Source organism: Denticeps clupeoides, chromosome 8 (genome assembly GCF_900700375.1).
Source record: "Denticeps clupeoides chromosome 8, fDenClu1.1, whole genome shotgun sequence".
Taxonomy (NCBI): Eukaryota; Metazoa; Chordata; class Actinopteri; order Clupeiformes; family Denticipitidae; genus Denticeps; species Denticeps clupeoides.
In genome coordinates, this window is record NC_041714.1 from 19,386,128 (window position 1) to 19,525,944 (window position 139,817).

The 139,817-nt window shown below is 45.6% G+C and overlaps 12 protein-coding genes and 1 long non-coding RNA gene across 28 annotated transcripts in view; 5 read left to right on the forward strand and 8 right to left on the reverse strand.

The window, feature by feature from the left end:
- Positions 1-13,861: 13,861 nt before the first annotated feature.
- LOC114795775 (suppressor of cytokine signaling 3-like) lies at positions 13,862-16,721 on the reverse strand. 3 transcript variants are annotated; one of them, XM_028989406.1, is made up of 2 exons: positions 16,703-16,721; positions 13,862-15,249 (listed from the first exon to the last, which is right to left on the reverse strand). In XM_028989406.1, the coding sequence occupies exon 2, from the start codon at positions 15,110-15,112 to the stop codon at positions 14,480-14,482; it is 633 nt and encodes a 210-aa protein (XP_028845239.1). In that variant the 5' UTR covers positions 15,113-15,249; positions 16,703-16,721; the 3' UTR covers positions 13,862-14,479. The 3 variants fall into 3 exon arrangements, with proteins under 3 accessions (XP_028845239.1, XP_028845238.1, XP_028845237.1); XM_028989405.1 differs by lacking the exon at positions 16,703-16,721 and adding an exon at positions 16,249-16,689; XM_028989404.1 differs by lacking the exon at positions 16,703-16,721 and adding an exon at positions 15,555-16,689.
- Positions 14,512-31,938, forward strand: pgs1 (phosphatidylglycerophosphate synthase 1). 2 transcript variants are annotated; one of them, XM_028989403.1, is made up of 10 exons: positions 14,512-14,662; positions 19,712-19,898; positions 22,006-22,083; positions 22,162-22,261; positions 23,524-23,713; positions 24,560-24,738; positions 26,916-27,386; positions 28,086-28,234; positions 28,550-28,686; positions 31,301-31,938. In XM_028989403.1, the coding sequence occupies exons 1-9, from the start codon at positions 14,658-14,660 to the stop codon at positions 28,667-28,669; spliced, it is 1,479 nt and encodes a 492-aa protein (XP_028845236.1). In that variant the 5' UTR covers positions 14,512-14,657; the 3' UTR covers positions 28,670-28,686; positions 31,301-31,938. The 2 variants fall into 2 exon arrangements, with proteins under 2 accessions (XP_028845236.1, XP_028845235.1); XM_028989402.1 differs by lacking the exon at positions 14,512-14,662 and adding an exon at positions 16,200-16,483.
- A 3,276-nt stretch (positions 31,939-35,214) lies between these two features.
- Positions 35,215-46,878, reverse strand: eif3s10 (eukaryotic translation initiation factor 3, subunit 10 (theta)). The gene is made up of 22 exons (XM_028988609.1): positions 46,698-46,878; positions 46,009-46,199; positions 45,789-45,925; positions 45,113-45,276; positions 44,819-45,018; positions 44,516-44,724; positions 43,432-43,603; positions 41,723-41,827; positions 41,541-41,639; positions 41,246-41,362; positions 40,979-41,164; positions 40,507-40,854; positions 39,706-39,810; positions 39,514-39,627; positions 39,309-39,431; positions 39,075-39,228; positions 37,894-38,078; positions 37,740-37,822; positions 37,067-37,656; positions 36,862-36,982; positions 35,834-35,985; positions 35,215-35,720 (listed from the first exon to the last, which is right to left on the reverse strand). The coding sequence occupies exons 1-22, from the start codon at positions 46,744-46,746 to the stop codon at positions 35,545-35,547; spliced, it is 3,780 nt and encodes a 1,259-aa protein (XP_028844442.1). The 5' UTR covers positions 46,747-46,878; the 3' UTR covers positions 35,215-35,544.
- A 1,544-nt stretch (positions 46,879-48,422) lies between these two features.
- dennd10 (DENN domain containing 10) lies at positions 48,423-52,374 on the forward strand. The gene is made up of 9 exons (XM_028988610.1): positions 48,423-48,662; positions 49,069-49,265; positions 49,372-49,451; positions 50,427-50,575; positions 50,684-50,795; positions 50,874-50,974; positions 51,070-51,177; positions 51,414-51,508; positions 51,733-52,374. The coding sequence occupies exons 1-9, from the start codon at positions 48,617-48,619 to the stop codon at positions 51,898-51,900; spliced, it is 1,056 nt and encodes a 351-aa protein (XP_028844443.1). The 5' UTR covers positions 48,423-48,616; the 3' UTR covers positions 51,901-52,374.
- prdx3 (peroxiredoxin 3) lies at positions 52,368-54,283 on the forward strand. Of its 2 annotated transcripts, none has more exons than XM_028988611.1 (7): positions 52,368-52,550; positions 52,643-52,712; positions 52,845-52,986; positions 53,252-53,387; positions 53,469-53,572; positions 53,664-53,829; positions 54,098-54,283. In XM_028988611.1, exons 1-7 carry the CDS (start codon positions 52,515-52,517, stop codon positions 54,146-54,148), a joined length of 705 nt encoding a protein of 234 aa, XP_028844444.1. In that variant the 5' UTR covers positions 52,368-52,514; the 3' UTR covers positions 54,149-54,283. The 2 variants fall into 2 exon arrangements, with proteins under 2 accessions (XP_028844444.1, XP_028844445.1); XM_028988612.1 differs by having other exon boundaries at positions 52,377-52,550; positions 52,652-52,712.
- A 2,251-nt stretch (positions 54,284-56,534) lies between these two features.
- Positions 56,535-62,839, reverse strand: tm9sf3 (transmembrane 9 superfamily member 3). Its single transcript, XM_028989873.1, has 15 exons — positions 62,531-62,839; positions 61,397-61,592; positions 60,689-60,811; positions 60,266-60,426; positions 60,063-60,140; positions 59,603-59,734; positions 59,255-59,421; positions 59,073-59,167; positions 58,869-58,999; positions 58,641-58,780; positions 58,482-58,550; positions 58,213-58,359; positions 57,516-57,599; positions 57,345-57,421; positions 56,535-57,222 (listed from the first exon to the last, which is right to left on the reverse strand). The coding sequence occupies exons 1-15, from the start codon at positions 62,624-62,626 to the stop codon at positions 57,155-57,157; spliced, it is 1,764 nt and encodes a 587-aa protein (XP_028845706.1). The 5' UTR covers positions 62,627-62,839; the 3' UTR covers positions 56,535-57,154.
- On the forward strand, positions 61,712-64,338 carry LOC114796039 (uncharacterized). Its single transcript, XR_003750588.1, has 3 exons — positions 61,712-62,123; positions 63,965-64,085; positions 64,201-64,338. It is a non-coding gene; the product is annotated as an uncharacterized LOC114796039 (long non-coding RNA).
- Positions 63,060-66,396, reverse strand: LOC114796038 (monoacylglycerol lipase ABHD12). Its single transcript, XM_028989874.1, has 13 exons — positions 66,204-66,396; positions 65,998-66,119; positions 65,822-65,927; positions 65,506-65,625; positions 65,195-65,225; positions 65,060-65,105; positions 64,845-64,974; positions 64,731-64,768; positions 63,985-64,064; positions 63,713-63,795; positions 63,541-63,619; positions 63,312-63,436; positions 63,060-63,227 (listed from the first exon to the last, which is right to left on the reverse strand). Exons 1-13 carry the CDS (start codon positions 66,302-66,304, stop codon positions 63,203-63,205), a joined length of 1,086 nt encoding a protein of 361 aa, XP_028845707.1. The 5' UTR covers positions 66,305-66,396; the 3' UTR covers positions 63,060-63,202.
- A 4,092-nt stretch (positions 66,397-70,488) lies between these two features.
- LOC114795721 (early growth response protein 2b-like) lies at positions 70,489-71,217 on the forward strand. Its single transcript, XM_028989300.1, has one exon. It carries the CDS (start codon positions 70,549-70,551, stop codon positions 71,215-71,217), a length of 669 nt encoding a protein of 222 aa, XP_028845133.1. The 5' UTR covers positions 70,489-70,548.
- A 1,970-nt stretch (positions 71,218-73,187) lies between these two features.
- Positions 73,188-74,482, reverse strand: adob (2-aminoethanethiol (cysteamine) dioxygenase b). The gene has a single exon (XM_028989708.1). It carries the CDS (start codon positions 74,239-74,241, stop codon positions 73,486-73,488), a length of 756 nt encoding a protein of 251 aa, XP_028845541.1. The 5' UTR covers positions 74,242-74,482; the 3' UTR covers positions 73,188-73,485.
- An 11,670-nt stretch (positions 74,483-86,152) lies between these two features.
- On the reverse strand, positions 86,153-90,787 carry fam98a (family with sequence similarity 98 member A). The gene is made up of 8 exons (XM_028989548.1): positions 90,693-90,787; positions 89,562-89,710; positions 89,346-89,480; positions 88,355-88,539; positions 88,198-88,278; positions 88,014-88,130; positions 87,491-87,658; positions 86,153-87,360 (listed from the first exon to the last, which is right to left on the reverse strand). Exons 1-8 carry the CDS (start codon positions 90,728-90,730, stop codon positions 86,761-86,763), a joined length of 1,473 nt encoding a protein of 490 aa, XP_028845381.1. The 5' UTR covers positions 90,731-90,787; the 3' UTR covers positions 86,153-86,760.
- Positions 90,788-92,314: 1,527 nt separating this feature from the next.
- Positions 92,315-120,096, reverse strand: rasgrp3 (RAS guanyl releasing protein 3 (calcium and DAG-regulated)). Of its 5 annotated transcripts, none has more exons than XM_028989775.1 (17): positions 119,847-120,096; positions 106,389-106,552; positions 106,201-106,303; positions 105,341-105,403; positions 104,285-104,416; positions 103,904-104,051; positions 103,486-103,659; positions 101,751-101,867; positions 101,355-101,630; positions 100,443-100,523; positions 100,235-100,348; positions 99,827-99,942; positions 98,909-99,056; positions 98,326-98,362; positions 96,617-96,766; positions 96,053-96,432; positions 92,315-94,030 (listed from the first exon to the last, which is right to left on the reverse strand). In XM_028989775.1, exons 2-17 carry the CDS (start codon positions 106,456-106,458, stop codon positions 94,022-94,024), a joined length of 2,118 nt encoding a protein of 705 aa, XP_028845608.1. In that variant the 5' UTR covers positions 106,459-106,552; positions 119,847-120,096; the 3' UTR covers positions 92,315-94,021. The 5 variants fall into 5 exon arrangements, with proteins under 5 accessions (XP_028845608.1, XP_028845610.1, XP_028845609.1 ...); XM_028989777.1 differs by having other exon boundaries at positions 119,955-120,068; XM_028989776.1 differs by lacking the exon at positions 119,847-120,096 and adding an exon at positions 114,467-114,730.
- A 3,348-nt stretch (positions 120,097-123,444) lies between these two features.
- ltbp1 (latent transforming growth factor beta binding protein 1) overlaps positions 123,445-139,817 on the reverse strand; it is an 88,604-nt gene continuing 72,231 nt past the window's right edge. For 6 of the 8 annotated variants that reach the window (XM_028988637.1, XM_028988642.1, XM_028988638.1 and 3 more), the window contains 9 exons: positions 135,559-135,699; positions 133,831-133,992; positions 133,554-133,634; positions 132,320-132,448; positions 130,429-130,563; positions 129,749-129,913; positions 127,857-128,030; positions 126,741-126,890; positions 123,445-123,748 (listed from right to left, as the gene is read on the reverse strand). In XM_028988637.1, coding sequence (XP_028844470.1) covers positions 123,585-123,748; positions 126,741-126,890; positions 127,857-128,030; positions 129,749-129,913; positions 130,429-130,563; positions 132,320-132,448; positions 133,554-133,634; positions 133,831-133,992; positions 135,559-135,699 — 1,301 coding nt within the window. In that variant the 3' untranslated portion in view covers positions 123,445-123,584. Of the gene's footprint in view, positions 123,749-126,729; positions 126,891-127,856; positions 128,031-129,748; positions 129,914-130,428; positions 130,564-132,319; positions 132,449-133,553; positions 133,635-133,830; positions 133,993-135,558; positions 135,700-139,817 lie in introns of all 8 variants that reach the window. The other 2 variants (XM_028988641.1, XM_028988640.1) reach the window with 2 other exon arrangements.

Here is a 139,817-nt window from a genome sequence, read left to right on the forward strand (position 1 = left end):
TGGGCAGCCATGACAAGCGCCCGGGGAGCAGTGTGTGGGGACGCTGCTTTGCTCAGTGGCACCTCAGTGGCACTTCGGCGGATCGGGAATCGAACCTGCAACCTTCTGATTACGGGGCCGCTTCCTTAACCGCTAGGCCACCACTGCCATCATCACAAATGATGATGGAGGGTTTTATACGTAGAAGGTAACTGCTGGAAATAGCTGCAGAACTGGCAAACAGGGATTAAGATTGGCTAGTCAGGATTTTAAGTAACATACCCACCATCATTAACGTCACTGGAAATGTACAGGTCTCAGCATAATGTTGTTTTTCCAGCAGGACAAGTCACGCTTTCATCCTTGTCCTTTTCAGCAGTGCTGAGATCCTGGCTTCTCCATCAGTCCAGTCCACATCGGAAGTCAGCTTGGCCGCCATTGGTCCAGGCTTGTTCAGATGCTTGTTTTAAAACGTTTCTTGGCTTCAAGTCAGTGTTGGTGATTCAACTGATTACTAATCCAGAGCTTCCTGTGTTGGACTGAAACGCACACATGACGACAACGAATCCTGAGTTCTCAGGAGATTCAGAACCACCTGACTGTTTCTACAAAAGCGTCAGGACACGATTACTTGTAGCAGCTTTACTGAAAACCGACTTCCTGACACACTCAGCCACAAGTGGCCCCTTGATGGTCCAAAAAAAACGGCCCACCAAGCACAAAGACTCTTTTCAAAGACAAAGAAGTCACCACGATTCTTGAAACATCTCAGTTGAGTGGACCCTGACACACACACACACACACACACACCACTCAAACATGTGTGGAAACAGTTTTGTGTGTTGAAAGAGGAAACCGTTGACGAACTTGAAACGACACCACAGCAGTGGCGGTTTCTGATATGGGCGACATGGGCGGTTGCCCAGGACGGCATCATGGTGGGGGCGGCATCACGGGCATGCGCGCACCCGTACTGCCCCTGATTTCCTGGCAGCATTTTTGGCATTGCATAGGAGCCGAGCGGTTTTTCTGTTGCCCGTTTGTGGGGAGTAAGGGCGCCCTCCTTTTGCGATGTGCAACTGCTGCTTGCCACACAGGGAGGAGAGGGGATGGCAGCGGGGGGAGGTGCCACTGTGCAAAGCACCATCCTCACACACACCCCTGTCATGGCTGGCCACTGCTTACCAAGGGTGATGGTTAAATACAGAGGACACATTTCATTGTGTCACCATGTACTGTGCTGCAGTGTATGACAATTACAATCACTTCAATTTCACAATTCTTAATATGTTTTATGTTTCTGTGTGTACGGGGGGGTGGGGTGGGGGGTGGGGGATTTGCGCGGAAGGAGGGGGGGTGCCAGAGCGGGTGAAGTGAAGTGATTGTCATTATGATGCACAGCACATGGTGACAAATTGAAATGTGTCCTCTGCATTTAATCTATCACCTTGGTGAGAGTGGGCAGCCATGAAAGGCACCCGGGGAGCAGTGTGTGGGGACGGTGCTTTGCTCAGTGGCTCAGGCAAATTTCAGATTTTCTGATTTCGGTTCCCTTAACCACTAAGCCAAACAGTCAGGGAAGAGTTGAAAAAGTTTTTAAATGAAAGGATATTATTATGGGAAATAAGTATCTGACATAAAAACTGCTTTACACCTCAGACCCGACATAAACACTCGCTCACATGCTCAGACACCCTCAGGACAGGCATCTATGTGCTGCAATTTACCACCATCAATTTCAACACACATGTCCACTGAGGAAACGCAATCTCGATTCTGATACAGTCTAAGATGCCAGGATCGGATGTTCAGCGTCACACACTCTCCCTCCCACCCAGCGGTGCCTGGAATCAGCAGCTCACTGAACTGTGGTCATTTGGTGTCACCACGTGGGAATGCCTTCTGTTGCCCAATCCCAGCTCTCCTTGCACAACATAGTGAATGCACATTCACTATGATGGTTCACACACTAATAAACATCATCAGATGAGTGTGTGTGTGTGTGTGTGTGTGTGTGTGTGTGTGTGTGTGTGTGTGTGTGTGTGTTAGAAGATGGCGTGTGAGGGCACATCTGTTTCCATCCGTGATTCATGTTCCCATTGAACTCCAGGCTTTTCTGACTCTGCTGCTTCCTGTGAATCAACACAGTTGTTCTACTAGTGGAGCAGAAGGGAACCGGGAGCGAAACGTTGCGTTGAGCAGGAGAAAGATGAGGAATAGATACTCACCAACACAGAGAGCAGTGATTAAATAAAGGGCCCAACACACACACACCATTCGTCTTTGTAGTGTGCATATGTGTGAGAGACCAGTCTTCTCTGGTCCCATGTCCTGGGCTGAACTCTCCTGAACTTGGTCTGGGATCTGTGGGACACGTGACAGCCGACTGGGACAGGAAAAGGCTGCCGTTAGAGGTCATGAGAGGATGACATTTGAACCTGATATGTTAATTTGACATTTAAACATTTGTAATGTATACATTTTGTCAACAAGGTCTTTCATTTATATAATTTTTTTATGTTGCATGTTATATTATAGACATTGTGTCGTATAATTTTTGTCTCACCACTCTTCTCCCAACGCAGAAGTTACTAAAACAATCAAAAGCTTGTGCATGTGTGTCAGAGCATATAAATAAGATCAGCTATGTAATATGAATATCAGAAATGGACTACAAATCCCTGATGTACGTCACTCTGGTCGAGAGCATCTGCTAAATCCTCGAAATGTACAACATCAGTCGTTCAATGATACAAAATATACAATTACAAAAAATGGAATTGGACATTACTGTACATGATGTATTATTATGTAAAATATTCATCCACGTATGTAAAAATGGAGAAACCACACACATCTTTACTAATATGTGATCTTCGTGGGAGATCGGCATCGCGAGAGTAGGTCGGAGTTCCCTTCACAGACCTGGATGGTGACATCAGGCCTGTGTTTAAGTGTGTGTGTGTGTGTGTGAGAGAGAGAGAGAGAGAGAGAGAGAGAAAAGGAGAAACTCCAGCTGCGGGGGCGGCTCATGAGGGGAACTCATTAGTCACCAAGGCTCTTCTCACCTCACACGCTACCATAGTGACCGTGCAGAGTGTTTTGGAGCCTCTAGCTGAGGATTCCCTTCTTCCCAACTTTCCTGTTTTTTTCCTTCTTCTTCTTTCTTTTTCTTTCACATTTGTTCTTTTGGCCGACCACTTAAGATGCGGAGGAGGAGAAGTTTTCTACCGGCAGAGTGACACTATGCTCAGGACCCTGTAGCCGTTGCCATGGCAGCTGTGTGGGTGGAGTTGTTTGGAATGTGTTGAGAGCAGCAGATGAGCACAAGGGTGTGGCAGCCATGTGTAAAGAGTGCGAAAGCCAGTCTGGTGTCACGTGTGTGTGTGTGTGTGATTTTACATTTACATTTACAGCATTTATCAGACGCCCTTATCCAGAGCAACTTACAATCAATATTTACAGGGACAGTCTCCCTGGAGCCACTTAAGGTTAAGTGTCTTGCTTAGGGACACAATGGTAGTAAGTGGGATTTGAACCCGGGTCTTCTGGTTCACAGGCTAGTGTGTTACCCACTAGGCTACTACCACCTTGGTATGATTGTGAATATTTTCATTCACGCACACAAACATGATGTGTGGCTACTACACCATATTAATTTAAACTAAGTGAATGAGAGAAAGAGAGAGGGAGAGAGCGAGACAGAAAGTCAGTGAGCGAGTGAGAAGGACAGTGAAAGGGAGAGTAAGAGTAAGTGAGAAGACAAAATCCAAGCAAAATTATTCAAGTCCCAGACCACCTGTGAGAGAGTAAGAGAGTGAGTGAGAGAGACAGTGAATGGGAGAGAGAGAGAGAAACGAGTGAGAGAGTAAGTGAGCGAGCGAGGGAAATTTCAATCATTTATAAATCATGTACGACAGGCCACTTGCTATCGTGCTGGGAACATGTTTCTGGCCCCCTGCGGGTAGCCGTCAAAGCTAGCGGCCCAAGATCCGACTTATCAGATGGGTTGGTGCCGCCAACAGGGGTTAACAAAAACCCAGTAAAAAAAGGGCTGCCATGCTAAGCCCATGCAATGCAAAGAAACAGGTCTGGCTCATTGGGTCGCTTCAGTGGGGCCTGCAGGTTAATATTATTCTAGTCTGAAAACGGACTTTTTCCGAATTTTGCATCCAGATGGTCATATGTGCAAAGATAAGTTTGATGTTAACCAGACTGACATTTGACCTATGGCTGGCCTTGGTCTGACTTACGCAATGTTGAAAAGAAAAAAAAAGGCAGTTTGGAGAACGTTTTTAGTTACTTTTTTGACACTTAATGTGAGTCGTATTGAATATATATATATATATACACACACACACACACACACACACTCCATTGTGTGGTATGTGCTATTACTTTTTGCTCTGATTATGGTCCTTTGTTCTGCTTGCTCACGGTTCAACCAAAACCGCCAAAGTTTGCATGCTGGGTCAGACACACACCCTGAATGAGTAAAATGGGGACAATTCGAAGCCACACTTTCCAGCTCTTTTTATGTCTGCATCCTTTGTCAACCCGGTTCTATGACACGAATCACCACTTCATTAGGAACGCCTGCTCCTGCAGCCTCTTGCCAACTTCGGGAATTTTGGCTTCTAGTTAAAAATGATCCTTGACTAGAAGCTACTGTGTTCATGTGGTGGTTGCCAGGTGTGTTCTTGTGTGTTGCTATGTTGTTCATCTTCAGCTGCTGTTGTCTTTTATAGTCTGTAGTTGTGCTTTTATATTTCCACTCAAACAGCTGAAGTGAGGAAGTAACAGGAACTGTACTTGTGCTGTTAATTCGTTATATTTCAGAATTTCTGCACATCCCAGCGAGTGAGTGGTTTAAACGTGTTTTTTAGATAGACACAGTAGATACAGTCTCATTGTGCACGTTCAGTATGCCATCATTTGTACCCAGTGTCCCACACTTTTTCCTCTGATGTGGGGAGCTGTCAAAGCTAGTGCTCCAGGTCCTGAAACACACAAGTCAACATATCGTATGTGTTGGTGCTGCCAATGGGTGTCAGAAAAAGCCAGGAAAACCTGGAGAAGTGGGAAAAAGACCAGAAGACCAGGCGGAACGTTCACCACCACCGCGCCAAGCCCTTGTAATGCACAGAACTGACTTTGAGGCCTGGCTTCTCTGCCCGTTTTGACAAATTGGTCACCTCGGTGGGCCCTGTGGGTTGCAAAAAAATCAGGACAAATATCAGGGTATATTTGCGCTAAGACAGTGGAGCACACGGACTCGACATTATTGCCAGGTCAAAGTTTTTTTTTCCAGACGGTCACATGTACGAAGATGAATTTGATGTCAGGATGAACGCTCTGATATATGGGGATATATTCCAATTTATGGATCAGTCCGTCTTACGACACTGTCAGGATCTGACTCCATTGGTGGTACTCGGGTTCCGCAATTCCGAGTTGAAATGCGCAAAAACCACCCACAAACACACACTCACAACCCAACCCACAAACTTCCATCTAGACACACACATACACCCTAAACCGGCTGATGTGGCAAACAAATATCTGTGTTATTATTTTTTAAAAAACTAAGACTAATACAAAATGCAGCAGCATGACTGAGGTTTCTTAATAAAGCACTTTGAGATGCATTCAGATGTATGAAAGGTGCTATACAAATAAACATTAATATTATGTAAAATACATTTAATTGCTCTTAACCTTTGTATCTTCTTTTTGTTTGATATCTGTTGTGTCAAGCTGACCCAGAACATATTTGGGATTTTAAAAACCATGTAAAGTTATATTTCATATTGTCATATAAATATAGTATTCATAATATCTCACTATCAACGAATATTAATGACATATATGATTAATATTTGTAACAAATCAATACTTGATCATATTTAGCAGTGGAATTCATTATTTTCCATCAGGTTGTAATTACAGTTAAAATCATGCTTATCAACTCTTAATACATGAACTTGCATTAACAGTAGCAACACGTTATCATCCCTGTTCTATAGCACAATCACAACCCGGCCACTTTATTAGGAATGCCTGCTCTTGCAGCCAATGCCCAGAAAGGCCTATTAAAATTTCTTCAGGGATTTTGGTTTCTAGTATAAAGTTATTGCTGTGGGCAAGAATGATGTTCTGTAGCATTCTTTATTACCATGGAGCTGAAGGAGGCTGCCCAGCAGGTCATGCAGAGGGTGTGAAGGTTTCTCCATGATTTTAATCATGTTTGTTCAGCATTATTTTCTTAACAACCAGCTCCAAGGACTCCAGAGCCGTTCCCACCACAGATCCAGTCTTCTTTATCAGCTCTGATGCTGCCGCCCCAACAGATGGCTGCAAAGAAGACTGCACTTGCAACACATGCAATATCTTACTGCAAACATAAAAAAAAAAATTCCTTTCCTATATACAGCCTGTGTTACATTTCCAGTTCAGTTTAATAAAAAAGTTAAAGTTAAAGTGTAGTGATTGTCACATGTGATACACAGCAGCACAGCACACGGTGCACACCGTGAAATTTGTCCTCTGCATTTAACCCATCACCCTGACTGAACAGTGGGCAGCCATGACAGGCGCCCGGGGAGCAGTGTGTGGGGACGGTGCTTTGCTCAGTGGCACCTCAGTGGCACCTTGGCAGATCGGGATTCGAACCGGCAACCTTCTGATTACGGGGACAATTCCTTAACCGCTAGGCCACCACTGCCCCAAGGCAACCCCCCCTCCTCCTAAAATCTATAACCATCTCCTTTGACTTGGCCACTCCTCAAAGCAATCCACCAGCTGCCTGGACTCTGTCTCCTGTCCATCGCTCACATATCCTATAACTGCATATTCATCAGAAATGCAGAAAATCTGCAAATGACAGGACTCAGAGTTGTGCGGGAAGTCTGAGGTGTATCATGTGAAATGAAATGATGACAGTACAGTCCCCTGCCGCACTCCTGTGCCGCTGACCCCCTGCCCAGATAAACAAAATGTGGAGGCTTTACTCTGAATGCCACAGAACCGTATCTCTCATCGAACCTTCTAACCCCAGATTTTCCTTATCAATGCGCACAGAGATAAATGAGTCGGTTCCAGTAACCCGGTGGGATGCGGGGCTTGGGGTGCCAGTGAACGGGAGGGGGTGTCGATGGGTTGAATGTATGGAGCGTTTTCTAAAACAGTGCCAATAAAATGGCGCAAATGCTAGAACATGCTAGCACTTTGTTGGGAAATTAGATGGATTAAAAAGATAATTCATTTATTTATTCATGACCATGAAAAATGTCTTCTTACACGTGGACCATTTCATTTACAGGTGGAGGTGTGATGCAATTCAATTCGGCCTATCAATTCTTCTACGTTACTTCACAGTCATTCGTGGCGTCAGGCGTCAGCGCGTTTTTCAAATCAAATCAGCCCCAGCGTTCGGATGGCGATTCCCCAGCGATTTTGGCAGCGGTGAGCATTAAATAGCGGCAACCATTAATCAGTGTCAATGGAACGCAGCTACAGAATGTTCTGCACCGCATCAATAGAGAATCGTCCATGCACCGATTATGACATTCATTTCAAAATCATACGCACAATAAAACACATGTAGACAAGGAGGTTCTGAATAATGCAGTAAGACACTCGCCTATGAATAAAAAGATTATAAAGTCCCAGGTTCAAACCCTACTTACTACTATTGTGTCCCTGAGTAAGACGCATAACCCCGAGTGTTTCCAGCAGTCACTCTGGAAAGGATGTCTGATAAATGCTAGGATGTAATGTAAATGAACACATAACACCAAGAACAGTATACTGTTAAATAAAGTAATACAAAATGACGTGTAAAAAAATAGTTTTACTACACTAACATTTTTCTTATTTTATTATTTCACCTAAACACATTTGCATCGTGATTTACAGGGTTATGCTTTTCTTCAGCATCATTCACCTTCTCTCTGTTAAGCAACCACACCCAATTCAGATTTTGAAATTTGAACCCCTGACACAACCAGTCACAGCTGCTGGGGAAAAAGCGTCATGAGAAAAAATGTTGAGGTCACTGGGAGGGTTTTTAAAGATTCTGCAGACTCAGTCCTTCTAAAAGAGTGTAGAGTTAGTCTGTTCTGGAGTGGAAATTCTGTAAATCTCCTCAGGTAGGGCAGCTACAACAACTTCCAACACACCTGTTCGGCTACGATAAACACTGCACACTACTACTCATGACTTACTCACACTCGTTTGGTCAGTCAATATTTGGCCTGGCAAGGATCCTCCTTCCGCTGTTCAGAGTGTGAAACACTGTTTACTCTTTTAATCCCAATGCACACAAATCCTAAAACAACACAAAGGTCCTGGGAAAGTGGGGTCCGACACAGTTCTACACGGACTTTTGTGCTAAAAATCAAGCTATTGTCGGTAATTAATAATGCAAGTGAGACACAAAAGGTGTCCAAAAGGTCTGAAGCCCCCATTATTAATGGGTTACAAACTTATGTTGTAAACAGGGTCCTGAGGGTGCAGACAGAGGTTCACCTTACACACGCATATGCATACCAGGCCCACCTCTGTTCCAGTAAGCCAGCATGAGAAAGGAGTTAAACACACACATGCAGCTCGGTTTTCTTCGGCCTGTGGTTTTACCGTGACTCGCCTTTTTTCATCAGACGCACACACACATTTTTTGTCTGCTGTGTTTGTGTTTTTTTTTTGGTCCGTCTGAGCTGAGCTGTGCGGTGACACCCCGTTCCCCCAAATGCACGGCGTGCCACTCACCTTGCAGATTTTGTGGTGACGTGCAGGCATGTATGTGCGAATGTTTTGCAAATGCATGCAGTTTCTTGGTAATCCAACTGAATTGTGTGTGTGTGTGTGTGTGTGTGTGGTTCGCTGTTTCTCGTGGTTTACTTCAGTCTCAGGTGTTACCATCTGCTCAGAACTCCTCTCTTCACCTCGCCTCTCCCTGCTGCCTGCAGGCGGCTTTTTGTTGAGGACCTGGGTTCACTGGGTTCCTTTAGGAAATAGAGGCTCTTTGTAACCCATGCATGAAATGGAGACAGACTCAGTGGAGATTATATCTGACAAAGTACAAAGCCACATTCTAAAGTTCAGTTGTCATTCAAAGAAACACACATTTGGGATTGGACGCTCTTTCACCAGTTTCGTTTAGAGAGGAGCTGAAAAAAACCTCATATTCAGAGCTGGTGTCTACTTACGATCTGTGAAATTAGACAAATTGCAATTCGGGTACAGTGGGGCTCAAGAAACATTTCACCAGGCCTTTAGATGTACTTCCATTTTCCCTGCACATGAGAACTTGCTGTGTGAAGGTGCGTGAAGCTCCAGATCAGCTAATATTCAACCCAATGTGGGTCATGGGTGACAAACCTGGGTTTGTCAGCTGTCAGTTTCTGGTATCCATGGTGAGCATTCTGTTTCAGGTTACCAGACGTTATTGAGGAACGTCAGAATGTGAATACAGCGTTCTCAAACAACAGAGGCAGTGTGCTTACAGGAACAGTACGTGTATTGGAAGAGTGTAGTGTGTGTGCGAGCTTTCAGTCAGGTCCTCCCCTTCCTGCTCCCCCAACCCCACCAGGCAAGCAGTAAAGACTCAACTCAATTAAAGAGTCTCTTTCCTGGAAGCCGAGCCCTGATGACACAAAGGTATGTGGGGAATGGGAACCATGTGTGTGAGTGTTACTCCATCTGTGGATGTGAGTGTGTGTGTTAATGTATATGTGTGCAGGTGTGCTCAATGTTTGTATGTGTGTGTGTGTGTGTGTGTGTGAATGTACATGTGGGCAGGTTTGTTTGTGTGTCTGTGTGTGTGACAGATAGATGATCTGAAGGTATGAATAAACTGACCTCACACACACCATCCCAGATCCAGACCACAGACTGGGCCTGAAGCAACGTCATGCTGAGGGTCGTCTCTGATCACAGGGCATCATTCTGTGGCTCCGCCCCCCCCCTTGATCATGGGGCTCTCCATGACTCACAGGGATTTGCCTCAGAAAAATCCCCATTCAGCAGATTTGTTACCACCTGTAACAACGTACTGTACTCTTCATATTACTCTTCGTACTGTATTCTTCATATTGGCACACGTGCAATTCATAAAATATTTATCCTTTGTTGCACGTTACATGTACCCAGACATTCTACCACAACCACTCAGCCGCAGCCACCCGAGTCTAATCTGTTTCTCTCAGAGCTAATCTAGATCCTGGTTCCTGGCATTGAGCTACTGATGAGACGTACCAGCATGAAATCTACCAGAGGGTCACCACAGCCACCAACACCACTTCATGGAGCTTCAATAAAATGACTATCAAAAAATGTCACCCACTCCAATTCCCCAAGACTGATGCCCTCTCTGGTGCAATGATCTACACCAAACAGGACCTGCGATCAACAGCAGGACCGGCATCAAATGAAACAATGCATTCACCACAAAAGCCTGGTTATCTCGTTTGGGTTATGCAGTGCATAATTTCAAAGTGAAGTGAAGCGATTGTCACATGTGATACACAGCAGCACACAGTGAAATTTGTCCTCTGCATTTAACCCATCACCCTGAGTGAGCAGTGGGCAGCCATGACAGGCGCCCAGGGAGCAGTGTGTGGGGACGGGGCTTTGCTCAGTGGCACCTTGGCAGATCGGGATTCGAACCGGCAACCTTCTGATTACAGGGCCACTTCCTTAACCACAATGCCACCTGAACCTATTTAACCCACCAATAAGATCTTGGGATGTCTGGGCCAGGTCTGCGCTGCTGGGCGCTGCACCTCCCAACACCCATACTGGGCACCTGTATGTGCCAGAGCATTGCCACACAGAGGTTCTCCAAAGGGGCCCTCCAGGCCCCCTGTCTGCGACAGGACCTTGGCCTACGTTCATCAAGCTGTCCCCTGTCATGTCATCAAGTCACGTTGTCACTGGACTGCCCAATTCTGGGGTAAAACACACAGTCCTTACCATCATGGACCGGTTTTCCCAGGCAGTCCACCTCATAGCCCTGGCCAACCTCCCCTCGGCCACGCCTACTGCAGACCTCCTACTGAAGCACGTCGTCTGCCTGTACGGGTTCCCCTGCGCCGTCATCTCGGACGGAAGTCAACAATTCACGGCCCTCAACGTGCTATTATTCCAGCAGCACGAGTCGCGGAGTTAACATGAGCCTCCCGTGCTTGTGCAGGTGTCTTCCGGGTTCTCCGGTTTCCTCTCACCGTCCAATCCTACACTAGGTGGATTTGTGACTCTGTAGATGTAGGCTGTAGGCTGTAGGCGTGAGTGTGTCTGTGTGTGTGTGAATGTACATGTGGGCAGGTTTGTTTGTGTGTGTGTGTGTGTGTGACAGATAGATGATCTGAAGTTATGAATAAACTGACCTCACACACACCATCCCAGATCCAGATCACAGACTGGGTCTGAAGCACTGCCCAGCAGTGTCCCGGGATGTCCCAGGACTAACAGGACTAAGCAGTTCTGGAAAGTGAGTGAGTATCATTATCAGAAGAATCCCAACTACTGATGTTTCTGAAGTTCTGTCCTTCCTGTACATCAGGAGCTTTCGTCCATTCGGCCAGCTTCAGCTCTGGGAGATGTTTCTGGGGTGAATTTCCATGAACTGATCACTTCCTGTCTTTTTACAAAATCTAAAGCAACCTCCTGAGACCACGAGCTTTTGTTTGGGGTGTATTTTAAATTTCCCTAAACTGATTTGGAATAAAAGTCAAAGTGAAGTATTGTCTCGACGTTTAACCTATCCCTTGAGGGCACTTTGGCGGCTCGGGATTCGGGTCCGTTTCCTTACCACTGCCCCTATTAGTAGGATTGGTGGGAAATCATAAACGAAAAAACAATATATAGGTGTCTTTATGTTAGGACATCAGGACATAGTTTACAGATAAAAGGTATTAGGCTAAAGGGAAGATAAAATGTCCCCATGTGAGGACGCAGGGATTAGAGATGAACATTAATGTTTGCAGCACTATGTGATTCTGATTAAGGTTTGGACAGTAGTGAAAGTGAAGCGATTGTCATTGTGAGACACTGCAGCACAGCACACGGTTACACAACAAAATGTGTCCTCTGCTTTTAGTTGTACAATATGCAGCATGTTTGCCTTTCTCTACTGAACATCCAGTATTTGATAGCAAATCCTCTTTGTGTGTTAAGGATATGAGCAGCAGAGATTTAGGCAAACGTCCTGCTGTAGTCTGACTGAGGTTCATCTGAGTGTGTGTGTGTGTGTGTTTATTTACTGTACACAGGCATAAACCATAAAAATGCAGCGGGGGGGAGTGGGCCATTTTGTTGAACACTTCTGGGAAACTCTTTGTCTGGAGCTTTTGTGTACAGTAGGAGTGGCTTTGGTGTCCAAGTGAAAGGGGCACTGTGGTGTGTGTGTGTGGTCTGTGGGTGTGTGTACAAGTGAGGAGATTGTTGTGTTGTGTAAGTGTAGCTTTTGGGTTTGTGTATATGTGAGGATCATTTGTAGACTGTGTGTGTGTCTGTGTGTATGTATAGGTTTTGGGTCTGTGTATACGTGAGTATCATTTGTAGACTGTGTGTGTGTCTGTGTGTGTATGTATGTATAGGTTTTGTGTTTACGTGAGTATCATTTGTAGACTGTGTGTGTGTGTGTGTGTGTGTGTGTATGTATAGGTTTTGTGTTTACGTGAGTATCATTTGTAGACTGTGTGTGTGTCTGTGTGTGTATGTATGTATAGGTTTTGTGTTTACGTGAGTATCATTTGTAGACTGTGTGTGTGTGTGTGTGTAAGAATTCCCTCCCTTTTGTTTTGATGTGAGGAGGATCAAATGAAGGGATTTTTCTGAGAAGTGCGAGGGGGAGGAGAGTTCCCAAATGCTGAGAAGAGGGCACACCAGGAGATGAATTGTATGTCTGTGTGATATTTCTTATTTAAGCCATATGCAGTGTCCCAGTGTTTATACACACACACACAGTGCACAAACGCTGCTGTTGTTGGAACACATTTAGAAATGTGAATGGAATGTGGCTGAAATTACTTTTTTTTTTTTTTTTTAGAATTGTAAATGCAGACATTAATCTAATAAACCATGTCATGTGAAGGCACTTCTTTAAAAAAAATAATTTCTGTTCAAAATTAACTTCCTAGACAGACTGTTCAGCTGATTTTAGAAAAAAAAAAAATCCACATACAGCACAAAAGTAGGGCAGATGTGAATGGCGGCCGCCAGTGTGTGTTGTCCTATTGGACTTCAAACCCACGGGAGGAGATGAGAATGGACGGGTTGGACAATGTCTCTGATGTAAACATTGTTCTCAGAGACCTTTGGGGTGCTAAATAAAGTCAAAACCCTAAACTCCACCAGAAGAAAATCAGGGTGGTGGAAGCCTAGTGGGTAACACACTCGCCCAGGAACCAGAAGACCCCACTTACTGCCATTGTGTCCCTGAGCAAGACACTTGACCCTGAGTGTTTAAAAGTTTGTCACATGTGATACACAGCAGCACAGCTCACGGTGAAATGTGTCCTCTGCATTTAACCCGTCACCGTGAGTGAGCGGTGGGCAGCCATGACAGGCGAGCAGTGTGTGGCACCTTGGCGGATCGGGATTCGAACCGGCAACCTTCAGATTGCGGGGCCTCTTCCTTAACCGCTAACTACAGTGGTGTCTCCGGGGGGACTGTCCCTGTAACAACTTATTGTAAGTCGCTCTGGATAAACACCGAAAATGTGAGAATCTGTGTCGGAATAGTTCGCGTCGGAGTTCGTATATAAGGAACGGTGTGAAGGGGCAGATTTGCGGTGCCGCCGCAGGTGCTTTTACAGGAAACGTGAACCGGGCGGCGCAGCGGGCGGCTGCCAGGAGAGAGAGTCAGGCACGCTGCAGGTTAAAAATAGTGCTCTTTAATATAAATTACTGAAATATAAATATAAATATGTGCAAAGGTTCTTTTTCCGCATTTACATTCGTAATGCTTCACGTCCAGATCTTCAAGCTTGCACTGTCAGTCTCTGGGGCCGCACGATAACGTGATCGGAATCTTTATAAAAGACAGGAGTCTGGAAACGTCCCGCCGTATGCACGGTGGGAAGTGGAGCCGCCAGAAGGAGCCCTTCCGCTGACCCAGAATACATTCACGGGAGAAACTCTCCGGTCGTCCGCGTCGGGACCCACAACCCTCCGGGTTCTTCTCAGGAGCGGATTCGCGAGGCGGGGGGCCCGAGGTCGGCGGGCGGAGCCCTTCCCCGCGCCCACCGATGAGGTTTCTGCTTGGCATGTAGCAGTGGAAATGTGTACGTCATGCAGACACACACACACACACACACACTTTCTTTCCAGGAAGAGTCCAGAAGTCACGCAGGGTGAAACCGACCGCGAGGAGCCTCCTGGTCAATAGCGGCCTGGACTGCAGCCACGGCGTCGCTGGGAAATGCGGAGCCGCGTCCGCCGTCGTCCCAGGCTCCGCCTTCCGGCGCGGACCTGCGTCACGTGACCCGGGGGCCCGTTAGATGGGGGCGTCGTACTCCTGCAGGAACTCCTTCAGGCTCTGCGGCAGCTGCTCGCGCTTGCTGGACACGTCGATGTGGCCGTTCACCGTCTTCCGGCAGAGGTGCTGCAGGGAGGACATGGCGGAGGAGAGCGGCCGGAGCAGCTCCAGGGGGACCTTCTCCCCGCCCGAGTAGATGAAGTAGGCGCTCCCGCCTCCCGCCGCGGCTCCCGCGCCCCCGCCGGGCATGTAGTGGTGGATGAGTTTGAGCACGCAGTCGAAGCGCGGCGCGCTGTGGCCGCCGCACGCGTCCGTCTGCAGGTAGAAGCAGCAGGCGTCGCACTGGATCCGCAGGTTCTTGGTGCCCGTGGCCGTCTTGACGCTCAGCGTGAAGAAGTGGTGGTGGTCGGAGCTGTCGCGCACCAGGAAGGTGCCGGGGGGCTCGGGGCCGAGCAGGGCGCCGGCCTCCTTGCCCCCCAGCGCGCTCCAGTAGAAGCCGCTCTCCTGCAGCTTCCTCGCCGCCGCCAGCACCAGCTGGTACTGGGCGCGCGAGCTGAAGGTCTTGTAGCGGTGATGGGGCAGCCGGCGGCTGCACTCCACGGGGCTGCTGCTCATCGCGGGGGAGGAGTCAGTCCTGCGGTGGGTTACCATGGCGCCCTCAGCATCCAGGCCTCCAGGGGCTGGCGGGGCGGCGGGGGACCGGCCTCCGGGCGGAGGGGCGCGCTGGCACACCCGCGGGGGCCCGGGGCCCCCTGAGTCCGGGGCATCCAGAGGTCATCAGGTCACAGCTGCGGGGGGGGGGGGAAGACAGGAGGCTTTAAAACAAACTTCCCAGCAGCCGATTTAACAGGAACTAGAAGGCGGATCTGGTGTCCGTCCCGGAATAAACCCGCGTCACGCCGGCCCGGTCCCGCGCGTCGGGAGCCGCGCTCGTATTTTTAGACGGAACAAAAGTGGCGGAGCGAACTCGATCCCGCGTTCGATCCCCGACGAGCGGCTCTTAACGAGCGGCGTTCCGTCTCCGGTTCCACCGCAAAACGTTAATAACGCGAGTAATCGGGAGAGAGAGAGAGAGAACACACATTATTCTTACCTTTACTTTAAAAAAAATAACACACACGCACACAGGCGCCGAACTTCCCCGCACGAACCGTCCCAGGTCGCCCGGCGAGGAGAAGTTTCTGCTCCGGTGTGGAGGTCGGGTGGAAGTGCTGGCCCGGCCCGCCGGCCGAGTATCGCTGATATTTGTGAAGGCTCCACCTCCCGGCTTTTCCAGTAAAGACACACACACACACACACACACACACACACACACACACGCTGGCAGATCGCCCGTAAATAAGCTGCACGACCTTTTTTTTTTACGGGGCGATGATTCCTGGTATCCCTCCCCTCCCCTCCCGCCCCGCAAGGTGACAAAGTTCAGCGGGGAAAAGCGCGGATGGCGGCGAAGCCGGAGACGGAACGGGGGGCTTCGGGGAGCCGCTCGGTTCCCGATCCGGACTCGTTCGTGCGTTTTATTTCCACGGAGGAAACGCGACTTTCGGGGTCCCTGTCGCGTTCAGACGCCACCCCACGGCCGGGGAGAAAAAAAAAAAAGTCTATAATCCTCACGTTCAGGTTTAAAACGAAGCCCAATCGTGTCCCGTTTAAATTTTACGAACTTGTCCCGGCCTCGGCCAGAATACAAAATTCACCAAGCTGTTTAATAAAAAAAAACGGTGGGATTAATGTTGTTAACGTCCGACAAATGACGTTTTACTTGAAACATAACTCGCCGCTCGTACCGCGAAGTTATTATTACACGACGATCGGCGATCTGGAACTCGGCTCTCGGTTCCTGTAAAAACGTCCGACCCCCGCGTTTTAAATAAAGTTCCGCCGATTCAAAAAACCCCCGTCAACTATGGCGGCCCCCATGTCCTGGAGGAGACTGGTGTTCTCGGTGTGCTCGCCGGCCCTCGCCGGGGTGGTGGCGCGAATCTCCGACAGGATCTTTCGGAAGCACGACCGGAGGAGAGGGTGAGCAGACGGCGACGTTGTCCTCGTCGTGTCGACCCAGGCCGCGTGTCTCTGGTCGCGTCGGCGCTAACGCGCTAACAATCCGACGCGGCGCATCATTACGTTTGCGTTATTACGACACGTTTCGATGTATTTGGCGTTTGGCTTTTTCGTTCCGCCCTGGCATACGGGCTAAATTATAACCGCGTTCATTTACATCATTTATCCAGAGCGACTTACAATCAGTAGTTACTGGGACAGTCCCCCCCTGGAGCAATTTAGGGTTAAGTGTCTTGCTCAGGGACACGATGGAAGTAGGTGGGGTTTGAACCTGGGACTTCGTGGTTTTCCGCTTCATAGGCGGGTGTGTCACCCACTAGGCTACTACCATGTAGGCACCGGACTGACCACGATTATGGTCAAAATGGTGATTCCGATTATTTTTTTCATCAGTGTTGTAATCGCGATTATTAATCGCGATTAGTTATTATTTTAGGTCAAAAACATTTTATTTTTAGCGATAAAATCCAGCCTGTAGACCTTTTCTGGTTTAAGAGATGTCCGTAGGCAGGTCACTATGAAAATACTTTTTTAAAAATACAAATTTGCATAAATGACACAACGAAACGTGTCCTCTGCTTTTAACCATCACCCTTGGTGAGCAGTGGGCAGCCGTGACAGGCGCCCGGGCAGCAGTGTACGTCCCGCGCTGTCACAATTTGAGGTTGCCGCGCAGTCTATGCTTTTGTTTGTCCCCTGGTCCTTGGTTACATAAATGTAAATATCGGCAACGCTCATCTTAACTTAATCGTGATTAAAATCCGATTAATTGTGCAGCCCACGTAGGGATAGGACATTACAAAATGTAAACAAACTCTGAGACCCAGACCGATTCCACACATTTGATTACACTTTAACCCTGGTACACATGCCACTGTGCAGAGATCAGTGGAAGGTTTCCTGGATTAGGCAGGCCTTCAAGGCCTGTGGCAGTGGCTGCCTAGCGGGAAAGGAAGCGGCCCCGTAATCAGAAGGTTGCCGGTTCGAATCTCGGTCCACCAAGGTGCCACTGAGGTGTTTCGTTGTCTCACTGTGTGCTGTGTGCTGCAGTGTTTCACAATGACAATCGGCTCACTTTACTTTCACTTTCTAGTCCTCGATTTATCCCACCGCCTTGACGCGTGTCTCCCTCGAGAGAGACGGTGGGACCAGTTGAGCCGAGCTGGGTCATCTTCATGTCCGACTAGAAAAGTTCTACCTGTGCTGTGAATGTGTTTTTGTACAGTCTTGTATGCTCTGTATTGCACCATTGTCTGTGTCTTGAGTGTCTTCAGTTGGATGTTTTTTATGGGTGGACGCTTGTGGGTGGTGTTCCTCGTTTCTCGCACTGTTCGGTTGGATGTTTTTATGGGTCCCTCTCACGTAGTTGGACGGTCTGGTGGTGATTTCGCTGTCAAAAAGTGAAAGCATAGTAGCACACAGTTGCTGTCTTGTCGCACCTGCAGTGTCGGGGCTTTTTAGTGAACGTGAACATGAGCGCAGGCTGAACGCGACAGCTTTTCTGCCCGTTGTGGCAAACAAAAGCGTGAAGACGGGTGAACGAGACCCTATCTCTTGTATTTGCAAACATCATGTGAAGTAACGTAGATAATCGAGGCGCTGATAATCGTAACCGTCGATGTTTCCTGCTTTATTGGTAAGTGGCTGATGGATGTGTGACGTTGCCTCTCAGCCACCATTGTGCGTTTATGGTTGTAAGACCTGTTTCTAGACTTCTGCTTCAGGCCTGAATCACACTTTTGCAAGAGTTAGTCAGAAATGACTGAAGAGCAGATTCATGACAGAATTAGTCCCAACATGGGGGAGATAGACAGAAATCTTGCAGCGTTTTGCTTATTTAGTGCAGAAATAAACAAAGACCATAAAACCACTCCAGATGATCCAAAATATGGCAGCCCGCCTCATCTTCAATCAGCCAAAATACACCCATGTTACACCTCTTCTTACCTCCCTCCACTGGCTCCCGGTAGCTGCTCGCATTGAGTTCAAATCCTTCATGATGCCTACAGGGCTGTAAATGGAACTGCGCCCTCCTACATCAACACACTACTACCTAGATACACTCCTGCACGCTCTCTCAGATCAGCAAACGAAAGGAGACTAAAAATTCCTTCTTCACGGGGTCTCCGATTCCAATCATCTCTGTTCTCCGTTGTTGTCCCTGGCTGGTGGGACAACCTGCCCTCCTCCACACGACTAGCCGAGACTATCACCACTTTTAAGAAGCAGGTGAAAACCCTCTTGTTCAAAAAATATTACAGACAAATCTAACACTCACACGCGCACATGCGTACACATTGCACAAACAATACAAGAATGTATAAATACATTATAATTTTTATTCGTCTAGCACCTAACAATCTCTGAGCATGCTCCTCGCTGACAAGTTGAGCCTTATCAGGGCTCAATATTCTATAGAAATCGAACGAGAATTGCTGGTGTCTTCCTCTTGTAAGTCGCTTTGGATAAAAGCGTCTGCTAAATAAAGTAAAGTGTGGACTCTGTGTGTTGATGTGTGAGTTTACATAAAGCAGTGATTTGTGTCCTTGGTTTTGTTGGATTTGATGTTTGATGCAGTCAGTCTGATTGTTGAATCCAGCTGGGACACCTTCGTATGGGAACGTTTGCTGAATGTTAGTCATGTGTTTAAAATGGTCATTCCAAGTCGGACCTTGTCACAAATTTTAAGAAAAATTGGTAATGAAAAAGCTCTGTGGATGCCTAGCAGGTAAGGAAGCTGACCCATTATCGGAAGGTTGCCGGTTCGAATCCAGAGCCGGCAAGGTGCCACTGAGCAAGGCACATCCCCGGGCGCCTGTCATGGCTGCCCACTGTGTCACGGTGTGCTGTGCTTGCTGTGCTTCACAATGACTTTCACTTCACTATAGATTGAACAGGCATTCCCATATTATAATATAGAATTATTCATAATATGAAACATATTTTTAATGAGTACAGGAGTAATTAATTTGTAATTAAGATTATAAATATGCTACCCTGACAAGGTGAACCCTTTGCAGCTGACACCTAAAGCAGGATTGAAAGGGTTGTGCACATTTTGTAAGAATGGAAGGTGTGTTTTCTACACATGTTCTACACGTGTTTGGGAGCGTCTCCATCACAGAATCCAATCTGCTTGTGATTTGGAGGTTCTTCTTCACACTTGCTCCCTGGTTCTCTGGTTCTCAGCTCATCTCTGTTGCTCCTGGCACCTCTCCTGGCCGAGGTCGACGCGGTCCCAGCCCGGCCTTCTTCGTCTTCTGAGGGTCCGCACACACACTTTCGCTGGATGGCCGAGCACGTGCCTGTCTTCAGAGTTCCTGGGACGCAAGTCCACGTTCTGCACTCGCCCGACCAGTTCTACCAAGTCATGAAGGTCAGTCACGGTGTGTACGTTCCTTGTCTATGTCTCTTTTTGTATTGTCTTTGTTTGTTCTTGAAGAACCTCTTGCCAGGGAATGTGTCTGTTATGCACCAGGCCTTTGTCTGTCCTCTTCCTACCGGTGTTCCATGCCCATCCCGTGACTGTTGTTTGTCAACGTGCTGAGGTCACATGACTTCTTTTCAACGGTTTAAAAAAAAACTAAAGAACCAGGAAGTACAGATATCTGAATTAGTGGCAGCTGAATACAAAAATACATTTAATGATTTAAATCAACTTTATTATGGTATTTTTTTTTTATATTGTAGTCATATTGTTTTCTGCAGTTCACATTTTTTAAAACATTTTATGGTTAATTCATTGTATGATGTGAAAAATGGCTTGTAATGTTTCATTTGATATTAGCTGGATGTGTGGGGTCTGTGATCCATGTTACAAGATGCAGATTGTCTGAAACTCTGCCAAATGATTAACTGCATTTCTATGTGTAATGAGCTTTTTTTTTTTTAGGTTTCTATGTCACATCACCTTCCTGCCATATCTGTTCAGTGTTTTGAATGCCTGTTATTTAATATGTTCTATCTGTCCCAGTTCTGAATAAACCAGGTCAAGAGGAGGTGCGTTGTCTGCTGCACTTTCGTTTTTTCCAAAGAAGCTATAATTATCTACTGATTCCGAATTGGGTAATAATAAGCAGTAATGGTGTCACCTTACAGAACACGGGTTACATGGCAGTCACCTGAATGAAGTGGGTGTAGCACGTCACACAGGAATGAAGGAAAAATCTGTTATGTCGCTCTTCCTCGTCAAACTGTAACCAGCAAAGAAAGCACTAATGACCCGATTATCATCTAAGTAACCTTGGGTAATTCAGTGCAGACCAGGGGACGAGGGTTCCCCGTTCTGTTTTTTTTTTTTTCTTTTCTCCTCCCCTTGCGAAAAACATCCTGTCATCGCGCCTCGTAAAAAGTTCTGTACATATAAAGATGGAGCTCCTGGCATTTTCCTGTGCTCAGGCGTTTTTTACTCCGCTTTCCCATTTTTTAAATCTGTGTGTTTTATACCCTTACAAAAACTAGGGAGGTTAGAAAATGTCCACTGTTGTGCACTTCATTTGGTGTCTGTCCCTCTACAGTTAACTGCTTGTCCACCACAGGCCTTGTGTTCCACAGGGTTCTTACTGTAGTTAAAAAGCTGGAAAAGTCGTGGAAAAATGAATTTCCCAGGCCTTGAAAAGTATTGGAATACGAAATAATGATGTTGGTGCAGGGGTGGCCTAGCCGTTAAGGAAGTGGCCCAGTAATCAGACGGTTGCCGTTTCGAGTCCCGGTCCGCCGAGGTGACACTGAGCAAAGCACCGTCCCCACACACTGCTCCCCGGGCACCTGTCATGGCTGCCCACTGCTCACCAAGGGTGATGGTTAAATGCAGAGGACATTTTGTTGGGTCACCGTGTGCTGTGCACAATGACAGTCAATGACAGTCACTTCGCTTCACTAAACATATAAAGTTATGGAAAAAGTCATTGAAATCCTATAGACGTCTGTTTGTATAATGAAGCACGTAAGACCTGTCCTACGTTTTCACTACTATGTTTGAAAACTAGCGCAGGTCTTTACTAGCTGCTGATCTATTCCTTTTTTTTTTTTTTTTTTTTATTCACTTGGAGGAAGAAACACTGTTAAACAAGTTAAGCTTTTCAGGTTTTTTTTTTTTTTTTTTTTTTTTTTTCCTTTGCCCAGGTATTTCAGAGAACATATGTTTATGAAAATTTGTGACCTAGCAGCTAAGGAAGGTTAGGTAAGGACTCATGACCAGAAGGTTGCAAGTTCGAACCCTGAATCGTCAAAGGGCCACTGAGGTCCCTTTGTCATGCTGACCCCTGGGATCGATCATGGCTGATAATGGGTTAAAATCAGAGGACACATGCGCTGTGAATCATAATGGCAACAGAATCGCTTTCACGTCCCACAATTAATGTTTCTTTCCCTCGAACAAACACAGCTGTGTATCAATAATGAAAATTGATCCCAGTGACACTAAATGTTTATGTTAAGCATGTGCTGGATCATCTTCATCTTTCCTCATCCACCCTGAATAGGCACGGATAAGAACAGCTAAAAGACGTGTAGTGATGGCATCACTCTACCTGGGCACAGGCACCCTGGAGCAGGACCTGGTGAGCTCTCACCTCACATGGCTTCCTTTTTGTTGTCTTCCTTGATTGGAGGAGTGATGGGCTGTTTCTGTGTCTCAGGTGGACTGTATGGAGGAGGCTCTGGAACATTCCCAGGACCAGGAAGGGAGAAACAGACTCAAAGTGACTATACTGCTGGACTACACTCGGGGATCTAGAGGTCAGAGGTGTTCAGCTCATCGAACCATTGAAGGTTACTTTCAGCCAATCAGATGGTGCTGTAGGGCAGACAGGCCAGGAGGTTCAGGAACAGACACATCAGAGTCACATGTACATTTAACGTTCACTTCTTCTCCTAAACGTCTCATCTAATCCGTGTGTGTGTACAACAGCGAGTAGCTATGCTGCAGGCTGAAATCCTTGGAATTCTGTGTTATTAATGTTACAAACAAATTCAAATTTAATCGACTAGACCTGAACATATCTGGTACCAAGCAATCAGCAGCAGATCCTTTTGAGATGGAGTCACAATGGATCAGACTTGTTTTTCCAGCATATCCCGAAGTTGCCTTTTTTTTATTATCGTTGAGATTTGGAGGAGAAGCAGAACACCTGAAATGATTCTTGAGCCATTTCGTCCTGCCATGTAGCAGTTTACATTATTCTGCTAAAGGAGGATACTGTTTCCAGTGAAGTTCAGTCATGTGAATCCATCCTGGTGCCATGTCTTCCTCCGGATGCCCTGCCATCCACCAGACTAGGACGTCTTCTTCTTTCATTGCTCCAGTGTTCCAGTTCTGATGCTGCATGTGCCCACTGTTGGACATGGGTCATCATGGTCACCCTGGTCACCCTGCTCCATATCACCAAACAAAACTGTGTTCTCACACGTTTCTAACAAAACCTGTATGGACGTGGTCCAGCCTGTGCTCCAAATCATTTCATTATTGAAAACTCTTTTTTGTGTGTGTGTGTGTGTGTGTGTGTGTGTGTGTTTTGACAAAATGCTTACATTCATAGTGTACCTGACATATTTTGTGATTCAGATGATGAGAAAATTGAAACTTCTGTTTCCTGCTTCCTTGTGAGTGTTCTGCCAAATCTGTCATTTGAGAAGTCAAAGTGTGTGTGTGTGTGTGTGTGTGTGTGTGTGTGTGTGTGTGTGTGTGTTAGGAGGCGTGGTCTTCTAGTAATTCTGAGGAAATGGTCCACCACAATCAAACCTGCAGTGCTTGTGTTTGAACTGCAGCTGTTGTGACCTATGAGCCCATGTAGAGATCATTGACCATGTCACATACTCATTTTAACAGGATCTCTGAAGTGTTAGGATGTGTGTGTAGATAAGAAAAACTCGAGGACCATGCTCTTGTAACTGTGTGTGTGTGTAGATAAGAAAAACTCGAGGACCATGCTCTTGTAACTGTGTGTGTGTGTGTAGATAAGAAAAACTCGAGGACCATGCCCTTGTAACTGTGTGTGTAGATAAGAAGAACTCGAGGACCATGCTGTTGCCATTGTTAAGGTGTTTCCCGGACCAGGTACGTGTGTCCCTGTACCACACCCCCGACCTCCGTGGACTGCTGCGGCTCCTCATCCCCCAGCGCTTCAATGAAACCATCGGTGTGCAGCACATTAAAGTGTACCTGTTCGACAACAGCGTCATCATCAGCGGGTACACACACACATTTATACCTATGTGATTTATGCTCCGAGCTGTGATGAGCATAGCTGATCAGTGTGTTTATGTCTATTAGATGTAAATCTTACATCATTGTGATACACACCACAGCTCGGGGTGACACAATAAAACGTGTCCACCACTGCCCATTCCTTCCCACTTCACTTCCACACAGGGTGTCACCCATTCACACAGAACCCACTTGTGTGTGTGTGTGTGTGTGTGTGTGTGTGTGTGTGTGTGTGTGTGTGTGCATACAGTACAGGCCAAAAGTCTGGACACACCTTCTTATTCAATGTGTTTTCTTTCTTTTCATGACGATTGACGTTGGTAGATTCTCACTGAAGGCATCAGAACTATGAATGAACACATGAGGAGTTATGTACTCCTCAAAAAAGGTGAAATAAGTGAAAACATGTTTTATATTCTAGTTTCTTTGCTCTGATTACTGCTTTGAACACTCTTGGCATTCTCTCGATGAGCTTCAAGAGGTCGTCACCTGAAATGCTTCTCCAACAGTCTTGAAGGAGTTCCCAGAGGTGTTTAGCACTTGTTGGTCCAGCTCACCCCAAACCATCTGGACTGGGTTCAGGTCCGGTGACTGTGGAGGCCAGAACTCCACTTTTTGTTAAGTACATAACTCCACATGTGTTCATTCATAGTTCTGATGCCTTCAGTGAGAATCTACCAACGTAAATGGTCATGCAAATAAAGAAAACAAAGTGTGTCCAAACTTTTGGACTCCGCTGTACATGGCCACCCCCTGCAGGAATGTGTCTTCTCTCTGATGTGTGTGTGTGTGTGTGTGTGTGTGTGTGTGTGTGAGACACCCACCTGCAGAGCGAACCTCAGCGACTCGTACTTCACCAACCGGCAGGACCGCTATGTACTGCTGGACGACTGTGAGGAGGTAGCAGACTTCTTCTCTGACCTGGTGGGGGCCGTGGGAGACTCATCACTTCAGTTGCAGGCTGATAACAGCGTGCAGGTGATGGAGGGCATGGTGCATCCCTACAGAGGTAAGTTATTCCAAGACCAACTTTTCTACTTTCAGACCTCTCTATGTTCGTGTCAGTGACTGTGTGACTGCAGAACTGTGCACGTGACTGTAACTATGACTGTGTGGCTGACTGCAGGACTCTACGTGGGATTGTTTGTGACTGTGCGTGACTGTAACTGTGTGTCTGTGTGCATGCCTGCGTCTAACTGTGTGCGTGTGTCTGTGTTCATGACTGTGCATGTGACTGTGTGGCCGTGTTCGAGACCCTGTGTGTGACCGTGTTAGGGTGTAAACAAAAGGAAATGCAATTAAGCCATGACACAAAGCAATCAGGCCACTAAGAACCGTTGGGCAGACAGCTGCTGCGAACAGGTTGTCTGTCTCCATGTTTAACCATGTTTAAAATTCCCACTCTGACCGGAACATGAATTGGCATCAGGCGTGGGAGGAGTTACGTATTGACAGGCTCATCATACTAAAAGGAAAGCACAAACAAGAAACAGAGAATATCCCAAACCACGGGATCTAACATCGTGAATGTGTTCATGACAGTGTCTGTGACTGTGTGCGTGACTATGCTCCTTATTTTGTCCCTGGCTGTGTGCGTGACCATGTTCCTTACTTTGTCACTGGCTGTGTGCAACTACATATTGCTGTGTGTGTGACTGTGTCCGTGACTGTTCCTTACCTTGTCCCTGGCTGTGTACGACTGCATATGGCTGTGTGTATGACTGTGTTTGTGTCCCTGGCTGTGTTCATGACTGTGCGACTGCATATGGCTGTTTGCGTGACTGTGTGCGTCACTGTGCTCCTTACTTTGTCACTGGCTGTGTGCAACTACATATTGCTGTGTGTGTGACTGTGTCCGTGACTGTTCCTTACCTTGTCCCTGGCTGTGTGCGACTGCATGTGGCTGTTTGTGTGACTGACTGTAGCACTGTTTGTGTCTGTGTGCATGACTGTGTGTTGTTGTATGTGTCACCGTGCACATCACTGTGTTCGTGTCTGTGTCTGTGTGCATGTGACTGTGCGTGACCGTTTGCCCACTTACAAAGAAATGATCAGTCTATAATTTCAATGGTAGGTTTATTGGAACAGTGAGAGACAGAACCATAACAAAAAAAAATCCAGAAAAGTTATTAATTAGAATTTTCATTAATGGATAAAATGTCAATGTGTGTGTGTGTGTGTGTGTGTGTGTGTGTGTGTGTGTGTAACTGAAGGAGTGTATTGAACGCTGGCCGTGGGTGGAGACGTTATCAGTTCATTAACAGAAATAGAGCTGTGAGGTCATGCGGCTGATGGTGGTAAACAGTTTGAACAGTGGGATGATGGGAAATACCGTTTCTGAGCTGGAACAGAAGGCTAAAAGCTGGTGACTGAGGGACGGAGTGAGCGAGCGCTGAATGTAAGATATCCAGGAAGCTGAGCGTTAGTGTACACACACACACACACACACACACACACTGGGTTTGTGGGAAATAATGAATGATTTGAATCCAGCAGATGAATAAACAGTGAAAGATGATCCTCTTACAGTAAGAATGTGCGCCAAATCACTTGCTGAGTGGACAAGTACCCCCCTCTCTCTCTCTCTCTCTCTCTCTCTGCCCCTGAAGCTGTTTGTAACACGATCTCTCTGCTTGTCTGGAAATGCTGTTAAATGGCTGCTACTTTTTGAACTGGCCACGTCTGGGAAGGGAGGGAGGACGGAGGTCATTTGCCGGCCGTGTTTTGTGTCGGTTGTGTGTTGCCGCTGGGAAAGCCCCCGTCATCGCACAAATGCGCAGGAATCTAGATGTTTCTTCTGGCCCCTCTGTGGATTCCTGCCTTGTGTGGAAGCGATCTGGGATCAGTCTGTGCAGCAGCCGGTCAGGCTGTTCTGAGGTCAGCCTGTTGTTGTTTTGGGGCTGCAGCTTCATACATTATTTAGCTGATTGCTGGACGACTCCGTCTTACCCAGCCACATGATGTCAGGCTGAGGCGCCAGTGTCTGTCAGTGCGACTTCTTGACCCCCCCCCCCCACACACACACACACACACACACACACACACACACACACACAAACAAACACACTCTGTCTCAATCACAGTCACCCACACTGGCAAACACACGCACCATAATGGAGTCCTGACAAACTCTTCCTTTATTGTACATTAAATATATCACAGCCTCGCTTCATCTGACGTCTGCAGGTAACCGGGTGGATTTCACCACGTCGGCACGGGAACGCATCATGGGCGTGGTGAATGCGGCGCGCGCGCGGCAGCACCTGTCCGGGGAGGGTGATGGTCACGGCGAATCGGACACCTGGGTCTTCCCCCTGGTGCAGATGAAGCCGCTGGGCATCCACGTGGACGAGCAGGTGACAAAGCGGCTGTTGACTGAGGCGGGCGGAGACTCCACCATCTACCTGACCTCCGGCTACTTCAACCTGACCCGCACGTACATGCACGTGGTTCTGGGGGCGGCCGCGGACTACCGCATCCTCATGGCGTCCCCGGAGGTCAACGGCTTCTTTGGGGCTAAGGGCGTGGCCGGCGCCATACCGGCAGCCTACGTTCACCTGGCGAGGAAGTTCTACAGTAAAGTGTGTGGACTGGGCCAGCAGGAGCGCATCCACCTCCATGAATACCACCGGCCAGACTGGACCTTCCATGCCAAGGGTGAGTTTGCATTAGTTAAAGGATCCACACGTTCAGCGAGAACATCACCACACATCATCTGGACGGGGACTCGCATCTCACTTCCCTGCTAGTAACTTCCATCTGTCATTTCTGTTTCCTGTGCATGTTACAACTAACACATAGCTCTGTGTGTGTGTGTGTGTGTGTGTGTGTGTGTGTGAGTGTGTGAGAGGGAGCGAGATCAGCTCAATCAGCTGTGTTGGTCTTGGTTTTGCTGGTGTGTGAGAAGGGGTGTGGTCTGTTTCCTGTTGATCTGTAACAGTAACCTGGACTCATCACAACTGTGCGCTGCTGCCAGATTCTAACCTGATTTCAGCCACTGTCTCTAGATGTTCTGGGAAAGTGTGTGTGTGTGTGTGTGTGTGTGTGTGTGTGTGTGTGTGTGTGTGTGTGTGTGTGTGCGCGCGCGTGTGCCAGTAAGTGGAGCCTCTTACTCGTGCCTGATGTGTGTTTGAGTCATTTTCCAGGCGCTATCGCACACTCGTGTTTCCTCTACACTGGAACGTCTGGTGTTTTGTTCTTGATTCAGTGTTCTGTTGGGCAAGTGGTCATTTCAGCAATAAGGCAATCACACAGTGTTGAAAAGTCTAGACCACTGTCCTTCAGGTTATGAGGTTTATGTAGTAAAATCTCGTAATTATACAAGTTGTTTAATTCTAGAATTCCCTCTATCTGCAGGGCTTTGGTTTTACCTGAAAGGACAGAGCCGCCCGTGTCTGACTCTAATCGGCTCCCCGAACTTTGGCTACCGCTCCGTCCATCGAGACCTGGAGGCTCAGATCGCCATTGTGACCGAGAATGAGGATCTGCAGGCGCAGCTGCATCAGGTGCTGCTGATACCTTCATTCTCCACCTCCAGGAGACTCTCAGATCATTATTGATATCCTCACTTGTGTAGTATTTACAACGGGTCAATGATGGTCAGTAATAATTTTTTACATTCTGTGTAAACTAGTAAAATATTCCTATATGATCGTTGAAGAGATGCATTTCTGGTGAGATGGTACTCATTGAGAGGCTCACATTCTGAGAGCCACGAATGAGAGATTTTACATGGAAATAACTGTTTCTTCCAGTTAACGTGTTGAGAGCTGAAAGTCGCCTTCTGGATCTCAGTGAGTTCTTCTGTTCTTCTTGTGCAGGAGCAGGAGATGTTGTACAAGAGGTCCACCGAGGTCTCCACCTCCACCTTCGACCGACCTGAGCGCTATGTGAAGCTCTGGGTGAAGCTGGTCACTCCTCTGATCAAGAACTTCTTCTGAACTGTGGTGTGACGCAGGTAAAAAAGCACCGCCTCAGCACAGCTGTTCCGGACGGCCGCGGTCAGTGCAGAAATGTGCCGAATCACAGCAGTGGTCCCGGAACGAGAAGCAGCACGGAATTTAATATCCCGGCAGCTCGGTTCTAAAGCCACTATTCCACCATCGGAACATATTCTTCTTCTGGACTCGCTGGTTTGAGCCACATTTGAAGCTACGCAGAGTAAAGTGGAGTCATGATCCAGTGCAGTGGTTCCATTTTTGGACTGAATATGACCTCATCCAATCTTTCCACTTATCTACATTTTTAAAAAAAATAGTTTATTGTGATTTGTCATTATTTCTAGTTGACAAATAACCTTCTAGAGTTACATCCTGGATCCATGATGAAATGCATCCCTGCTTCTGTCACTGCTATTCCTGTAAGAACGCATGATGCATTGATCTGTGTGGGAGCATCTGATCCCAGCAATTTCCAGCAATTAAAAAAAAAATGGACAAAATAGCTCCAAAGTCAGATTGAGCTGCAAAATTTGTGTTGCTGTGCTGGTGGAATGAGAACAACGAACAGGACGCAGCTGAGAAGGAATGTGTGAGGACAGGACAGAAGCCTGTCCTCCTGCCTGTTTAAAAGTAGAAATGGCCAGAACTGCATTTGTATTTCTGTACTGATCAGAGGCTGCTGCCTCCTTGTGGCTCTTGATGAAACGGCTGTATTTTTTGTTTGTTTTTTTGAGGATTGCTAAGTGTCGACAGCGCATCCGGAAAGTGTTCACACACATCACTTTTTCCACATTTTGTCATGTTACAGTTTCAATCCAATATGCATTAAATGCATTTTTGTCCACAAAATTCTACACACAACACCCCATAATGAGAATGTGACAATGTGAGGTTTTGGCAAGATAAGAAGATCAACCTTTATTAGGGAAATTGCATTTGTCACAGCAGAAAGTGGATAGAAACAGAGGTAATAGCAGCAAAAAATAAATATGTATATGTACAGGGTGAGCCATTTATATGGATACACCTTAATACACCAGTCTTTGCCAGTTTGGCCCATTCCTTTTTGCAGCACCTCCCATCAGGCTGGATGGGAATCGTCGGTGCACGGCCACTTTAAGATCTCTCCAGAGATGTTCAATCGGATTCAAGTCTGGACTCTGGCTGGTCCATTCAAATCCACTTGATATCTTGGCCGTGTGCTTAGGGTTGTTGTGCTGCTCTAAGATGAACCCTCACCGCAGTCTGAGTGCAAGATTGCTATGGAGAAGGTTTTCATCTAGGATGGTTCTGTACACTGCTACAGTCATCTTTTCCTCTGTCCTGACTAATATTCCTGCAGCTGAAAAACATCCCATGCTGATGCTGCCACCACCATGCTTCACTGTAGGGATGGTATTGGCCTGGTGATGAGCGCTGCCCATCTGGCATTCACACCAAAGAGTTCAAACTTTGTCTCATCAGACCAGAGAATTTGGTTTCTCATGGTCTAAGAGTCCTTCAGGTGTTTTTTTTTGTTTTTTTTTTGCAAACTCCATGTGCCTTTTACTGAGGAGTGGTTTCTGTCTGGCCACTCTACATACTGATTGGTGGATTGCTGCAGAGATGGTTGTCGTTCTAAAAGGTTCTCCTCTGTCCTCAGAGGACCTCCTCTAACCTCTCCTGATTGCTCAGTCTAGGCCACTGGAGGCTACTGTGCTCATTGGGAGCATCAAAGCAGCAGAACGTTTTCTGTAACCTTCCCCTGATTTGACCCTTGAGGCAATACTGTCTCAGCGGCCTACAGGCAATTCTTCATGCTTGGTTTGTGCTGTGACATGAACTGTCAACTGTGGCACCTTATATAGACAGGCGTGTCCCTTTCCAACATGCCCAATCAGATGGACTTCAATTAAGCTGCAGAAACATCTCAAGGATGATCAAAGGAACATTAGGCACCTGAGCTCAATTTTGAGCTTCATGGCAAAGGCTGTTAATACTTATGTACATGAGATGTCTCACATTTTTTATTTTTAATACTTTCCAGATGCACTTTAATTTACATTTACGGCATTTATCAGACGCCCTTATCCAGAGCGACTTACAATCAGTAGTTACAGTAACAGTCCCCCCCTGGAGTAACTTAGGGTTAAGTGTCTTGCTCAGGGACACAATGGTAGTAACCCATTAGGCTACTCCCACCCCAGCATTAGAGGGAGAAATTATAGAGAGAAATATGGGTTTTTGATACTAAATCTTGTATATTGTGTCATGTCCTTGTCTACGGGCGTTGCGACAAAGGTGTGCAGAGCGGAGAGATCTGAGACACACTAAAGGGTCAAATGAATTGTACAAACAGTGAATAAATTTACAGTGATTTATATTTACAACGATAAATAGTGAAGTGATTGTCATTATGAAACACTGCAGCACAGCACACAGTGTCACAACGAAATGTGTCTTCTGCATTTAACCATCACCCTTGGTCAGCAGTGGGCAGCCATGAAAAAGGACAGCGCCATACACAAGCACACCACCAAAATAATTTTATATTATAATAATATAAAATTGGAAATATACACTAGAATTAAATTCAGTATTAATGCCACAACGTGACAGGAATCACTTATGTTTTTTCATTTTGATTTTCAGGTTGAAGGTCCATGTGCAAGCAGGTTCTCGCATGTATACCGCGTCCAGCAGGTTCTCCAGCTGTTCCTGGTGTTCTGCAGGGAGGGCGTCTCTGATGATCAGTTCAGTGGTGTGAGAGACCGCCCACTGCCTCAGATCAGATTCTCTGTTCTGTGTTTGTTTTTTTCATGATATGAAGTCTGTATATTATTTTTAATGTGCAGCAATATTAGATGCATGTCGAGGAACAGCAGAGGGCTTGAGTTGTTTATTGACAGGGGGGGGGGGTGATTTCATATTAGTTATTATGATCCAGAGTTTAATGAAACAGTTTCTTCACATTGCATGGAAAGACCTGGGGAGATTCCACGTACATCAGTACGATTGTGTGTTGTTTTATTTTCATGTGGATATTCAGTAAAGTTTTGGTCATGTTTTCTGTGTGTTTTTAACTTTTTTTTTTCATTTTGGATAAATCCTTCATATTCTTGTTCTAGATCTTCTTCTACACATTTCATTCCTTCATCTTGGTTTAGATCTATTTATTTGGTGTCCACCAAATGTTTGTCCTCTAATATCTCCTTTTTAAATAATGTTTACCATGGATTGGTATTGTTTTTATCGCTTTTTGTGCGATTAAATATACACACAGCACCCCATACTGCCAGTTGTGTTTGATTCTACTGATTGGACGTGATTAGGAAAGCCACACCCCTGCTGTCTATATAAGACCTTACAGCTCACAAAGCATGTCAGAGCAAATGAGAATCGGGAAGTCAAAGGAACTGCCAGAAGAGCTCAGAGACTAGAATAGAGAATAGAAGCAAGGCACCGATCTGGCCATGGTTACAAAAAAATTCTGCTGCACTTAAGGTTCATAAGAGCACAGTGGGCTCCACGAGTTGCTTCCTAGAGCTGGCCATCCAGCCAAACTGAGATATCCGGGTAGAAGAGCCCAAAGATCACTGTGGCTGAGCTCCAGAGATGCATAGGAGAGATGGGAAAAGGTTGTAGAAAGTCAACCATCACTGCAGCCATCTGCCAGTCGGGGCAGCCTGGCCCGACGGAAGCGGTGCAAGATACATGAGCTTGCTAAAAAACACCTGAAGGACAAGATGGTGAGAAATATGATTTTCTGGTCTGATGTAACCAAGATGGAACATTTTGGCCTTAACCAGTCACTGTTCATCACCTGTCCAATACAGTCCCAGCAGTGAAGCATAGTGGTGGCAGCATCATGCTGTGGGGGTGTTTTGCAGCTGCAGTGATAGGACAACTGGTTGCAATCAAGAAAAAGATGAATGCGGCCAACCTTCTCCAGAGTGCTTCACAGTGGCTTCACAACAACTCTGTGACTGTTCTTGAATGGTCCAGCCAGAGCCCTGAGTTAAACCCAATTGAGCATCTCTTTAGGGACCTAAAAATGTCTGTCCACCAACGTTTACCATCCAGTCTGCTAGAACTGGAGAGTATCCCCAAATCCAGGTGTGGAAAAAGACTCATGGCTGTAATAGATCTAAAGGAAGCTTCTACTAAATACTGAGCAAAGTGTCTAAATACTTAGAATATTCAGAATACCGAGAATATTCAGTTTTTCTTTGTTAATAAATCTGCAAAAATGTCAACTATTCTTGTGTTTTTCTGTCAATATGGGGTGCTGTGTGTAAATTAATGAGGAAAAAATAACTTACTTATTTTAATATGCAATACAAGGGGGGTTGAATACTTTCCATACCCACTGTATACCCTCTGCAGTAATCTCAGAAGTGTTACCTTTATAATGATATTATAAACTTAGGACTATTACACACTGCCGTTGCCGAGATATTCTCAGTTTGACATACCCGAAATAGATTTTCTGAAAAGGGTCCAGCATCTGATCCTGACTTGGACCTTCCCCATGTTTCTTCATGCACACTGGTCTCACACTGGACTGTCTACTCAAGTAATGTACAGGGTGGGCCATTTATATGTATACACCTTAATAAAATGGGAATGGTTGGTGATATTAACGTCCTGTTTGTGGGGCAATCTTTTCAAGATGGGTGGTGACCATAGTGGCCATTTTTAAGTCGGCCATCTTGGATCCAACTTTTGTTTTTTCAATAGGAAGAGGGTCATGTGACACATTAAATTTATTGGTAATTTCACAAGAAAAACAATTGTGTGGTATGGTTTTAACGTAACTTTATTATTTCATGAGTTATTTACAAGTTTCTGACCACTTATAAAATGCGTTCAATGTCACCAACCGTTCCCATTTTATTAAGGTGTATCCATATAATTGGCCCACCCTGTACATCAATGCTGTGTCATCCACTTTGGACATTTTCACCTAGGGGTGTAGTGCTTTAGACATTAATGTCTCTGACATCCTTATAGTGTGGCTTTATTTGTTGTTTTGTTTTTTTTTTATTGTAGTTTGAATCTGAAAGACTATTGTGATCTTTTAACATTAAAATGCTATTTATTTAATTTTTTGTCATCAAAAAATCATCATCAAGTGCCACTGTCCCACTATAGCAGGACCCCAGCAGCCACGGAGAAAAAAAAGAGCCCCTTAATTTGGATTTCCCGGTTCCCAACCTCGCCTCCAACGCGCTGCCTTCCGGCTCTTCAGAAATGTCCACGAACGCGCATCCCAGCACAAGTCTTTGAGGTTGCCGACCCATGGTTTAGTTATTTAGAAGGGACAGAATATTTACACAAGCTGGACATTGACTTTGACATTGACTATTAATCGTATTAAAGGGTCACATATTCAGTGTTGGCCAAAGGAAAGATGTAATAACGTACTCACGGACTTTTGTGAGATTCTGTATATAAAATTTTGTGCTTTTACTTTAAAATAAAATAAAAAAAACTGGATGCATGAGAAACTACAGAATGTTCTACACTGTTCCATTGTGAGTTGAAGAAAAGTTTTTGAATGACCCATCCTAACAAAGATCCTCTCAGCCAATCAGAATGTTGGGCTAGAAACGTCTTCGTCTTCCTCCGCTTATCCGGGTCCGGTTCGCGGGGGCAACATCCCAAGTAAGGAATCCCAGACAGCCCTCTCCACAACTTATTACTTGTCCAATAAGAGAAAAAGTCCTACAGTTGTAGAGGTGGAGAAGTCCAAAGTGTAGTCCAGTGTCATGGTGTACATTACGTGTCCATTATGATGTTACTGGTCCATTTGAAAATCCCTGAAGCTGCTCCCAGCTGTGACCTTCTGTACTTTGGGTACCAGTAGTAACCCCACACCCGTTGATAACTCAGGTACTGCAGGGTGAGACCATTTAGAGTTTTATAGGTCAAAAGTAGGGTTTTGTAGTCAATCCTAAATTTGATGGTTAGCCAGTAGTGACTGTAATACTGGGGTGATGGTCAAATTTTCTAGTTATAACTCTGGCTGCAGCATTCTGTACTAGCTGGAGTTTACTCATGCACCTACTAGAGCATCCAGACAGTAATGTAACCTTCATGCAATAAAAGCATGGACCACCTTTTTTTTTTTTTTTTTTTTTTAAGAAATATGACCAGAGCAGTTTGACAGCAAGACCTCACATGGACATTTCAGACTAAGAGGTGGCGGGGGGGAGAAGGGGGAAAAAAAAAAAAAAAATCTGTCCATCCATCCAGGAAGAAAACACAAACCACCACCCAGAGAGAGAGCTGTGGTGCTCAGGAAAGACTTCCCTCCAACAAAGACTTCCCTCCAACAGTGACCGACTCCAGAAACTAGAAAGATACGCAGATTAGATCGGTTCCCTCAGGTTTCAGCAGGTCCGCTGGGTAAGAACGAATCAGGCTGGTCACCTTCTGGCCGTGTGACAGCTGGACGGGGACAAGGACAGAACCAGGGCGGTTTATTTTTTTTAAATTCACTGTGGCCTGGATCAACACCTAATGGAAGATTCATGTCGGTCTCAATCAATTCAAAACCCGTCTGTAGAGCATCTGACTTTATTAAGAAATGTGACTACAATAAGCTTGAGGAAGAGGCATCTGCTGTATTCCGAAAGCCAGGAGAACAGAGAGCCTTTACAGCAGACGCCCCGGGAAAAAAAGAAATTAAAAGATCCATACATTTCCTTTAGGAATTAATCCAATTTAATACTCTAAGCATGCACAACAAAACGGGAATGATCTACTTTACGTGATAGTTAAACTGCTTTTCCCAAAAACACTATAAAGCAGGGAAGGGGGAACAATTAGCACTGGGAGCACGGTGCTTGTGAAGATTATTAATCGAGCAGCAGCAGTGAAGGTGGCGACTGTTAGCGGCGGACGGTGGTCCAGCCGTCGTCGTCGGTCTCGTTCTTGGTGCGCCGCAGGTTGTCCTTGTCGGAACGCCATGGGTTCTTCTCACCATCGTCGGGTTCCCGTTCACGCGGTCTGGCAGGCGGCTCGCGCTCCTCCCTCTTCTCCTCCGCGCCGCGCCGCCAGGATCCACCTAAAGAGCACCAAACGCAGGGTTCCGTCAGGTCTACGATACAAGGTCCTGGCCAGGACCACGTCCGTACACGCTGGAGCACAACAGTCAACTCTGGACGGAGCGTTTGTTACCATCGTCCTGATCTCTCTGCGAGGGGCGGAGGTCCCGATCATCCTTGCGCTCTCTCATGTCTCGGCGTTCACGGTCGGGCTCCTCGCGACGAGAATCCCTCCAGCTGCTGGTTTCCTCTGAAGCTCCACCTCGTCTCCAGACGCCGTCGTCCCTGTAAGACCCACAAACCCCTGGTTACATGCAGCGATAACAGCTCCTCTCACCACGCTTCTAAAGCAGGATTTCTGCAAGGTTAAGGAAGCCAAGTTTAAGACTTCAATACTTTAAGGCCATTTCATCAAATTTAAGACCCTTCATCGGGATCATCAACTACAGGGTGGGCCATTTATATGGATACACCTTAATAAAATGGGAATGGTTGGTGACATTGAACACATTTTATAAGTGGTCAGAAACTTGTAAATAACTCATGAGAAAATAAAGTTATGTTAAAACCAAGCACACTATTCTTTTTCTTGTGAAATTACCAATAAATTTGATGTGTCACATGACCCTCTTCCTATTGAAAAAACAAAAGTTGGATCCAAGATGGCCGACTTAAAAATGGCCACTATGGTCACCACCCATCTTGAAAAGTTTGCCCCCTCACATATACTAATGTGCCACCAACAGGACGTTAATATCACCAAACGTTCCCATTTTATTAAGGTGTATCCATATAAATGACCCACCCTGTACATAGAAATGATCTCAGCAGGTTTTATTGTGCCAAGGCTGAAATGCAGTGGAAATGTTTTTTTTTTGGGATTAAGTTCATTTTCACAGCAATTCATCTGATCACCCTTCATAACATTCTGGAGTACATGCGAATTACCATAATAAAAACGGAAGCCGCTAACTTTGTGAAAACCAGTGTGTGCGTCATTCTCAAAACTTTTGGCCACGACTGTGGGAACTGCTGGATATAAATGAGATGTTTATTTAGAGGTAATCGGTACATAAATATTTTAAATATGAAGGCCTTATTTAGCAAAAATCCAATGTAAGATTTTTTAAGCCTCCGCGGAAACCATGTGGGACATCTGACCTGGGTGGGCGGCGGTCTTCGGCGTTGTCGTCATCATCAAGATCATTACCATCATCACATCCAGACTCGCGGGGAGGACCCCAGCTATCCTCACGGGCCTTCTCCCGCTCCCGCCACCCCCCTGACAGAACAAACACCACAAGCAGCTCAGAAAGACGGAGATAGTCGATACTGATCATTAAACAACGTAACGATGGATCCACACCTGGGCGGCCCAGAGGTTTCCAAGGCTTGGGGTCTTCTCCATGACGGCCACCCCTGTCATCATCTCCGCCCCTCCTGGGTCCCCAGTCATCGTCTGCGCCACGGCGGGTTCCTCTGAGCTCCTCCATCCCTCTCCGGGGGCCGCGGTCATCGTCGAAGGCCCTCCGGGGGCCGCGGTCATCGTCGAAGCCTCTACGGGGGCCGCGGTCATCGTCGAAGCCTCTACGGGGGCCGCGGTCATCGTCGAAGCCTCTCCGGGGGCCGCGGTCATCGTCGAAGCCCCTCCGGGGGCCGCGGTCATCGTCGAAGCCTCTCCGGGGGCCGCGGTCATCGTCGAAGGCCCTCCGGGGGCCGCGGTCATCGTCGAAGGCCCTCCGGGGACCGCGGTCATCGTCGAAGGCCCTCCGGGGACCGCGGTCATCGTCGAAGGCCCTCCGGGGACCGCGGTCATCGTCGAAGGCCCTCCGGGGGCCTTGGTCCTCATCAGCACCACGCCGAGGACCACGGTCATCAGCAGTGCCCCGGCTCAGACCTTCACCGGCCCGCTTGTCATCGTCACGAGGCTCGCGGCCCTCCTGGCGCCACTCGTTTCTAATGGAGGTTTCCAGAGGTCACTCCTTCACAATCTGAGGCTGAGACGAGACTGTGACCACGACAAAACGGTGAAGACTCACCGCTCAGTCACCGGGCGGCGCCACTCCGATTCCGCAGCTTCTCCCCGCTTCCTCCAGCCGCCTTCTTCTCGTTCCCCCCAGTCCTGAAGACAGGAGAGGTCCGTTCAAACCTCAAAGTCCAGGAGGCGCGCGGCGGATTCCATTTCCTGCTCACCTTGGTGGTGGTCTTCTCTTCAGGGACCCTCCTCTCCTCCTCGCGGCGGCGCTCGCGTTCCTCGATCTCCTGTTGCCGGGCGCGCTGCTTCCTCTCCTGCTCCTCCAGCTTCCGCAGACGCTCCTGGTACTCCCGCTCCTCCTCCTCCCTCTGCTCCTGTTCCACACGCTCGCGCTCCTCGCGTTCTGAAGGACATAACATACATCAACTACAAATAAAACTACAGGGTGGGCCATTTATATGGATACACCTTAATAAAATGGGATATTTATAAGTGGTCAGAAACGTGTAAATAACTCATGAAATAATAAAGTTACGTTAAAAGAAAGCACACATTTCTTGTGAAATTACCAATAACTTTGTTGTGTCATATGACCTATTGAAAAAACAAAAGTTGGATCCAAGATGGCCGACTTAAAAATGGCCACTATGGTCACCAACCATCTTGAAATGTTTGCCCCCTCACATATACTAATGTGGCACAAACATGACGTTAATATCACCAACCATTCCCATTTTATTAAGGTGGATCCATATAAATTGCCCACCCTGTATAGACTACGTGAATATATAAAAATTATTTATACACTCAATATTTATTTTCCAGACTGTACCGTCTTTTTATAATGTACAGTTCATATAGATTTTTTAAAAATCTGGTTCCTGGCAATGAGCTGCTGACCAGGCGACCCAGCATGAATCCACAGAGACCACAACTGATAACGCTTCAGGGACCTTCAAATGGACCAGTAGCATTATAATGGACTTGCAGTGTTGACCACGACACTGGGCTAAACAACTACTCTGCGTGGTCCAGTACCTCCAAACGTGGACAGATGCTCAATTGGGACTCTCCTACCACTACACCCGCTGCAGGATCACAGAGAGGGGTCTCTCTTTCACTCATTCACAAGTTCTGCTTCCCCCCCCCCCCCCCCCCCCCCATTGTGTGCAGAAGGGTAAACTGTACTTCCTGTCAAAGTACACAGACACACTGTATGCAGTTCTGGGCTGTATAAGAAATAAAACGTTGTTGCGAGTTATTATCTCAGCTTATTTGAACTCAGATACGTTCTCAGAACAACTCGTGCCTTGATCCAGAAATAATAATTACGTATTTTCAAAAAAATGACCAGATACGCTTCTAGCCCAGCGCTGTTCGCAGCAGGTTCCAATCTGACCTTTCTTCAGCTGCTCCTCGTGGATCCTCTGCTCCTCCTCCTCCTTCTGGAGGTAGTAGGTGTTTTTTCGGTCCTCTTTGCGCTGACGCTTCCGGTCCTCCAGGCGCTTCTTCCGCTCTTCAACCATGCGCTCTTGGAACATTTTGAGTTTTTCCTGGAGAAATACCAATTTAAAACGTGACCAGACCCGCAGAAATGTTACATCCCATTAAACAGTCTACTTCCTCTTCTTGCCTCATAGATGAAACTGCGTGCAGCTTTGATTTTGGACACAAAGTTCTCCTTGTCCTCCATCATCCTGGACATCCTTTGCTTGTGCTCCAGGGCCTTCTCTCGCTCCACCTGCATGTTGCTTATCTGTAAGACCAAATGAACGAAGGTGAGCTTCTCCGCACTTCCCTGCAGGGAGTAACGGCGGAGGCGGGTCACGATTTCTCACCCTCTCCTCCTCCTGCTGCTCCCACAGCTCCATGTCTTTCACGCGCTGCTCCTCATAGGCCTTTTTGATCAGTGGGATCTCCTCCAGACGCTTGGCCCTCTCAAAATAGTCAATCTGTACAGAGACAAACAGGCATTGATTTTTGGCACAATTCCCCAACATCCTGAGTGACAATGGGAAGGAGCCCTTTACCTTCTTCTCTTGGTTCTTCAAGCGCTCTTGCAGCTCCTTCTTTTCCTTCTCCAGCTGCTCCACCTGCTTGGCCATGATGAAGTCAGGGTCCAGCTCCTCCAGGTCCTGCACAAAGTTTAGTCAGAAGAATCAGCCGCTATGACGCTAAAGATCCATTAGTATACTGGTTACACCACACTACTGTACTAATTCTATATACACACACATTAGAAAAATGTACTAATTCGTATCATATAATTTTAATATTTTGTGTTTACATACCACACCAATGGCTAAGCAGGGTTGAACGATATATCCGAAAGCAAAATCTCGATTTGAATTACTGTAATTTTATAAATCACATTGATATAAAAATCGCAATGACATACATGCATGGAACCGATCAGGCAAGTGGTACCGATTTGGCACTGACAAGCTCTAGAAAGTAATGGGTTTCAGAGCAAAGCATGGGACATCTTGCGTTCGGTCTGAAAGCGGCTGTAGCCGCATCACAGGGACATCACGTTGCACATCATGCCCACCAATCAAGATGTTCCCCATGTTAAAGCCACACCCACTCAAACGCGAGCATAATATATATAGTGTTAATTTCTGTCCATATTTCCACTTCAACTACTATATATTTCTAGTTAAATTACACCTAATATTTGCAGCAACTCACGTGACAGTGTTTAAAAGGTTTTATTTTAGTAAAAATTGATAGAATAGTATAGTGCTCTAATCCTGTATTGTTCTTCGTGTCCATGTGTGATTGTGCAGGTTGTAACGTGGGGAACATCCTCCAGCAGCAGAGATCTTTACCTCAATATCAATGTCTTTGAAGGCTTTGGCCCCAAGCTCGGTCTTCTTAATCTGCTCGAGACGTTCACGCACGGTCTTCTTCTTGATCTGCTCATGCTCCTGCATGATGCGCTCCTTCTCGCGTTCCTTGGCCTCCTGCCGTAGCCGCTCTTCTTCAGCCTTGCGCACCTTCTGCATTTCAGCCTCGCGCTGCTCATGCTCCTCCTTCTCCCGTTGGATGTTTAGGCTCTCCAGACGTTCCTTGCGCTCCTCGATGGTCTGCCGCCGGGCCAGTATGCGCTGGTGCTCTTTACGAGAGTTCTTCAGGTAGGCGGCCACAGCCTGCTGACTGTGCTCCTCACGCTCTTGCTGCAAGAACAATTTCAAGCACAAATGAACCTTTAGTGGTTTTACTGGTGGGGTTGTGAAGTCCCACAATGCTCTCCCCTGCATAAGCCTAGTTTCTTTGTAAAACGTGATACATGGCTCTCACCAGGATGGAGGCCGGTTTGATGACATGGATGGCCTTAGCCAAAGCTGAGGACATGGCGGTCAGCTGGTTCCTGATCTGCTCTGAGGGCATGTTCTGCAGGAAAGGCCCGACAGGAGCATCTTCCTTAGTGGAGTAGTTCAGATCGGAGCCAAAGCTCAGAGTGCGGGAGCTGTGGTCGATTCGAACCTGATGGGAGGAAGGCAGATTGTTCACATGACGACTGGTGAGCCGCACGCAGAGATTGGACATTCAGGAAGGAGCAGCTACCTGCAAATCACAGTGGCGGGCAGCATCCACGATGGAGCGCTCCAGCTGGAAGGCATCCACAAAGGGCACAAGAGACGCCAGGCGACTGAACTCAATACTCTGGTAGATCTGAGCCACCTGGGGAAAAAAAAAAATTGGTCCAAGTTTAATATGTACTGTATATCAAGATGGTGATAATGCAGTATTTCTGATTTAATTACTGTGAAAATTTTATCTATAATATCTGATCAAACGTCATATGTACTGTTCATCAATAGGAGTAATATGAGTAACGTGGGCTGGAATGACTTCTTACCTGCTGCAGCAGGCGGAGGATGGTGTTGTTCTGCAGGTGTGGAACATACTGCTGGAGGTCGGACTCCTTCTCCGCCTGGTCCCTCACCCAGTTTAACACCTGAGTACAACCAGTCACATCAGCAAATCACACACAGACACACAGAGCTGCATTGGAACAGAACGTCAGAGGTGAAGAGTCACCTTGGTCACTCTGCCACAGAGCTTGAGAGGATGGAAGTCCACCTCCAGCCAGTTATAAAGCTCCTTCACTTCGGGTACCACGTACTGCAGCAGGTTGAACCTCACCTGGAAACGGGTTCAGTTCAACAAAATTAGGGATGCACCGATACCACATTTTTTTTATGAAGTACTCGTACTTGTCAAAAGTCCCTCCGAAAGCGGGGACCGATACCATGGTCTGAGAAATGTCTGTTTGAGCAGCGTGTAAGGGGAAAATCACAGGCGCCGAATGCTGTGTGCAACTAGGGCTGAAACAACGAATCAATTGAATCGATAAAAATCGATTACTAAAAGAGTTAACGCGGATACATATTATTATAAAAAAAATAATAATAATAATTTATTTGAGCACGGAGCGGAGTGAACACACTGTCTCTCTCGTGCACAGATGCTAGCAGAGTTTGGCGCCTCAGACAGTGCGGAGCAAATCTAAATAAATAAATAAATAAATGAGCGGAGGTAGAGGAAAGATACATGGTGGAGGCAGAGAAATCTGCGCGAAAATATGCAAAAGCGACATGGCACGGCACGGGAGCACCACGGCAATGATCCAGCACCTGAAACGCAAACATGTTGGAGTGTTGTCATGTAGATACCCTGCAAAAAAAGCTTTTCTTACATAGTAATTTTGTCTCGTTTCCAGTCCAAATATCTAAAACAATCTTAAATCAAGATTACTAGACAAGAAAAATGGCATGAGAAAATTAAGTGATGCTGTCATGATCCAGACCGGCAGGTGTGACTCCGGATCCAGAGTTCGGACCGGAGTTTCATGTTCGTCTTGTGTAATGTTCCCTGATCGTGTTCACCTGGTGTCTATTTATATAATTGTATAAAACTATCCTGTTCGTGTCTGTTCGCCATCGGGTCATTGTGCGTGTTGATGTTCCCCTGTCTCGTGCAGTTTGTATTAAACCCCTGTCGTGTGAAATCGTGCGAATGAGTCCTCCATCGCCATGTCCAGCCCACCCGTGACAGATTAAGATTCGTTTTCTAAGATTAGCAGATAATTTTGCTTGTTTTAAGCAATCACTTAATTTTGAGATGTTTTTTCAGAAAACAAGTGTCTAGTGAATGTATCTTGACTTAAGATTTTTTAGATATTTGGCCTGAAAACAGGAAAAGTTTAGAAAAGCATTTTTTGCAGTGTATATTCTGGGCTTTGTCCCATATATTTCCGTGACCTGTAAATTTAAATCATGTTTTTATTAAGTACTCTGTATCGGCGAGTACTGAAATGCAAGTACTCGTACACCAAAAAAGTGGTATCGGTGCATCCCTAAACAAAATAATTCAATGTTATTTTAGTCATGACTCATTAATGTTCATGTACGATCACATACAGGAACAGTTCTGCCCGTTTTCTTAATTCGAGCCTCATTGTCAAGGACTGAAATTCACTCACATTTTTTCAGGTTCTCTGGAATGTGTGCGTGTATATATACTATGTATATATATATACTATGCAAAAAACACAACATTTTGCATACTCCCGTGAGAACAAAGAGTGCAGCTATTTTATCACCTGCTAAACAGATCTTAATGGTCAGAATTGTGAAAGCACAAAAAACCTACCTCAGAATTCAATTCAAACTCCACGCACAAATAAACATATATGGAAAGTGTTGTAGACGTATGTCTGAGGAAAAAACAGTCAACCCTGTGTTTACCATGTCATTCATGAGGCTATGGCGGGTGGGCGGAGACTGCAGGCTCAGCAGGGTGGCGAGGCGCCGGTGCTTCTCCACAATGATGCCGTCCATGTCGAGCAGGCGTGCGATATCAGTCCTCTCGGGGGTGATGGGAATAGACAGCGTGGCCAGGAGGACGCGAGTGGACATCCTGGAAAAAATAAAAAACTGAGACTTGAGCTGGGCAACATGGAAAAATAAATTCACACAATATACTTTCCCATAATGAGCAATATAAATTTTTAGATTGATTTTTATCAGATATTGCAAGACTGAAACCGAAGACACCAGAGATCATTTTTGGGAGACTCTTCACTCTCCCTCTGCCATGACGCGAGACTGAACCAATAGCAGTTATCATAACGTCAGGTCCTCAACAAGTTAACCAGAAGTCCGCCCACGCTGAAATCTGATCGGCTAATTTTGTTATGTAAACCAGTTAGGATACTTTGTCTCAGATTTGTGCCAAAATTCTTGAACAGAGGGCAGGCACAGCTGCAAAGTCAGCAGCGAGAGTCAAAGAGTCCAAAAAAAAAAAAAAAAAAGATGAGTTTTACTTTTCTTCTAGCTTAATATTAGAATGTTTTGTTCAATATAATATTGGCACAAAAATATTATATTTGTCTAGATGAGGCTACATGAAGAGGCAACACATGCTGTGATCTATGCTCTCAATATAGAAGAGTATTTTAAATTAATTTTAAAACATACACAAAAAGTGGCATAATATCTACCACTGATATTCGAAGCTGATCACAGAATTTGGTCGTGAACAGATGGTATAATGAGACCATGAGAGAAGATCAAAGACTGATGTCTAACTGGCTTCCAGGAGAACACAGCTCATTTACATTTACAGCATTTATCAGACGCCCTTATCCAGAGTGACTTTCAATCAGTAGTTACAGGGACAGTCCCCCCCTGGAGCAACTCAGGGTTAAGTGTCTTGCTCAGGGACATGATGGTAGTAAGTGGGATTTGAACCTGGGTCTTCTGGTTCATAGGCGAGTGTGTTATCCACTAGGCTACTGCACATGCAGCACAGAGTGGTGTCAGTCCTGACCTCTGCATCTCCTCCTGGGTGAGGTTCTTGCGCATCTCCCTGGAAAGGTGGTAGAGGCGGTGAAGGGTGCAGGCGTGGAACAGAGCATTGCCAGACTTCCAGAACACAGTGGACACCTTGTTGTAATAATTGGCCATTAACTGCGGCTTTGGGGGCTTCTTAGACAGGGCAAAAAGACCATGGATGTCCTCCACCGCCTTGAATGCTTCCTGAAACACAAGCAAACAGGTCACACAACGGAGAGAACATCTACCGACCTCCTCATTCACGGTGATTAAAAAAAATGGAACAGCAGTGACGGACCTGCCACAGCTCCATGCTGATCGCACTGTCCAACTGGACCAGGCGGGTCTCCAGGTGCATGGACTGGCTCTCAGGGTTGTTCAGATTGATGGCAGTACTCTGGTTGTGGTGCCGCTGGATCTGGCCCAGATGCATGCGCAGATTGTCACACAGCTTGCGGAACTCCGCCTTGCGTGTGTACTGCAGGCAGAACTTGAAAGCTGAAGAACAGCGAGAGGAGGAGATGAAAACCACGAATCACGCTAGTCCCACAAACACACCTTCTGCATAAAAAGGAGGCAGCATTGACCACACCTTGCTGGGCGATGTCATGGTACAAGCGCTCCACTTTGGAGTTGTTCCTCAGCAGGTCCAGGCACTGACGGTACGACTCCCACAGAAACTTGACCCAGGGAGTGAGCAGCAGCCGGTCCGTCCGGTCCTGAGTGTCCTCGCCGCTCACCGCGCTCAGCAGGACGCTGCAACCGCACAGCGGGATGACGCTCAGATGCACTTCACATTAAACACAGCTGCCTACAGCACCGTTGTCCTTCAATTTGAGCTTGACACTGAGAAATGTAACTTTAATCTAAAAGGTCCCCTGACATTAAATTTTTTTTATATCGATCTTGGTGGTTCCCTTTGCACATTTGAAAGACATGACGGTCGGTGGAGATTATGTCTTAGGGGAGGGGCGGAAAAAGCATGAGAAGCGGGAGGTAACCCTTCCCCTCATGACGTCATAAGGGGACAAATTTCAGGTCTTTACACCTTTTGCCGTTTCTAGCCACTGCAGGACCATAGACATGCTCGGGGAACTCAAATTAATGTTAAATTCTCTCATTATTTTCATGTCTGCGGACCAGAGCAGAGCAAGCAAGTTACGATGCTCAAATCTCCTGTTTGCGGTGTGACTGAGGGAATGTCATGTTTATAATGACCGCCAGCAGGTCATGGTTAGGAGCATCACAGTAAATGTAGGTGCAGGAACCTCTCTGGGGTCTGAATGTTGTCCAGATCCTCAATGTCCAGGACCATCTGCTGGGACTCTTCCTTGGCCGTCTCAGTCTTGTCCTCAGCCAGTTTCAAGTAGGCCCGGACCACATCCTCAAGTGACTTGATGTTCACCTGGATAGAAAACAAGGGGTTGAGCAACAGGCACCACAGAACTGGAGCACGTAGAGAGCGGCGGCGTGTTGGGTGCGGCCCACCTGCTGGCAGATGTTCTTGTACTGGTACAGGCCTTCCTTGGCAAGATGGCTCTTGCGCAGGTCCACACACAGCTCCAGGTACTTGAGCATGATGGGCTCGTGGATCTTCTGCCATGTTCTGTGCTTTTTGCTCTTGATGACATCATAAAGCACATCCAAGGCCGGTTGTTTCTTTCCAACCTCTAAAAATTCTGCACACAGAAAAAAAAAAAAACTCTCAAATTAAAACAAAGACAATAAACTCCATGGATACACAACATTCTCCAAACTTTAAAGGACGCACTGCCAGATTATAGTATTTGTAAAGTAATTACTTTTTAATCAGCACGAAAAAAAATTATCTGCAGGTTCACCATACGGGCCCTAAGAAATATGTATCACTTTGAATTCATCTTTTTTTTTTGGGGCCAATCCTTCACATTATCTTTCCATCATCCGCATGACTGAAACCGGGCTGCTAACGAGTCGCCGGACGATGACAACAACGTTCTGAAGGAACAACTCTTCTACTGCGGCTTTCCAGCGTCCATCAGACGGGACCGGGGGAGGCCGGGCGGTCGGGGAGAGTTGTAGCGGGCCCGGGAGGACGCGGGCCCGAAGAAAAGCTGCTCCTCTCAACATGGCCTCTCCGCCACGCCGCGACGCTAACGGCTAACGGCTAGCGGCGACGTTCGGCGCACGACGCTCACCGTTGGCGCGCTTCAGCGCGTTCTCCGGTCTCTGGAAGTACGCCGGCATCGTGCGGGTTTCTCTCGCGGTGAGGGATTCGAGTTGTCGTCGGCGAGTTCTAGAAAGTCCGCCCGTCCATCCGCGCCGGACACCTCTCACCCACCAGGCAGCTCCTGAGAGAGGAACAGCACACGTGGGCAACGGGGCGGTGACGTCACGCGTACCCGGATGGGGGGTCACGTGACGCAGGAATTTTTTTTTTTTTTTAAATCCAAGTCGTTGCATCTTTTGCCCACTAAGCGCCCAAACCAATAACCATAACCAATCTATTCCTGTACAAGGCCCATCTTTTCATGGCATTATTTTCTCATTTTTAATTATTTTATTTGTATAAAGACTGCAGACATATTTATTAGTGCTTTGTGGGATACAGAGGGACTTCCTCCTCCTGGTTTCTGTATGTTGAAATGCAGATTTTACCTGTACGTGTTGCTCTTTTATACGAAGAAAAATCAAGATTTTCGAACAAGTCGGGCAACTCTTTTCTGTTGTGTTGGACCCGTAACTGGAAGGTTGCTGGTTTGGATCCCGAACCGCCACGGTGCCACCGGTGTGCCGCTGGGCATGGCTGCCTGCATTAAATGCAGAGAGCACATTTCAGATCTCCTTCCTGTAACCTGACCGTCCCGCTGTCCCATCTTGTGGTACAACATACCGTAGTGGATATTGTAACTACAATTTTTACTGCTTGTGATAAAGTAATGAAGTGAAGTGATTGTCACATGTGATACACAGCAGCACAGCACACGGTGCACACAGTGAAATTTGTCCTCTGCATTTAACCCATCACCCTTGGAGAGCAGTGGGCAGCCATGACAGGCGCCCGGGGAGCAGTGTGTGGGGACGGTGCTTTGCTCGGTGGCACCTTGCCAGATCAGGATTCGAACCGGCAACCCTCTGATTACGGGGCTGCTTCCTTAACCCCTAGGCCACCACTGCCCCGCTTGTATATATTCACAAGTACACTTGAAAATGAGTGTGGACGTCATGCTCTTTTCTAAGACACTCTCATTGACGGCATGGTCCTTAAAAATAATCCAGCAGGGCGATTAAAGACACTGTCAACCGAGCGTCTGTCAACTCCTGACCATGTCCTCCAACAGATTATCAGGACACGAGTGTACAGAGCCACTTTGCAATATTGTGCAAGTGAGTGTACTTCCAGTACAACTCCAGTTTGTGCTGTCCTGACACACAGGAGCGGATTTGAAAGGTTCTCCTTCCACCGTACAGCCCCTCTCTGGATGTCCATGACCGACCGAACAGACGTTCACAATCGATACTTCAGTTTGACCAAGTGCCCTGGATGTCCTGAAGTATTTCACCTGGCGTCGTGGTAAATATTCTTTTACTTGCTGTGTGTATGATCTGAAGACTATTTGAATACCATTTCTGGAATTGGGTTTTAAGGATTTAAGGAAAAAAATTGGGTGAAAGTAAAAAAAAAAAAAAAGGTGTTTTACCAATAGGGAAAAAACAGTTAATCCCAGGGGGGGCAGTTTGGTAAAATGACCATTGTGTCCCCAAGCAAGACAGTCAACACTGGGTGTCTCCAGGAGGGGACTGTCCTCTGTAACTGCTGATGAATGAATGAAATGCAGATGCGCGCATTTTTATTCTGATGGGTAAATAAGAAGGCGGGTGTATTCGCCGCCGCCGCGGTAGGGGGCAGCCGAGATCTCCCGCGGCCACTGGGTGAGACCTGAGCAGGAAGCTGCACCGCTGGATCGGCCGCTGACGCGGAGATCCGTCTTAATATCTGCGTTTCGGAGTTGGAGTCGCGGTCCCCGCCGTGGGCCGCGGGCGATTTCAGGGGTGTCGGAGCCCCATGTGAAGACCTGCAGTGTGGGTGCCTGTTGTCGCCGAGGAGGGATGGAACATGGCCGCATCTGAAGCTCAGCTGATGTTGAGCGTCGGCCTGATCGGTGAGATGGTCAAATGCAAATACAAATGATGGCCATTCGACTGAAGCTGATAATTAGAAATGTTGCTTGTATAGACAAACAGTATTTGCAACATTATCTACATTCGAGACTAAGTATACTGTATGTGTGTGAAAGTGAAGCGATTGTCATTGTGAAACACTGCAGCACGGCACATGGTGACACAACGAAACGTGTCCTCTGCTTTTAACCGTCACCCTTGGTGAGCGCTGGGCAGCCGTGACAGGCGCCCGGGGAGCAGTGTGTGGGGACGGTGCTCAGTGGCGGCCTTGGCAGTTCGGTCATTGATTTGAACCCACAACCCGCTAATCCGCTGCCCCGGCGTCGTTATTACAATCCCGATGTGTTGTTATGACAGTGTATGCTGAGAGTTGTCCCCTCCCTCCAGAGAAAGATGTGAATGGAGACACGCTGTGGGTGTGGTGCTACCCGTTGGTGAGGGTGGAGCTGCGGGAGGTGCTGCTGAGGAAGTGCTGCCTGACGCAGGATGGCGCAGGGCTGCACCCATTTGTTTTCGGCCAGTTCGGCCGGGCGTGGTACTACATCACCACGGTGGAGGTGCAGGAGACCTCCGCCCTCAGGAAGGTACCTCATGTTCTCACCACATTTACAACATCAGTTTCACCCTCTCCATCATGCTATCGATGATCAGCTGTTCCATGGTGACGAAGACTTTGACGTCTCCACCCAGGTCACACATTTCGCTACGGTCCTCACAGCCAAGGACTTCAACCCAGAAAAGTATGCGGCGTTCAGCAGGGTTCTGTGCAGGTACCCAACACACTCACTCCACACTCACTCCACACTCACTCCACCAAACATGGCGACTTCACCCAACACGCTCGCTCCACGGTGACTCCGCCCAACACACTCACTCCAACAAACATGGCGACTCCACCCAACACGCTCGCTCCACGATGACTACGGCCAACACGCTCGCTCCACGATGACTACGCCCAACACGCTCGCTCCACGATGACTACGCCCAACACGCTCGCTCCACACTCACTCCACCAAACATGGCGACTTCACCCAACACGCTCGCTCCACGATGACTCCACCCAACACACTCGCTCCACACTGACTCCGCCCAACACGCTCGCTCCACGATGACTCCGCCCAACACGCTCGCTCCACGATGACTCCGCCCAACACGCTCGCTCCACACTGACTAAGCCCAACACGCTCGATCCACGATGACTCCGCCCAACACTCTCGCTCCACGATGACTCCGCCCAACACGCTCGCTCCACGATGACTCCGCCCAACACGCTCGCTCCACGATGACTCCGCCCAACACGCTCGCTCCACGATGACTCCGCCCAACACGCTCGCTCCACGATGACTCCACCCAACACGCTCACTCCACATTGACTCCACCCAACACGCTCACTCCACATTGACTCCACCCAACACGCTCGCTCCACGATGACTCCGCCTAACACGCTCGCTCCACGATGACTCCACCCAACACGCTCACTCCACATTGACTCCACCCAACACGCTCGCTCCACGATGACTCCGCCTAACACGCTCGCTCCACGATGACTCCACCCAACACGCTCACTCCACATTGACTCCACCCAACACGCTCGCTCCACGATGACTCCGCCCAACACGATGACTCCACCCAACACGCTCACTCCACACTGACTCCACCCAACACGCTCGCTCCACGATGACTCCACCCAACACGCTCGCTCCACAGTCCTAACACACTCATGCCACCCTTGTTTTGGTTGTCAGGATGTACATGAAGCACGGGAGTCCAGTGAAGATGATGGAGAGCTACATCGCTGTCCTCACTAAAGGGATTTGTCAGAGTGATGAAAACGGCTCTTTCCTCATCATGGATTATGATGTCAGGAAAGCATATCTGACTGGATCCATCAAAGGTCAGAGCTGAAGGGACTCAGGAGGAAGGTTCTGGGTTTCTGAAACAAAAAAAAATAATAAAAATTGATGAGAGAAGATAATCTTCTAATCTCTGATTTTCCACTCAGATGTTGTGTCCCAGTTCAGCATGGAGACTATCATTCTGTACACAGCACTGATGCTGAAGAAGAGGATTGTTGTTTTCCACCCTCGAGTTGAGGCTCTGCTCGAGTTCACCAGGTAAAACTGAAGTTTTATTTTTTTTAACCTGGTTGCTGTAGTGATGGTGACTGAATTTCACGTGTTCTGACCTCCTAGAGCCCTACCTGCACTGACATGGCACAGGAAAGACTGGTCCATCCTGCACCCCTACGTGCACCTGAATGAACAGGAACTGGAGAACCTCAAGCTCTGCACAGGTACTTCACTGTGAATGTCCTGTAAATATCCTGTTGGGACATGTTAGGTCCAAGTCACTGTAGGTCACGTCTTGTTGAATGTGTCCTCCCTGCAGGATATGTTGCAGGCTTTGTAGATCCAGACATCATCAACAGAACAGACCTGTTCGATGTGTTTGTTAATCTGCCAGACAGTGAAATCAACATCTCACAAAGTGCCAAAGGTGAGTGGGGAAACAATGCGTGGAACCTTCAAGCACTCAAAAACATTGCATACTCTGAAATATAATGGAATTAAAATTATAATCCAAATGATTTTGGATTATAATTTGAACATGATGAGTCTGAACATGACTCCTTCACTGTCCACCTCCATGTTTATGTAGGGATTGTTTCTGGAAGCTGCGGTAATGTGTTAAATGTTCATAAATTAATGGCAGCATATTGTGTCCTCCTGCAGAGACTATGGCAATGGGGAAGTTGCATAAAGACATGGGACATTTCATTGTTCAGTCTGCCGAGGACAGTGACAGGACCGACAGCCAAGTCATCAAGGTGTACTTCTAATACACAGGTCCTAATGAACCCGGCTCATTCTGGCTCAACGTGCAAAGATCTTGCAAATTGAACCATTTTTCTTTTATGAGTCTGGCTCGTAATGTGTTGAGATTTTGTCGTGTTTTGTAAAAAACTGTGGCCGATACCTTGAGTTGAGCCCGAATGACTAATTTCTGTTTCATGTTCTGTGACTTGTTGTAAACGCAACATGGCTGCTTCAGGACATCTCTGAAAAGACGCGCAAGATCCTGAGCAGCCTCGCCTCGTTGGCTGAGCAGTGCGACGACTCCAAGCTGACCCTGGAGACCCTGAAGCAGCGGCACTTTCCTCCTGCCACAGAGAACTTCCTGTATCACTTGGCAGCAGCTGAGCAGCTCCTGAAGATCTGAGCTGGTTTCTTGGTCCCAGATCTTCACTCCTTATTTCCAGCTGAACGGCCGTTTGACGTTAGCGTCAGTGTTCTTGTGCGCAAGACTGCACAATTCTATGTCTTTAATGGGCACATGCATCATAACATCCATTGTCATTCACTGGTTTTCTCACAGCAAATAATTTAATATTCCTCTACATTCTTCAATCATAGCATACTAATAATATGATTCCAGAATAGCCTTGCCTTACGTTTCAGTTTTCAGTGCCCTAATGATAATATTGTTGCCATTACTGAAGATTTATGGATGCTGTGATTGTTGGTGAACAATCTATACACTTTTATATTTTCCCGTAATCTAGATCGATTATTTAATATAAATCTTTACATTGTAGTCCTTACTGTTGAGGGCTGCTAGCACTGAAATATTTTTTTCTGTTTCATATTGAACAACTAACAGATGATTAATTGCAATAAAAATTAATAAATTCTCTGTGTTTGGTCTTTAAATGACTGAACGTTCAATTTGATTTTAAAGTATTTTATTCCGTTCGTGAACTTTGCCCAGTGGGTGACGAGACGCAGATTAGACTGGGCTGCGCATGCGCGGTCATTTCTCCCGAAACTTTCAAGATGGCGGCCTCCATTGGACGACTCTTCTGCCGCTCTGTAAGTTCTCACGTCTTCTGTAACACTTCCATCGTCGACATCTTTCCCTGTGTGTACCGCCATTCATGTTGTTGTCCTGTTAATTGTCGCTGCCGTGGAAGTCCGTGTCCCGTGTGACCCGCGCCGCCTGGCCATCCGTCCCCAGAGCCGGGGTCGCCACCAGTGAGTGTCTGTCCGAAATTCAGTTTTGCTGGTTTAAAAGAAAACCCAGAACAATGTAGAAATCTGACCACACATCGTTAGTGACACCGAGTGTTTCACATCGGACTGTGAGTAAATGCTGCGCTTTGATAGGCTGTGCCAGGTGGGCCCCGGCGGTTACCCAGCATGCACCACATTTTAAAGGCACCGCAGTCTACAAAGGCGACTTTAAGGAGATCAGCCTGGACGACTACAAAGGCAAATACCTGGTGCTGTTCTTCTACCCGCTGGACTTGTGAGTAGATGGTCCCACACCCACACATGGGTGGTAGTAGCCTAGTGGGTAACACACACGCCTACGAACCAGAAGACCCAGGTTCAAACCACACTTACTACCATTGTGTCCCTGAGCAAGACACTTGACCCTGAGTGTCACCAGTGGGGCACTGTCCTTGTAAATACTGATTGTAAGGCGCTCTGGATAAGGACGTCTGATAAATGCTGTAAATGTAGAAGACGAGGCCACGGCTGGAGCTGACAGATCACGTTCTCGTCTGCAGCACGTTTGTTTGTCCGACCGAGATCATCTCCTTCAGCGACAAGGCCAAGGAGTTCCACGATGTGAACTGTGAGCTAGTGGGCGTGTCTGTGGACTCCCACTTCACCCACCTGGCCTGGACCAACACCCCGAGGAAGGTGAGACCTGCGTTCACTGCGTTCTGTTGCTTAAAATCCACATCCAGAGATATAAATGCATTTCATGTCTTTCTTCCTCAGACTGGAGGGTTGGGAAGCATCAACATTCCTCTGCTGTCTGATCTGAATAAGCAGGTGTCCAGGGACTATGGGGTTCTACTGGAAGGCGCAGGCATTGCCCTGAGGTGAACGTTATTACTTTATGGGGGTCGCCATGGCGATGTGCATCGTCACCATGGTCCGATTTACACCTGTTTGTTCACTGCCTGTTCTCAGAGGTCTGTTCATCATTGACCCTAATGGCGTGGTGAGACACATGAGTGTGAACGACCTGCCTGTCGGCCGCTGTGTGGAGGAGACCTTGAGACTGGTGAAGGCCTTCCAGTTTGTGGAGACCCATGGTGAGGTCTGTCCTGCCAGCTGGACCCCACAATCGCCCACGGTAAGAAATTAGATTGCAGAAAGCACAACATCGGTCCCAAGTTCAAACCGCATTTACTACCACCGTGCCTCTGAGCAAGACACTTAACCCTGAGTGTCTCCAGGGGGGGACTGTCCCTGTCACTACTGACTGAAAGGCGCTCTGGATAAGAGCGTCTGGTAAATGCCGTAAATTAAACGCTTGGTAGTCCACCGCGCACCAGACCTAGAATCGGTTTGAGATTTTTTGGGGAAGATGTTTGCTAACCTAAATACATTCTGCTTTACAGATAAAACCCACTCCTCATGGATCCAAGGAATACTTTGAGAAGGTTAACTGAAACCGAATGTGCAGCTGAGTGTTGAATTCTGGTTCTGTCTTGAGTGTGACCATGAAGAACCTTTGCCATGTACAAATATCTACAGGCTATTACTCCTGCCTCCACTGTAGACAATAAAGATGTTACTTGCTGCTATCTATTTTGTCACCTTAATCATTGAAAGTGTTCAGCTAAAAGCATAGGATGGTTGTAGCATAGGATGGTTGTAGTTACCACCTTACCACCATTGTGTCCCTGAGCGAGACGCTTGACCCTGAGTGTCTCTAGGGGAACTGTCCCTGTAACTACTGATTTTAAGACACTCTGACGTCTGGTCTGGTACACGCTGTAGATGTAAATGTAGTAATTCTGTCAGAACTGAGGGAATAGAAAAAGAATAATTATGGGCAGATTTTTCAGGCACCATGTAAGGAACATATACATAATTATAATTTACATTGCATTTACATTTACGGCATTTATCAGACACCCTTATCCAGAGCGACTTACCATCTCTAGCTACAGGGACAGTCCCCCCTGGAGCATTTTAGGGTTAAGTGTCTTTCTCAGGGACACAATGGTAGTAAGTGGGATTGGAACCTGGGTCTTCTGGTTCATAGGCGAGTGTGTCACCCACTACCTACCACCCACTAGTAATACAAATGTTAAAACATGTCCCTTATTCCATCATAACTTTATATATATATATATATAAGTTAAATTATACGAGTTTATACAGGGTTGCCAGCTGTATGATCTGACCTTTCACCAACAGAATTTTTTTAACAACCTAACAGGGTGGGACCAGCATGATCATATGTCAAGATCAACACAAAGGGCCATAGTGACGGTTGAAGCTTATCTCAGTTTGCACGGCCAAATATCGTTAAGAAAATGTTGCAACACTGTTTGTTGAAAGGTGATAAAGTTGGAAATTCACAGCCGGGTCATGCAGGACATGAAGAACATGATCATTAGATACAATTTGTATTTATCTCTAATGGCCAGAAAATAAATGATATTTTATAAACATTGTAGTAGCCTAGTGGGTAAAACACTCTGACCCAGAAGTCCCAGGTTCAAACCCCACTTACTACCACTGTGTCCCTGAATAAGACTCTTAATCCTGAGTGTCTCCAGGGGGACTGTCCCTGTCACTACTGATTGTATGTTTGGTGAACAATCATAATCAACCTCTGTGATCTGAATTTTTCATGATCACAATAAAAAGGTTTTATGTGTATTTACATTAATTGTAAATGAAGTAAAACGGCTGCCTGACATGCCAAGTTAGTTGAATCTCCCACATATTGATAATGGCTCCCTGAATAAAATATCCTGGAAACAAGCAAAACAAAAAAAAAAAGTTTATTAAAAAACCCTGGAAACCTTTTAAAGAACATTTTGATCAATGATTTTCACACAAATTTGATTCCTGATTGGCTTATTTTGCTAATTCAACCAATCAGATTTCAGTGTGGGCGGGCTTTTATTTAACTTCTCAAGGATTCTGAAAGCCGGAGGAGCAACCCTGGATCTCTGTCTTGGGACCCAGAGTCATGAAGGATGGACACTTCTGGTGAATGTCACTTCAAATCAACCAGGGAGCCACAAAGCAGGGAGCTGCCACCACACCACGACTTTATTCTACTGATTTCAAAGTGCCATCAGTTACAGACACGTACTGCAAATCTCCAGACGTCCCCACCTTCATGTACAAACCATGCCTAAATAACCTCTGTACATAAACATTGTTTATTTGATTTTTCTTCTTTTTTACAGCAAGTTAATAGCAGGTTTTAAAATGTCCTTTCCGACATCAACGTGGAACATGACATGAAGATCTGGAAATCAACTCAAATTTGGAGGGAGGACTGAAGATTAGAAAAAGGCATAAGTCACATCTCAGACATTAGATACGATCTGTATTTACACAAAGAAATGAAAGATCAAAATGCATTTGTGAACTTCTACACAGCACTGTCTGGAGCAACGGGAACACTCTACTGCCAGGTAGGAACATTTCCTCAGTATCTGCTCCGCCTCGTCCAACATTCACTACATCGTTTGGGTGAAAGGTGCTGAGGAAGCTCAGCGATGGAGCGCCATTTAAAGCTTGAAATCATAAAAAAAAAAAAAAAAAAAAAAAAAAAACCGCTTATTTCTGCACCTGACAGGAGGAGTACAGGGCTTCTGTTTTTTTTTTTATTCTGACTCCGCCCCCTGGTGGTCAGTTAAACAAGTTATAAAATAACATTTAAAATGAAAAGAATCAACGGATGTAGACGTGAAATTTCCATGCAGGTTCAGAAAAAAAAAAAATAATGTAACAGCGCCCCCCCAGCCCTGCCCTACACAGCCAAAAAAAAAAAAGAAAAACATTTATAGTGAAGGTCATTACAAAAAAAAAAAAAAAAAAAAAATCTGTACAACCAAAATATACTTTGGGATCTACATCTAAAGTTTCATTATTGAGGTTATGTACACGTTCACCCCGTCCATATATTATCTTTGAGCAGACTTCATTCAACCCAGATGGGGAAAAAAAGCGCAGAAGACAAAAACATCAAACATCCAATTAAAACAAGCGGCCACTTAACGTCAAACTTGAAGCAGGTGACCTGTGGGGACGTGTGGCTGTACATGACCCTGCAGACGAGCTGAACTTAAAACACGTGTGTCTGCAAATCTGCAAAATGCATCTATAAAGAAAGGCTTTAGACTTGACTGGCCTCTTCACTGAAGAGAGCTGGACTCTTCCATCCACACACACACACCTGCTCACCGCCGTCCAGAGGAAATGCTGGGATTGGGGAAAATTAAAAGGAAAAGTGACGCACTCCTTCCCCTTGCGCACTCTTGCTTTTTTTTTACCTCGAATTCAAAAAAATGGAAAAAAGTAGATCTGTACAAGATAAGATTGTTCCATCTCTTCTTGTAAAAGAACGAGGAGTTTGTGTCGCCATGCGGCGGCTGCAGGGAGAAGCTCGGATGGTTCCTGTCGTCCCTGGGTGGCTGCGTGTGGCTTTAATCGATTTTCACATTTGTGTAGATCTTCCTCACAAAGGCACTTGTTCCCATGTAGCCAATGGCTCCTAATTGATCAATGCAAACAACGGTTTAAATCGATCGATCAATCAAACAATCTCGACTGCAGGAAGTTGAGATCAGTAATAACCGCGTCTCTCGCGGATGGAAACGGCCTCCGGAAACTCACCACACATGATCCCCAACGCAGTGCTGAACACGGCCATGTAGCCAAAGTAGAAGGACGTCTGGAACAAGCCGTACATCCTGCAAACACACACACACACTCCATTTCACAGCAGTTCTAAAGGAGTTATGCACAGAACGTCCACACATCATGTTATGAGCGGTCCCGGCGTACTTGGTTTTGAAGAAGTAGTAGTAGAAGGAGTACATGTAGACGTAAACAGCAGTTGACGCTGCAGACAGGAAGCTCGTCCACTGCCTGGGATAAAAAACAAAAAAAAAAAAAAAAGAGATGATGGAGCGGTTATGAGAAAGTATTCATATGCTGTGCACGATGCGCCTGAAATTCTGAGCAGATCTGACTGACGATCGGGTGAAGGGGAGAGTGAAACACGGTATATTAATATCACTGCTGTATCGTGACGAAGACGAATTAAATAACTCAACTTGAAACCCTCCGCTGCGCAAGTAGCATAGGTTCAAGTAAAAAAAAAAAAAATCTGAGTGAAATGGTTCCCCCAAAAAGTAGGCGTGGTTGACACCATTACTGACTACCGCCCTCACGATCAGACCACATTCAGTTAACAATCTGAGAACTCACACGATATTTCTTCACTGCCAACGCAACACTGTGCAGCGGAGCGGCCGAGTTACTTTATTCGTCTTCATCAGCGATATTGATTCAAGATATCGAAACACACCGGGGCAGACCGACAATTAAATCGCTCTGAATCAACTTATACTAAAGCTGCTCTAGTCAACCGCTCCTCCATCTTGGTTTGAGCGCCGCTTCGATGCTTCGTTTCTATTGGCTGTACATTAAGGTCAGCGATACGACGGGGCAATTTTTAATCCGCGAGGAGGACACGTACCATCTGTAGTCTTCAGCGTTGAGGAGGAAGTAGGTGCAGACGATGGTCACACACACGGTCACAATGCAGAGGATCACCAGGACCAGCATCATGAAGCCGTACACGTAGTAGATCTTGTAGGCCCAAAACGACGTGAAGATGAAGTACCTGAGAGAGAGAAAAAAAAAAAACGAAACATTTTCACGATGTCAGGGGCGTGTCACGTGACTCAGACTTTAATAAGGACAAAACGTATTATTACACAACAGGGAAGCGCCGTTCTCACTCACATCTCGATAAAAATGGATCCGAAGGGCAGAATCCCACCCAGACACACGATCACTGCCGGCTCCATGAACCTGGCCAAACGAAACCGCGAAAACCATTTCAAAGCCACCAACGCCTTGAAGGGCGTGGCTCAGACTGTGCGTGTTTGATTCAGGTGTTACCATTTCTTTTCAGGGATGGGGCGCGGCACAGCGTTCACCCTACAGGGGAAGTTGGGTTGACCGCTCAGGTTTCTGCCCAGGATGGTGCCCACCAGGTTCAGGGGCAAAATCACAAAGAAGCAGATGCAGCAAACGGCCACCTGAGGCAGAAGCAGAGTGGAGGAGTGAGACGCGCCGAGGCGCCGGCAAGCGCTGAAGACATCTGGAGCCGGGCGCGGCGGGACCCACCATGGTGCCGAAGGGGATGGCGCGGGAGGCGTGGTAGTAGATGGCAATGAAGTTGATGAAGAAGGCGGTGCCACACACCATGGCGGGGATGAGGAAGGCCCCGATGAACATCTGCTTTATCCACCTCCTGCCTGTAGATGTTACAGAATGGGATGAAGAAGGTCTGCCAGCGGGCACCAGAACGCGGTGAATCTGGACACGTACCACCCTGCTTGGCATACAGACTCCCGCCAAAGTAGCCGTTGACTGGGGACGTGGCGGCGTAAACAAAGATGGCCGTGCTCAGCATCGACCCTCTCCTGCAGGTGACAACACACAGCCCCTTCCGTCAGGACATGGTTCCAGGGCTGAACTTTGACCTTTAAATAACCGGAACGGGAACTCACTCGGTGTAGAGGTCCTCGATCATGGCCACGATGATGACAATGAGCGACACGGAGAAGATCTGGCAGCCCGAGCCGATGAGGGAGGAGAAGATCATGGGGTGGCTGGACGGCCTGAAGACGTCACCGTGCACCTGTTTCCAGCCATACTCGTCACCAAGGTCACGGTCCTGTCAGGGAGACATGGGAGCGTCATTTAATATGCAGAATATTAATACTGAAATATTCCAGAAGTGTGTGGGTCTGTGTGTGCTTTTGATCGGTGATATTTAGCATCTGATCTCTAGACCCCGGCAGAGGGGGAGCTCCCATAATGCCTGGCGAGGCAGGTTCACCTTCAGCCCTGCTCACCATGTCATCCATCTCCTCCTCTTTACTGTAGCGGGCATAGTCCTTCCTCAGGGTCCTCATCAGGATCATGGACACCAGGCCCACCAGAAAGATGACCATCATGAAGGAGTTGAAGATGGAGAACCAGTGGATCTGTTGAAGAAAAAGTTGGTTATCAATTTCATTTAATTTTGGCTCATGTCTGAAACAACCTAGGCTGACAACAGGTCATTAACATGATTGGGTTTTTATATATATACACACACACACACACACACACACACAAAAAAAAAAGAAGAGAATATAATAAGAACTTCTCAATCCTGGACCAATATTGGAAATCAGTGCATGGAGTCAGGAACACCTTCACTGCACCAAACCGCCTTTAAAATGCACGCAGGCGAAGTAGAAATCCATCCTACTGCATCTATAACCCAGGACACACACACACACACACACACACACACACACACACACTTACCCTGTGCTGAAAGAAGGAGGGGTCAAGGTATTTGTCAAATCGATCTTCAAATTTGACATCAGATTTCTTCCATTTAACCTGTGGTGAACAGAGAAGCATTCAAATGGCGGTCTGTGGCCACACACACACACACACACACACACACACACACACACACACACACACAGCTTTAAAGGCTGAGTGTAGAAAGCAGCAAGACACACCGAGTAGGACATGGCGATTCTGGTGTTTGGTACCAGCTTGACTTTGCCCTCGCTGGTGAGGTTGACGTCCACGATCCTGTTTGTATTGAAGCCGATCTCCAGCTTCTTGTAGGTCCAGAGGTAATAGTCTTCTCCGTTCTCGTCAGCTTCTCCCACAATGCCTGCCAACGGAGCACAGCACGGCCCGTCAGTAGAGAACCTGTTCCACCTGGTAAACCTCACACCTTCTGACAATCAAGTCATGTGGCGCTCACTTCCCATCCAATCATCTTCAATAATGATCAGAGAAGGTCCTTCATGATTGAGAAGTGTTGACCGGTTTTACTGGCTGTAAAAACCTTTCTCTCTTTTCAATCGTTTTGATACACAGTATCTGCAGTGAGTATGGAAACCACCATCAACCTGGTTTTGGAATCTACTTACCCCAGATGGGCAGGTCGTCGATGTACATTTGGTACCAGTAGTGGTTCTTGATGGCGTAGACGAACGCATCCCGCTTGGGTTTGTCCAGCTCAATTTCACAGTAGGTTGTCTGCATGACTTCATCTGTAGGTGGGACAAGCAGCAGGTTACCCTGACCACACCCGTCCGGACCAGGACACAAAGGTACTGGACGAGTTAACTGAGGCCCCCGTCCACTCTAAAACGAGAACATTTCTATCCGATCTGGAATTTCAGGGAACCCAGAACGGTTATTTTCTCAAGCGGGTTCCAGAGTGAATTTCTCTTTTTCCGCGTATCCGTGTGGACGGCACAGCGGGATTTTTGTTAAAACGCTGAAGTATTAGCCCAACCTCCAACCTGACCTTTAACCCCAAACGCGTCATACATACAACAATGGCGGATCTCACGTTCGTGGTTGTGCTGCAGCAGCTACAAGAGAACCTCTCTACGCTGCACATTTCTAACGAAAAGACGCGGCTGGAGAACTCACCACGGAGGAGAACTAGACGCCAAACAAGGAGAGCGGGGAGTTACAGTGCCACCTGCAGGTGCGGAGGGGGGTTAAAAACAGCGCTCGGACAGCGTTCGAAATCTGGATTTGGAAATGAAATGCTTCTACGAGACAAGCTAACGTCTGAAAACACACACACACACACACACACAGAGCACAGCTCCAGCGGTGTTCACCTTTGAACTTGATGTCCAGGCCACTAAACTCCAGTTCCACGCCCTGCAGAGCCTCCCCGAGGGTCTCGTGGTAGTGGCTGATGGTCTTCTTGCTGCCCTCGCAGAACGGCAACGAGAAGTACTTGTAGGTCTCCTGGCGGTTGTGATAGGGTCCCACCGTGTTCATCCACAACACCACCTCCTCTTTATCCGCATACTGCAGGGGAAGAATGTTCAACGTTACTCCTCCCCGCCGGTCCCCCTGCAACGTACGACGAGTGGCGAGCACACGCCCACATTTGACGAACGGAAGCCGTAGAACCAGTCCTGCTGGCCCGTCACCCGTCACACGAGCCTTTAACCCAACAGTGGCACCGTGCTGACTTTTTAACATGAGGCACACCACGGAGGAGAAGCAGCTGACCACGGCGGCATGAGCGTATGCAGGCCACCCGACCAGAGACCAGTTCCGATAAAACCTACAGCAACCTCGGACTGGACGGATGTGGACTGGTTCCCGGTCTGGCACCAGAGGTCATATTATGATGCGACATGTCGGTTCCCGAGGGTCACCAGGTCACCTGAAGCTGTTAAATAATCTTACCAAACTACTATTAGAGACTGGAACTGGTATTAGGAAGGATGAACACCGAAACAGCGTTTTATCACCAACAGGATGAAGTTCCGGGTGTGATCGGGATTTGACCGGACGTTCCTGATCTTCGAGTTCTCTCTTCTCGGATGAAAGGTGAGGGTTTGGGAGCATGAGAATAACATGTTCTCGGCGACTGTACTCTTTCAGGCCGGGAAACTGGTGCAATCAGATCCCGCAGGTCCTGAAGAGCCTGATCCATCCACGCGACTCTCACTTTGGACCAATAAATGGCCTTCCTACAAATGACCGATCCCGAGAGCCGCAGACCGACCCGCCGGCGCGTCTAATGTCGCCCTTTCATCCCGACTAGCCACCGCGCTAACTAGCCTAGCATGCTAACGCTGGCTCTGCTGCAGCGCGCTCCCGGAGACGAGTTCGGGTGAGGGCTGCCGGCCCCTGCTCATCCGACTCCACGACCACCGTCGGTCTCTGCCGCCGACAAACGTCCACCAGACTCCGGCAGCCGCACTCCCAGCAGCCGAGGCCCGCCGCGCTCTCACCGTGTGGTCGTGTTCGTCCGCCTCCGCCGGCTCCAGTAAAGCCAGCGCTGCGGACAGCGCGACCAGCGCTGCGATCCTCCACCGGGGAGACCCCATCGTGAGAAGGGAGCGTTTTTCCGACAGAACTGGGATACTGGCTGTTGTGGGTGGAGGTCTATCCCACCTTCCTCCTTCCTGGTTGTGGCGATGACAGTGGAAGACCAGGATGCTTTCATACGCGCTGCGTCGCAAGGCGCCCGCCGGAGCTCGCCGCACGCGGTCTTGATTGGTTCGCCTGTGTCACATGGGCAGTTCTGGCCAATCGACGGCAAGTGCGGTGAGCCGTCGGTGTATTTCGGAACGCTGCGCTCCAGCGTACGGCCACCTTTCAGCCACGTCATCCGACTGCGAAGTGAAGCAGCGGAAGTGAAGTTTTTCACAATTATGGAGGAAAAAAAAAGATATGAAATTGTCACCGTCCGTGGGCAGCTGATGCACACTTCCAAAAATGAAACAAAACTCTCTATTTTAGCATTTTATTACATCACATTATCATTCTCATTAGCAGACAAATCAAGACAATTGTTTACCAACAGTTTTATTTAGTTGCACCACAGGCAACAGCAAATAAATGGAATTGACATTTTGGAAAACTGTATTTTGGTCCAATCAGTCTTGGCGCCATCATTTCGGTCATTTCAGTGACTGCACAAACTCTCTGAAAAGTGACAAAATCAGAATGGCACCAAAAAAAAAAAATTCTGCAATGTACAGAAAAGTGAAGAAGAGCACGTTTTCTTACCTGACGATGCCCGGCAGGCGCTCGTCTTTGTACAAGCCGTTGTGTTTATATCCGAGCGGCGCCTCGAAAAGAACCAGTTTAACGTTCTTCTCAGAGGTCGCGGCCTGTTTCGCGATGCGATACAGCTGCAGGCAAATGACCAGATGTGAATTTCCCACTAATGAACGATCGTCTCATCTGATCTTACATAATTAGGCTTCTTTCACGGATGCATTCTTCGGTCACGTACCTCTTTACCCATGTGAGATGGCACCACGGGGTCGTCCTCGGAATGGAGAATCAGAAGCGGGATCTGCATTTTCTTCACACTTTTAGACAAAGACAGTTGCACAGCAGCAGTATAGCAGCAGGTGATCCCAGAGCTCCCGAAAATGTGTTCACTCCCACAACAGTGCACTTACTTTTCATCACTGGGGAAGATGATTTTGTTTTCATTTACTAAGTCCAAAAAAAAGTATTCGAACCAGGGGAATCGCCAGTAAAACTGGAAATGGACAAAAGTGAACTTTAATCACCCGCTACAGACTGATGAGTCCGATCAGCCAGGCCGTTTCAGTATAGAGACGAACCTGCTCAATCACAGACTGAATTAGCAGCAAGCTCCTCCTCGGTCACAATTAGTAAAGGCTGAAGACACATTTATTGTCTGAAAGGTGGTGAATGGCAGACGTACCCAGCTGAAGGGATGGTGGGCCGTTTCTTGTCGCGCGTTAGTGAACGCGCCCTCCAGGATCACGCCATCCACAGTGGTCCCTAGGACATAGATTCATACTGGTGAGTCCACCCAATACGGGAATTATACAGTCATTAGGAAATGTACGGTACCCAAATATATATGTAGTTTTTACTCTTATATATCAACGTGCTGCTATGAAATCTTCCTTCAAAGCTGCGGTGGGCTGTGCAACATGAGAACGTCCCAGTAAATCTACTCTGGAACGGAGAACGTAGCACGAAACGGGAGCCTACTGAGATGCAGAGGTTTATCAGTGACTGGCAGACAGTCACAGAAAACGCTGAAACCGGCAAGTTCACTTCTTTGATTTAATGACTTTGTTCTCTGCATATGTGCTGCAATTACATGACTTATCTACAGCTATAATCTGTAAGAAGATTTAATATTGATGAGAAAATTGAATAAAAGATCAGAATTTTTAATAAGATGTTCTATTGTCTGAATGTTACTGGAATTTTTCTAACTCACTTAAATGTAAAATGAATAAATAAAAAGTTCCTCTGGAGCTCTTAGACTACCTGGACCAGGACGATGTGCCGAGCGAACGTAGTTCATGCACCAGGCCACACCCTTCACGCTGCAGAGTTAATCTTTCATCTTTATTAAGTTCACGCAGGCATTTATTACAACTTTATTAAAGCAACTCCGTAAAGGACTTTTATGGAACAAGAAGTACGGCTCACCTTGTTCTTGTAATATCACGGCAGTGTTGGTGGAGACTCTGAAAGCAGAAATGTTGCCTGTAACATAGCTGAAGTGAAATTAAGCACAATTTGATTTCATCGTTCGATTCTCACCCAGAGCCGAGTGAATGTCCCCAGATGACCACCACGCTGTCCCTACTGCGCTCTTTTACCCACTTGTACAGACAGAGGGCGTCGGTGGTCAGGCCCGGCTCTGTTGGCTCCCCGGAGGAGTCACCAAAACCTGAACACACAGGACGTCATGTACAGACATACATACGTACGGCGCTCTGGTGGGTGGGAATGTGGGTGGGAATGTTCTTGCCCACCTCTGTAGTCCATCGCCAACACATGGAAGTCAAGGCTGCTCAACACCTGGAGGAAGCAGAGACACGCGGGGCATCAGGAGACACAACGTCCAGCTGCACGACACCTTCATGTGTATAAACCCGACATAAACTCACGTTCACTATTCCAACTCTGTGTGCCATGGCTCTGGGCAGTGAGAGAGAAGACCCGAATGATTATTCATGGTAATTTTCTATTAATTACAGTAACACCATCACAGTACAGGCAGGCATGCAGCCATGGGCCCTTCTGAGCATATGAATTTTAACCACCACCCTTGGTGAGCAGTGGGCAGCCATGAAAGAAATGAATGAAGGAACCGGGTAAAACCTGAGGTTCAAATCCTGAACCACCGTTTCATGGATGCCCACGGAATGGAGGAATACCGAGTGTCCTCCGCGTTCTCGTCGGATATTCTGGACGATACCTCGATCCAGTGTTTCCATGCAGGTAGATAATGACAGGGGCGCCGTTTCCTAAAGCTGCCTCGTACCACCTCGGGTCCTTGCCCTGTGCCTCCTGCCACTGGCGTTCAGGGACCGTGTGCCTAAACACAAGAGCACAGCTCCACCAGGTGCAAGTCAGAGGTCAAAAGGTCAGGTGCCTGTCCCGTCTATTTCAGATCAGTATATATTTAATCGTTCTGTATTCTGTGTAAAACAAATATAATAGAACAGAACAGGTCACCGTCTGATCATTAAAAGATTAGTGAAAAGGTTCAGAAAGCTATCAGGGACACCGACCACACCCCCAGAGTGACCCCCTGCTCTGAGGTCAGGTACAGGTTGACAGTGTGGTTCAGGGACAGATCTTCTGGCCGACTGAGGTCGGTGAGGAACGGGATCCGGACTGGAAGAGAAGAAGGCGGGTCAGACACGGCTCAGAAAAGGTCACGTTCTGCTGAAGAGTCATGTCTGACCGACGTGGGAGAAGAAGGCGTGGTGCATGATGGCCGGGAAAAGGCGCAGCAGGAGCGGGGCGCACAGGTACGCTGCGCACACGCCCAACACGAGCCAGGTGAGCCACGTCCTCCACGCACACCTGCCGGGAGGAGAGCAGACAGAGAGGTGGAGACGTCGCGCCGACCCACGCACACGCCGGGCCACGCCGAGACCCCCCACTCACCTGCCCGGACCCGGAGCCGGAGCCGGAGCCTTCCTGCTCCTACTACCGCCAGGGAGCGGCTTTTCCGGCTTGCGTTCCGCGGGTTCGGCCCTTTTGCGCATTTTCGCCCGAGATCCCGGATCCAGCGACTCTGCGCTCGACGCTGCTGGAGAAAAAGTTCATATGTGGAGCCCGACGCTGGTCACGTGGCTCGGGCCCGGCTCCCCGCCTCCAGGCGGACGTTCAACTTTGCTCGGGATCCGCGATTAGGAAAGATCCTCGATGAAAAACCGATCATTACGCAGCAACAAACAACGTTTTGATATCGGGGGCCTTCTGGACGGTTTATGCTCCACCTTGATGAAGGAGGGAAAAACGAACAGTTCGTGCAGCGTGAAACGTGGTGGATTTAATGGTGGACCCCTTCAATATTTCAAGGAAGAAAATAACAGTTTACCCGCGAACTGGACAAAATATACGACAGTGCAATTAACACGCGACCGCTGTTGGTATGCAAATGAGCCGGTGTCACGTGTCCCAGCTCGGTGTACGCTGTGCGGTTTTCACGGCCGATTTTGGTCGTGCATCGCGCAGTGGGGACGATGTACGATCACCAGGTCACGGTCGTGCGGATATTGGACCGGTTTGAAATGTGTCGCCCTCACTGCGCATGTGCGAGTTTTAACGCTTATTTATAGTGGTTAAATGAATTTGTGAGCACCGAGTACTCACCACAACACCTTTACTGAATTTTGTCATACTGATTAAACAACAAAAAAAACGTGGAATCTCCACTTTCACAAGGTCATGTATGTATGTAAAAATGCCAAATGTTACTGCGTTAGTCTTATTTAGGTCTGTTGTTCTTTGTGTTTCGGACCTCAATCTGTTTCTTTCAAGGACTACCTCGACTCCAAAGGATCTTTCTACAAACGGTGATAGATCATATCTAATGAATGTCTACCTGGAGAAGAAAAAAATGTACCTAGCTAGGTCCATTGTGCTCTCTCTTGAACACAAACCAAGAATCATAAAGTGTGTGTGTGTGTGTGTCTGTACGCTATTGTGCAAGGAGACCAGTGTAAGAACAGACCAGGCAATTTCATCATAATGATCTTTTAAGATAGACATATTTTAAGAAATATGAAGACTGTGTCCAAAATCAGCATCATGTTCTCAGAAGAAACGCAATTTGGTTGCCTTGATTTCATCTGAAGAGGGTTGACCAGATGAGAAAATCTGATCATCTCCTCATCTGACGTCTGCTGTTTCTTATCAGCATTTACCAGAAAACATCTAACACACGTCCTGCTGCATCTCTGCTCTTAACATTGTTTCATTTTGCTCCCTATTCCATCTACATTATGAAAGTGGAGGCATGTGGGTCCTCCAGAAAGAACTTTAGAGCTCAGATGTTTGTGTATTCAGCTTTCAGAATCGGCTTGTAGCCGCTCCCATCAATCCTGGCAGTGACGTCTTTGTCTTACGCTGATGACACCATCAGCCCCTCGCAGTACAGCCATCCATCTTCCTCCCACGCGAGCCCACGTCCAAACACACGGCCCAGAGCCGTCCAATCGTTTTTTAATTTAGAAATGTAATGAGCCCTTCTCTCCATTTCTGTGCACTAGGAGAGGAGTGTAGGTCTTTTTTATATTTGTTTTTATGGTGCACATCCACAATCTAAACTTGCTAAAAATTAATTATTTTAAGAGTGCAACATTTATTACAGCAACACCTCAATCATTGCTCTTCAAATTGGACTGTACATGGTTTTAAAAATGAATAAAAATGCAATATTTTATATTAAAGTCCTTTTTGGTTTCATACATGAAACCTGGTGTGATGATCACAGGTAATACCTGGTAATGGACATCTTACAGATCTTTATTTCTTTGGACCAGAAATGGATATAAAACTGTGAATTAAAGAAGATTTAAGAGCTCAGTGCTGCAACAGTCAGATTGGCAGTGAAGGTCTGATGGTGGTGGAAACCTGCACTGATCTTTATGTGGACATTCAGCTGAATTGTGTGAAATAAAATGCAGCATGTTGTTCCCTGCTGGTACGGAACCTCCATCTTCCTGAAATGATGAGGCTGGAACCCTGTCAGGGAGAATAATGTCCAAATGACCCAAACACCTACAGATTTCCTAAAAAATCAAAGCCCCGTTTCTGTTCCTATCAGCTGGGACCCCGAACCCGCCTCATTAACATAACAATTCCAACTGCAAGAGGGCCGAAGGAGGAGAAGGCAGCGGTGGCGGTGGCAGTCCGAGCATTGCGGCCGTCAGGGACACACACAGGACACCGGTGACGGGACGATGGAACGCGGCTTGAGTTACACCTGAGCCATGTAAGTTACAGTACTGCCTAGAACACATGATCGTATGTGTATGTGTGTGTGTGTGTGTGTGTGTGTGTGCACGTGTGTTCTATAGGAAGTACTTTACAGTCAGTTCATAAAAAGTTATGGTTTACTTTTAAATAATATGTAATTTACATAACATAAAATGCTGATGATTTATGTATAATATGTGATCAGATATGAAAATGAAAGCAGTATGTTGAGACTGAATTCTCCTCCCCATCTTAACCCTGAAAATGACCCTCAATAAAACATCACTGGTGTGTCTGTGTGTGTGTGTGTGTGTATATATATATATATATGTGTGTGTGTGTGTGTGTGTGTGTAAATATATATGGTAAATATATAAGATAAGCGAATATCTGAAGCAATATAGATTTAGTTAAAATACACTAAAAGAAAGAAGCATAAGGAAGTCTTTGTTTGCTGAAGCTGTCTATTCAGTTAACATTAATGATAAAGATGATGTGTTGATTCATAACTACTGATTAGATGCATTAATTCAGATTTGATTAAATTGATGGCATTTATTCATTCAGCCTGGTGTGTTGTACATTTGAACTTCACTAATATCTCTACAGACACATTATTTGTGGAACATTTTTTAGCAAACCCATCTGACGCAAGCCCAAATGGAACCATTCAGAATCATTTGAGACATTAAGACCAAATAAATGTGGCAAATGCATCGTTCCTTAATGCCACGGTGACACAAGTGCCGTTTGTTTGTTGTCTTCTAAATAATATGTGACCGGGTCTGTATGGGTAGATATTCGGGTGCGAGGCCCAGATGGTTAATGAATGAAGTGAGATTTGCACTGAGAAGCTGTTAACGCCGTACTGCTGTTTACCAAAAGAAAATAATCTGTCCTTTGAAAATGGTTTTGGTGACGTTTGATTAATCGTCGTGTGCAGGGGTCATCGGGACCGAAAAACGCTCAGTAACAAAACGACACATGAATCCTCCCGACACGGCGAGGCGTGGGCGTCCGGGGCACCGAGAGGGCATGAGAGGGAGAGAGGGGGGTGGCGAGGGCCTGCAGGGGTGGGTTTCCCCAAGGAGCCGCCGCCAAGCTGCGCCCGTCTGCACCCAGAGAAAAGCGAGGCGAGAGCGAGAGAATAATGAGAAGAGCGAGACTCGGCCAATACAATGACAAAACATTTTTGGGCCTGTGGGCGTGAAACAAAGGGTTCGGGTATTTAGCCTCCAAACAGCTCTACACATCTGTCCTGAAGAAAACCACACACACACACACACACACACACACAATCACACTTTATTTAGTAAAAAAAAAAAAAAAACAATCCGGGTTTAACTACTGCTTCATTCTCTATGAGAATCAATTGTTCTCTAAACCCAACCCAGAAAGGTAAAAAAACTCCACATGATAAACATGTTACACACAACATTAGAACATAAAATCTGTGTACGAGGCCCAGGATGAGGAAGTGGGCCTGTAATTGGATGGTTGCGGGTTCAAATCACGAACAGCCAAGGTGTCACCAAGGTGCCCATACAGAAAGGACTTGTTCTTCATGAATCCACCAGACCAGTAGACGTGAGAATATGACATGAATATGGTATTAACAACAAGTCCTTGTAAAGAAAATGTGATCGGTGATTGATCAAGGGTACCTCAGTGGTACCTTGCCGGTTCTAGATTTGAACCCGCAACCATTCAAATACAGGTCCACTTCCTTACCCGTTAGGCCACCTCCGCCCCAGAGGTGCGATGCGCGCACCGTTTCAGTAGAAGTGGGCGTGGTCTTTTTGGGCTCCATGTAAGGAGCAGAATTCCGTTCCCATTTTTGATCAGGAACTTCGACAGCTGATTGGTCATCAGACCTGACCTTTTGACTTTGTCTTCCAGAGTTCCTGTTGAGTGTGAATTTCCCCGCGTAGAGGAAGTATCTCTCATACGCGGGTGGAGTCCAGACAGCGCTACTGAGGTCTCCTCTCCCTCTTTCTCCTTCTCGGCCTGTACGCATCGCCTCCCCATGGCCCAAAATCCACCGGACATGGAGCATCTGTACAGCCCGCCTCCCCATTTTGCCTGTGCGGCAGAATTTCACCAGGACCCCGCGGGCTTCTTCTCCACGTCCACCTGCCCGATGGTCCCGTGCCCTCAGCCTGCGATGGACAGCGCGCTCTTCCCCATCCTGCCGGACTACGGCGGCTTCTACCAGGCCGCCGGCTGCCCGCCACCCCTCACCCCTCTGAACACCATCAAGCATTTCAGACTGGGGGCGGCCCCAGCAGAGGGGCCACGGCCACCGCCATCGTACAACCTCCCGCTGCGCCCTGTGCTGAGACCCAGAAAGTACCCAAACCGCCCCAGCAAGACCCCCGTCCACCTGCGGCCCTTCTCCTGCCCGGCAGACGGCTGCGACCGGAGGTTCTCGCGGTCGGACGAACTGACGCGCCACCTTCGCATCCACACCGGACAGAAGCCCTTCCAGTGCCGCATCTGCATGCGCAGCTTCAGCCGCAGCGACCACCTTACCACACACATCAGGACACACACCGGCGAGAAGCCCTTCTCATGCGACCACTGTGGCCGGAGGTTTGCCAGGAGCGATGAGAGGAGCCGACACACCAAGATCCATCTCAGGCAGAGAGACAGGAGGTCCTCGGCTTCAGCGGGACCTTCTGCAGCCACCATGTAGCCTTCTGCAGCCACCATGTAGCCTTATTTACACCTCGACTCTGATTGGCCAGTTTATTTGCATCACGACTCTGATTGGTCAGTTTATTTACATCACAATTCTGATTGGCCAGTTTACTTACATCACGATTATTATTGGCCAGTTTATTTACACATGAGTCTGATTGGCCAGTTTATTTACATCAAGACTCTGATTCATCAGTTTATTTACATCACAACTATTATTGGGCAGTTTACTTACATCACGACTATTATTGGCCAGTTTATTAACATCAAGACTCTGATTGGCCACTTTATTTACATCCTGACTGTGATTGGCCAGTTTATTTACACTAGTCTGATTGGCCAGTTTATTTACACATGTCTAATTGGCCAGTTTATTTAAATCACGACTCATCAAGACTCTGATTGGTCAGTTTATTTACATCACAATTCCGATTGGCCAGTTTTCTTACATCACGACTATAATTGGCCAGTTGATTAACATCAAGACTTTGATTAGCTTACTTAACTTACTTACATCACGATTCTGATTGACTAGTTAATTTATACCACAACACTAATTGTCCAGTTTCCATGCCCGTGGACATCATGTTGTCACAAGGAGATTAATTTTCTTCTGGAAAAACACTGACACGACTTCCTGTCTCAGCCAAACATTGTGGTGCATGAACGGTGATGATAATGTAATTTCCACGAATGCCCACACATTTCTATAGGCCTCTCTCCTCATCGTTATAATTTAAAGCTACACACACCTGGGGAAATCTCATTGTGGGACTAGATCAAAGTGGCTGTAATCCTGCACCAAAGCTGAATTTCGGAAAGAGACTTCAGATACAGTATTAGTAGATGATTGAAGAAGAAGACCAATATAAAAGCAAAAAATATAATGTCAGCTGACCTTTATGTGTGTTTTGTAAAATATGAGCAATTTTAGAAAAAAAGTAAATCAGTTTAAATGTTCTTGAGTCTGATTGACCAGTTTATATACACCACGACTCTGATTAGCCAGTTTAGGCAAACCACAACGCTAAGTGGCCAGTGTAATTAAACCTGATTGGCCAGTTTGTTTACACATTATTCTAATTGACAAGTTAATTTATACAAATTGACTAGTTACTTTATGATTGCTACTGATTGACTAGTTAATTTATACCATAACTCTAATTGGCCAGTTTATTTACACATTATTCTAATTGACAAGTTAATTTATACAAATTGACTAGTTACTTTATGATTGCTACTGATTGACTAGTTAATTTATACCATAACTCTAATTGGCCAGTTTATTTACACATGACTCTCATTAGCTAGTTTAGTAACCACACAGCTCTGATTGGCCAGTTTATTTATACTTTATTCTGATTGGCCAGTTTATTTACATATGAATCTGATTAGCTAGGTTAGTTATCAAACAGCTCTGATTGGCCAGTTTATTTATACTTGATTCTGCTTGGCCAGTTTTATTACACCACAACTCTGATTGGCCAGTTTGTTTACACCATGCTCTCACACAACCTACAGAACAATTCCACGGGTCAGGATGCTGTTCTCCTTGACGTCCATCTAAAGATGTGTGCCCCTATGTTTACTCTGTTACACAATTGAGGAGGAGAATGAAGTAGAGACAGTCGTAGAGTGTAGAGTGGCAGCTCAGATGGCCGGATCTGGAATTTGTCCCAATGTTGCCACAAGGGGATTTATTTTCGTCTGATTTAATTTGCTCCCTGCGGCAAACATTGTGGTTGGTTAATGGTGATGACTATGTGATTTCTGCAAATGCCCCCTAACTTCTATAGGCCGCTCTCCTTCTCATTCTAATTTAAAGCTACAGACTCGGAAATGGTGCGTCCTGGGGAAATGTAGTTGTGGGACTGGATCAAAGTGGCTCCAGATACAGTACAAAGAGACCATTAAGACTGATATAAAAAAGCAGCAGAAGCTGACAATTAAACCCCAGCAGACAGCTTGTCACACCATGAATTTTAATAACCCAACCACCTTCCTTTTTCTGTTCATTGTAATGAGTGTCAGTCTCATCAAAGCACCAATAATTACAACGATTTAATCACTTTATTGTGGATGTTCTAGTCGCTTCTCACTGTGTTTTACCAGCATGCAGGTGGACGGGACCATCACACACCTTTAACGCTGCCAGTCAGTGTTCTAGTGAGAAAGGCCCCAGCCACACCTCATCCTGCTCTGAGGAACAGGAGAGGAACGTGAGAGGAGTGCAGCGGAGCGTCGCAGGACATTTTACCGGGGCTCAGACGGACACTTGAGGTCCGGGGTAGGGTTCGCTCCCACACCAGAACTCACTCGGCTGGGGGATCTCCATCAGCCAGACCTCCTGATGCTGCTGCTGCTGCAGCTCGGGCCCCGCCTGCAGCAGTCTGTAGTAGTGACAGTCCCTCCCATCGTCCGGGTCGTACGGCGGGGCCAGAATGTCCAGAAACGCTGTGGGTCCGTCCACCGCGTCGATCTGGTGCAGGTTGTCCCGGTGAGGTGACAGCATGCACGGGCCGCTCTCCACGGTGAACTCTCCCGCGGAGCGCAGCACGCACCTCCTCAGCGCCCCCCTCTGGTAGGGCAGCGGCGCCGGCGGAGGGGGCGGGCCGAGCGCGGCCTCGCTGGCGCCATCTGGCGGCTTGTCCGCCCGGTCGAAGCAGCTGATCCTCACCGTGCCGTAGATGACCCTCAGCATGCCGTGCATCCCCGGGTGGTCGTGCAGGGGGATGGAGGTTCCGCCCTTCAGCAGGAACACGCCCATACTGAAGGCCTCCGTCTCGCAGATGTGCATGTACGTGACGGGGGGGCTGTGCGCTGCCGGGGCGCCGCCTGCAGCCCGGGGGGCGATGTTCAAGTCCGCCGCCGTCACCTCCGCCAGCAGGCCCCGGAGTTTGCCGTGGTTCTCCAGGAAGCTTTTACTCCCTTCTCCAACCGCGGCGGGGCTCCTGAACGTGGCGAGAGCCTGTCTGGCGATGATCTGTATGAGGGAGGTCATGTGGTCCCGGGGCATCATCTCCCAAAACCTCCCAAACGCAGCAGCACTTAACTCCGACAGCGGCGGCGTCTTCCTGCGGCCTTTCTACCGCAGCAACATGCACAGAAACTCCTTCTTGACGGGAAAACGCGCACGCTTCTGGCGCGTCCCACCATCCATACGCGGACGTCTGGTCGACACGTCCGCACGGGCTGCGCAGGCGCACCGCAGCGGGGAACTGTGGGAAATGTAGTTCGTGACGCTTCACGCCACACCGGCCAAAAACATGGCGGCCAACTCGGCACATCTCACCGTCTTCACACGCTCTCACGCCATGCGTCCGATTTCTCATTTAAAGGCGCCGTTCTGACACGCAGCAAAACTACAATAAAAGACAAAGAGATTAAAAGACACATATACAACAAATCAAATAGACGGTGCAAATGACTCAGAGAGAGAAAGCCCACTTGAACAGATGGGTTTTGAGTTTTTAAAGATTTAAAGGGCGAGAGTGAATTTATATTTGTTCTGAGAGAATCAAATGGACGATCTGATCATATGAGAGGCAGTTGCAAACTGGAGAAGGTCAGACAGATACGGAAGGCCAAGGCCCTGAATGGCCTTAAATGTTAATAGAATAATTTTGAATTCAACCTGAGACTTAACCAGGAGCCAGTGGAGTTACTGGAAAAAATATGTGTGTGTGCGTCTATTTCACCTGTATCTGCGTGAGTGTTTCATAATGAGTTTTTACTACTGAGGTTTCAGTAGTATAAATGCATGCTTGTCAGTTTAATATGTGAATGTGTTTCACATGTGTTTGTTTAACAAAAGTCTGAAATATTTCCTAAATGGCCCCTCATAAGAATGTGTATCTGTGGATCACCAAGTGTGTTGCTTATTAATGTAGCCTGTGCTAGACGAGCAGCACCATGCTTGATTTCTTTAGCAAAAAAAGCAGGCTTGCAAAGAACTAAAATTGTAATAAAGAACTGAATTCGAACCTGATCAGCCATTCAGATTCAAGTTATTTTTTTAACCAATCAGAATGCAGGACACCAGGCAATAAAATTATTTAAAGAGAGTGTGAGTTGTTCTTTTATCTTTTGAATATTAGACATAATGAGAATGTTAGTGAATAGAAAAAAACAGGATTTTACCCTAAAGAAGGTCCAGAGAGATAACAGCTTGTCTTCTGGCAGTCTCAGACCCATAGTGCCCAAAAGGGCATCCTCTACCAGGATAAACTTATCTGGCCTTGTGAACTATCAAGGGAAGTCAAGAGAGAAGGCCTACCCAGATATGTGCTCCAAATGGGAGGCTGACTTAAAATAGAGGCAGGCCATGCTGAAGCAAACAGAGAGGGAAAACCAACAGGCAGACTGTGGTTTAAACAAAAGGGAAGCAGACCTAAAAAGGAGGGAGGCCGTGCTGAAACGAAAAGAAAAGGAGTACCAACAGGCCAAACATGGCTTAAACAAGATGGAAGCCAACTTAAAAAAGAGGGAGGCGATGCTGAAGAAAAGAGAGATGGAGAACCAACAGGCAGAATGTGGCCTTAACAAGAGAGAAGGCGACTTAAAAAAGAGGGAGGCCGTGCTGAAGCAACGAGAAAAGGAAAACCAACAGGCCAAATGTGGCTTCAAAAAGAGGGAAGCCAACTTCAAAAAGAGGGAGGCGGTGCTGAAGAAAAGAGAGAAGGAGAACCAGCAGGCAGAATGTGGCCTTAACAGGAGGGATGCAGAATTAAACAAGAGGGAGGTGGTGCTGAAGAAAAGAGAGAAGGAGAACCAACAGGCAGAATGTGGCCTTAACAAGAGGGAAGCAGACCTAAAAAAGACGAAGGCCGTGCTGAAACAAAAAGAAAATGATAACCAACAGGCCAAACGTGGCTTTAACAAGAAGGAAGCCAACTTAAAAAAGAGAGAGGTCGTGCTGAAGAAAAGAGAGAAGGAGAACCAGCAGGCAGAATGTGGCCTTAACAAGAGGGACGCAGAATTAAACAATAGGGAGGCCGCGCTGAAGCAACCAGAGAAGGAAAACCAACAGGCCAAATGTTGCTTTAACAAGAAAGAAGCCAACTTAAAAAAGAGAGAGGTCGTGCTGGATCAAATAGGGTATTATATTGGCATGATAATTTTTACTTTATTGGTATGTATATTAGTTGTCTTCTTTATAATCTGGATTTGTGCTATCCTACTTTCTTTTACACACAATATTTGAGATACCTCTCCGGCTCAAGTACTGAACCTAATTTTGTTTTACTTGTTACAATGACAATAAAGATATTCTGATTGTTCTGAATTACTAGAAAGGCTCTTATTGACAATTACATCAAGTTTTATTCAAAGAGTCAATATTTGCAGTGTTGGCCCTTCAAGTCAAGTCAACTTATTTCTAGAGAATTTTAACAGCAGTTCAACTGCACCAAAGTGCTGTACCAGCATAAAAGGACCTACAAATAAACATAAAAAGAACAGTAAGTAAAAAACATGGAAGGTAGGAATAAGAGAATAAAATAAAAATAAATAACAGCTTTAAACCTTTAAATATTAGGGAGGGCTGAAAACAACAATATAAAACTAGAAACCAAAATTCCAGAGGAAATTTTGATGGGCCTGACCGGACGTTTGTCACAAGAGCGGGCATGGTCTCCTGATCTGGTGTCAGCTGTAAAATCAGGCGATGTTATCAAAGTAGCCGATGGAACAGGCGGTCATGTGAAATTTGGTGACACTTAGAACATGTTGAAAAATTAGGATGCTAATGCTAGCATGCTAATGCCAAAAATGCTAACAGGGTGTGGCCAAGATGCGTCACATAAAATTTGGTGACATTTTGACCATGTTGAAAAATTTGCATGCTAATGCCAAAAATGCTAACAGGGTGTGGCCAAGATGCATCACAAAAAATTTGGTGACGTTTTGACCATGTTGAAAAATTAGCATGTTAGCATGATTATGCTAGCATGCTAACATCGAAAAAGCCAACACTCTTATTCCCCGTTACTTTTCCAGACTTTTTAGCAGAACGCACTGCACTCGTAAATACGTGTTGACGTCATCATCCCCCTCTCGGCTCTTAAAGAGACAACGACCATAAAGCAGCAAACATTCCAAATAACCATGGTTTCTCTTATATGACAACATCACCCGAACACACACTAGAGAGAAGCGCACACATAACGGGAATGATAGAGCGAGAACGTGTATGTGTGGATAGGAAATTTTGATGGGCCTGTCACAGGAGTGGACATGGTCTCCTGATCTGGTGTCAGCTGTAAAATCAGGCGATGTTATCAAAGTAGCCGATGGAGCAGGCGGTCATGTGAAATTTGGTGACACTTAGAACATGTTGAAAAATGAGGATGCTAATGCTAGCATGCTAATGCAAAAAATGCTAACAGGGTGTGGCCAAGATGCGTCACATAAAATTTGGTGACGTTTTGACCATGTTGAAAAATTTGCATGCTAATGCCAAAAATGCTAACAGGGTGTGGCCAAGATGCATCACAAAAAATTTGGTGACGTTTTGACCATGTTGAAAAATTAGCATGTTAGCATGATTATGCTAGCATGCTAACATCGAAAAAGCCAACACTCTTATTCCCCGTTACTTTTCCAGACTTTTTAGCAGAACGCACTGCACTCGTAAATACGCATTGACGTCATCATCCCCCTCTCGGCTCTTAAAGAGACAACGACCATAAAGCAGCAAACATTCCAAATAACCATGGTTTCTCTTATATGACAACATCACCCAAACACACTAGAGAGAAGCGCACACACAACGGGAATGATAGAGCGAGAACGTGTATGTGTGGATCACCAAGTGTTTTGCTTATTAATGTAGCCCGTGATAGACAAGCGGCACCATGCTTGGTTTCTTTAGCAAAAAAAGCAGGCTTGCAAAGAACTATATTTCTAATAAAGAACTGAATTCTAACCTGATCAGCCCATCAGATTAGAGTTCTTTTTTTCACCCAATCAGAATGCAGGACATCTGGCAAAAAAGAATTTAAAGAGAGTTTGAGTTGTTCTTTTATCTTTTGAATATTAGACAGTATGAGTAAGTTAGTAAACAGAAAAAAACAGGACTTTACCCCCAAGAAGGTCCAGAAAGGGAACAGCTTGTCTTCTGGCAGTCTCCAGCCCATAGTGCCCAAAAGTGCATCCTCTACCAGGATAAACTTATCGGGCATTGTGAACATGAAGAACTGTCAATGGGAGCCAAGAGAGAAGGCCTACCAAGATAGGCGCTCCAAATGGGAGGCTGACTTAAAAAAGAGGCAGGCCATGCTGAAGCATACAGAGAGGGAAAACCAACAGGCAGACTGTGGTTTTATCAAGACGGCAGCAGACCTAAAAAAGAGGGAGGCCGCGCTGAAACAAAAAGAAAAGGAGTACCAACATGCCAAACGTGGCTTTAGCAAGATGGAAGCAGACTTAAAAAAGAGGGAGGTCATGCTGAAGCAAAAAGAGACGGAGAACCAACAGGCAGAATGTAGCCTTAAAAAGGGAGAAGGCGACTTAAAAAAGAGGGAGGCCTTGCTGAAGCAACGAGAAAAGGAAAACCAACAGGCCAAACGTGGCTTCAACAAGATGGAAGCCAACTTTAAAAAGAGGGAGGTGGTGCTGAAGAAAAGAGAGAAGGAGAACCAGCAGGCAGAATGTAGCCTTAACAAGAGGGACAGGGAATTAAACAAGAGGGAGGCCGTGTTGAAACAAAAAGAAAATGAAAACCAACAGGCCAAACGTGGCTTTAACAAGAAGGAAGCCAACTTAAAAAAGAGGGAGGCGGTACTGAAGAAAAGAGAGAAGGAGAACCAGCAGGCAGAATGTGGCCTTAACAAGAGGGATGCAGAATTAAACAAGAGGGAAGCCGCGCTAAAGCAACGAGAAAAGGAAAACCAACAGGCCAAATGTTGCTTTAACAAGAAAGAAGCCGACTTAAAAAAGAGGGAGGTGGTGCTGAAGAAAAGAGAGAAGGAGAACCAGCAGGCAGAATGTGCCTTTAACAAGAAGGAAGCCAATTTCAAAAAGAGGGAGGTCGTGGTAAATCAAATACAGAAGGAGGCTCCCCAACAATTAGAACATAAGTTCAACAAGTGCAATAAGATTTCCATCTCACCCATTAGTTTTAATGCTATGCCATATTTTGTATTATATTGGCATGATACTTTATTGGTTTATATGCCAGTTGTCTTCTTTTTAATCTGGCTTTGTGCTATCCTACTTTCTTTTTTGCACACAATATTTGAGATACCTTCCCGGCTCAAGTACTGCATCTAATTTTGTTTTACTTGTTACAATGGCAATAAAGATATTCTGATTCTTCTGAATTACTACAAAGGCTCTTATTGACAATCAATAACAATCAATTACTTCAAGTTTTATTCAAAGAGTCAATATTTGCAGTGTTGGCCCTTCAAGTCAAGTCAACTAATTTCTAGAGCATTTTAACAGCAGTTCAACTGCACCAAAGTGCTGTACAAGCATAAAAGGACCTGCAAATATACATAAAAAGAACAAAGTAAAAAAACATGGAAGGTAGAGGCTACCAAATAGGAATAAGAGAATAAAATAAAAATAAATAACAGCTTTAAACCTTTAAATATTAGGGAGGGCTGAAAACAACAATATAAAACAAGAAACCAAAATTCCAGAGGAAATTTTGATGGGCCTGTCCAGACGTTTGTCACAGGAGCGGGCATGGTCTCCGGATCTGGTGTCAGCTGTAAAACCAGGCGATGTTATCAAAGTAGCCGATGGAACAGGCGGTCATGTGAAATTTGGTGACACTTAGAACATGTTGAAAAATTAGGATGCTAATGCTAGCATGCTAATGCCAAAAATGCTAACAGGGTGTGGCCAAGATGTGTCACAAAATTTTGGTGACGTTTTGACCATGTTGAAAAATTTGCATGCTAATGCCAAAAATGCTAACAGGGTGTGGCCAAGATGCATCACATAAAATTTTTGTGACGTTTTGACCCTGTTGAAAAATTAGCATGTTAGCATGATTATGCTAGCATGCTAACATCGAAAAAGCCAACACTCTTATTCCCCGTTACTTTTCCAGACTTTTTAGCAGAACGCACTGCACTCGTAAATACGCGTTGACGTCATCATCCCCCTCTCGGCTCTTAAAGAGACAACGACCATAAAGCAGCAAACATTCCAAATAACCATGGTTTCTCTTATATGACAACATCACCCGAACACACACTAGAGAGAAGCGCGCACACAACGGGAATGATAGAGCGAGAACGTGTATGTGTGGATAGGAAATTTTGATGGGCCTGTCACAGGAGTGGACATGGTCTCCTGATCTGGTGTCAGCTGTAAAATCAGGCGATGTTATCAAAGTAGCCGATGGAGCAGGCGGTCATGTGAAATTTGGTGACGTTTAGAACATGTTGAAAAATTTGCACGCTAATGCTAGCATGATAATGCCTAAAATGCTAACAGGGTGTGGCCAAGATTTTTTTGAAATCCATGGAAGATCAAATAACATTCTTTTATCAAACAAACACTACACCTGATATCTCCAGCCTGATAATATGGGATACATTAAAATAATTTTTTTCTTATACCGTTAACCTGAAGAAAAAGACACATACAGAGAGACCTCCTCTTGACACGTTTAATTGAACGTCAGCTTTTGAGGAGTAAGAGCTCATTTTATATTCATAGTGATAAATCTGGTAAGATGCTAGCCAACCAGCTGAGAGGTGTCCAGGCAAAACGTCATATCACAAAAATTTGATTAGATAATGGTGACATCACCTCTGACTATTCTAAAATCAATGATACTGTAGCGAACGGCTCCATGATGGGAAAGGAAAAGATGTGGACACTGCGGAGTAGCTCAGAGAAGCCTTTTATTTACTAGCACATTTACATTTAAGGCATTTGGCAGATGCCCTTATCCAGAGCGACTTACAACGTGCTTTCAAGTTACCATCGATGAAGTGATCAATAGAACCCTCAACTATGAATACAATCTTTTTATTCACTCTTGTTGTAGATTCTGTACTTAGGTTAGACAATAAGAACGTTACAAGTAAATCTAAATATTCTCTAAAGAGGAAGGTCTTGAGCTGCCGTTTGAAGTGCTCAGCGACTGAGCTGTTCTGACCTCAAGGGGAAGATCATTCCACCACCGAGGGGCCAAGACGGAGAAGAGACTAGATGAGCGTTGTAAAAAAGACACATAAAGACCATGTGGTGTGGGAGAAGAGAATAGAGTGTGTAGAAAAAACTCTTTCTCCCTCCACACAAAGCACTGTATTCAACCACTCCAATTTGATGTTACCTGGCAGAAAGAGGCATGGCACAACAGAGGTTAAAAATGAACAGTTTCTAATTTATTAACACCGGTAAATAATTATTGTAGTTACATGTGAATATTGAATGTAAAAAGGTACCAAGGTTACAGAGAAAGTAAACATGAGAAGAAAGAGTAAAGAGGGAGAAGAGAAAGAGAAGGGAAGATAAAAGTCCCAGAAGCCTTCCGGCTTCTGAGGGAAAACCCCCCTGAGCAAGATAGCTCCGAGCCCTTTTCCACATGTGCGCAGGCTTTTATACCCCTGGCCTACAGGAAGTTGTCACTGGCCTACAGGAAGTTGTCACTGGCCAATCAGAACCTGTTGTTTCTGATGTCACGCCCCCGGTGCCTCCCATTTGGTGAAGACAAAGAGGGTGGGCGGTCCTGACGGCTGATACTTCGCACGTTGATGTCGGACAAAAGACATGTAAAAACCGGGGTGTCGAATCTTCACCCAGAACCGTCGACACAGGAATGTTACACTTCCCCCTGCAGACATCTGTTATGCAAGACAAAGCAGGCTCCCGCGATATCCATTCTTACAGACGGCCGGTTGATCCCCTGGGGCACTCGAGTATTCAGGGTCCATGGGGATCACAATTGGGTCATGATTGTGTATCTGCTTGCTTCCTGGTCAGTCGGGAATTCAAATGTAGCCGATAGTTGTGGTTCTGTGTCCTTTGTGATCCTCAGGCGTCTGAGGTCACCCTTGTAGGGAAACCTGTCTTCTTGGCATAGATCAAACACAGCAGCATACATAGAATATTCAACTTGATCCAGGGCTTTTCACACTTGGTTGGGTTCTTTGTCTGGAGTGTGATGAGGTTTGCATACAGATTGTGCATGTAGAAAAACAGTGTTCATCGTACATCAAAACCAAACCAGAAAAACAAATGACAACAATGATCAGATAATGTAATGCAAAAAACATGTAAATATAGTGGGAGGCTTAAAATGATATCAGGGAATTCATAACTCCGCAGATTTGCACTGACTAACTGAGTCTAATCAACAACAGTGGCCGGAAAAATAAATACAAATAAATAAATAAAAAAGTCCCGCTTGTTGCCATGTGATTGGAGAATTACACCTTTATTAGGGAATTCATAACTCTGCGAATTTGCATCGGCTTAACGAAGTTCAATCAACAACAGTGGCCGGAAAAATAAACACAAATAAAATAAATAAAAAAGTCCCGCTTGTTGCCATGTGATTGGAGAATTACACCTTTATTAGGGAATTCATAACTCTGCGAATTTGCATCGGCTTAACGAAGTTCAATCAACAACAGTGGCCGGAAAAATAAACACAAATAAAATCCCGCTTGTTGCCATGTGATTAGAGAATTACACCTTTATCACTAAAAGCTATTATTTGAGATTATGGCATTGTTGAGGTGTTCAGAGAGAGAAACAGTTTCACATAAATTTAAATTCTGATCCTAAACATGTTGATCATACTGAACATGAATTTAAAATAAAAACAATTAAGTTTAACAGTGCAATTTCCAATCCCTGATCAGTTATTATCAAATTGTTCACCGTGGGACATGGTTTATGATGTTCAATGTAATACCAGTAATCTAAAATGTCACAAATCCTGGTTATTACTGGTTACAGTTTGATTTGTGGGTTCATCTATTGTGCCAGCCATATCTACATGCCACATTGTAAGTGATACAGTAATTAGTCTATGTTCATTTTATACCTTGTCGGAGTGGATCTGGATTTAGAAATGCCTCGGTTTCTACGGTCCCGGGCTTTTAGGATATGTAGATCCTTTTTATTTAAATTAAATCACATAGATTCTATTCCTCCCTATGCAGTAAAATTCAGATAAAAGAGACTTACGGTCACAGATCCACATCCGAGCAAAGGTATCACGTCGGGATCACCATTTGTAAAAAAGACACATAAAGACCATGTGGTGTGGGAGAAGAGAATAGAGTGTGTAGAAAAAACTCTTTCTCCCTCCACACAAAGCACTGTATTCAACCACTCCAATTTGATGTTACCTGGCAGAAAGAGGCATGGCACAACAGAGGTTAAAAATGAACAGTTTCTAATTTATTAACACCGGTAAATAATTATTGTAGTTACATGTGAATATTGAATGTAAAAAGGTACCAAGGTTACAGAGAAAGTAAACATGAGAAGAAAGAGTAAAGAGGGAGAAGAGAAAGAGAAGGGAAGATAAAAGTCCCAGAAGCCTTCCGGCTTCTGAGGGAAAACCCCCCTGAGCAAGATAGCTCCGAGCCCTTTTCCACATGTGCGCAGGCTTTTATACCCCTGGCCTACAGGAAGTTGTCACTGGCCTACAGGAAGTTGTCACTGGCCTACAGGAAGTTGTCACTGGCCAATCAGAACCTGTTGTTTCTGATGTCACGCCCCCGGTGCCTCCCATTTGGTGAAGACAAAGAGGGTGGGCGGTCCTGACGGCTGATACTTCGCACGTTGACGTCGGACAAAAGACATGTAAAAACCGGGGTGTCGAATCTTCACCCACAACCGTCGACACAGGAATGTTACACTTCCCCCTGCAGACATCTGTTATGCAAGACAAAGCAGGCTCCCGCGATATCCATTCTTACAGAGTCTTCCTTTTACCTTCAGAGATGGAGGGACCAGGCGAGCAGTACTGGAGGCTCGGAGTATACGAGGTGCAGTGCGAGGTGTAATAAGGGCTGTGAGGTGCTACTACATGTTTGGCTTTGTAGGCCAGCATCAGTATTTTGAACCTGATGCGTGCAGCTACTGGGAGCCAGTGGAGGGAACGTAGCAGAGGGGAGGTGTGGGAGAACTTGGGAAGGTTGAAGATCAGTCGTGCTGCTGCATTTTGTATGAGTTGTAGTGGTCGGATGGTACATAGAGGTAGACCAGCTAGAAAGGAGTTACAGTAATCCAGTCGTGAGATTACTAAGGATTGAACCAGTATCTGGGTGGCCTGTGTTGACAGATAAGGGCGGATTCGTCCGATATTGTAGAGAAGGAATCTACATGAGCGGGAAAGATTGCTGATGTGAGTCGAGAAGGAAAGTTGGTTGTTACTCCAAGGTTGCGGGCTGTTGTAGAAGGAGAGAGCTGTGAGTTGTCCAGGTAAATAACAAGATCCTGATGTGATGAAGAATCACCTGGAATGAATATTAGTTCAGTTTTGGTGGGATTGAGTTTGAGGTGATGGGCTTCCATCCAAGATGAGATGTTGGTTAGACATGCAGAGAGTATGGAGGCAGCATGTAGATCAGAGGAAGGAAAAGAGGAGATAAGTTGTGCGTCGTCGGCATAGCAGTGGTAGGATAATCCATGTGAGGAAATGCCCTCACCAAGTGGTCTCGTGTAGAGGGAGATAAGGAGAGGACCTAGCACTGAGCCTTGAGGGACACCAGTGGAGAGTCTGCATGAGGCATTTAGAACCAGGTACCAGCACAAGAAGTCAATTGCAGGGCAACAGGAGCGGTATTCACTCAACTGCCTGCTCCAGTTACTCACAAGTACCAGGCAAAAGCCCACTAAATCCCCCAACACTCACCCTAACGGTGGGTACAACCTTCACTCACTAAGCCCAGAGGCGGCCCTTATGCTAATTAGGCCAGCCCTATTGGCTGCCACCGATACAATATAGTTGTCAGTACCGTATCTGTACCTTCCTGTGGGATGTGGTTGGGAAGACAGATGCTCTGACCTGTAACATGAATAACGTTATTTGTCGAACACAAAAATGTGGTAATATTCTATATGATAAAATAAAATGTTTCTTAAGAAATGTTATGCCTTGATTCAGACGTCCCGCATCCTCGCTTGTACCGTCAGAGAAGCGTGGTTGATAAATAATATGCAAATACTGCTGTAATAGAAACAAGGACTCCACTAAAAACCTATGGGAAGGAGTGTCAGAGAGAACCCCCCCCCCCTTCCAGGGTAGAGTGAGCCTGAAATATGTGTCAGTGCAAATAGTCCAACAGGTGTAGAGGTAGGAAAGTCCAAAGTGCAGTATGGAGCTTCTGTCCATGTTTGGAGGTACTTGACCATGCAGTGTAGGTTTCAGTCCAGCGTTGCGGTCTACGCTGCGTGTCCATTAAAATGCTACTGGTCCATTTGAAGATCGGTGGTGACCGTCTGGTACATTTCATGCTGGCAGCAGCTCATTGCCAGGAACCAGGATGTAGAGTAGCTCAGAGAGTCAGATGGTACTGAGTGGTTATGGTAGATGCCGAGTACAACAATGGCCCCGGGGGACAACCTAGGTGACATAATATATGTTTGATTTAAATGTTATGGAATGCTGGACTAGTGAATAATGACTATGTCATTATTCACATTAAATTAAAAGGAAAACCATATTGTGGCTTTAACACAGTTCTGTTTTACATCACCATTTACAACACATTTGCAGTTTAAGTGAATTAGTTTGTCATTGTGATACACAGCACACAACAAAATGCATTTAACCTCCAATGGCATGAAATGTGCCTGGGGAGCAGCGTGTGGGTACAGTATTTTGCTCAGTGGCACCGTGGCAGTTCGGGATTTGAACCGGCCACCTTCAGATTATAGGTCCACTTCCTTACTCACTAGTCCACCACTGCCCTGTTGGTTTTCTTAAAAAAGGGGAGGGGGAGCAATGTGATTACATTAATACTTTATTGCTAATTCATACACTCAGACATTTCCACGTTCAAAGAATGTACACAACAATCGGCTGTATGGGGTCTCATTTAATTTAAATAAAATTATTTTGCAACAAAATAATTTTGCAAAAAAACCAAAAACAATATTTCACACATTTAACAGCCAAACTGGTTTGAAATTGTAACGCTTAAACATTTTAAATGTGAATTTTTCATTTTCAAGGAAAAAAAAAAAAATCAATATTTCTTGAACAAACATTGTATGTTGTCCGCCGGAAATCTTCAAACACTCCAACACAGGGACTTTCAGAATAAGGCTTCATCTGTACCAAGTTTATAAGGAAGGCGGGGCCTGACCCCGCTGCTCACGGCAGATTGCCACTCCTTTCCATGGCACGAGGGTGGTATGCAGCATTTACACAGCCTACATTATGCACTTTTAAATGAACATTTGACCAAGAACGACCACAAGGCGTGATGGGCAATGAACCACACATGCAGAGGAGGGACCTCAGGACTGCAGAATTCTTCTTTCAGTGCTCATAGGCAGAGAGGTTAAGGCGTGGTCCTCGACTGCTCCAGTCCACACCCAGGCCTCCCTCTCAGCTGGCATAATGCCTGCTCTGGCCAAACCCCGACTGGTTGTACTGGTGGCCTCCTTGCTGGAAGAACTGCTCGAATTGTCCTCCTTGGTTAAAATTCTGGCCTCCCCTCCCTCCCCAGCCTCCACCGCCACCTCTTCCCCGACCTCCACGCCCACCACGAGCCCCTCTCTCATGCTGATGGTTTTCATACTGGTGCCCTCCTCCGCCACCCTGGTATCCCCCTCCGGGGTAGCTGGGACCACCTTGGTGACCACCTTGGTAGCCTCCTCTCCCTCCTCCACCCCCCTGGTATCCACCTCCATCTTGGTAGTTACCCTGGTAACCACCACCTCCATCAGACCAGCCTCCCTGGACTTTGCCTCCTCTTCCTCCACCTCCCCTTCCTCCTCTTTCATAAGCTCCACCACCTCCTCTGCCACCATGAGAGTAGTGGTCATACCCGCTCCTGCCACCACCTCCTCTGCCACCATAGTGACGCCCATCACCCCCCCCTCCAGATGGGCCGTCCTGCCTCTTCTGCCAGGTCGGCATCTCGGGGGGCGGAGCTTCGATTTCATTCGGCCGTCCGCCTCGGTCGGGAACACGTCCCATAAGAACCTGGAGGTGAAAAAGCAGGACGCCATACAGTCAGTATTTACAGGGACAGTCCCCCTGGGGACACGGTTGTAGTAAGTGGGGGTTTGAACATGGGTCTCCTGGTTCGTAGGCGAGTGTGTTACCCTCCCACCTTATTAATGGCACAGGCGGTCTTCTCCCTTATCTTGCCACTGCTGGTGCGCATGATCTTGGACAGGTCCTCCCGAGCCGCGAACAGGTGAGCCACAGACACCACCGACTTGGTAGCCAGGGTGGCGCGCAGGGGAGGGTAGACCTTCGCCAGCTTCTCGGAGTGAGTCTGCAACGCAGAACGCGGGAGCCTATAAGCGGGGTTCTCGCACGTTTTTACAAAAGAACTTCACAAGAAGTCGAAAAAAAAAAATACATTTACTGGAACCCTGAAGAGCTCAACTTAAACACGGTGTTTCTTCCTCCGGTTCCAAACCAGAGTAAAGCGGGCCCAATCAGGTTCGGGCGTAGATCAGCAGCAGTAATTTACACAGCCTTTAAAAGCAGACCTGCGCTAGCTTTAAACGATGAACTCTGTTATACATTCACGTGTCAATCCAATAACTTTATACGTTCATTTCGCATTCAAAAACTATTACTCGTGGAGTTTGAAAAGGCCGAGAGTGCCTAGAAGCCCCCCTCACCTTCGCTTTGTCCGACCAACCGAAGGACTGTACAGTAACGTCCAGACGTTTTAACAGCATCTTTCGCCGAACTTCGTACTCATTCACCAGCGCCTGGTTGACGACCTCGACTCTCTCCTGTGGACGTGGGAAGTAAGTTGTGCGTTTTGCAAGTGTCACATGCCGTCCGTCAAGGTGACGTTACCCAGTGAAGTGGTCCCAGTGGCTTCTTCAAGAGCGGTCCTCCCACGTGGTTCGGAGGGACTTTGGACAGCGCTTCCTTTAGCTACATGCAAGAAAACGTTCCCTCAGTCACAATAAATAACCAAAAAAACGGGGGGCAGCAGAGCGGACGCCCGCACCTTTTTCTCGATTCCGCTGAAGAACTGAAACATGGTGATGTTGGCAGGGGGCTTGGACATGCCCAGAGCCATGCAGATCCCCTTCAGCTCAAGAAAGACTTTACTGCCGCCACTTTCCTGCATCTTCTTCTGCGGCTGGTTAACCAGGAGCATTCTGGACGCTTCCAACTCCGAAATCAGAAAAGCTGAGAAAAGAAAAGCTCATTGCATCTTAAACATGGCTTTTTTCATGCACTTTTTTTACTAGATTTTTCAATTGCTCCAAGGCATTTTTTCATGGCTATACGATCTCTGACATTTCTGTGCAAATGTGAAAAAAGTCAAATTTACCAGAAAAAATTAAACTAAACTTGTGAAAGCCTTGAAACGACAGCGTTTCTCCCCTGCGCCCCGAGTAAAACGTAGCCAGTCATGAACAGGCGTAGATAGTCAGCCGTAATTTACGAGACACGCGGCTGCGGAGGTGCTGGAATATGTAAGCGACGCACACAGCACCACGAGATGTAAAGCCAGCAAAGACACTACAGACCTGCGCCGGTTTTAAACGTTGTAGTTGTAAACCCAGAACAAAACATTTCTTGCGCAGTACTACTATATACGATGTCAGATTTCCAGAATTTATACGTTTATTTTGTATTCCAGATCTCGCAGGATTTTAATGACTGTAGGAACCCTGAACCGTGGCTATACGGGCTCTCAACATACACAACACTTCATAGAACTCTAACACACTTTTTAATGCTCTTTCACTTTCAATCACTTCTGGACTCAATCCCCCCCAGAATCCTTTCACAAATTTTTTACTTTTTACTATCACTTCACTCACTTGGACACCTTCACCCTACCTGTTTTTTCACCCTACCATATTTTAGGTTAAAAACATAAATTTTAAAAACATAAAATTAAACATACATTTTGAATCTGAAGGGGCTCTAGAAATATTGTTTAGGCCTGGGATGATATGTGGTATGTATACTTAATCTGTTCTTACTTAACAGCAATAAACAGTTGGCTCGACTGAGGAGTCGCTGCGTGGCATCCCCAGTGGTGAGGGCGGCGTACGGGCACGAAAGCTCCGCCAGCAGGCCGCTCACCTCCAGCTGAAAGCTCACTGCTTCACTGGGGCCTGCAAGACACAAAGACACCGTGCAACGAGAAGGCGGAGAAGACTGGCCCTCGTTTCCTCCTCCGTGCAACGTCAACTCACAGTTAGTGGCGTGCACATCCTCTTCCAGCTTGGTGTAGAGCTTCAGCTCGGAGACGAGCCAGGCACAGAGTTTAGTGAACTCCGGCGACTCCGCCCCTCCGTTCGCCGCGGCTTGAAGGGCACCATCTTCCAGGAGGGGAGCCTGATACCTACAACACCAAGCGCACGTCACAACCTTTACAGTACAGGCGGGGAAATTAAAACAAATGTCGATACAGTGTAATATTGGTATGGGGCGGGGTGGTGGCCGCCTAGTGGGTAAGGAAGTGGCCCAGGTATCAGGAGGTTGCTGGTTTGATCCACCAAGGTGCCACTGAGTGAAGCACCGTCCCCACACACTGCTCCCTGGGCGCCTGTCAAGGTGCCCACTGCTCACAGAGGGTGGTGGTTAACCCCATTTTTCCGTGTCACCGTGTGCTGTGCTTTACATGGTGGTTTTGTACTGATCAAGTATCAATATTTTTATATGCAAAAAAAAACAAAAAACTAACTTTTCAGTACAATAATATATCTTTTTTTTTTATCCACGGGGTGGTGCTCGTTCTCTCTGGTTAAAGGTCGGGTGAGAGTCAGCGTGTGTGATAAACCTGGTAAAACAAGATCAGGAACGACCAAGTTCAGACAAACTCTTGCTTTTATGGACATAACTAAGTTGGGCACCACAATATATCGCACCACAACATTTAGCACATCGCAGAACGTTCAAATCCAGAGCAGAGCAGGTTTATTCCACTCACGACCCAAGACCACGGATCTACGTGGATCTGATCCGTGATAGCAGGGTGGTACACACTCGCCTATGAACCACAAGACCCAGGTTCAAACCCCACTTGTCCCTGAGCAAGACACTTAACCCTGAGTGTCTCCAGGGGCGGGACTGTCCCTGTAACTACTGATTGTAAATGCTGTAAAAGGCTGCGTCCACACGGCGTGCCGTTCTCAACGGGCCTTTTTTAGCTGAACCGGATGAAATTTAAAGTGAAAGATCCCGGAGTGTCGATAAAAAAACGCCAACTCGTCCAGAAACATGTTTAAAAAAACCGGCAGAATCCGTTATAAGAGGGTCCGGGTTTCGCCGGACACGGAACCAGGACGGACGTCCCGTACGGCGGCAGCAGCAGCATAACGCACCCGAGATCTTCCAGGGAGTCGAGGATGTCCGCCTCCATCTTATCCCGGCACCGAGGGCCGAGGCGGCCAGATAACTCGGCCGGGTTGGCGTTCCGGGTCCTTCCGGGTTCTTTTAGGCGCCCGGTGGCGTGCCGCGGGCAGCCCGTCGCAGTCGGTCCGCCGTTAGTCACTATTGCTCGCGTTCCATTGCTCATTTGTTTTTGCGAAAGGCAAAAGGTTTAGGCCGAGTTAATTAACAGCGACTTAAAATGGATGTACGATCGATTTTTCTGTTTCATTTCAGTAAGGCGCAGTGAAGGACACCACGTCCATTCATACAACCGAGGTTCTATTCTGGAACTTCCGTTGGAGCTGTTCAGAATTATTAAAATAATTTAGCTATTCACGCTGCTTTAATAAAACTCCTAAATCGCATTAATACTTTCTCTCAGCCTAAGGTTAATGCAATCCTATCATCAGATTATGGACAAATTTAGCTTTTGTGTCTGTCACTTGCCATACAGTTTAAAACCCAAAATATATCAACAACTCTAGACAACCATATTATTCTGCTATAAACATTCTCCACTACACTTTACATCAACACAGGTTTTAATTTTCATAAATGCCTAATTGTTTTTCAAATTTTATTTTATTAATCTCATGGCCAAATTTGACTTTGTGAATGTAACAGTGTGTCACAACAATACAGATTTGATTTTTATTGAATTGCTCTCAGGCCACCTTATCATTTACACTGTCCAGCTATAAAATATTTAATATTTTATTAATTTCACATGTGAAGTTGGATCTTGTTGGAATCTTTTAAAATATTTTATATTTTATTAATTTCACATGTGAAGTTGGAACTTGTTGGAATCTTTGCGCTCACTAGTGGTCGAACGTGGAATTGCAGTTTTGGTGACTACTAAGTGAGAGTGACAGTGAAGTGATTGTCATTGTGTTACACTGCAGCACAGCACACGGTGACACAACGAAATGTGTCCTCTGTATTTAACCATCACCCTTAGTGAGCAGTGGGCAGCCATGACAGGCCACCATAGCCTACACAGGGATCTCCCAGAATAAATAATTTCATTGTATTAATCAAAAGTCACAAGACTGGAAGTGATACAATGCATTTGTCACAACAATAACAACTGATGCAGTAAATGTTGAAAGCGAGGTGACGTTTATTTTAAATTAAAGTAGTCTGAAGGCAGCATGTCAAATATTTCCCCATGTGCTAATGTGGCCCAGCTTTACTAATTATTTAAATACTTTTAAATGTCTGTACATTTTCTCTACAAAAATAATATTTGTATATAATATATATAAGTTCAAGGATCCATTGCAATATCAAGCCAAGTATTCATGTACATTTTATATTTTATAAGTGAACTTATAAGTGAACATCTGTCCCCAGATGTCCCTGATTCCTTTGTCGTCATTTCACGGAGCCAATCTTCTGGAAACCCCTGAGGCATTTCAATATTCTGTACATGTATGGAATATCTGACACGTGAGGCTCTGCTTATGTGCAAAAGTACACATTTTATGTATAAATATTTCATGTTTCCACTCACCAGTATGTTCCAGATTTATAAATGGGCCCTTCCACAAACCAGAGAAACCAGTGTATGTTGGATACCTTGGAGCTTTCCCCACTTTCCCCATCATTTATTGATTTCTGACTATACCTTGAATATAGCTTTTTTCAACAAAATGCTAATGAAGGCTCTTTAAATTCATGATATTTGACCTGCAATAATGTTAAACAAGCTAAACAAATACATTTAGACACTCAAGTATACCAGTAATAATTATGATGATTATGACACTTTCATAAAAGCAACCAATATTATTACATTGTGCAGGAATGTAACAGAATCCCACAAAATGGAAGTGAAAGAAGCAATCTTGCTTCAAATGCTGTTTTAGTACAATGCCATTCGTGTCATTATTTACTCAACATCACCATTAAGTGACAAGTGACAATCACTTCACTTAAACATTAATGCTACATTTGAATTCACTTTCTTTTCTTGCAGACTCTACCCTGGGTCAACCAGGCACACAGCAGAGTGTTTAGAGTTCAGGAGAGACATGGTTACACCTGCACTTTAACATATCTACATCCATACCAACAAAAGCTCTACATCTCAGGCAACTGTTTTGAACTGTCCTGCTGCACATGTTCTACTTCATACAGAACTGAAAAAATGAAATGTGCTGATTCCCATTCCCCTGTATCCTGGCAGCACTATAGGACAGAAGGTCAGAACTCACTTCTGCCCAAATCTCCACGTCACTTCCACCCGGCTTCAAGTCGGCCTTCCCTGCAGATGGTCAGCCCGGATCTCTTCATCGTCTCCTCACGTACTCTGCCACGTACCCATGGTGACGGTGGAACTGTCTCACTCCCATGATTAAAACCTGGTCAGAATAACTAATGGGGGGCAGCTGGCTGCACACCTGGTGCGCAGGTGAACGAGTGGACTACATCACCGCTGCTGCTGTTTATTTTAACCAGGGGGCAAACCAGGGTTCGAGATCACCGACTGACGCAGATGTCTAAAAAAGGAGACGTCAGTACTAATCTAGGCCGTCACTTCTTCCTTACATTAATTCATAAATAAGAATCCCTTTCTAATACAGATTGTAGCTTTAGCACCGCCAAAGCAGATCTGAGAACAAAAAAAAACTTAAATAAAGTACCTTTCCTGGGATTCAGAGTTTGATGATAAACTGGCACGAGTATTATCCTCCAGTTCTGAATGTGGCTAAACTGGATTCTATAGTAAAAAAAAAACGCACCCTGTACCTGCAAATGATTCTGCCAAATATGCCGTTGCCCTTATAGTCTGCACATTGCACCCATAATTCCCTCATTTCTCTTCATGAAGGATCCTTCTGCACCTCCGCCAGCCAACTGATCCACTTCCCCCAACCAACCTTCACATAACGGTTCACACAGTTGCCCTTTATCACTTGAATATGTGTGTCTATAAATACTGTATCACTTTATAACTACATAACTCGTAAATGGTTCCTCCCCATAGTCTCCAGTCTTTATTGTACCCGGAGCAACATGCTCCTGTTCTCTCCTCAGACCTCCACTCTCAACTGTCAGTGAAGTCTCCGTGAAGTCTCTGCTCGGCTCCTCATAGCCCGGCGTAGCCTGGTCCCCGCTGGGTCGGGCTGGCAGCAGATGGGCAGCGGAACCTCTACTCCTGCTCATCGAACGGGGGCCTGAGGCATCCTAACACGTCCCCAAGCGAAGACAGCCTCCTGGAACGCAAACCTGAGGGCCTGCTGGGGCTCCTGGTGTGGCCCTCAGTGTGGGTAAGTCAGCTGTCCTGATGGAACACAACGTCAGTAAAGAGAAGGACATTTTCAGTGAAAAAGGAACACGCTACAGCCTCACACGACATCTTATCAATATAACAAGTGCAACTCCTATTTGAAATTGCATATATTTTATTCAACCATGAGTTAATGTTTTACATGAGCGCAGGTTCTACCAGAGATGGGGACTCGAGTCTAAGACTTGACTTTAGACTTGGATGTTGTGACTTGCCCCGGGGGAAGGGGGGGTTTATTACATAAAACAACTGTTACATTTATTCTGTTATTTCATCCATTTCAGTTTTTCCAGCGCGTTGCCCAACGTAATTTGAAAACTGCAGGCTGATTGACTGTCCCGCCCTGAAATACGTGCAATGTCACGCACACGTGCAGCCACAGATTTCAAATTAAAGCTGATGCCGACGGCAAGCTCAGTCAACACCATTTAAGATTTGTGGATTTTATTGCTCTCTATAAAACTTTATAGTGTATCCTGATGGATATAGTCAAATATAATAATAATAATAATAATAATAATAATGGTAAAAGAAAACAAAAATACTTAAAAAAGTTATTATGAGGAATTCAATAAAAATATTCACTAACAAGACCTCTCCTGGGCTCCGTACAAAATAACATGTAGTCGACTGCAAAAATGCGATACGGTCTAAAAAATATCGCAGCTATGCAGTTAACATAAAACAGCGGCAGTTTTTTCTCCCAACATGTAATAATTTTTTATAAATGACAATATTATGAGCGTTATCATCCAAGCTCATGAAGTGCGTGTTCGGATCAAATTTAATACTGTGTATAGTAACAGATGATATAGTATATAGTACATTTAATCTAAACACGAATGCAGTATTATCTGTAGAACGTTCAGTTATTTCAGACTTGACTTGGACTTGTCTTCTACATGAAATAGTAAAATTACTCACTTTAATGTTTTCAGTTTTTTGTGAATAAATTGTGCATTTTCTCTTTGTTGTCTCAGATGAATTTTACATCTGTGTCAAAGGTCACAGAAAGTAAACAAAACAGTTCATTCATTTAGAATATTTAGAATTGAATCAATACGATTCATGTTCTAATTTTAACAGCCCTAATTTTTAGTTGCATTTTATACAGAAACTTTACTTTTTTTGAAGTGGGCTTGTAGAAAGTAATCTTTTGGGGACAAAGCAAGAACAACTCCTGTATTTATTTTTATTTTACACTGCAGACGTGCAAATATTGCTGACGATATGCATCTTTTAATAGAAAGCAACAGTCCATTAATGTCCAGCCCGTTCTGTTTTGGAACCCCTTTCACAACGACGGTTCTTAATTTAGCTCTTAAGCTGCTAAATAGGAATAAAAACCTGCTCCACATTAAACACCATCAGTCTGAGTGCCTCGGTGCCCTCAGTGCTCCCTCTGTGGAGATAATCTCCCCTTGAATGAGATGGACAGCGCCCTGCCACAGCCGGTCACACAATATCCTTGTTTCTAAGGCAATGGGAACGAATAAATGTTTTTGCAACGAGATGCTCAGCCCAGCAGCGAGGTCTGAACTCTCATCTCACTGACGCATTTCGAAAACATAATGTGAAGTAATGTAGAAAAACTGATGGGACGCATCGTGATGTGTCGATAATCGAGGCATGATGATAATAATCTAATCGAATCGCGAGGCCAGTGAAGGTTCACACCTCTACTACCCACCATACAATACAGAGAACCGTTCAGTTACGTTGGTTCTGAGGATTTAGAAATAAGAATAGTAATAATAGTATCAGATAGAAGTATATAGTATAATGTATTGCTGTTGAAATAGCGAATAGACTCACTATAGTCATAGTCATTCAGAAATAGTCATAGTAATCACACAATACTGTGAGCCATTCTAAAGAATGAAGATGCTGGCGCTCATATTTGAATCAGACATGTGTGTTGATTTCTTGTTCATAACCTGTCCAAATGTAATAAACCGCACCTAACTCCATTAGTCTGAATGGTGAACATTGGTGACAAATGGATAGATGGATTACCTTGGAGGCATCTGTCCTCTTCAGGTGTGTGTCTACTCCGTTGTACATAGCCTCTCCCGGCTCCTCGGTCTGCTCTTGTGAGTCCCGCCGGCTTCGCGGCAGGGGTTGAGTCTCATTCTCCCAGCGGGCGAAGCCCTTGCTCTTGGAAGACTTCCGGTGGGGCCGGTACCTCATCTTGGGGAAGGTGTGGGAGCCTCCATCTCCAGGGCCCCAGCTGTGTTTGGGCCACAGCGGCTCTGTCTGGGTGGCCTGGCTGGTGGTGGCCCTCTGCAGACGCACCGAGATCCGCTGGGCTGAGCCTGTCACCAGTGTGATGGACTGAGCCTCCAGGTCCGGGCCCCCCGGGGACACGCTGGGGAACTCAAACACTTTCTCCTCATCTGTGCAGTGGAAGACATTCATTCAGATGCACAGACGATGAAAATGAAAAGAACCATTACAACCCGGTAATTAAAAATTGGTTTTGATATGCAACAAACAGTGTAGTGTGACATTGTGAGGTGGGTTCTTCATGTCTCACCATTGCACAGTTATGAGCCCTCGTGCTATATGAATCTCTGATACCTTTGCAGGTCGGTAGAGCCGGGCTGCTGGGCAGAGAGCTGTGTGACAGAGATCCGGGCGACATGTTGCCGTGGGAAATGGAACGCGGAAGTTTCCGGCAGGCCAGCACCAGCAGCTCTCTGCACTGCTTGTGACAGTTCACGCCACAGTCTGAAACACAACCCGCGGTGCATTACAAAACTGCAGCAGCACCGAACCCTAAAACCCAGTTTTATTGATTTTGCACTTTTAGTAAATGAGATTCATTTCTGAAATATGTGTAATGTACAGTACAGGCCAGAGGTATGGGACAACTATTATAAAAAAAAACATAAATAAAAAATTACAAATAAAATATTTGTTTAATATTCCTTAAGTAATAATTTCATCAGTGTGTCTTTGGAAATCATATTTGGCTATTTCAAAATTCAAGAGAGGTTTATCACTTCTCTTGAAGTGTCTTGAAATGCTGACAATGCTCACACCGACACCCTGTGCAGACAATTATAAAAATATAAAAAGATTGCACATAAATATGAAAATTATGCTAGAATGAAACTAAACTTAAATACCTTCACATTAAACAGGGACAACATCAGACAAGACGCTTTAAAGTGGCTGTGCATTGTGCAATGGGGTACGGAAATGACTGTCACAAGTATCATCAGGATATTTAAATCGCGAAAGAGACGAGACAGGGCAAACGTGCAGAATGGGCAGATGTAGTTTGAGAATAGACTTATTTGGGTGGCCTATAGTCTACAGGGTGGGCCAATTATATGGATACACCTTAATAAAATGGGAATGGTTGGTGACATTGAACACATTTTATAAGTAATCAGAAACTTTTAAATAACTCATGAAAGAATAAAGTTACATTAAAACCAAGCACACCATTGTTTTTCTTACCAATAAATTTGATCTGTCACATGACCCTCTTCCTATTGAAAAAACAAAAGTTGGATCCAAGATGGCCGACTTCAAAATGGCCACTATGAAGTGAAGTGATTGTCACATGTGATACACAGGAGCACAGCACACGGTGCACACAGTGAAATTTGTCCTCTGCATTTAACACATCACCCTGAGTGAGCAGTGGGCAGCCATGACAAGTGCCCAGGGAGCAGTGTGTGGGGACAGTGGCACAACAACAACAACAACAACAACAACATTTATTTCTTATATAGCCCAAAATCACATACAGTATGTCTCAATGGGCTTTGACAGGCCCTACAGTTGACACCCCCCACACTTGACCCTTCTGCACAAAAGGAAAAACTCCACACAAAAAAACTCTAGGAGAGAGAGGGAAGGAGTGATACAGAGAGGGACCCCCTTCCAAGGTAGAGTGAGCCTGCAAATGGTGTCAAAGGCACCTCAGTGGCACCTTGGCCGATCGGGATTTGAACTGGCAACCTTCTGATTATGGCGCTTCCTTCACGGCTAGGCCACCACTGCCACAATGGTCACCACCATCTTGAAAAGTTTGCCCCCTCACATATACTAATGTGCCACAAACAGGACATTAATATCACCAACCATTCCCATTTTATTAAGGTGTATCCATATAAATGGCCCACCCTGTATATTTAAAATTCAGTGCCAAGTGGCAACCCTGACACTGAAAATGAAGCATTATCTGTAGTTAGGCTGTATACAAAAAAGCAAGGAAGAACCCCTTCTTGACAGAAAAATGCAGTTTTACTACATTTCAGGGGAGAGGACAGTACCTTTGCACTTGTATCCTTGTTTGAGTATCCCCCACAGCTTGATAAGAAATGAAAAGACAAAACATGAGACATGAAAAAAATGAAAAATAAAAAAACATATTTTGAGAAATTGCACCTGGGACTGGATGGATAAGATCTATTTTGTTCTAATTCGGTGGGACAGGAAAGCTACTGTGTACCAAACAGGATATATCCCCACAGACACAGTTCTCCCACAGTTTTCTGAGTGTGTGTGTGTGTGTGTGCCGCATAGCTTCGATATAACGTTCCATCCTGTCCGCACCGCTCGCCGTTGTTTTCGTACTCTGCGGCCTGCCAGTATGGCCTCCAGCCCCGTCAGCGCAGTGGTGCCATATGGCCCGTCTTGCCCCGTGTGGCGAGTGCACAGCGCTTCGCCATGTCGGTGACCTCGGGCGAGTTTCGCTCTCTTTAACGTCTACGGCTGCTGCTTGTATTCTGCGCTTCGGGCCCATGCTGCATTGCTAATCACTCATTACGATCGCGAAGGCTGTGGTCCTTATAACCTCCCATTAAATGGCGGTATGTTTACACTGTGTGAAGGACCGAACAGGATAATACTCACAAAGCCAGCACAGTGTTCGCAGAACGTGGGCTTCAGGTAGGTCATTTCCTGGAAGCTGTGGATGAAGCCAGGCCCCATTTTACACTGCAGAAGCGGGTTGGCCCGCAGAAAATAAGCCATCATCTCATCCTTGCTGATCAAACCGTCCCTGCACAGAAGATGGAAGGGATGTAACGAAAAGAGAGGAGCTTCCCAGACATGTTGAAGATAAATATCAGAAATATAATTTCTCTCAGATGAACAGATGAACTGGCCAGGATCTCAGGGGCGTTCAGCACATTGTACAGTTCGCCCTTCACTGGCTGCCATAACCTTCAGCGTCCCCTCGGGCCGTAGTGACACAACCTGTGACTCAGTCGTGACACCCTCTGGGAGGCCAAGATCTCCAGACTGATATCCGTTTATATAATGAATTACATTCCCTTCTGTGCCTCGCATATTCAAATATTTTCATATTATGCTTCATGGGGTAATATTGTTACCTCATGTGGAAAATCACATGGCAGCATCATAGCTGTGGCCAAAAAAAAAATGCATTTACAATTAGCGCTACCGTCTCTATAGAAGTGTTGCTGTGGAGCATGTGATCATTTGCCATATGCTCTGTTTTCATCTTATTATACAACAATGCATCTCCAATCATTTTAAACTCCAACTCTCCACAGTCAGAGAGGTGTATAAGTGGAGGAAATCCATGACCATTGCCATCCGAATTAATTATGTGAGGAAGGTTCAATCAGCAGTGTGTAACGGCACATGATGTATAAGGGACAAAATAAATGTGTGGAAAATACATTTAGATTTGCCTCTTATCCTTATATATTTTGACCTCCACCGATGAACTCGATGACCTAACACCCAATTTCAAGAGCTAGCTTCCTAGTGGCTTAACGGCAATGTAGACACCCATGAACTCACTGGTCTTTATCCAAAACACAGAAGGAATCCAGGAAAGGGAAGTTGGCAGTGATGCTTTCAAAGTCCTCCTGGGAGATGTATCCATCGTGGTCAAGGTCGTAATTTCTAAATACAGACTGGTGTGGAAAAATAGGATGAGTTAAGAGCTTTTATCACACGGCATTCAGTGGCTTCCAGTAAATCTCTGAGTCACCATGCAACTAAATGCTGGGGCTACATGCATGGCTATAGAGCCTCTCACATGACATGGCTAGAGCCAGACTGAAGGTTGCCCTGCCACTTCTAGGTTTTTCTTTCCACCTGGTGGAATAATTTCTGCCGAATTCAGAACTCTCTCTGAGCCCTTTATCCAGTCGTGACCCTGCACGTCATACAATACAGAGGAAATCAACACTTCAGTCGTCTTACATCCACAACTTTCCTGATGTGCTTGTTCACCACAGACGGGTCGGGTTTGGTGGTCACTCCTGATGCCCAGTCCAGAGGAGCCAGGGGTTTAGTGGGGGTTGTGGGAGAGGTAGGCTATCAAGAAGACGGTATGGACACTTCAGTTTAATCCACAAAACAAGTTATGTCTGGTTTTTTTTTTTTTTTTTTTCAAAGCTAAGAAACTCACCAAGGACTTGGGGTTCCGTGGTTCTCTAAGTAAGGAGAGCTCATAGATCTCATCTTCGGTGTAATAGATATCTAAAGAGAGCTGGAAGAAATGAGAGGCAACATTTCGATCTTGTTTGTTCATGTTGGTGTACGAATTTATGAAGCTTTATTGCAGTGGTATCATATTTAATACACGCATTTCTGAGACCTATTGCATTATCATGAGATAAGAACTTTGCATGAAACTCTTTTGTATTTTATCCGATGCTTGTCTTCTACCTTTTGCACTACAACAATTCTCACGTATGTTCCATAGTCCACTATACAGTGTTTTGTGTTCAGTTACACAATTTACAGATAGAAATGTGATATTCACAACACATAATTAGACTCAGAATTCGTAAATACCTATACCTTGGCTAATTTATAGATGGCTCAAAGGAAGTTCACTTGCTTGATGGTAATTTGAGTGACATAAAGACAGATGATGAAGTGGAAGACAAGAATTGGACTCCCAATGCAGAGCGTGCTAATGTTAGTTATTGCATCAAATAAGATAAAAAAAACAGACTTGCAAATTGTTATTATTATTATTATTTTTAAAGAATTATTAAAAAAATATTATTTTTAGGTTCAGGCATTAAAAGGCTAACAATAATAACAATTGTAAAATAAATTCTAAAATAACAATAAAGATCATTTCCTATGATTAAGGCTGCAGTTGTTCTAATATAACTTTTTTTGGTTAAGTGCAATTTGGGGAAAAAATGGTCAATATCAATAAAGACATTGATATTCTAATTAGCTCAGCCTACCTAGTATATCTATCTATTCCCTATAAGCGCTTTCAATCAATTGAAATGATCGGTGCATTAATGATTGCAGCCATGGTGTCTGTGTGCAACAGTATACACTGGAAATAGCAGCATACCGTGAGAAGGTAGATCAGGTCCATGTTGGGCTCCACCTGGGACTGAGCGCTCTGCAGTGACACCAGTTCACTGAAGGTCATGTACAGCTGCTGCATCTTCACTATGTTCACCTTACTGTCTTCCACCCAGTCTGGGAAGACCACGTGCACAGCTATCAGGTCCTTCAGGTGGACACCTAGGATGGGGATCTTGAAGCCCTCGCAGTCGTTGAAGGCCTTGCGGTAGGCACAGTAGTTCCCGTTTGAGGAGACCAGCTCTGTCATCTCATTCCATATCTACACAAAGAGTGTCACAGTAATACTCAGTACTTCAGCCATCATAGCAGAAGCACTGGAAATTTCATGAAAACGCAGAGCAGAAACTGTGGGAGTGCTGTAAATAAAATCCAGCCATACCTTAGTGACCTCGGGAGAGAGGTGGAAGTGTGTCTCCTTGAGACGGGAGATGGAGCTGTGGCTCAAGCCACCAACCACTGCCATCAGTGTGTTGAAGTTCTGCAGGTGGAGCAGCTTCTGTGGGGGAAATATAAACTTTGACTAAAGAGTACAAGCAATCATTAGTACACAATTTCAAGAAATGTGTTCACCAAGATCGTAAATACATTAAAAATGGAGAACATGACCAAAACAAACAATATATTTTATGTTGCACTCTTTAGTTATCAATAATATTTTTTACATATTTTATGATGTATAAATGTGAAACGTGTCATTCTCATCACTGCATTTCATTGCACATGTCATCTGCACATGGCAAAGAATGAAGCATAAGCTTGAATTTCAAGAACCAAGGCTGAATTAGTCCAAGTGAAGATATGTAGCACATCTGAATTAAGTCCTTCAATTCCTCCAAAGGCAGGATAATTGAACTGAAAAGTGAATTACGCTCACTTTCCTTAACCGCTCAGTTCTACTCAGGGTCATGGCTCCTGGAGCCCATCCTGGGACCCTGGCCACAGTGCGGGGACTGAGAGTCTCAAATTCACCTGAGACGTGGGTGGAAACCGGAGAACCCACAGGAAACACGGGGAGAGCATTTACAATCTTCATTCTGTCTGAGGTTGTGTCCTTAACCGCCACGCCTCCCTGTGGCCCTTCCAAAAAGCGATTAGTCCAAAAACAGCTTTCCAAGTAGAATCCATTCCTTAGCCAAATCAAACATTCCTTCCAATGATGACATTTTCTGATCTCCATAATACCATTAAGGTTCCTGTTGTTCCTACTTTCTATTATGAAGTGAACCGGTGAGGGCGAGGTGCCACTCATGGTTAATGCACATTGAGTTCTTCTCTCACACAGCACGAAAACAATCATAGTCAGCGCATGACATTTACGCCACTGCCACTTGAGGGAGACCCTGGCGACTGGCACACTTCTTCTAATTAGACGAGTTTCGAGCACCTACATCCACGTTATTGTTTAATGGCTCATCCAGCAAAATATGAACAGAAGCCCATCAGAATATCAAAGCCCTGAAAATGTCATGCAGCATTCGAGCTGCTCTTATGCTGTTATGGTCCTTGGTGGGCTGGAATTCATGGGTTTAAGTGCTGTCTGTTGGGTAATCGCTGATGCTTTTGAACATACAGTAGCTATGTGTGCACTCTTTGTGCTTTAGGTGAATGAGAGTGAAAATTATGCACCAACTTTTTTATGTACCATATAGAGTAGACGATTTACGGGTGAATCACAACTACCACATCAGCATATGGGTCCAGGTCTTCTTTGTGAAAATATTTTTTTCTCTTCTGTTCCACACCGAATAACTTCTTTCTCTGATAAACAGGACTCTTTTTTTTGGTGTCACCCAGAACGCAATCTTTTATGATTCCATCTGGACCGGACCTGCTCACTGTAGTGAATTAGCCAGTTAAGTAGAAAGGAGAATTAAATTAAATCATAGTTTGCTTTGTCTCCGTTGCTCCATGGTTATTAATGGTGATTAAATGGGCTGTTAGAGGAGATTTTTGCGTTTGTTTGTGCCATTAATGGCATAATGGTGTTTTAAATGCATCCCCATTTGAATTGTTACTCCTGGAACTGTGCAGATAAATCATCTTGGCATAAATACAGAAGAGCAGAACAACATGATGCCTACAAGACATCTGCCCTCAACCAGATGTCTCCATACCTGTGCCACGTTGATGTACTTGCTGATGACCTCTGCCCGGTGCTGTGGCGTCAGCTTGCTGAGGACCATGAGCTGGACCCACTGGGAGACACCATTGAAGAGGGCGATGGAACGCTCCAGTGTGGGATTATCCACCAGACAGCCGTGAATCACGTAGCTCTGGTAGTCTGTAAACTGCAGCAAAGCTTAATTACATTTAATGTAAAAAATCTGTCATTTTCTCTGGGGAAAAGTCACAAGAGCAGTATAATTCGGATATATATTATCCAGTCCATGTCCAGTCGTCTATGTGCATTGGGATTTTTGGTTGAACTATTGGCTTAGCAAGACTGACACTGTCTAAGTAGAAGAAATTTCCCAGCAGATGCACGGTTTCCCAACTCCACACTGTTTTTTTTTTTTCCATGTGGGAACTTACTGATATCCTCCTGATTGATTTGAACTCCAAGAAGGTGAGGTGCTCCGCCAGCTCCATGGGCTCCAAGTGGTCAAACAGCAGAGAGGCCTTGCCCTTTTTGGCCTGCTTTTTCCGCTGAGTCAGCTTTCTCATCCAGTCGTAGGACGGGCTGAGGGGAAAAGAGGTGGCGCAGGTGCATTTTCAGCAGGGCAGTTATCTTCTGACCTATATTAGAATCCATTTCATCTCTTGCGAAGGTGAGGGGCCGCTGACTATTTTTAGACCTGCAATCCTCTCCAGACACCCATCTTTTTATTTTCCGCCATCAAAGTTGTGGTCTTCTTTAAGGTTTATAAGGTTTAAGTAGTGATGAACAGCGTGAGAGTGTGCGACTGCTCTCACATGGTAGAAATGTCGATGAGTTTAAAATGGTCCTCATGGCCCAGCTGCGCAGCCACATCCCTGAACTCCTCCGTCAGCCGTATCAGGCCCAGGTCGAGGTTAAACTCTGCGGGGAACTCCACGATCCAGTACCTGCAGCAGAGTGTCACACAAGGAGACCTTAGCATGTGCTCCTCAGGTCAACGCTCCATAACGTCCTAACACACAGATGTGACCACAGACTGAGTCAACATCTAAGAATAACTAAGTGAAGACAGATATCTCCATCTATATCACCGGAATACAATTAACAGTAATGTGTGTTCAGAATGCAAAAACCTTTTTATTTGAATTACAAAATGTTACATTTCACAACGAAAAAATGAAAAGTGTTTTTTGCTTCATGCACTCAAAGGTGAAAGTGGATGACAGGCATGTTTTATGCTTTCATGCTGATGCTAATATGCAAATAAGTAATACATTCATACGATCTGCAAAAAATATGAAATAAAATAAATGTAAAAAAAAAAAAAAGTATTCTGAATGCATTGCTTTTTGTAATGTACTTATATGACAGTGTGTTCAGTTTTCAGCCATCACTATTTTTTCAGGGCATTTTTCAGGAAAATACAACAGTGGTTCGGTAATAGAGCACAAACTGACAGGCATGAGATGTGTCCTGAAATAAAGATCTGGCTGCAGCTCCTAAAGCGCAGTGAGCAGGATTCACTCTGCCGCACTGTTTTACCACATTTCACCAAGACAGGAGAGAACAGAAACAACTCAGCAGAGTTTCGGTGACAAACCAAGGCCACAGCGGTGGGAAAAGCTTTTGATGTTGAAGGAGATCTTTTTTTTTCTTTTAGCAAAAACAAGACTCCTCAGGCATTTTCTATGTAAATAATGGATCACAAGATAGCTGATTCACTGCGTTCTGTAAAGCACGATGTCGTCCTCGACACGTGTCCAGTGGCCCCTCCCCCATCTCTGCTCACTTGTGATGACATCATCACTGGCCAGTCACAGTCACCCTGGCTAAGATCAAAAAGAATTATAATAAGAATTTTTTTTTGTTACCGCATTAAATAGCAGATCTTGAGTCTTGTCCTTTGGCAGTCGTCTCCCTTGCAGTCCCGATACGTGAAGCGTGTCAAGGAGAGTTTGGCACACGTGGACACACACACACACACACACACACACACACACACAATAGCCAACATGGTGATTCATAAAATTACATTCTAAAATTCGAATTCAAAATATACTAAATATTGAAAGGTTTTTGTTGTCAGGATGCTTCAAATTCCTTGTTTAACATGTTCAGCATTCGTCTCTATGTATTTAAGGAGGTCAGCCTCCATCTGCTTGTAGTTCGGATCTGTTTGTTTGTCTCAGTAAATAATTGACTTGGGCGTTCTTTGTACATGATTTCATGATTTCGTGTCACTCTGTGGAAAGTTAAATGATTTGCACACACACATAGTTCCACTGAAAAGATGCTCCACGACAACAGCTTATTCATCACAAAAACAACTCCAAGGCATCCCAGTTCTCGTATCTGGGAGGATGGAAAGTTCATTAATGGAGCTTTCTTTCCTGGAAGTGTTCAAAGAAAATCTGTGCCATGCATAACACATGATAAAAGAGCTTTAGAGATTTACACACTGCACAATTTGGCCTTTATACAACACATGTTGTCTTTTTAGTAAAGTTGAAATTGAGATATAATCAGGGACTCTTGATCTTATTTCTGATTAGAATTACACAAAAAGCCAAGCGGTTTGGAGTGCGTGTTTCAAAATAAGATGCTTTTCTATCTTATTGCATATTCTATAATATTCAATTAATTTGGTTTTGATACTGGTCCCTGATATTGCCTGTTATTTATAAGCACCACTGAGTGACAGCTAGAAGAGAGACAGAAGTTGTAAGGATATATCAGCAGCAGTTTTCCCGCCAGCTCTGTGGATGTGACATACCAGCGATGCATCAGCAGGAACGTGCGAGGAACCTGGTTGCCCTGTAACTCCCCATTGTCATCTGTAAGATGGGAAAACATGAACGTGAACCAGGGAGTCCGGCTCTTATGTGAGTTTATCCCCCAGAAAAGTCAGTATCCGCTCACCAAATGCATGGATGCAGGCTTCCAGCAGCTGGTTGAGAGGGGCGGCCTTCCCCAGCGTAGAGGAACCCATGACAGCCTCACAACAGGGACGCTCTCATTACCGTGGAGCAGGGCAGATGATCTTTTCTTCTGGAACAAATACACCGCTGGTGCTCAGCTAACACCTGCATGGCAATAAAAGTTCAAATACATTTCAAATACAAAACAATGGAAATAATCACACCATTTATTACTTAAATATTCATTGTATTACTGCAGTTTGCCTAAGAAAACCATAAATCTAGTGGACAGACTGAACAAGCCTGACCATGATGGTCAGCCAGCATAACCATTTAGACAAGGGGGTCAGCAGCCACAGACTCTGTAGGAGCATGAGACATTTTAACTTTTTAAGCTCCTTTTGGCTTCAGGGCAGAATAGGAAACTAGGCAAGTTGCAGAGTCTAACTGCAACATAGCACAAGGTAGGCCGACCATGTCTGAACGTAGAGTTTATTTTGCCATCACATTTATTAGCCATTTAGTCTAAATGTTGTTCATTTGCGGTCTGTTGATCACCAAATTTCCTAAAAGCAGCCCCAATTCACTGTGTCCAGAAAATTCCGATGCCAGAGTGACCTTGACCCTTGGCCACCAAAAGACCATTTAGGTTTGACATTAGGTTTGGTAGTAGCCTAGTGGGTAACACACTCGCCTACGAATCAGAAGACCTGGGTTCAAATCCCACTTACTACCATTGTGGCCCTGAGCAATACACTTAACCCTGAGTGTCTCCAGGGGGGGACTGTCCCTGTAACTACTGATTGTAAGTCGCTCTGGATACGGGCGTCTGGTAAATAATGTAAATGATAAAATGATAAATTATAAAAATCTAAAAAAAATAAAAAATGAAACCGAAGGATTAATAACTATAACTTTCAGAGCTGGATCTCATGAGTTTAAGTGTACCAAATCTGAAGAAATCCCCCTCAAAGCATTTTGTGAGATATCACGTTCAAATGGGATGGGATGAATTGACCGCCAAAAAAAATAATAATTCATTCATTGTCACATGGCTGGCAACAGATTGCTGGCCTCAGAGACAGACAGTGATGTCATCCTTACCCTTGCCAAACATCATTACAACCATAACACTAGAACAAGAAGTTCAAATAACTTTCCAGCAGTGGTCTACATGTAAAATGCCCCAGTCCACTCTATTCCCATCACATGTGTATCACAAATTTATCATCTGCGCTCCAAGTGCCTTTTCTCAGAAGACCCCCTGACGGTAGACATCCATTTTTAATGCTTTTTCCGACGCGCTGCTCCTCCAGCCGTCTCCGCACAGGTTGCACAACTCAGTTCTGGCCCACTGAGTTAGGCAAGCACTACCTGTACAGTGGGGGGCTTTAATGTAACACTGCGGGTACACCCTCTCCCACTTCGACAGCGGAGGGTCTAAACGCAGCCACCCTTTCTACCTGCTGTTCATCTGGTTTGGCAAAATGCCACATCCATGAGGCAGCCGCTTTAGATCTGGGACCAATGTAGAAATCATACCAGGCATATTCCAGACAAATCTTTGATATCTGTGGGCGGATTAGGAGTGTGCTGGTCTTTTCCTGGTCGTCACCCTGGTGATGCATTGACTGGATGTCACCCATGCGCTAAATTGATTAAGGTGGTACTGAGGTGGTCAATATGTGGAGCCTCAGGTCCCAAAGGACATTTGGTGCTGGTGCGTGTTGTTGTTGTTTCACAGCTGCATCTAAGTGGATTATTGTGATCTGCAACTCCAGAATTAGTCGTGCAAAGATAAGATCTTAAAAACAGGGCATTCAACGGATCCCACTGCGCCAACCATTTCGTGTCTGGCAAGTTAACATCCTGCCTCCGTGATGTTGGCCGTATGCATTATGCATGCGTCACACCAACAAAAGCATAAAAATATAAACATTGAGGTGAAAGAAACACACTCAGTCATTTAAAAGAAGTGAGTGTGTACACACACAAATCTTGTTAAAAAATTGATGTGGTGTGCAATGCATCTGAGTGAATCAGAACACATGCAACCCCATACCTGCTTATAGTTCAAAACTTTTCAAAGGTAGTCAGCAGAAAGAGCAAATTCACCATCATAGAGTCAAGTGAAAGTGATTGTTTTTGTCATCGTGAATCACTGCAGACACAACGAAATGTGTCCTCTGCTTTTAACCATCACCCTTGGTGAGCAGCGGGCAGCCATGAAAGGGGCCTCGGGAGCAGTGTGTGGGAACCTCGGTGGCACTAAGCCGGTTTGAGATTTGGACCTGCAACTTTCCGATTACAGGTCAATTAATCAATCAATCAATCTTTATTTATATAACAGTGCTCAAAACCCCAGGTGAGCAAATCAGAGGCAACAGTGGCAAGGAAAAAGCTCCCTTTAACAGGAAGAAAACTCCCTGAATGCTGGTTCATAATTTTGGATGTATTTCATTCTTGGTTCCTCTCAAGGTTTTCTTCTTTTATAGAGATAAGGTCCGTGTCAGAAGATAAAAAAAATATAATTTAATACACAAAGCAACATAGCTATGACCAATGGATGAGTTGATTAAGCCAAGGAGTGATAGTAGCTCCTTCAGTAGTCTAGCAGGTATTGGGTCGAGGATACATTTTGATGGCTGACTTGAGGAGAACAAGGCAACAAGAGAGTGTAATCGTGGCAAAGAAATCAAGTGTAGGTGCAGACTGATCCGTGAGGCCCCAGGAAGCTACATATAACTTTGCTCGTCCACAGTATTATTACTTAAGATGTCCGGTCTCATCTGATTTGTCTTATTGTCCAAGTAATCCATAAAAGTGCTGCTGTTTATTGGCAATGGTGTCAAAAAGGAATCGAGCATTGTTCTTGTTTTCTTCATTCAAAGATGATGTATGAGCAGCTCTTGCAGAGAAAAGAGCTTTTCGATATTTGATGAGAGTGATGAACACTAGTCTGAACTTGAGGAATGCCTTTTCTATTCCAATCTGCATGTGTCCTGTTTGAGTCCACTTCCTTAGAACACCACTGCTCCAATCCCATCCATCCACTCATCCACTGAAAGTATAATTATATTCCAATAAAGAGGAAATTAATAATTGAAATACGTCTAAGTGGAAATGAATGTAAAAGTGAATGTAAAAATGTAATATGTGTAAGTCAAATAAGGCACATGCATATCTGCCCCTCTCTCTTTCTAATATTTACAAAATGTTTAGGTTTAAACTATGACCAGCCTCTGTTTCACCTTCTCAGCTTCTCTCCTGTTTTGCATCTCACTTGTGAAACTAAAATGCATCAACTGATGATTGTGGCCTAGAATTACAATAAATAAAAAAAAACATTTAATAAAACTAATTGACAACATGCAAAACACTTTTATCAACCACCGAAAACAAATTTACAAGTAGCAAATCATAGGATAGGTACTATCGAACGGAAGTTTAGCTCGACCTGACCCGACCCAAGCTTGACTAAAACGTCAGAATTTGAGCCTTGGTTGGGCCAAGATTTACAGCTCTAGATGGTAGTTGCCTAGTGGGTTAGACTCTTGCCTATGAAGCAGAAGAAACCCCAGGTTCCCAGGTTCAGTCCCACGTTCAAACCCCAGTTACTCCCATTATGTCCCTGAGTGTCCCCAAGGGGAATGTCCCTGTAACTAAATCAATCAAAAGTTTCACATACTAGAGAGAAAGAAAGAAGCAATAAAAGAAAGAAACAAAGAACTTGAAATATTGAACTGTTGCGTTTTTTTGTTACTGCGACAATCACAATCTCTAATGGTATTTAGATCTGTTGCATCAGTAAACGGGAGTTAAATAAACTGTACACACTCCTTATCCTCCACTCATTCTCTGTCTGATTCCCCTCCATAAACACACAGAGCGCACAACAAAGAAGCGCAGCGGAAGCGCCCTGCCCTGCTGACACAAAAACACCACACTGGCCATTCCCAACACAGAACATGAGAATGTGAGAGCAGGAAAAGGTCAGTGCTAAAAGTTCCCATCGTTCCCAATGCCTGAGTGGAGAAAAAAAAGACTTGTTAGCTGAGACCGCAGAATCCCAACCATTTTTCTGCTACTAACTCTAATCGACAGCAAAAACCGAAGGAGATCTGGTAGCCCGAGGATCCGCACTCTGGCACGGCCTTCTGCTCCTCTCCCACCCCTGCTGTCTTGTGACAGAGTGCCCATGTGACCAAACAAGCAGGCCAAGTGGGACAAGGCCATGCAATGTGTGAAGAAGGACAGACGGGGAAGGTCAAACGTGCACAGACACGCACATGTAGCACACCCACAGCCGGACAGCCGGCCTCGGCACTGGTCAGGCCTTATAACAGGAGCAGGATGGGACAGCTGGAGCAGATGTTGCAGATGTGGACTGCAGTGCTGGAGGGAGAAACAGATGTCTGCTGAAGCCATATGTTGTGGTTAGATAGAGAGAGGAAACGGTTTTGAGAGTGTTGCTGTGTGTAGCATGGATGTGTCAGTTTGTTCTCTGGTTTCATAGATTTGAGCTGAATTCACAGAAAGGTACGGACAGACCTAGAACCTTCCGGGGTGTTGGCGGACTTGACTGGCAGCATGCTGATCCAGTTTAAGAACCAGAACCATATAAAACTGTGACAAACGGAGGCCTTTCAGGGTCTAAACCACACATTTCTAACCACTGTGTCCACAGATCTTGCATGTGTCATCCATGTCCTATAAATGCATGTTGTCTGTAGAACAAAAACATTCATAATCCAGAGAGAAGCATATGACTATTCTCGCTCTTGTGTTTACATTGGAATTTGAATATTTCAGTAGCATCGGTGCAAAGCCAGAAAAATCATCAAGAGCTTTGAAAAACATTGTGTATAATTAATGAGAAAACGATTGAATTCTGCATTTTGAGCCGAAGCAGCCAGCCAATGAATTTTTGAACAAACAATATGTTTGTTTCCCTAAATAACAGGAACTTTTCAGTGCACAATATGCGGTAAAAACATTCATACTATCAGATGTTAGAATATTTGGTACCTCATAAATTCCTGTATTAAACATTACAGCTAATAAATCATCAACAATGGGTCTAGAACCGCTAATGTTATGAATTGACCTATCAATGAAGCGACACTTTACAAAGTGATTGTTAATCATGAATTGCCTACAGGCTGACTCTAACTCTAGGCCTGTTTATGGATAACCCATAGATAAGCGCTAATCTCCAAACTGTCTCTGTCCTCTCAGTCACCCCAGTCATCAGTCGGACAGATGGGAGAGGCAGGCTTCCAAAAATAAAATACCACCTAGCCACAATGCAGTCGAAGCTATCGGCCAGTCGAAGCTATCAGTAACTGAGCCTTCGATTCTTAAAAGCATTCAAATGTCAAACATAAAGTAAATTACAATCTATTATTATTGGGTGAATTCAGAAGTATACAAAGCATCACTGTGTGGTCAAAATTGCAGGCTTCTGTACTGTTGTGCGTGAATGGGTTAAAATGTTCACAATCAATGGTCACCATCATAGCCAGCTAGCATCAATGCATCATAACCAGCTAGTATCATAACATTATTTCCAGCAAACACCATAGAACCATGACCAATTAGCATCATAGCCAGATAGCATCATAGCATAATAACTAGCTAGCATCATAACATTATATACAGCTAACATCATAGCACCAAGACCAATTAGCATTATAGCCAACTAGCATAATAACTAAATAATTAGCTAGCATCAAAGCGTCATAGCCAGCTAGCATCATAACATTATATGCAGCTAACATCATAACATCCGGAAGCAGTTACTCTGGGCCGGGGATTCGGACCGGAGTTTCACGTTAGTCCTGTGTACCTGTAGTCCATTGTTACAGGTTACATGTTCACTGTCACTGGATTTTTTCCCTGTCCTGTTCATCATGTATTAAACCCGTTTCATGACGTTGTGCGTATGCGTCCTTCTATCTTGTCATGTCTTGTCATCGTTCAAGATCACCCGCCTCGCCATGTCAAACGGACGTGACATTAGCATCATAGCCAGCTAGCATCATAATATTATATCCAGCTTACACCATAGTTTTAACAACCTTTGCGTGTGCTGATGTTATGTGTGTGTAATGCACGATGGAGAGTTAAATGTGGATCTGCATTTAAGCATTCATTGAGGGAGCAGTAAGCAGCCATGACAGTCTCCCAGGGAGCAGTGTGTGGGGATGGTGTTTTTTGCTCAGTGGCACCCTGGCGGTTCAGGATTCGAACCAACAACCTTTCGATTATGGGGCTGCTTCCTTAACCGCTAGACCACCACTGCCCCAATCCCAAACTACAAGTAGCAAGGAAAGAATCAGAAATAGTTGGTTCAGCTTCTAAAGTTCTACAAGCAGAACAGAGCCACCAAAACACATCTTTGTGTTTTTAAAGTGAAGTGATTGTCACTTGTGATACACAGCACCACAGCACACAGTGAAATTTGTCCTCTGCATTTTACCCATCACCCTGAGTGAGCAGTGGGCAGCCATGACAGGTGCCCGAGCAGTGTGTGGGGACGGTGGCACCTTGGCGGATCAGGATTCGAACCAGCAACCTTCTGATTATGGGGCCGCTTCCTTAACCGCTAGGCCATCACTGCCCCTGAGTGGGTGTTGATCTGTGTGTATAGGTGGGTGGGGTGTAATTTGCTAAAATGTGAATGAAGGCTGGAGACGATGCTCTCACAGGTACGCAGAGGAGCTGCTGCTGCAGCAGATGGGCAGAATTTCAATGAAGCAAAGCTCCTCTCATCTCAGGGCAGCGGCGACCCTGGCGGTGTACGACACCGTCTCCGGCGTCTGCCGTTGATTTCAGCCATACGCTAACTGAGGCTCAGACGGGCGCCATTTTCATCCTCTCGTCCAATGACACCGAGAGAGTGAAGCTCACATTGAAGACGCCATCCAAAGTGCTGCAGATAAAAAGCCTTGAAATTGATCGCTAGAGTTCATACTCATATGCACATTCATATACTGCACAGGCCAGAAGTCTGGGCCTGTGTTTTAGTGCATCGACTTTCACTTTGCATGCATGAAATGTCGCTCACAGAACAACTGTGAATCTAATGTGTTAAAGACAAGGAGGGTCATTTTAAATGAAACTCATACAAAATTACATCAATTCAGTTTAACTTACAGTTTATGTTGTTCTAGTTTATAATAGTTTCTTTCATAGAACTGTTAAAATAGAATCAGGCACGTTTATGTCCTGAAAAGTGTTGATCTGATAGATTCATACAAAACTAAATGCTTCAGATTATGTATTTATCACTTATTAATTATCCAACCTTTGTCACTTTTATTCATTATCTGTTAGCCCAGAATTTTTGTTTATTCGTTATCTGTAAGCCCATGATTTGACATGGGTGATTGTGTCACCTGATTGAGGAGCTCACTTTGTGCAAAGCCGCAATTATGGATGACAAAAATCACAGTTGGAATTAGAACACTCTAGTTTCAAATACATTTCTGTAAAATAATTATATTATTAATATTATGAATCAGTTTGCAGAACTTTTTTTGCACACCTAAACATTTCTATTGTCCAATTGTACTTGTCTAAATAGTCTGTATTTTGCAATCTGTTGTACAGATTACGTGCTGACAGTACTGTCAGCGCGTTAAGTCTTGTGCTGTTCTGAGTAGTTTTGTGTTCTAAATTAGTTTAGTTATGTTTTTTTTTTATAGATTAAGGTTTTAATTTTTTGACATTTTGCAGGAAATCTTTAGTTTTTTGTTTTTTTATCATTATAATAATTATCATAAAAAAACACTCCAGTCCAGATAAAATAACTGGTAGGTGGACATGGAATTAATGGAATATGGAATATCTGCATACATGTAGAGAGGAACTTTATCAGCAAACAATTAGTCTTGAGTTCCAGTGCAATGATGCTGTTAGTGCAATGATGCTGTTAGTGCAAGTCTGTCACTTTAAAGCTTTGTTAATTGTTAGAAACCCATTTTGCAGTGACAATAGAGTTGAAAATAGTTGCACTCATTAACAAAGCAATAAAAGTATCTGGTGGTTCAGCAAATATATACAATAAAATCCTACTTGACTGACGAGCTCCCATATCCCTGAGATCTCCACCGGCGTGGCCAGATCTTCGCCTCGGCCCTGGGGCATCACACTACGGCTCTCTGCTCGCTAGACGGGCCACGTCCATTCTGGCTGTGCCGGCGGCCGCTGTCACCGCGACACCTCGCTCGGGCCCGAGCCCCGGGATTGTTTGTCTAAATGGTAGGAGAGACTTCCTCCTATTCTTTCCCAACTTAGTCTTCCTGCCCCCGCCAGGACGTTTCCCTGCGCGGCCCTAAAAATAGGAGTCCACACAAGGTAAACTGGAAAAGAGCGGACAGGAAATACGCCACAATAAGTTGAGGGGAGGGGGTTTGTTGTTTTGTCCTGGTGTGTGGTGTTTGTATCTCCTTCTCTCCATCCCCCATCTTTCCTTCTCCTTCATGTACACACCCTTCTTCATTCAATTGATCAACAATTTCTGAACATTTGTTTTTGTACAATTTCAAAAATGCAATGTGATACAAGGACAGTGGGAAAAGAGGCTCGGTTGAGAGGTGGGGAGATGATGATCTGGTCATTTGTAATTCAAATAAAAAGGGTTGCCCAAATGTTGTCAAAAAATTGGTTCGTCTTCATCTTTATTTTGCCTTCGTGTCTCATGTTAAACCCACGCAGGAAGTTTGTTTTAACTTGTTCATTTTTTTTTTTTAAAGCATTAATTTTGACAGGCCTGAAAAGGATGACATGTCCACCATTTCATTTAGGTACACAGGATGTTCGTGACTGCGGGCGTTTTTTTTTTTTTTTGTTAAACCAGCTCTTTGTAGCGAGATCTTTCAGAGTGAATCACGACCCACGAGCCACTCTGATGGAGAGACGAGCGAGGCTCTCTCAGGCTAACCTTGATCGCCACGGCGGCGGGCGGGCGGCGCTTCACGCTCGTCTCCTTTTGTCAGGACCGGGCTTCCTTTCAAGCCAGTGGAAAAAAGTGGGAGACAAAAGAAGTCTGTGCTGATTCGTGTTGGTGAGGTGGAGCGTGTGTGTGTGTGTGTGTGTGGTCAGCAGCAGGCTTCACCGTCGTTTCTTGCCAACGTAATCAAACGGGCGGCCCTGTCGGACACTACATGTTCTTTCATTCAGGCCCCTCCATTGTTCCAGAGAAATGAATTATTCTGAATGTGCCATCCAAACACAAGACGCAGAAAACTTGGAGAGAAATCTGAGCAACACAACAACAACAAGCGTGGCCGGGTGACGTCAGTCCTCCTCGGAGGGAAAAACAGGGACGTGGCACACGGCTGCAGACGCACAATCAGCTCACCGTCTCCTGGCCAGACCCACAACAAGGACAGATGTGACCTCAGCAGGGCCCAGAGGAGGCCATCTGCACCACACACACACACCCTACCAACACAAAACATGTATACTTTCACATAAAGACCCACATATCTCCTCCCCTCACGCACACACACACACACTTAAATGCTGGCCTGTCCCGGCATGATGCAGCACGCATTGTTTTGTCTCTTGTAAAGTTAGAAAAAAAAAAAAAAAATCCCCCAAACATAAGCAGTGACCGCATATCCTGCCTCTCCGCCTGCCAGAGTAAAAAGAATCAACAATGGACCTCAGGCCCCGGGGGGGGACACGGTCCGGTTTTACGCTCCTCTTTACTGTCACTCTGACCAAGCAAACCTGAAAAGGACGATGGTCTTCACGGTATAACACAATACAACATAATATATTACTGAATACTGAGAATGAATTGAGCTGTGCATCATCACAAAGAGGTATAAATATGACATCATTTACAAAATGTATATTTAACATGTGAAAAATATAACAAGTGGTACTGGCTGGAAAAAAAACAACATTTTAACAGCATTAGGACAGAAATATTCACAGTAGGCGGCATTTGAATGCACATAAAAATGCCTCTTCCGTTTTCTATGGAATTAAAAAAACGACCACAGCAGCTCGCTTGCTGACTGTAGCCGGCAGAGCGAAACCACAACTCACTTCAGAGGTTAATGAGACGATAACCGAACGCGCATCACCACAACGGTCCGAGCCGAAGGTGACCCTTGGCCCCGGTTTACCGCTTTGCCTCAAGTCTCCCCCGCCGACGGCTCCTCCAGACACTTTCCTCAGATGATGGATAAGAGCTTTTCTGCCGCTACTCCGTGATGAAGTACGGCGGCGATTTACTGCCCTTTTTCTACTGTAGCGTGGCAGTCCAGCAGCGCGCAACCTCCAGCAGACCCTCATCTGGAGAGGTTGGCACATTTCATGAGGACGTATGGACAGGTCGCGAATGAGGAGGGAGAAATATATAAAAAGAGCTTACAGACCCAGCCAAACAGAAACGAGGGGACAGGTGAGCCGTCCCCCCCCGGGGGAGACCGCAAGGCCCACATTCCCCGGCTTTACACCACCTCCGGGTCTGGCCAAGAGTGTCCCAGAGTGGCCTACAGGAGCGACAGACCCCTAAACTGAGAGAAACACACACACACACACACACACACACACTATAAATAGCCCGCGAGTTTACTGGAAACAGGAGCCCTGGCGCACGACCGCTTGGCAAATAACAATCTGTGCCGCTGTGTTGGACAAAAGGAGGGTGGTGTGGTGATGGGGGGTGGGTGTGACGTGGGGAGTGATGGGAAAGGGAGATGAATTCAGGTGAGAGTGCAGTAAATCGGGGGTCCCCGGCTCCACCTCCCCATCTCCAGCCCTGCTGATCAACGCGCTTCTATTGTCCCACGAGTCCCAGGGAGCATCGGCACAGTGCAAAAAAAGCAGTTTGTGTGTGTGTGTGTGTGTGTGTGTGTGTGAGATAAGACACAAACAATGTGAATGTGCGTGAGACGGCGGCATCGCTAATGAAGGTTAATGATTGAAGGGAGGTGTTGACAGACAGCTGATCCGTCCCACGATGTGTGTGTAGGTCCGTGTGTGTGTGTGTGTCTCCATTTACGTCACAGTGAAGATAAGAGAACATGGAATTTTGGTAAAAGCTGAGGACAAAGGAAACATTTGCATTGAATAAAAAGACATGCGAGTCAGTCCAGTGCCGGTCTCACATGCTGCTACTTGGACCTGAACCTGACACCGCGAGGTGGTCCTGCTCGGTGGCCGCGGCGTAGTGGTACTTTAACCGGTTCTGACGTCCGCTCACTGCTTTTCTGTTTTCGACACCTTGATATATGTCCTAAACTTGCGCTCTGATATTGTTAAAGGAGAGAATTCAACACAATACAACAGTAGTTTGGAAATAAGCCTCCAAAAAGCATTCTGATTCCTCTCACCAGTGAGAAAATAATATAATCCGTGCACCGAGGTTACAATAGAGATATGCAAGGTCCGTCTTTTCTCCACTGTAAGTAAAATCCTCCCTTTAAAACACCACTTGAGAAAAAGAACAAAAGTATTTGCATTCAAATGTAATAAAGTACCAAAATGACCATGATTTCATTCTAATGTTCTAGTAATACTTTTGTAAGAGAACTTTTGCTTAGTCAGTTAATTTTAGGAGAAAATAATTACGACATTCGGTGAATTGTCTGTTGAATAAAGGGTTTGAGAACAGGCAAAGTTTAACTACAAACCTCGCCATGTCGGAATATTGTACTGTACTATAATCGCAACTGGTGTTTGTATAAAAGGTATAAGAAAGATGTATAGGTGATGTCAGTGTTCACCTGCTAATAATGAAGCTTTATATGCTGTACCACAGGACATAATAGTTCTCAACTAGACAAATAACTACACTACTGTTAATATGGCTTATTATATGTGTATGGATGATCATGTCAGTGAAAGAGTGAAAGTGAAGCGATTGTCATGTGTCCTCTGTATTTATCCGTCACCCTTGGTGAGCAGTGGACAGCCATGACAGGCGCCCGGGGAGCAGTGTGTGGGGACGGTGCCTTGATCAAGGGGACCTCAGTGGCACCTTGGCACCGGCACCAGCAACCTTCTGATTACAGGTCAGTTTCCTTACCCTCTGTGTTGTTTACATTTACATTACATTTACATCATTTATCAGACGCCCTTATCCAGAGCGACTTACAATCAGTAGTTACAGGGACAGTCTCCCTGGAGACACTCAGGGTTAAGTGTCTTGCTCAGGGACACAATGGTAGTAAGTGGGATTCGAACCCGGGTCTTCTGGTTCATAGGCGAGTGTGTTACCCACTAGGCTACTACCACCCTGTATTTGTTATTTTAATAACTCTGGGGACAGTGGTGGCCTAGCGGTTAAGGAAGCGGCCCCGTAATCAGAAGGTTGCCGGTTCGAATCCCGTATCCGCCAAGGTGCCACTGAGGTGCCACTGAGCAAAGCACCGTCCCCACACACTGCTCCCTGGGCGCCTGTCATGGCTGCCCACTGCTCACCAAGGGTGGTGGTTAAAAGCAGAGGACACATTTTGTTGTGTCACCATGTGCTGTGCTGCAGTGTTTCACAATGACAATCACTTCATTTTCACACTGAAATCTATTATCGTGCATCACCAGCCATTTCCTTGTAAAGACAGGTCTCTGTGTGTATGGACTGGTCACTCATCAGACAACATAGTCCTTTATTAGTCCCACACTTGGGTATTTTATCTCCCTATCGGGGAATCCAAACCCGGTCTCCTGTGTGACAGGCACTATACTCATCATCACTATGGTAACGAGGAAATAATACTAGTGAGGTGCAGCATACAACCGCGTCTAAGTTAAAATAATGACAACGCATCACCAGAGAGGGAATGGAAGCTCAGAAAGCCACATCCATGTTTGGAGGGAGCACGTGAGGAGTCATCAGGAGATTCCAAGAAGAGCATAATGCCTGCTCACATCATGGCTGCCCTCTCAATACCGTATAGACGCACGCATTACACTACACTATTAAAAGCTGGTGCTGGTCGTGGGGCGGGGGGGGTGTTTGCCCAGTCGGCTTTATTCGGAGGGCCTGAGTGACCTTGGGCCACGCCGGCCACGGCGGCCCCTGTGACCGTTACACGCCGAACAGCCCTGAGCGTGGCTGCAGGTCCACGGGCCCAGAAATAAAAGCTCAGAGCTTCAGCTTTCTCTCCTTCCTCCAGCACGCAGGTGAGCAATGCGAGCGTATTCGTATTCCTCCACTTTGTCTTCACCCAAGTTCACTGCGCGCACACACAGAGCAAAATGCTGAGATTGCACACTGCCAGGCGAGACCCCCAGTCTGCTGCACCTCCCAAAATGACCCTCGTCAAGCCACCAGCGCAGAAGTGCGTCTTTGAGTCACTCTGGAGAAGAAGCGCTGATGGCAACACACGTCCACTCACGCACACGCCACACTGAGCGCCGCCGCTGGACGTTCTTCAGAAAAAGATGACCATGAAGTACCATTAAAGACGTGGAGATTATAGGAGCATCTTACCTTCGCTCAACTCAGTCCAGGTGCTTCTCGTACAGCCGGGTTCGGACTGAGTCCATGGCGAGGAATCCGGAGGTGTGTGTGTGTGTGTGTGTGTGTGGGTTCACTCACCGCAATGAGACTGAGAGCAGCACGAAAAACAAGCCCATAGAACAAGAGCACAGTAGGAGAGCATGTGATTATGACCCTGTGTGTACTCTGTGTTCTCTCTCTCTGTCGCTCGCTCGCACACTCTCTCTCACACACACTCTCTCACCCCCCGACCAGTGGCGCTGGTTGCTCACACACCCCCTTTACTAGATAAATTAGACGGCACACACACACACACACACACTCTCTCTCTCTCTCTCTGTCACACGCGCACACACACACACTCTCTCTCTGTCACACGCGCATACACACACAGACTCTCTCTCTCTCTGTCTCTCTGTCACACGCGCACACACACACTCTCTCTCTCTGTCACACGCGCACACACACACACACGCACACACACACACTCTCTCTGTGTCTCTGTCACACGCGCACACACACACACTCTCTCTCTCTGTCACACGCGCACACACACACACACTCTCTCTCTCTGTCACACGCGCACAGACACACACACACACACACACACACTTTCCCTGTCTCTCACTGACCCCAATGTTATTGTGACATTTCAAGCTATGTTAACTGCTACTATATGCACACACACACACACACACACACACACACTTTGCTCTAATGTAGCCTCTGCTTAGTGTAGAAAAGTGTAGCAACTCGCTCAACTTTGGTCCAACGCCATGACAACAGGGCAGCTCGGAGATACAGTTCTGTCCGCGAGCTGCGTGTTACGAATTGATGAGTTACGTGCCATTACGTGTCGCTTTATTTCTTTCTTTATTTTACAAAAATGACGTGAGTGTGCTGCTATGTGGAAATACAGGGACAATCTAGTTCCTATAACAAAGAAAAGTGAAGTGATTGTCATTAGGATACACAGCAGCACAGCACACGGTGCACACAGTGAAATGTGTCCTCTGCATTTAACCTTAGTGAGCAGTGGGCAGCCATGACAGGTGCCCAGGGATCAGTGTGTGGGGACAGTGGCACCTCTGCAGCTTGGCAGGTTCGGATTTGAACCGGCAACCTTTTAGATAGAACAATTATTACAATACAATCAATGCATCAGTCAAGCACTATACCTGCATTAATTCACAATCATTTCCTTTTAATGCGTCTTGTTATGCATAATTATGATTAATCCCCACATCTCCAGGCTCCAACATTGACAGTGGGGTGAATCACATTTAATACATTTCATGAACCATTACTTATTTGAAGAAAGGCATTCATTAAGAAACAAGTCGTTTATTGATTGTAGTTGTGTATCTGGTCATTCCAATTTCATTCTGCTAAATTGTTATATACGTATTTCCAGAACAATCTTTTGAAGATACTATAAAAGCCATACATCACACTCCATCTGAAAGTCCCCGTCATGAGATATTAACTTCAAAAGTTGAAATTGATTGAACTTCATGTTTTTTAGTGCCCATGTTGACATTGCCTAGCAACAGTGTTCACTAGATTGCCATTCTTTTCTCTTGCATGACGTCCCCTGTAATTTTTGAAAGCACAAAAGTGTGATATTGTGATTTAGCTACAGCGGTGAAAGAATTCCTTTTTTTGTAATCCAGCTGCTCCAAAGCAACATTATTGCTTTGTTTGAAAGTTTCCAAACACATTTTTTCCGAAAATGTGTTACGTTAACATGATTTTATGCGGTATATTTTTATATTGTGATGTGCGATACGATTGTGATTAGTTTCACAATCAAAAGTGATTCAATAAGGAAACACATGAATGTATTAGTGTAAAATTATAGTAAAATTATTAATAATGATAGTAATAAAATTGTATTTCATAATGTAGTAGCTGTAATAATGAATTGTAAGTCCTTGAGCTAACAAAACTCAGTTAATTGTTAGTTCCTACACTTGTTCCTAACAAAGTAACTTTACTAAGCGCGTTACTTTACTAAGTTTCTGTGTGAGCTGGTGAGAACAGGGAAAACAGAAACAGAAGGACAGAGGGACACAAAGACTGAACTAAGCCAGGTGACGTCTCTTTCCAGTCACTGGGCAGTAACAAAACCCCGACTGCCCCTTTTGTTTGGGACGGGGTGCAGAGCCGGCCTGGCAGCGGAGGTGTTAAGCCGAGTCTAATGCTGGTTAAGGCCGCAGCTCAGGACGCTTGGCTACAGTGTGAAAGCAGCATCTGTGACGGGCGCCGGGGCTGCCAGACGGCGGGCGAGAGCAGGCCGACACGTTAGCATTCATTAACCCCACGCGGCTCTCAGATCCGAATCCGGACCGAATCTGGAATAAATGTGATGTTCCAAAACGAAGCCAGTTCACCTTTAAAATCGATTCTATGTGTGCACGTTATCCTCCACAACCAGGTCAAGTTTAAGACCAGGGTCAATCCAGCATCACCAATTCACCCTGAACTGCATGTTTTTGGAAAGTGGGTGGAATCCGGGGGGCCTGTGGGAAACCCATGTGCTTGATGGGAGAACATGCCTCAGGCCACGCCCAGGGCCACACCCCCTGCATGCAGAATTAACACATACACATGAACACATCTACATCAGTTAATCTGAACATCACAGCCGTACAAAAACATGATGAAAATTATGAAAAAACGTTGGTTTGCAAGGTCAATCAGGACAGGAGACACCAGCCAATATAAATATCACAATCTGTGATTTATTAGAAGTGGTTTAATATACAGAATACAGATATTTAATACAAGAGCTATTCATTCATGTACAAATTACAAATACATAAAATGGATTTTCAACATTTCTGTTAAATGTACAAAATTTACTCCCACGGCTATCCCATAGCAGCTTTGCAACCTGGCAAGACTTTTTTTTTCTTCTTTTAGACGTTAAATTGAAAGGAGATTTTTTTTTCTCTTTTATTAAAATATGAAAAATATAAAAGAGTACTTCATTTTATTTATTTATTATATTCCCTGTGATTAAAGTGATAATTGTACATAAATCTAAAAAGTGTAAAGTAAGAATAGGTCTGCTCCACAGGGCAGAGAGAGGCAGGCAGAGAGCAGGACAGCTGAAGCTCTTACTTCTTCTATAAAATGCCTAGACAGAAAGAACAAATTTACACGAATAATACAAATTGTGACAGTGATGTGTATCCTGGAGCGTGTGACTGCGGCGTGAGAGACATCCGTCCTCCTGTCCACCACAGAGGACCGAGGAAAGGAGGAGGACAAGGACAAAGCAGAGAGAGAGAGAGTGAGAGAGAGTGGGAAAAGTTGGCTGGTCTCTGTCCTCTGTTAAAACAAAAGATAAAATAAAATAGACACGCAAGGTGTGCTTTTCTTTATTTGCCTGGGTAAATAAAAAAAACTTTATCCCCCAGCGACAGTTCATAGGGTTTGTCATGAAGCCAGAAGAATGGCGGTTCCCCGAGCTGCTCTTAAAACTCCTTCTAACAGAACAAAAACACACACACAATTTTTTTTTTATACAATTCATCTCTCTCCTCATAGACCTCCCCATATCCTGTTTAAATCTTCATCTCAAGTAGGATTCCTCTTTTTCTTTTTGTAGTTTTTGTTTTTTTATTTCTTTTATACAGTGCAGAGTATATGGGCTTGGGTTAAATAAGTGTTTTAGTGTTTGTGTCGCCCCCTGGTGGACTCCTCACATCTCTCTCTTGCTCCTCACGGTGTGTGTGCGGCCTGGTGTTTGGGCACACAGTAGTTGGGTCGCTCCGAGTGGATGAAGCCCGGCAGGCAGACGCATTTGTAGGATCCCGGTGTGTTGATGCATTTGCCGTTTTTGCAGAGGGACATTCGGCTGTTGAGCTCAGAACATTCGTTCACGTCTGTGGGGGGAGGGAGAAGAACCAGATTACCCACTCGGGGACATAATCGATATGATTTGACAGTGGCATAAAGATTCTGTTTAAAAATTAGTAGCCGTTTCGTGTTGCACAGGGCGCCACTCGGTGGCCTTCTGCGCCCACTGCAGTCAAAGTTGAAATTTGTTGAACTTTGACCGCTGTTGTTACGTCCTGGTGTTTTTGGTGTGCTTCTGTTCTGCGTTTGTGCTGTGATTGCAGACCGAGCCCACCTCTTCCTGCTGTGGACAGCCAGTCTTGCCGTGCCCGCCCGCCTCCCTAGCATTTCCTGAGAATTCCCCTAGGAGGCGACGCAACTTGTTGTGTATGCCATCTTGTCGTCTGTTATTCTCTTTTTATTTGTTAGTCGTTATTTGTTTCGCATGTATTTCTTCTTTCTTTCCTTCTTTATCTGTTTGTTAATAAAATACTTGTTGAATTGATCCGGTTTTGTCTTTTCTTTTGTTATGGGCCGTACCTCTGGACTGGCTCGTAACGCTGTGCGCGGTGACGAATAGAATCAGAGCGGGAACGGAGGAAGAGCTGACCTTATCAGTCTCTGAGTGTCCAGAGATCCACAACAAATAAAGTTGTAGACTTTATCATCTTACTGGGGGTTTAGAAAAATCACGCCTATTTCTTTTGCACTGAGCCCCACGGTGAACTTTAGTGGCTTTAGATTTTCTCCAGTGAGCAGGCACGTTCAGTCCGCACTCACCTGCCAGAAAAACGTCCGTGGAGTCAGGTGAGCAAATCAAAGTGTCCGCACGGGTGAACCTTAACTCTTGTATTTGAGAACATCATGTGAAGTAATGTAGAAAATAAATGCATCGATATTTTAGGCATTGATAATCATAATCGAATTGAGGGACCAGTGAAAGTTCATACCTCTATAGACGAGTGTCTTATCCGCTAGGCTACTACCACCACTGATAAGTGATTATGTCATGCATTAAGACTTGTGCTAATTTCATTGTTAATTTCAAGCATAAGCACATCACTGCTTGTTCAACCAGGAGTTGGAAGAAATAAAACTAATGCCAGAGAATGTCCGATTCAGTACTGCCAATTTAATCATATGAACTCATGAAGGTGGTCTATCCTGATAAATTACTCTTCATACCATAAATAAAAAATGTGCTGCTATGTTGGAGTGAATAACGCTATTAACCCACAAACTCTCTTGCTGATCAGCTGGTCCAAAAAGTGCAAATCCCATCACTGCATAATGTACATGTCCCGAAGATCCTAGGAACTTGTAAGGTTGTAGTTAGTAGCCTAGTGCATAGCACACTTGCCTATGAACAAGAAGACCCAGGTTTGAACCCCGTTTAACCCCATTGGGTCCCTGAGCCAGACACTTAACCATCCAGGGGGACTGTCCCTGTAACTACTGATTGTAAGTCGTTCTGGATAAGGGCATAAATGAAATGGACATCAGTATAATTAATAAATACATGTAAATGTAGCATGTTATTGGACATAGGTGCATCACTGCCCCATAGGTGCATGGGGCAGTGGTGGCCTAGCGGTTAAGGAAGCGGCCCTGTAATCAGAAGGTTGCCGGTTCGATTCCCGATCCGCCAAGGTGCCACTGAGGTGCCACTCAGCAAAAGCACCGTCCCCACACACTGCTCCCCGGGCGCTTCTCATGGCTGCCCACTGCTCACTCAGGGTGATGGGTTAAATGCAGAGGACAAATTTCACTGTGTGCACCGTGTGCTGTGCTGCTGTGTATCACATGTGACAATCACTTCACTTAATTTATTTTAACTTTATTATCACATTTCATTATTAACACATGAAAACCGTGTAAGAGTGCAGCCTGGACAGGACTAAATGAAAACTTACATTTACATTTACATTTACAGCATTTATCAGACACCCTTATCCAGAGCGACTTACAGTCAGTAGTTACAGGGACAGTCCCCCTGGAGACACTCAGGGTTAAGTGTCTTGCTCAGGGACACAATGGCAGTAAGTGGGATTTGAACCCAGGTCTTCTGGTTCATAGGCGAGTGTGTTACCCACTAGGCTACTACCACCAAAACTTCAGACTGTGTTCAGTCCCTCAGTCCCTCGAAAACGCGGCACGCACAACCTGACAGAGCTTCTTTATCGTTGTTCTGCATTCATCACAGGAAGCCAAAACTTTCCATTTCAAGCAGAAAGGTACAAATGTGATGTGATTAAGGTGCTGCATGTAAAAATATCTGGCAGCAAACAAAGAGAAAAGTCAGTCTCAGCGCCCCATGTAATCACCGATTATAATGGAGTTTCCCTGACTGTGTGCAAGGATCTGTCTGTGAATTTTAGCCAAGAGGAAGCTAAGGAGGGTTGGGCCTTGTTAGTACTTGGATGGGAGACTGCCTGACAATACCAGATGCTGTTATAAATAATTGTCACTGGGCGAGTTTGGGGACGCATTTGTAGGCATGCTTGGAGTGAGGGGACAGGTGGTCGGACTGGGAGAGGACACTGGACGAGCTGGGGAGGAGGACCGGCGCCGCTTGGCCGGTGAGAACGAGGACGAGTAGGTGAGTTGGAAAGGGAGTGTGGCCGTGGACGGAACTCCGGGAAGGAGGCTGGACTGGAGGACGTCTGGGGTGGCAGGAAGGTGGGGTAGCATGGGAGATCGTCTTGGCAAAAGGGGCAGGCAAACTCCGTCGGGCGATCGCGGTAACAGAAGGGGCAGGCAAGGCTCGAGGTCAGGGACAGGCAAAGGTCGTGGTCATGGATTCAAATCAGTCGGGTGTGGGTAAATAAGGCTAGCGTCTCTGGGAATAAATTCATCAAAGAGCGCGCTCTCCGGGTGGTCTGGCGCTCTCTGGTGGGCTGGAGGTGTATTGGCCATGACAATAGTGAACAATGACATTATATTAAGATATATAAAACAGACTTCTACTTCCAATCTCTAAACGGCAGGTACAGTCATGTGCACTGTGTGATCAAAAGTCAAGCCCCACCCTTCTCTCACCAACGCAGGCCATGCGGGACATGTCCAGACTGTAGCCGTCGAAGCACTCGCAGGTGTAGCCCTCCTGCACCCTGACGCAGCGCCCGTTCTCACAGCCGTTCAGGATGCCACACTCCTCCGCCCGAAAGCCCTCAAATGCGTCGTACTGGTCTGTGGGGGTGGGGACAGTTAGCATGGTGGTGAAAAAGTGACCTAATTGCCACCTCGGTGGTTAGACATTCAATCCGCTTTTTTATTTTTTAAAATCCGCTTTTTTATTAAAAAATTTAGTGAAATCACGCTCACGTATGATTTGCCAAGGCGTTTGGTGATCTCTTCTCTAAGACACTGTTCATTAGTCCATTCATGTAATTACACTGACTTCTATTTCATTTACGTTTAACACTACAAAATGTAATGTGAACATCTCTATCCCACTTATGCTATGAATGTTAATTTCACTGCATTAAATCTACAGGTAAAAGCCGAGACTACCACCACCTTTAAGAAGCAGTTGAAAACCCACTTATTCAAAAAGTACTTCAGACTAATCTAACACGTACACACACATGCACACACACTGCACAATATAAATGTTTTATGTCTAGCACTTAACAATTTCTGAGCATGTTCTTTTTCTGACAAGTTGGGCCTTATCAGGGCTCTTAGTTTTGTAAACTCAAAATCTATAGAAATCGAACGACAATTGCTGGTGTCTTCCTACTGTAAGTCGCTTTGGATAAAAGCGTCTGCAAAATAGAGTAAAGTAAAGTAAAGGTAAACAATTAACATCCATCTAATGCTCTTACAGGACAATTTAACATGGTGTGATTGGGCTTTATTATCGTGATTAGAGACACAGTGATGTTCCTGTTGAATGTGTTTTCATTTCATAACCACTAGGTGGCAGAAGAGTCGTGCTGAACGTCCAGCAGAGAGGTAATGTACCACATGGGCACTGGAGCTTTTCTCTGTGCCATTTATCATTGGATTAGTGCACAAAAAAAGGTTAATTATTTAAAAAATAGTTTATTCACCGTCTATTTGTTCATCCAAATGAATTTGTAATTAAATACAAAGCCTGAAGATGCGAACAGAGAAGTTGGTAGAAACGTACAGTAACGTGTGGTTACTAACCGTCCTCTTCCTTGTAGAGTGGGAGGGTTTGAAGGCCGTGCTCAGCAGGGCGTGGCTTGTAGTCAGGGTGGTCTTCATAGTCGTACATGTCCTCTGGAGCTGCCACCAGCGAGTCCCGTCCATACGGCCGGCCCGTTGGCCTGACCGGCAGGTTACACAAGGTGGCGTAGTCTCCTGCGGGTGAGCATTAAAAAACATTGCCTTCAAAACGTCGCATTAAAATAAAATCTGTAGGGCTGTAGTAGCCCTATCTACAAAGTCGCGATTCAGGACCCCGCCTCCTCCACCTGGGTACGGAGTGTGTTAATTGGTGAGTGGGAGTGGCTTGTTAAAAAGGGACAAGACAGATCGCATTAAAATAAAATCTGTAGGGCTGTAGTAGCCCTATCTACAAAGTCGCGATTCGGAACCCCGCCTCCTCCACCTGGGTACGGAGTGTGTTAATTGGTGAGTGGGAGTGGCTTGTTAAAAAGGGACAAGACAGATGGCCTGTGAGGGTTGATGGTGGCTGGACAACGCGCACAGAAACAGCTCCCGACAGGTTAATGCGCTGCAGGCCTCGCCCTCATCGGCCGGGCCGGCGTGGGAACGAGTGCATGGCGTTCCCACAGCCCTCCGGGCCCGGCTAATCCACAGCACCTGCGCGCTGCTCCCGCAGGGCCGTCTGGACAGGAAGTGCGATGTGGTGGGCGAGGGAGATCAGGCCCACCTGGGCTGGACTGCACTTAATGACATCAGTACGTGTCCATCTGAACATGACGATGACTGCAGCTCTGTCCTGTCCAGCAGAGACGCTACTTTTTTTATTTCTGTGGGACACGCTAGAAAGACAAGCCCACCACCTCACTATTCAGAGGACTTCAAGGATCCCGCTACTGAGAGCTTAGGTCCAGATACCTTCACACGTCTATACGAAGCCAGATGGGGGATATTCTCATTATTGGGCAAAATGTTATGGCTGATCAGTGTACATGCGCAGCCTCTGGGGCTAAACTGGCTTCCCGTTGCACTCTGAAGTCACCAGGGTCCAGTTCCACGGACGTCTGGAGTCAGACGGAGTGTCTGGAGAGGTCCTGCGGGGGGGAAAGGAGGAGAAAGGAGGGTGGTCCTGATGAAGTGCAGCTGCACCCTTGACATCGCAACCCACAGGAAGGGCAACCCGCTCGCTGGCCACTTAATTACAAACGCCTTAGTTGCAGCTACACCGTGTGCAGACACTGTCGTCACCTGCTAGCCAGTTAGTCCCACACAGTTACCGACCACCACGTCATTGTCACCCCACGCTTAATAATAATATCCAACATACAGCATCCAACATGCATGTTCATAAGCGTCACAAACACTGTCTCCCATGGGTTCTCACGTAGACGAAACGACGTAAAGTGACGAATGGCAGACCGAGGACAGGACACTGCAAGGATACATTTATACTGAAAATCACAGAGGAAAACAATCGAGGCAATACCGGGAAGTACCGGGAAATGTCTGGAATGTGATTTTGTGAACAGGTCCCATTTGGTATCTGGCATGTGATTCAACACGCATGTAGAGTGAATGAACGTGAACGTATTTATTTAAGTGTGCGGCGCGTTTGTCCCGAGCGAAGATATTCCCTCTGAAATAAATACTTGTTCGAATCCGATATTTCTATCCAAATTCTGTACTGAAGTTGTGCTCAGCAGGCCCTGAGCGGTGATGAAAGTTCTTGCAAGCACACACGGCATGCTTTAAAAAAAAAAAAACTTTATAAAAACTTGTTGTAATGTTGTATATATACTGTATATATTTTTGTAAATGACAGTGAAGCCAAGAGTGGAATCCACTGATATGGAATTTGAAGAAGCCCAAGATGGACGTGGATTTACTATGACAGTGGTGGTGGGGGTGGGTACCTGTGTTTTTCATGGGGCAGAAGGCACAGTTCATGCCCCAGGCCTCTCCGTACTGACAGCAGCACTCCGTGTATGTGGTCTTCTTCTCCATGGGCTGACTGCATGTCACCCTGCTCATCACCACCCTCCAGCAAACGTCCTCGTCAGCCGCCGGTACGCTGACCTCTGGGGGGCCAAATTAAAAACACACACTCTTTCAAGTCGGGAGTAGGTCTGCTAACACACCCATCAACCAAATTACAGCCCCGTCCAGACCAGAACGTTTTTCTCTAAAAAGGGCCTGGGGTCCGCGCGGAGATGCCGTTTCAGGGGACCCAGTTTTTTTTCTACAGTGGGTTCCAGAGTGAATATCTCTTTTCCGTGTGGACTGCAAAATGTTTTTTTTTTTTTTTTGTGTGTGTGTGTGTGTGTGTGTGTGTGTGAAAACTGTGACGTATTAACCCAACATCCAACCTGACCTACAACCACAAACTCGTCCTACATACATCAAGGTGTGGAGGGGGGTTAAAACAGAGTTCGGGACATTCATCAGGTTTTTTAGAGAAGACCCGTTTTAGAGAAAAGCGTTCCCGTGTGGATGGGACCTAAAACAAATATGGCTGTGAGGTTCCGATCCAGTTCATCTGGGGTCTTAAGGGCAGCGGCTGAGCAAGCTTGGGTTATCGAGCTGGACGTCTTACCTGCAGCAGGTATGGGATAGACACACCTCCCGTCTATCAGCACCATTGGGGGGGCACAGAAGCACATGTAGGAGCCTGGAGTGTTCAAACACTCGGCATCCTCACATACAGACTTATCCAGACACTCATCTCTGTCTGCAGTGAATCGGGAGCAATAAAAGTTGGAAGAGTGTGTCACGATGACACAAGGGTAAGAAAAAAGAAGAAAAGAAAGACAGGGAAGAAAGAGTCATTATTGGCTTGAAGCTAATGTTAGCGGTCAGAAAGGACATGGTGAGCAAAGCGGCATCTGACCACAAAGCGGCGCACACCTACACACATCACACACACACACACACACACACACACTCATTCACCAATCCAAATAGGGCCCTGAATGTCTTACGCACACGAAAGCATGTAAAGAAACGAAACGGGCGGGTGACCCATTCCAAAAACACTGACTTCTTTCCTTGCAGACGCAAACAGGAAGTGGTGTTCCATCGGCCTGTGCATGCAATAAAAAGAGCGATGTGATGCGTAATTCCGACCGAAACCAGTGACCGCATGCAGGTGTCTTGAAAAAGGATCCCTGAGACGGTGGTGGTGTAATTTTGCCCAAGTTGGACGTATATATATCATATTTCTAAAATATGCAGTCACAGCACAGGCATTAGATTAGGCCTGTGATTCTTATAATTGTGGAGGAAATGAAATGAATTAAAAAAAAGTAAATGGTTTCACTGCCGCGGCAACTGCAATATGCATTTGCACAGCGTTTGTAAAAATATCCGTCCTTATAAAAAGAGGCAAGCGAACGCCAGCGGTGGTTTTAAATTGCATTATAAGTTAGTGGGCATGAGTAAGAGAAGTAAAGAACGGGGATGGGACGCGAGTCAAAACCTCCACCCAGTCCCCGACCTGTCAAATTAATCCGACGCAAATGTGGCGGAACTCCGCAGGCGTCCCGGTGCAGGCTGTGGTGTGGACAGCTGGCCTTTAAGGGCCTGGAGGTTTGGGGCGGGGTGGGGCGTGGTGCGGTGTAGAGGCCCGCGGCCTCGCTACGGGTGGCGGTTTTGGGACGTGCTGCCTGCGCCTCATGCCACCGCAGTCTGGGCCTGACCTGAAACGTTCACCTCAGCCTGACCCTGCCTGCCCTGCCGCCAACTGCAGCCCAATGCACAAGAACAACACAATAATTGTCATTGTCATCGCTGCTATATAACGTCCAGGTGTATAGAGACAGAATTACAGCATTACAAAGAACATATAGGAAGAATATAAATAGAATACACACATCATGAGATGAAAACCAAACTTACTCAAGACGGACAGAATATTACAGGTGCTACCTTGTGGTTTTAATATTGATTTATCCATGTGCATACTGTATTTATGTATTTTAGATGGACGTTGGGACATGTCTGAGAGCAACCTATTATGTTTGCCTTGTATCATCAGTATGCACACACACTCACACACACCTTTGTATGCAAAGGCCACTCCGAAAACACAATAATGTAGCCGGCTGTGCATGAATTTGGCTCGATATGATGTCAAAGGGTGTTGCACAGTCATTCAATAATCAATTTGTGCTAAATAACCATTAAATAACCAGAAAATAATTAATAAATAGCCAGTCTCGTTTCATTTCCAGAATCTCATACATTTCATACCAGCACATACTTTTTGTTATACTGTTTTGTCTTGTTAATAATCTGTGTATTGTGTCTGTCTGTAAATAAGACTGTATTTGGATATTCACTTATTTATTTATTTATTTATTTATTGGAGCGTGATGACCCATTTTAAAAAACATTATGCTGCTGTACACTGTGTTGCTATAAGAGCCTTGCAGTTCCTGATATATGTTGTATGTGGTGAAGGTGGGATTTCAACTTCAGCCACTCACCAACACACTCCAGCCTGGCCTCATCGTAGTTGAAGCCTGATTTGCAGTAGCACTCGTAGCTGCGGTCCGTGTTATGGCAGAAGCCTCCTCTGCAGATCTCAGGGCCGAACAGGGCGCACTCGTCCGCATCTGCAGAGATAGGAAGAACGCTGCCTTCAACAGCCAATCAGAATACACCAACACCTCTTTTAACTTCATGGTGAGGTTCTAGAAAGTGCAGGGACTTCCTTCTACAAACAGTGCTTAACCTTTGGGTGGTGGGGCAGTGGTGGCCTAGCGGTTTAGGGAGCGGCCCCATTATCAGAACGTTGCTGGTTCGAATCCTGATCTGCCTAGGTGCCACTGAGCAAAGCACCATCCCCACACACTGCTCCCTGGGCGCCTGTCATGGCTGCCCACTGCTCACCAAGGGTGATGGTTAAATACAGAGGACACATTTCGTTGTGCACACCGTGTGCTGTGCTGCAGTGTTTCACAAAGACAATCACTTCACTTTCATATTTAGAGGGGGCGTGTACAGTGTCACAGAAAATGAGCCAAAGTCAAATAATCTGTTGAAAATCCTAATAATTTGCATGATTTTCTTTCAGAACCTGTTATATGAATGTTAATTGTTCATATATGAGGTAATAAGACTTTTTAGGTGAGTGAGATGGTTGGAAATGAAATATCTGCTCGGCCTTGAGGGCGTATTCATGGTACTGTCCAGAAAAGACAGGATTCTTCTTTGTGCCCTTCTTCTGCTCCAGCCCTAACCAGACCTAAATTGAATTAGACTGGCCTTTACAATGAGCCACTGACCTGGGAAAACGTGGAGATCATGTGCTCACACACACACACACACACACACACACACATACACAGCTAAGAATATTTTGCTCCAAACTCATCACATCATTTTTAACACTGTAATACAAAAATGCACCTTCTAATTAAACAAAACAAAATAATTCATTTAGACAAAATCACATTTAGAGAATTATTAGTCAAAGTCGACGTTGCTCCAAATTACACAGAACATATAGGAAGAATATAAATAGAATACACACATCATGAGATGAAAACCAAACTTACTCAAGACGGACAGAATATTACAGGTGCTACCTTGTGGTTTTAATATTGATTTATCAATGTGCATACTGTATTTATGTATTTTAGATGGATGTAGGGACATGTCTGAGAGCAACCTATTATGTTTGCCTTGTATCATCAGTATACACACACTCACACACACCTTTGTATGCAAAGTTCACCCCGAACACATCACCATTCGGAACGCTCCCCTTGCCGCCTGGACACATCTGAGCAAACTGATCTGCAAAGAGGAGGGAAGCTTGAGAATTTCACCCGGCTGCACTTTAGGTAGCAGACAGCGGACACATGAGCAGAGAAAATGCAGAATAATCTTAATCATTTCGAAACAAGAAGCAAAACTGACAACTGACTGCATCCATGACATGCATGATCATTCTCATTTTTACTCCAATGGTTCCACGAGGACGAGGCCTGACCTGTGTCTGGGATGGGGCAGGGGCGCACTTCGCAGTTGTCACCCCAACCGGCCCCCACTGTGCAGCAGCACTCCTCAAAGGTCACGTCCCTGCTCAGCACGTTCTCACACAGCTTCTCGCTGTTCATGTTGTAGTAGCACTCCTTCCTCTCCACCGACGAGGCTGAAACAGGACGAGGGGGGCAGAGACAAACAGGGCATGACATTTCGAGCCGTAACAAACCTATTTGGCTATTAGCCGACTCCTCAAACAAAACAGACAAGCATGCATGTGCAAATCTCCCACCAAAATGCGTTTTGGGTGGAGTAATGGGATAACGTAACACAGGAATCAGGGCCAAGGGCTATTGTCTGGGCCTGAGCTGGGACAACAGGAAAATTAGACACAGGTCAAAGGGCCATCGTCTTCCAGCTTGAGATCATCCCTGAACCCCCTCGACACCACCCCAATCTCTCAACTCTTAATGCAGGCTTTTGGCAGGTTTCAACCACTTACATCAGAGACCGGTATCAATTGAAAAACTTTTTTTTTATTCATGTTGAAGTGAATCAATTTCTTTCAAACCAAAGACCTGTCAAAATGGGCTAAAATTATATTGATGATTATATATAATAAATATAATTATGATAAATAATTTCTGTTCCCCAGCAATGACTGCACACTGACTCCACACACAGAACATTTTATTGAAAACACATGGAAAGCCTTTTGTTCCCTTACCTACAGTACAGGCCAAAAGTTTGGACACACCTTCTTATTCAACGTGTTTTCTTTATTTTCATGACCATTTACGTTGGTAGATTCTCACTGAAGGCATCATAACTATGAATGAACACATGTGGAGTTATGTACTTAGCAAAAAAAGGTGAAATAAGTGAAAACATGTTTTATATTCTAGTTTCTTTGCTCTGATTACTGCTTTGCACACTCTTGGCATTCTCTCGATGAGCTTCAAGAGGTCGTCACCTGAAATGCTTCTCCAACAGTCTTGAAGGAGTTCCCAGAGGTGTTTAGCACTTGTTGGGGTCCAGCTCACCCCAAACCATCTGGACTGGGTTCAGGTCCGGTGACTGTGGAGGTCAGGTCTCCACTTTTTGTTAAGTACATAACTCCACATGTGTTCATTCATAGTTTTGATGCCTTCAGTGAGAATCTACCAACGTAAATGGTCATGAAAATAAAGAAAACACATTGAATGAGAAGGTGTGTACAAACTTTTGACCTGTACTGTATACAAGGATTATGCAATGTGCATGTAACAAACTGCGTGTTCTGAATTTATGCTTATTTTTATTCATCATGGCGCCAAGCTCACTGAGTCATTTATTCATTCAAATAAGAAAGAAAAGAAGAGCAAATACTTTGAAAAATGTTATATTCATGTCGTCTCAAAGATATGATGACTCGACAGATCACACAAGAAATACAGCTCATCAGCAAAATTGCAGAGCAACTGCAGGCATCAGGTTCACTCAAATGTATCTATAATTAAATAGATCCTAATGCACAAGAGATAAAATACAGCTCGCATTCATTGCGTGAAGGGGGTATTTTAAAGGAACATGATGTTAAGAACTCAATGTAAATTTTACATTTTTACAAATTTTACAAATATAGGCATGTCAATTTAACATGCCTATATTTATAAAAATGAAAATATGCGCTTATTACCATTGTGATAAATATGCTGCCTGGGCTAGGATGTCTGGCAGTAGAGGGAACTCTCACCTGGAGGAATGGTGCTGCACTTGCCCGTCATGTGGTTGAATTCCTGGTTGTGTTCCGGACACACACACAGGAAGGAGCCGTCCACATTCTCACAGTGTGCCTCCCCACACGCCCCGCTCAGGAGCTCACACTCGTTCACATCTAAAGAGACACCGCACACACACACACACACACACACACACACACACAACAGGTCACTTACAACGAGCCACTGTGGGGACCCCAATTTAACAAGACAGAACACAAATATCATAAACACGGCCCGAAAACTCCCCATCTGTAAAGGATAAATTTCTATGTCATTTTATAGTTCAAAGGAAATTAACAAAGCTCACTGGTAATTAACATGTAAAATGTTACATATTAATAAATGAATCATAGTTAATGGTTAACAGCCCTAAATGTAATCTACTGTAATAATTAATGTTTCAGGAAATGAATTCAACCTCAAATTGACCCGTATTTTACAGATCTGCATTACACCAATTCATAAAGTGCACAATGAACAGTCTTTTGTAGTTTTAGCGGAAGGAAAAACAACATGGAACAGAAAAAGAACAATTTTTTTTATCCACCAATACATTTCCATTTGTAGCATTCATCAGACACCCTTATTAATAAGGTAAAACCAATTAGGCTTATAGCCCAGCCCCCAGGGTGAAAGGTTTACTGAGGGTGATGACTGAGCCACATGAACAGATGGCAGATTTCACGTCATTCCATCGTGCAAGCCTGAAGTTTGCTAAACTACTCCAAACCCACCAGTCACTGGAAAAGTGTGTGTGTGTGTGTGTGTGTGATAAATGTGTTTGAAACCATACAGTGCTTTTGTGTGAGGTCAGGCCAGCTGGTCAATGAGGTATGAAGTGTTAAAGAGGGCGCGGGAGAGTAGAGGCGGGGTGCGGCGCATTAAGGGAGCACTAAAAGGCAACGCAAAAATCAGACACACGCACACACACACACACAGCATGAACGTATATTGGCCCAGACTCGCACACTGACCAGACCGAGACTATTTACAGATGACTTTCTAGGGATCTCTGCTCCTATAATCATTGTCCTCGGTGCAGGTCTGTGTCTGGATTTGTCCGGCCAGCTGTGCGTGAAATCGGAAGAAATGTTCGATGTAAAGGAGATGAGAGGCGGGAAGTAAAATTGACGGATCGGTCTTGGCTCTTTCCTGTTTTGTTGCGCCGCTGAAGCTCGCCGGCGGACTATTGTCGTTTATTTGGTCCATCACACACACACACACACACACACACACACACACACACACACACACACACACACACTCTTCCAGTGACTGGTGGGTTTGGAGCAGCTCAGCCAAAGTCAGACAGACGGCGTCGTTGTTAATTTAGCGTGCAGATGGCCGCCTTATGCGTTTGTAATGGACACCGCATACGTCAGTGTCACCCTGGGATGCTGCAGCCCAGGTAGACAACACAGAGCAGACGTGGTCTGGGCCCTCGCCGCACCTGCGCACTGGTCAAAAAAGCCTGGACTTCACCCCAAAAGGCCCCGGTTTCAGACGAAGAGCGAAATCGCACAGTTTCCTCGGCACAAGGAACATGGGTGCTGCAGCAGCAGAGGCCAGCGTGGTTTCGGAGCCCTCGTTACGCCATGTCCCGACATTCAGGAGACCCACTCGGGGACGGTCCGGGACCTACGAGGCCGGCGTAATCTTCACGCGATGCAGCCGGAGCAGCGAACTGCGACAAACGGACCCGGGCGGGACAGGAGAGGGATACAGACGTTCATTAATCATCACGGCAGCCGACTGTGTGGCCCAGTGTGTGTGTGCATGGGTGTTCCTCCAGATTCAGGGCGGGAAAAAATGGCGTAAATGCATTGCGTCAGGTGTGCAGAGAGTGAAAAAATCCGGCACGGCCAGATGGTAAATATATAGATGCACACACTACCGTGTGACACATCAACTGAATCTGCCTTCAGGCAGAAACTGCTATTGAGTAATTTGCATTTAAATTTTACTTTTTATAGTACCCGTCACATAGTTACTAGGGATGCACCGAAAAATGCGGCCACCATAAAAAGGCCTGTAGGTTATTCAGGAGTAAAACATTTCATTTGGAATTGTAATTAATTCTTATAAATTGTATATTGTGCCTTTATGATACATTAGTGAGGTACGAACACACAGCCCCAGACATCAGAGCAAATGGCATAATCATTTCTTCTGGTTTTCTGATATCACCTCTCAGCAAAGAGTTTCCATGTTCCTTCCGTTTTGGAGGACCAGCGAGAGAGCAAATGTCTTACAAGATGACTATTTGTGTCTTGTTGTGTAGTGTTTGTGTGGCCTGAGAGTCTGAGTGTGTGTGTGCGTCGGAACCGCAGGCAGCAGGAAGTGTTCTATCAGCCTGTGTTGGGAGAGCCTGCAGGTCTCTCTCGCGCTCTGACAGGCCTTCCTGCTCTGGGAAATTGGAAAAGATGAGAGCTGCGAGGGGGCCAGTTAAGCAAGCCATGCAAGACAAACGAGCTCCAATTCGGCGGCGCGTCCAAAAAACACGAACTCGCTGGCCCATTATCTGCCCGCCCCGCCGCTCAGCCGGCCCCGCCCACTCCGCGGCGGGATTACAATGATTACAGTCACACACACAGACCACTGACTATTACCATGTGTCTGGGGGGATGGAGAGAACCAGGCAGCTTTGCTTTTCCATCTTGGGCCCTAAGGCCCGTGGTACAGACGGTACCGCCACATTGCAGCCTTTTCCCTGATCTTATCCGTTCTTGCTCACTGTAGATCCGCAGATATCTGGTCCGGTATCAACAAAACAACGGACCAGCGCAGAAAATCCATACAGCCTATCGTGCAGTTGTGTGGTAATAGCCTAGTGGGTAACACACTAGGACCCAGGTTCAAACCCCACTTACTACCAATGTGTCCCTGAGCAAGACACTTAACCCTGAGTGTTTCCAGGGGGGGACTGTCCCTGTAACTACTGACTGTAAGTCGCTCTGGATGAGGGCGTCTGATAAATGCTGTAAATGTAAATGTGTGTGTGAGTGTGTTGGCCTGCGATGGTGATGAGTGTGTATGCGTGTATGGTGCTCAGTCCCAGCACCAGCGCTTTTCCGGTCGCCGGCTCAGCGGAGCTGGGCAGACGCAGTGGGGATGTTTAAAACATTACGGCGAGCACGGGCCGCCTTCACGTTGAATGAAAATAAATGGACACATCAGTCAAAGCCCTGGCAGAGTTACTGCTCCATTATTTATGATGTTGGAGGAAGGATGTAAAATAACTGCAAAATAAAGAGGCTGTGCCTTTTGAAGAGTGTTACCAGAGACAGGGCCGTACCGTACACAGATCAGCATGTCTTAATTCACATTCACTCATAATGAGAAGATGAATAGCGTTAACCTCAGTTACAGCGTTCTGTGGTTATTTTCGTGAATGGCTCCAACCATTAACGTCTATTCTGACATAGGACTGGTCCTTCAGTAAAAAAAAAAACACTGGACTAGAGAGTTAATTAGCAAGGCATATGCAGAATTTTCACATACGTCCAAAAATGAATTATGACTTTGAGTTGGTAATTGGTTAATAACATTGTTGTGTCATTAAACTTGTGAAGGGTAACCTAGAAGGGCCAACACAAATGCAAAACCCGCAACACAAATGCAAAAGCTACAGTGGATGTTACACAGAGGGAGGTTACCAACATATAAAGGTATATTGCATATAATAATGATAAATCAATGCAGTGTCCATTGGAGTTATGTACATATAATTATGTACTTAACAAAAAGTGGAGACCTGGCCTCCACAGTCACCGGACCTGAACCCAGTCCAGATGGTTTGGGGTGAGCTGGACCAACAAGTGCTAAACACCTCCTTCAAGACTGTTGGAAAACCATTTCAGGTGCCGACCTCTTGAAGCTCATCGAGAGAAGAGTGTGCAAAGCAGTAATCAGAGCAAAGAAACTAGAATATAAAACATGTTTTCAGTTATTTCACCTTTTTTTGTTAAGTACATAACTACACATGTGTTCATTCATAGTTCTGATGCCTTCAGTGATAATCTACCAACGTAAATGGTCATGAAAACACATTGAATGAGAAGGTGTGTCCAAACGTTTGGCCTGTACTGTATGAATGCAGTGGCTGTAACTTACATTGTGGCTTTTGCATTTGTGTTGCGGCATTTGCATTTGTGTTGACCCTCCTGGGTCACCGTACTTGTGCTCCTTTCTATCAAATATGGGGAGAGAACACTTCCCGTAGTATTAACTT

Excerpts from the sequence above, each read along its gene's own strand:
- LOC114795775 (XM_028989406.1), bottom strand. The coding sequence starts at position 15,112 with ATGGTAACCCACCGCAGGACTGACTCCTCCCCCGCGATGAGCAGCAGC.
- pgs1 (XM_028989402.1), top strand. The coding sequence starts at position 16,368 with ATGGCGGCCCCCATGTCCTGGAGGAGACTGGTGTTCTCGGTGTGCTCG. Across the intron at positions 19,899-22,005 it reads AGTTCTACCAAGTCATGAAG|GCACGGATAAGAACAGCTAA; the intron begins GTCAGTCACGGT and ends CACCCTGAATAG. Across the intron at positions 24,739-26,915 it reads CATGGTGCATCCCTACAGAG|GTAACCGGGTGGATTTCACC; the intron begins GTAAGTTATTCC and ends TGACGTCTGCAG.
- eif3s10 (XM_028988609.1), bottom strand. The coding sequence starts at position 46,746 with ATGCCGGCGTACTTCCAGAGACCGGAGAACGCGCTGAAGCGCGCCAAC. Across the intron at positions 39,811-40,506 it reads TCAAAGACATTGATATTGAG|GACCTGGAGGAGCTGGACCC; the intron begins GTAAAGATCTCT and ends AACTTTGTGCAG. Across the intron at positions 38,079-39,074 it reads CGAGGAGCAGCTGAAGAAAG|AACGCGAGGAGCGCGAGCGT; the intron begins GTCAGATTGGAA and ends TATGTCCTTCAG.
- dennd10 (XM_028988610.1), top strand. The coding sequence starts at position 48,617 with ATGGCCGCATCTGAAGCTCAGCTGATGTTGAGCGTCGGCCTGATCG. Across the intron at positions 51,178-51,413 it reads CATCTCACAAAGTGCCAAAG|AGACTATGGCAATGGGGAAG; the intron begins GTGAGTGGGGAA and ends GTCCTCCTGCAG. Across the intron at positions 51,509-51,732 it reads CCGACAGCCAAGTCATCAAG|GACATCTCTGAAAAGACGCG; the intron begins GTGTACTTCTAA and ends TGGCTGCTTCAG.
- prdx3 (XM_028988611.1), top strand. The coding sequence starts at position 52,515 with ATGGCGGCCTCCATTGGACGACTCTTCTGCCGCTCT. Across the intron at positions 52,713-52,844 it reads CAGAGCCGGGGTCGCCACCA|GCTGTGCCAGGTGGGCCCCG; the intron begins GTGAGTGTCTGT and ends GCGCTTTGATAG. Across the intron at positions 53,388-53,468 it reads GGACCAACACCCCGAGGAAG|ACTGGAGGGTTGGGAAGCAT; the intron begins GTGAGACCTGCG and ends TTTCTTCCTCAG.
- tm9sf3 (XM_028989873.1), bottom strand. The coding sequence starts at position 62,626 with ATGGGGTCTCCCCGGTGGAGGATCGCAGCGCTGGTCGCGCTGTCCGCA. Across the intron at positions 59,000-59,072 it reads TCTGTATGCCAAGCAGGGTG|GCAGGAGGTGGATAAAGCAG; the intron begins GTACGTGTCCAG and ends TAACATCTACAG. Across the intron at positions 57,600-58,212 it reads AACGCTGAAGACTACAGATG|GCAGTGGACGAGCTTCCTGT; the intron begins GTACGTGTCCTC and ends TTTTTATCCCAG.
- LOC114796038 (XM_028989874.1), bottom strand. The coding sequence starts at position 66,304 with ATGCGCAAAAGGGCCGAACCCGCGGAACGCAAGCCGGAAAAGCCGCTC. Across the intron at positions 64,975-65,059 it reads GTTGGCGATGGACTACAGAG|GTTTTGGTGACTCCTCCGGG; the intron begins GTGGGCAAGAAC and ends CTGTGTGTTCAG. Across the intron at positions 63,437-63,540 it reads CATCTCACATGGGTAAAGAG|CTGTATCGCATCGCGAAACA; the intron begins GTACGTGACCGA and ends ATTTGCCTGCAG.
- LOC114795721 (XM_028989300.1), top strand. The coding sequence starts at position 70,549 with ATGGCCCAAAATCCACCGGACATGGAGCATCTGTACAGCCCGCCTCCC.
- adob (XM_028989708.1), bottom strand. The coding sequence starts at position 74,241 with ATGATGCCCCGGGACCACATGACCTCCCTCATACAGATCATCGCCAGA.
- fam98a (XM_028989548.1), bottom strand. The coding sequence starts at position 90,730 with ATGGAGGCGGACATCCTCGACTCCCTGGAAGATCTCGG. Across the intron at positions 89,711-90,692 it reads GACTCCCTGGAAGATCTCGG|GTATCAGGCTCCCCTCCTGG; the intron begins GTGCGTTATGCT and ends TTGGTGTTGTAG. Across the intron at positions 87,361-87,490 it reads CCGCCTGTGCCATTAATAAG|GTTCTTATGGGACGTGTTCC; the intron begins GTGGGAGGGTAA and ends TTTCACCTCCAG.
- rasgrp3 (XM_028989775.1), bottom strand. The coding sequence starts at position 106,458 with ATGGGTTCCTCTACGCTGGGGAAGGCCGCCCCTCTCAACCAGCTGCTG. Across the intron at positions 99,943-100,234 it reads ACATCAGGAAAGTTGTGGAT|TCTGTATTTAGAAATTACGA; the intron begins GTAAGACGACTG and ends TTTCCACACCAG. Across the intron at positions 99,057-99,826 it reads TGTGTTTTGGATAAAGACCA|GGACGGTTTGATCAGCAAGG; the intron begins GTGAGTTCATGG and ends TCTTCTGTGCAG.